General features: G+C 37.9%; 5 protein-coding genes and 1 long non-coding RNA gene across 8 annotated transcripts; 2 read left to right on the forward strand and 4 right to left on the reverse strand.

Moving 5' to 3' along the window:
- Positions 1-312: 312 nt before the first annotated feature.
- Positions 313-17,755, reverse strand: LOC139964769 (uncharacterized). Of its 2 annotated transcripts, none has more exons than XM_071966719.1 (9): positions 17,596-17,755; positions 12,411-12,484; positions 11,952-12,071; positions 10,042-10,177; positions 5,343-5,509; positions 3,034-3,133; positions 2,117-2,357; positions 1,731-1,991; positions 313-1,136 (listed from the first exon to the last, which is right to left on the reverse strand). In XM_071966719.1, exons 1-9 carry the CDS (start codon positions 17,606-17,608, stop codon positions 818-820), a joined length of 1,431 nt encoding a protein of 476 aa, XP_071822820.1. In that variant the 5' UTR covers positions 17,609-17,755; the 3' UTR covers positions 313-817. The 2 variants fall into 2 exon arrangements, with proteins under 2 accessions (XP_071822820.1, XP_071822819.1); XM_071966718.1 differs by having other exon boundaries at positions 314-1,136; positions 10,042-10,180.
- A 1,177-nt stretch (positions 17,756-18,932) lies between these two features.
- LOC139964892 (uncharacterized) lies at positions 18,933-25,495 on the reverse strand. 2 transcript variants are annotated; one of them, XR_011792118.1, is made up of 2 exons: positions 19,277-25,495; positions 18,933-19,111 (listed from the first exon to the last, which is right to left on the reverse strand). XR_011792118.1 is itself a non-coding variant. In XM_071966950.1 (2 exons), the coding sequence occupies exon 2, from the start codon at positions 24,877-24,879 to the stop codon at positions 19,630-19,632; it is 5,250 nt and encodes a 1,749-aa protein (XP_071823051.1). In that variant the 5' UTR covers positions 24,880-25,086; positions 25,252-25,495; the 3' UTR covers positions 18,933-19,629. The 2 variants fall into 2 exon arrangements, 1 of the variants encoding a protein (XP_071823051.1); XM_071966950.1 differs by having other exon boundaries at positions 18,933-25,086; positions 25,252-25,495.
- A 2,267-nt stretch (positions 25,496-27,762) lies between these two features.
- On the forward strand, positions 27,763-55,266 carry LOC139964965 (dnaJ homolog subfamily C member 10-like). The gene is made up of 19 exons (XM_071967082.1): positions 27,763-27,909; positions 31,447-31,643; positions 32,289-32,460; positions 33,005-33,055; positions 36,742-36,824; positions 37,602-37,727; positions 38,665-38,755; positions 39,099-39,176; positions 39,762-39,838; positions 40,222-40,350; positions 40,675-40,764; positions 42,781-42,906; positions 43,972-44,439; positions 47,749-47,904; positions 48,404-48,537; positions 48,934-49,135; positions 51,245-51,376; positions 52,131-52,217; positions 53,050-55,266. Exons 2-19 carry the CDS (start codon positions 31,452-31,454, stop codon positions 53,080-53,082), a joined length of 2,427 nt encoding a protein of 808 aa, XP_071823183.1. The 5' UTR covers positions 27,763-27,909; positions 31,447-31,451; the 3' UTR covers positions 53,083-55,266.
- Positions 55,267-55,907: 641 nt separating this feature from the next.
- LOC139964966 (uncharacterized) lies at positions 55,908-68,920 on the reverse strand. Its single transcript, XM_071967084.1, has 9 exons — positions 68,660-68,920; positions 67,441-67,483; positions 66,965-67,044; positions 65,291-65,741; positions 64,701-64,780; positions 63,570-64,020; positions 62,954-63,033; positions 61,810-62,263; positions 55,908-61,187 (listed from the first exon to the last, which is right to left on the reverse strand). The coding sequence occupies exons 1-9, from the start codon at positions 68,690-68,692 to the stop codon at positions 60,958-60,960; spliced, it is 1,902 nt and encodes a 633-aa protein (XP_071823185.1). The 5' UTR covers positions 68,693-68,920; the 3' UTR covers positions 55,908-60,957.
- Positions 68,921-73,798: 4,878 nt separating this feature from the next.
- LOC139964967 (uncharacterized) lies at positions 73,799-92,032 on the forward strand. Its single transcript, XM_071967085.1, has 11 exons — positions 73,799-74,187; positions 74,671-75,225; positions 77,655-77,779; positions 83,962-84,020; positions 84,780-84,958; positions 86,557-86,740; positions 87,224-87,415; positions 88,115-88,394; positions 89,310-89,414; positions 90,283-90,336; positions 90,881-92,032. Exons 1-11 carry the CDS (start codon positions 74,118-74,120, stop codon positions 90,920-90,922), a joined length of 1,845 nt encoding a protein of 614 aa, XP_071823186.1. The 5' UTR covers positions 73,799-74,117; the 3' UTR covers positions 90,923-92,032.
- A 19,666-nt stretch (positions 92,033-111,698) lies between these two features.
- On the reverse strand, positions 111,699-113,891 carry LOC139964956 (uncharacterized). Its single transcript, XR_011792133.1, has 2 exons — positions 113,664-113,891; positions 111,699-112,480 (listed from the first exon to the last, which is right to left on the reverse strand). It is a non-coding gene; the product is annotated as an uncharacterized lncRNA (long non-coding RNA).
- Between the last annotated feature and the right edge of the window lie 1,199 nt (positions 113,892-115,090).

A 115,090-nucleotide genomic window follows, 5' to 3' on the forward strand; every position in this document is an offset into this window, starting at 1 on the left:
ATCGAGCCTCACACTAAAGGTAACGTGTTAGCTCTATCTTGTGCAGACAGAATGGACATCGAGCCTCACACTAAAGGTAACGTGTTAGCTCTATCTTGTGCAGACAGAATGGACATCGAGCCTCACACTAAAGGTAACGTGTTAGCTCTATCTTGTGCAGACAGAATGGACATCGAGCCTCACACTAAAGGTAACGTGTTAGCTCTATCTTGTGCAGACAGAATGGACATCGAGCCTCACACTAAAGGTAACGTGTTAGCTCTATCTTGTGCAGACAGAATGGACATCGAGCCTCACACTAAAGGTAACGTGTTAGCTCTATCTTGTGCAGACAGAATGGACATCGAGCCTCACACTAAAGGTAACGTGTTAGCTCTATCTTGTGCAGACAGAATGGACATCGAGCCTCACACTAAAGGTAACATGTTAGCTCTATCTTGTGCAGACAGAATGGACATCAAGCCTCACACTAAAGTAACATGTTAGCTCAATCTTGTGCAGACAGAATGGACATCAAGCCTAACACTAAAGTAACATGTTAGCTCTATCTTGTGCAGACAGAATGGACATCAAGCCTCACACTAAAGTAACGTGTTAGCTCTATCTTGTGGAACTTGTAAGACATAACAGCCTCCTTAACCTAAAATCGACACCGTACATGGGAGATGAGATTCCATATCTTTACAATATTGCATTACAAAATGTGGCAAGTTGATGCACTACACATGTGAAATGCCTGTGGAATTACATAATCAGATAATAGTTTAGGGTTGGTTAGTTTTCCTCTATTAACAGAACTAGTTTAAGGTAGTACTGGCTACCTGGGAGATATGAAAGCCCTTTGAATGCCACAACTACAGCAAAACTTTGAAGTAGAAGTTGGGTATTGAGTGCCACAATCATGACAGAAGGGTGCCAACACACTATTTTCTCTCTTAACCATTGACGTCTCCCTCATGATTTGTGGGGTAGTACTTCTCTGACCAAACATAACACCATTTTGGTAGCTGGAGCTGTTGTCTCCTGCAGCCTGTAACCTAGGTGACTGGTAACCAGGAGGTGAGACTGGAGAGCTAGGATCAGAACTGTAACCACTGGAGTTTAAAGAAGTACTGGCCAATCCAAGGGATGTTGTCCTGACAAGAAAATGATAGGTCCAAAAATGTATTAGCAAACAATGATATCTTCCCTATCTCGCTATCTATACAACTTAAAGGGAGTGAAGACTCACGCACAAAGAAACGTCTGATGCCGGCATCAGACCTATTTTCGAATGAGGTGCAAGATGTAACAAAAGTGTTAGACACCACCATCGATCCCAGAAAATACACACACAGCTTGCTACCGTCGGTAATTAGACACTAGTGTACAGTTAATACATGCAACTACGGTTAATACCCACAACACAGTGTACATAGCAGCGATGGACATCTCAGCAGGGAGTTGTTTTGGAACTCCCTGATCTCAGGTCCAGATGAAAGATATTACAAGGTACTGTCTGCATTTTGTAGCGGCAAGAAGAAAACTTCACTTGCAAGCAACGGAAATTTAACTTTTTTCAGAGGGCGGCATGCGGTTTGGGGTGAGTCTTCAATGCCTTAAATTACTGGAAGGAAAGAGCAGTTAGACCATCTTATATTTGTAAATCATATCAAGCATATAACAAGTAAATGCTTTTTGACATCTGTCAAGATTTCATAATCATTGAAACTAAGGACATTACAACTCACATTTCATATTGAGTATTATCAGCCTGGCTTGGAAGATTCTCCTTTCTCATGCGCTCTCTTGAGATGCCAACTGGAGTCCTTGATGCATGGGGAGGACTCCTGAGATGTTCCTGGCTACCATAGTGGCTTACAAAGTCATTACCATGGGGTCTAGTTGGGTTCATGGCTTGATTAGGGGGCACTACTGCAACATTCTCCACATCCTTCATGGAACCATCAGGAGATGGAGGCATGTGAAATGTCTCTACCTCATCAGAGAACCTGCATAGAAATTGGAAAAGAGGAAAAACATAAATCTATTCAGTAAAACTCTTCTTATTTAATCATGACTACAGAATGTGGTACAATGTATTTGAAATTATTATTAAGACCTGCAGGATACTAACCTTACATTGCCTTTTGGGGTTCTGTTCCTAGGATACTTTTTAAGAGCACCTGAGACTGGCCTCCCAATGGAGTGTCTTGAGTTATTGTTGGGAGAAGGATCGCTGTAAGAGGATGATGGGGTAGAGTTCCTGGATGTAGAGGCTGAAACAGAGACAATCTTCCGCCGTGGTGAAGTGGTAGGTCTAAAGCTCTTTGGTGGTGCTGCTACAAGTTGTGATGAATAATTATTCAAATTATTGGCTGAAACAGGAGAAAATAATTAACAGCAATATGACTGTTATATTAAAACACTGAAATGATTGTTAATTCGCCTACAAATGTAGTCCAGTCGAGCCAAATATTGTGTGTATGTTTTTGTGACGTATGTGAGTATGCAACAACATTACAGAGCCAATTGGCTGTATTCTACATTCTGACTGACACAGGTTGGTAAGCTTCTTCAAAAACTTATAGTTTCAAATGAAAAAGATACACTTCATGCATACTGCTAATCATATTCACTGTTTGTCTATTCCCAATCACCGACACTCAATTACACCAACAAAAGCATTGCAAGAACAGTTATAGGCACTGATGAACCTCTACTCAAGGATCAAATGAGTACATTTTGACAGATTTTACAAAGTGTAGACCAGGAGACTTTTCAAGTAAAAGAAGTAAGATATTGCTATGCTCAATTATTTCACATGTGTCTAGTCTGAAGGCTGGTTTACACTCCATAATATCTCTTGGGCGATAGATGTAAACGAACCATCTATGGTAAAAACATCTTCATAGCAAGAAATATTTTGACCATATATGGTTTGTTTATATCTATCGCCGATGAGTCTGTCTTTAGTCTACATATACTCAAGTCTTAAGTTACTGAACATGTATGATATGTACTGGTGTTGTTACAACAAGGGGAGTTACTTACCACTATATGACCCACTAAAGGCACTGGAATACATAGGAACACCACCATACAGAGGCTGACTAGGAACCACCTCTTTAGTCCGGATGACCCTTTGGTAGTACTATGGGAGAGAACAATAAACAAAAGATTAATAAGAACAACAACTCACATTTATTCCTAAACAAACCTTAGAGGAAAGAAAATCCAAAGGAAGAAGAATAAACCAATAACAATATACACTATCTTTGCTATCATGGTGTAAGCCTTTATTGATTACCTAGAACTCAGAAAGCAGCATTCATTCAGCTGATGAAACTGTAACTTGCCACGCATGTGTACTGATATCAAGGGTACAACAGTTATGTAAATAGTGACAGGATATTTCCTAATTATACAACAACTTGAGACTCTTTCCACCAAGAAAGGATGTGGTTTCTCATGCCTTACTTGTCCTAACATCTTTTAAGACTCACCTTTGCAGCTAGAAAGCAAACTATTAGACTGATATCTCTAACATCACACTTCAAGAGTTAATATACAAAACTTTGACTTCTCCTCATTACATATTACTGGAGATTCTGTAATGCCAGGGCATCTAACTATCAGATATACACTTCAACACAATTATGTCTGTCTCATAAAGGATATATGCCTGGAATGTATTCATATTACTGGAGATTCTGTCATGCCAGGGCATCTAAGTATCAGATATAACACTTCAACACAATTATGTCTGTCTCATAAAGCTTGGATATCTGCCGGGAATGCATTCATATTACTGGAGATCCTGTAATGCCAGGGCATCTAACTATCAGATATAACACTTCAACACAATTCTGTCTGTCTCATAAAGGATATATATATATGCCTGGAATGTATTCATATTACTGGAGATTCTGTGGTGCCAGGGCATCTAACTATCAGATATAACACTTCAACACAATTATGTCTGTCTCATAAAGGATATCTGCCTGGAATGTATTCATATTACTGGAGATTCTGTAATGCCACGGAATCTAACTATCAGATATAACACTTCAACACAATTATGTCTGTCTCATAAAGGATATCTGCCTGGAATGTATTCATATTACTGGAGATTCTGTAATGCCAGGGCATCTAACTATCAGATTTAACACTTCAACACAATTATGTCTGTCTCATAAAGGATATCTGCCTGGAATGTATTCATATTACTGGAGATTCTGTAATGCCAGGGAATCTAACTATCAGATATAACACTTCAACACAATTATGTCTGTCTCATAAAGGATATCTGCCTGGAATGTATTCATATTACTGGAGATTCTGTGGTGCCAGGGCATCTAACTATCAGATATAACACTTCAACACAATTATGTCTGTCTCATAAAGGATATCTGCCTGGAATGTATTCATATTACTGGAGATTCTGTAATGCCAGGGCATCTAACTATCAGATATAACACTTCAACACAATTATGTCTGTCTCATAAAGGATATCTGCCTGGAATGTATTCATATTACTGGAGATTCTGTAATGCCAGGGCATCTAACTATCACATATAACACTTCGACACAATTATGTCTGTCTCATAAAGGATATCTGCCTGGAATGTATTCATATTACTGGAGATTCTGTAATGCCAGGGCATCTAACTATCACATATAACACTTCGACACAATTATGTCTGTCTCATAAAGGATATCTGCCTGGAATGTATTCATATTACTGGAGATTCTGTAATGCCAGGGCATCTAACTATCACATATAACAAGTTCAACACAATTATGTCTGTCTCATAAAGGATATCTGCCTGGAATGTATTCATATTACTGGAGATTCTGTAATGCCAGGGCATCTAACTATCACATATAACAAGTTCAACACAATTATGTCTGTCTCATGAAGGATATATGCCTGGAATGTATTCATATTACTGGAGATTCTGTAATGCCAGGGCATCTAACTATCACATATAACAAGTTCAACACAATTATGTCTGTCTCATAAAGGATATATGCCTGGAATGTATTCATATTACTGGAGATTCTGTAATGCCAGGGCATCTAACTATCACATATAACACTTCAACACAATTATGTCTGTCTCATAAAGGATATATGCCTGGAATGTTTTCATATTACTGGAGATTCTGTAATGCCAGGGCATCTAACTATCACATATAACAAGTTCAACACAATTATGTCTGTCTCATAAAGGATATATGCCTGGAATGTATTCATATTACTGGAGATTCTGTAATGCCAGGGCATCTAACTATCACATGATAACACAATTATGTCTGTCTCATGAAGGATATATGCCTGGAATGTATTCAAATACTCACAGCTTTCCCTCTTCCTGTTTTACTGCCACCAACATCTGCTGCAGCTCTTTTACTAAGTGATTTGATTGGTTCACCGTAAGTCTTTGTTCTCTGCTGACAAAATGTTATATGTCGTGCACCTGCTTTGGCATTGAAACGACGGTTGCAGTAAGGACATGGTACATAATCTGAAAAAGCAAAGTTAATTATTTGGGGAATCAAGGTCTGCCTTCTGCATGTATTACATACTGTAACATTACAGATAAACATCATTAATGTACTTCTTTTAATATGAATTTGTTACAAATTTTGAAAACAAAATGTTACAGGTGATTTTTCAATGGCCCTACAACAAGAGAATAGATTAATGACAGATTGTGATCTCTAAAATCAAGTTAAGCCAATCAGTACACATAATTGTATGATGAAATGATACAGAACTATCACTGGGGAGATTTACACGGTTGTAATCTTTAATAGAGATGAATTTAGCCTGGAAGATTTCTGGCAACCAATTCATTCACCATTTGCCAGTCATGAAATTCATCTAGAGTAGGAATATGTCCTACTGCCAGCAACAAACATAACCTTGCATTTCAAATAGAGATACTGTAAGTGTCAGCACAATGAATCCAATATCATATTGTAGGTCTTGTAAGACAATACCTAGAGTTATTTTAGATGTATGTTTAGTAGGAATAGCTGCCTACAATTGATATAACATGTTACTTCCAGGGAACTGCTGCACAGGACCTGACTACATTCTGTCAATAAACTCCTTTTCTGTGAGCAAGTTAACTCCAGCTCCTACATTCTTACACAGTATTTTTCAGGATTAAGCAACTTTGAATGCTGGCAGACCAACCACCAAAAGAACCTGTTTTAACTAGCATGTCATCGTTGCCGTTGTGTGCTATTTGCTTAGCGTGACCAAAGGGAAATTTCCGCTTGGTCGAGGTCGGGCTTAGGTCAATACTGCCATTTACTGGTTGCCTTTCATATCCACCTCCTCGATTTGCATACTTATGTAATCGATGTACAATTACGTAATCGATGCATACTTGCGTATTATGTGAGGTACACGTGCTTCATTCCTCTCCTGGTTCAGAGAGGCGTCGCATGTGCTCCTATAGCATTGTTCCTTAGTATGTAAGTATTCTAAATGTTTTATATAGGTATTAAGGGGCTTGATATTGTAATTGTATATCTCTTTTAATATCGTGTTACAGAGATTTGCTTTTAATATGATTTGCTGTATGCTTGTGCCTGTTATTTTGATTGCCTTTTTGTTGTTTGCTTATTTGTAAGAGTATCTGGAGTAGAATATATCGCCAGAGGTTATTTCTTTGTTGGTATTCTCTACATTCTCCAGAGAGCCGCCGTTAACCCCAGAAAGCCGCTGTTAGCCCCAGAAAGCCGCCATTAATCCCTGTAAACCCCTGTACACTACAGTTTGTCGTGCTGTTGGTTTTGCCAGGTAACGATTGTAAGTTAAGTTATAATTATCAAGAATGTAATTGACGCCAATCTTTCTCTATGTTTTGTTTCACGTTACCAAATGTTAATTGTTATACTTCTTCCTTTTGTGCATTATTATGTTATCATTGATTTGTGCAAATTCATATGTTTGTTCACCAATGTTTGTATATATTGATGTTTTGATATCTTTACTTTATAGTCGCTGTGGATCAACGTGGTCAGGAAGATTGGACTGATCCATTCTGTTGCGGTTTTTTTTATATTGCTGTGACGCAAACTATTGCATTCTCAATGTATATGGGAATTTGGGTGGGTAAAACTACCAATTAATGTGCTTTTAAACTAATTTTGAGTTCTAAACGGTACAATAACAAATTTAATATAATTACACATAAACGATGAGGAATGCGTAATTACAGTCCCCTATACTAGGCGCTACCACGCGGGCGTCTACAATAGCGTCTCTTGAGGTTGGGCAAGAAGGTCGATATTTTCTAACGAAGACTCTCATTTGTTACCCCTAGGTCCGATTGAAAACTTTAACCAATCACAATAATTTTTATATGTACAGAATCTGTCACTCATTTGTAATGCATATTCAATTTAGACAAAGAGGAGGGCCAGTGTTATAGTGACACAATTGAACTTTCAAAAATGGGAGATTCAAAGCCACACGACGCTACATGTTGCCATGTGCAGGTTTCAAAAGTTACGTATTTTTACATTTTTTAACCCCCAAAGTCCGATTGTGCCATGCTAAATAGAAACTAGAAAACAACAGAGATATGAAGACATTTATTCCACCTTTCTAAAGATGTTTTAGACAAAGTGTAATGAAATGAAGAAAGAACTGTTATCAGTGAAGAAAAACATGGCCTAACAGTAAGTCAACGAGGGGTGTGGGTAGTAACTGTTGTGACTTTCCGCCGCTGCATAAGGAAGAGCGCTAGGGAATTGATATGGTATAAGAACCTCATGGCAATATTGAGCTTAATGAAGGCCCTCTCTTGTTGACAGTGTCCACACATGACCATTCTGTGGTACAATTGAATTGATAACTTAGGCTATGACACCATGAGAAGGAAGACACTGTAACATCCACCATGCACACATAATTGACCTAAGCCCTACTCTTCCTATTTTACTTCCTTTTCAAAGTACTCTAATACAGTTCTGTCAATAAATGATTCATTCATTTGACTCTTTACCCTGGACAACCTGTTTAATGTTTGTAGCTTGGTCACTTGCCTCAAAATCTTCTTCCATTCATGCACATTTTCTTGTCTCTAAATATTTCAATTGCAATGTTCACCATTTTATTGGACTCCACATCTAAGAAAAGGCGTTTAGTAATATCTTAAGCATTAGCACACAAACTTGAAAAGGTTGTCAGATAGAAGGGAATGTTTTTGTTCAGTTATGGAAAGAACTGCACATGTTGACAAATTTTACTTGTCAAAGACAAGCAAATGCATGATATTGTCTGTTTGAACAAGATAAAATAGACAGCTGTTCTGACCCTTCAACATGCACTACTCACACGCACTACTGCATTATCCCTGTTATTATTCCCGAACAAATTTCAGTTTGACCATCATTATCTTACATCAGTTAACGACCATAGTACAGTAGTTGGGTTAACATCTAACACGTGATGGATAAAATCTTTTAAGATTGTTTTAGGGCAGTGGATCAGATACAGGAGAACTGGCTTCCATAGCTGGTGTTTTATTTGGATTATCTTCCTCTACAGGAAGTATGTCTGCAATCATGTTATCGTCAGAATCACTCTCTGATCGGAATAATGTGAAGTATATATGTGAAGATTATCCCTTACTTGATTAGGCTCCCAATCCTTGTCAAGACTTTGGAATTTCCCAGGATCATTCACAAAACATTCCTGATTTGGTCCTGGTCTAAACGTAACTGCATTTTCTAACTGAATTTTGACAGGGCCAGTTACCTCATTGATGATAACAGTGACCGACTTAGGACCTCTTTGGGTAAAGTTACGAGCATGAACTTTTTCTCCTTCTTGAAAATAACCAGACCCAGCTGTTTTATTGTGAGTTTTCTTTTGGGCCTCTCTTTTCTGAGTAACCCTAGCCTCAACGTTGGGATGGAGTAAGTCCAATGTCGAGCCCATGTTTCTACCCTGCAGCAGTTCAGCTGGGGAAACTCCCATACTAGTATGGGGGTTTATTCTATACTTGAATAGAAATCTTGATATTTTATCATCTAGAGACCCTTCTTTCAGTCTCTTCATTCCTTGTCTGAAAGTCTGGACTGCACGTTCTGCATTTGATGACGGGTCATAAGGAGTGGAAGTGATATGCTTGTTGTGATTCTGCATACAGAATTTCTTAAATTCTTCACTTACAAACCAATCGCCATTATCACTAACCAGCATGCTTGATTGAGCAAAGGACTTTGGATAGTACAGTAGTTCCACTGGTCCTGGAATTCATGTTATGCACTTCTGTCCATTTGGAATGAGCATCAACAAGTATTAAAACATATGACCCATAAATGGGCCGGCTCTGGGTGGAGTTGGCCTACTCTCTTGGCAAATGGGGCACTACTTGACCGAGTTGTCAATTTCATGATCCAACATTGGCCACCAAATAAATGTGCTGCTACAGTTGTTCCGTAATTACATTATTTGGCTAGAGCTCTTTATTTTGCTACGTACATATACGTAGGAAGAAACGGACTCACGCTGCTTATGAAAATGACTGTTGAATTACAGCATTGTACAATTACCCATGGCATTGGATTTTGGTGTTTACCCATTATTTCCAAGAAGTCCTTGTAAGTTTGGTTTCCAGGGTTCTCTGGCAATACTAGATGCCCCAACATATTGTAGGCATATGCCACAATTACACTCACGAAAATTAATTGTTTCTTGGTTTCTTCGGTTATATCGTTCGCGGCAAAGAAACGGTTATGTCTTTCCACGTACCGGGTCCACTCCTCCTTCTCCCCTTTAATAGGGTAGTTTATAATATGATATATCATGAGTCATCATGAGACTTGCAGGGCCAGTCACTAATAGCATGTTAATACAAATCTACCACAATCACAAATATAAACAATCTTTTGTGTAATTGTGATAACAGATCCATAACACTAAGTTGGGTAATATGTCTACAAGAGATTAGACTGAAACCATCATAAATGATGGTGATAACTAGTAAAACCCATTGTAAGAGCAGCAACAAGAAGTGAAGAGGTGACTCACTTGGATTAACGGAAGGAGGCGGCGGAGGTGGTAATGGTCCTCCTGTTCGGATGGCTTTCTGAGCATCACGGGCTGATCTTATAGCATTGACAAAATCCAAATGGTTCTGCCTCCAGTTTGTGACCTTCACACCACTCTGCTACAGATGTCAAAGAAAGGACAGTTTCATAAGTAATGAGTATATGAATGAACACTAGACAAAAACTACTCTCTACCCTCAAATCACAATCAGCTGTTTCATTTTTGTACTATTGGTAAAACACCATATTAAAAAGTATTAAACAATGCAGTACTTATTATTGTAACACCATGTCATTTTAAAGGTATTTTCACAAAACCAATCCATTGATACTAAAGGGAGTACCACTGATAGTAAAGACGGTGCCAGTCCACTGATAGTAAAGGGAGTACCAGTCCATTAACAGTAAATGGGATAACACTGATAGTAAAGGGAGTACCAGTCCACTGAGAGTAAAGGGAGTACCAGTCCACTGATAGTAAAGGGAGTACCACTGATAGTAAAGACGGTGCCATTCCACTGATAGTAAAGAGAGTACCAGTCCATTAACAGTAAATGGGATACCACTGATAGTAAAGGGAGTACCAGTCCACTGAGAGTAAAGGGAGTACCAGTCCACTGATAGTAAATGGAGTACCACTGATAGTAAAGACGGTGCCAGTCCACTGATAGTAAAGAGAGTACCAGTCCATTAACAGTAAATGGGATACCACTGGTAGTAAAGGGAGTACCAGTCCACCTATAGTAAAGGGAGTACCAGTCCACTGATAGTAAAGGGAGTACCACTGATAGTAAAGGGAGTACCAGTCCACTGATAGTAAAGGGAGTACCACTGATAGCAAAGAGGGTGCCACTGATAGTAAAGGGAGTACCAGTCAACTGATAGTAAAGGGAGTACCACTGATAGTAAAGGGAGTACCAGTACATTGATAATAAAGGGAGTACCACTGATAGTAAAGGGAGTACCAGTCCACTGATAGAAAAGGGAGTACCACTGATAGCAAAGAGGGTGCCACTGATAGTAAAGGGAGTACCAGTCCACTGATAGTGAAGGGAGTACCACTGATAGCAAAGAGGGTGCCAGTACATTGATAATAAAGGGAGTACCACTGATAGTAAAGGGAGTACCAGTCCACTGATAGAAAAGGGAGTACCACTGATAGTGAAGAGGGTGCCAGTCCACTGATAGTAAACAGAGTACCACTGATAGTAAAGGGAGTACCACTGGTAGTAAAGGGAGTACCAGTCCACAAATAGTAAAGGGAGTACCACTGGTAGTAAAGGGAGTACCACTGATAGTAAAGGGGGTGCCAGTCCATTAATAGTAAATGGGATACCACTGATAGTAAAAGAGGCTTCCCTGGTTGTTGAAAAGGTATATACAGCCATTTATATGTCATTATTGAGTTATTTTTGCACTGAGCACTAGAAATTTGAAACTGCATGGGGCTCTGTTCCATATGATTGTGGAAATGGTAATCACAGCTTAAAACTGCAAAGTGGTACTGATATCCTTCCAAAAAACCAATTCCACAGACATATTTATAATTTCAGATGGGTATTCTCCGATTAACCTTTACTATCTAAAGGTTAATCGGAGTATACCCATCGGACATACTTCTTGACATACATGTGAGAAGCGACATCATGTAATGATGCGTGACAAGAGGTGCAAAGGAAGTTATATAGTAAACCACCTTTTCACCATTTAGAAACCTTACAGGAAAATGTGTCTCCACCATGCTTGGTTCTTCACTGTCTAAATATAACTTAATTGTTTCTTGGTTAACTCTAATCTCCTCATACGGCAGAAAAATGATGGCTGATAAAATTTGTCTCTTTGTCAGAACACTTTAACTTTCTTAGAATCACAAAGACAGTCATTCTGTACCTGTGGCACATCTAACTTTGTTGTTTTGGTAGCTCCCTGTGATCTCTGTTTTCTTGAATCAAAGACTCTACGTTTCTTATCTCTCAGTTGATGGTTTCTGCATATTTTCTCATGTCTTTCCTAAAATGACAGAGAAAAAGAGAAGAGGAATAGTTACATTAGCTGGCATTCATATCTAAACTGCTGCTTTTATACATTGATGGGAATCAATAATTGATACGTCTTACAAATAACAGTCATTTACTCAATTTACTGAATTGGACAGAGACAGAAGATTTCACTGCAGCATGGCAAGACATTTAAAGATGATTAGATACTGTACAAGTCATCACAGAACTGAAACTCTTCAATGTCAATCCAAAAAAACATTAAGTGAAAGGTTTGTTAGAAAAAGCCAAGTTCAGAATATAAAATATATACTATTACAAATCCTGAAGATGCATCCTAAGTTATGCTTACCAAAGACTCTGGGTAAAATTTCCTCCCACATGACTGGCATGGATGTAGCTCAGGGCCACCTCTAGCAGCAAAGGCTAACGAAGACAAAAAACATTACTGTTGCATTAACATAACTCCACTGTGGCAGATAACTTCAGCCCCAATGAGTGCAATTTCAGTTCCTGTAACAGTTAAAGAAATGCACATTAAAACCAGCTTATTTTAATATGATTGGTTGCAACCATGCCTCAATTTGATAACAATTAATGGGCACCTACATAAGCCACACAACACAATATTTTGAACAAGTTGTTACAATCAGTCAACTTTTTATATAAATATTTCACTTAATTGGAGGATCTTCCATGAACAATGGTTTTCCTTGTACATGTAAGAAGCTCAGTGATGCAGTCAAAATAATTCTTCGAAGGATGAATTAAGAAGATAAAATAAATCCCCTACTGTAAGCACAGAAATGTATCTGATTGAACTTTGGCAATTCTTTGTGAGAATTGTCAGGACTACTTAAATACCTACTGTACCCTGTCCTAAGATAACATACAAGCAACTTTGCAAAGTTCTTAAGTTGTCCGTGTATCCTATGAAAGGCTAATTTACCACAATATTAACTACAATAAACTAGGATAATATTCTAGCAAGATGACTGCACTATAACAGTTACAACCTTGCATTCAGCTCACATATCTTTTAAAGCTAATTGCATTTGTCTGTATGCTACATTAGTATATTAGAGTGTGTCAAATAATATATGCTAACTGTGTATATGATTGTTGTATTTAAGGAAACTTATTTTACTTGAAAAATGCATCATTGCTGGTTAATTTAGAAGAGTTATAAATCATTTCAATCACAAGAATTAATTGGGTCATTTTTTGTTTGATAATTTTATGAATCTTGTTAGGCATAAGATAAGTACTAGTTGTCAGTTTTTAATTTGCACAATCAAAATATTTCAAAAAAAAACGGCTGAGACTCAATGCTAAAGGGACTTTTTTTCCTGTGGATGGCTGGGAAATGAGAATTTTCTTATCATTTATAACTTAAATTTAAACATTTAGTATTACATCAAAACTTAAGCAATTGTATATTGGGACTTAGAAGCCTGTCTCTTCACAACTTATGCACTCTTCCTCTGCTGTGTCTAGAGTGACCTCCTCCAGTGTCTGATCTATTTCAGACTAACAGTACTGGTAGGAAACTAGGCACTAACTATAACAACCTGAATCAATACTAGTCCAAACAATGCAATACAATACAAGTAATATGTGACATCAAATGGCGCTTCACAAGTACTAACTATAGGCGCAGAAACTAGGCAGTGCCTGTAGGCACAACGAAAAAAGCTTACTAAATGTATCTAAGCAGCACATTGTGTACCAAAACAGAAAACAATCTATGACAAAAATCCATCTAACTTGGGCCTAAAGAGGCAAACATAAACCAACAACAATGAAGAAGAATAAGTTAGTGAAAGCTATGGAAACAAGGGAGGAGGGCAGCATTGCCCAGAAAGAAGGGCATGCAGACAGATAGAAAAGCCACAAGGGAAAAAATCCTGCCTAATAAAAGTCATCCAGTTTGAAAAGCATATTTATCCTCAGGCCGGGAAACGGTTAGAAAATGAAGACCACAAAACTTCTATGATGATGATAAGGTTAAATAAATATGTCTGAGTTTGTAGTTTCATTTCTATGTATCCTCCAAGGAGGTATAAGATACATATAAATACATTAACAATAGAGATAACACATTACATAATGCAGATGGCAGTCACAAGAGAGATACCAGACACAAAAGAAGTATAAGCTTACAGATAGAAGTTCTGAAAGTGTGCACCAGCACTACAGTAAGCGGTAGCAATTGATGTGACAAAAATTACGAGGTCTTTATTATCTTAGCACAAAAATGACTTAAACTGGAAACAACAACTTCAGACTTCGATTGAAAAAGATCATGCATTTTAATAGAACTGGGTCTTGTTCTGAATTAGGGTTTGAAGTAAAGATTTCTTTCTTCCTTAAAGGCTGGGCACTTGAACTTGTAATGAAATTCATCACCTCATTTATTAGTGTTACATAAATTACATATTTACTCAAATAGTTACGGTTCCGAAAATCGAGGGTTTTCAAATACTTTTCGAATTCAAGGTTGGTCTTGAACATTCTATACACTTTACAATGCGAACTACTATTTACATCGGCCAGCCTCTCCTGTTTATACATGTCACCTAGTCTTAACTTAATCGCTCTACTTAACCATGCTTGGGATATAACAGGGTCAGAAGAATAATGAACTTAATTGGCTGGCCCCGTACGGTAGGCTCCACAAATAGGACATTCTAGCTTTGTCAAGAATACTTTTAACTTTACTTAACCAAGGAGACGAAAAAATACTTTGATCGTGGAGAGCCCTAAGGAACTTGTACATCATAAGCAATATTTTATACTCACTGGTATTTACTATTCTACACCAAATATGAAACATTCTTGCCTTGATTGTATTAATCAGCTAATGACATCCTAATTCACCATATATATGCCATTCAATTCGGAGTATACTTGTAACAGAACTTTCAATGAAAAGCTTCAACATGGCTAAAATTATCAATGCCCCAGATCTCACATCCATAGAGCAGAACAGGAAGAACCAGTTGATCAAACAGCTGAACTTGTTAATCTAATGGGAGCTGTGGGGTATAAGATTTACACAATAGGCTGTAAAGGGCATATCTAGCTTGGTTCACTCGTTTATTAACAGCCTTTGTAAATCTACTGTTATAGTTAAAAGTACATCCCAGATAACAATAATCATCAACAATTTCGACTGTAAAACCCCAAAAGGTAAAGCTTGGTTTAAGCCTAATTTTCCCTTTGGGTAGCAGATTGTTAAGGAGGGCAGTAGTCTAGTAATTTCTTTCAGAGTCAATGACCTGCCAAACTGTTTTCAGAGCACTCTTTGTGGAATTTTCACTTTCAAGGCAGTGTGCTTATATTTTAATTTAAAGCAAAATAGTTCCCAGGGTAATTGAAATTGAGACCACCAACTAAAACATTTGCACATCAGACTTATAACATGCAATTGAAAGCCTACTTTGCTATCCTTAGTTTCTGCTACACTTATTTTCTACCATAAAAAATTGTTTTATAGCGGAAACTACAGAAACTGTGGCGGAAACTAACATTGTCTGGCCTAATTTAATCATAAAAATGATGAATTTACAACACTATATGGTAGTATACCGTAATTCTGCATGATCCCTAAATTTGCGAATCTATCCAATTTTGGCATAATCTAGAGATCTATCAAACTGCAAAACATTTAAGTTGGCTTAGCTAGTTAGTAGCCTAACCAAACTTAAACCAAACAGCAAAATCAGAGATTTTGTCATAAGGGTACCACTAGGTTTATTTATCAGAACAATTGTATCATCAACTAATCGTACATGGTAGAGTAGGCCTAGGCCTATAGCCTAGGCCTAAGTTATAGTAAGGCTTCATAATTGACGTACAGTACCTTCGTAATTGACGCACCTTCAATTATTACTAGCAACAATACAGCAGGCAACCTAAACTTTTTGCAGCAAAGCAGTGTTACATACTTCATGAGCTTGAATTCCTTTCAGGTATATGCTGACAAAATATAGCTTTTAACACCCTCTCCCCTCCCCCTCCTCCCCCTCTACAGTTTTGCACATATTTTTGGCATTTGGAAATCTCACTCCCTAAAAATAACCAAAATTACCTCAATATAATACCACTACTCTCGGACCTGACCTGTCTGAGCTTAGAGGCTCAGAGCATAGCAAACATCATCCAGAGTCAATGGATGTATATATACTTGTTAACACAAAAGTTACAGAACACTTTCAACGAATGTGTCAATTTCGGGATATGAAAGAACTTGACACAGCAGATATTTTATGTTCAAAATCCACTCAATTGTACATTATGTAGGCACAGAACAATAAATACTTTGAAATCATTGGATTTCTGAGGAACTACACATACTAAAAAAGGCATACAGTTGAGTGATTTGGATATTTCCTTGATAGACATCGTGTGTCAATTATGAGACTACCCTGCTACTAGTAGCATGGACACTTCGAAGTTCGGACACCTACAGTAAGCCTTAAAACACCCCAAAACTATATCTTGTGGTCTAAATCACCTGAAAATATACTGGATATGGTGGGAGAATTGTGTTATATTACGATACACAGCCAAACTTTCTTTCCTGCAAACTGTTTTCTCGTTGTATTCCAAGAAGATTTTTCGTGATTGTGGAACTGGTATTTCTTTGCTAGAGTATTGCGAAGTTCGGACACCCAACCCACAGTGTGGCGCTGGTGATAAATTGGTGGCGCAGTTGCTCTTTCAGTAATTATAACAGACTTCATAGATCTCCGTCATTTTATTGACAAATATGTAAGTACTTACTTGCACACGGGTCATTTTGGAGAGAAAATAACTGTAGCTTTGTAGTTTTTCGTGAAATTGGCTGTTGCTATAGCTTGTCATGGTGAAATCGTGTATTTCTTAGGGGTGTCGGAACTTCGCAGTGTTCTGAACTTCGCAATGCTGACTATACTAATAGTTGTATCAAACACAACACCATTACCAAACAGGACTAGGCCTAGGCCTACTGTAGTTTTAATTGTAAGTTCGTAAGAGTTGATACACTGTCTTCAAATATTATAATAGTTGGTTGAATTAAATTAGGCTGATTGTTTATTATAAAGTCCGATTTTCATTGTCGATTTAAATGACCGATTTTGTGGACTTTTCGGCCCTAGCCTAGGGCCTTAGTAGAGTGAAGCAAAGCAATATACAGTGCATGTACAATGAACGCACAATAATGTGCTCTTTGCGCCATACAAAAAGTGCTTTAGCCCTACCCCCATGGCACATTTTCTATGGCGGAAAGATCACATTTTCTATGGCGGAAAATACCGATGGCGGAATGACACGGCCCCACAGCAACCTACTTAAGTCTCAACTAACCGACTAGCCTAGGCCTAGGCCTATATCCTTGGCTATTAACTTTAGCCTGTAGGCTTACCACTGGCCTCAGCTGCAGTATACTGTAGTGTAGGCCTAACTAAGTAAGACTAGAGCTCACGCTAATTCTTTGCTATGACATTGTTAGACTAAGAACACCAAATATCGTCCTTAATAAACCATGCTACCTTCAGGATCCATTCATTGTCGAATACAAAGGTTTCATGGATTTTCTCGTACACCTGTCACAACTGTAAACATTGGTTATGCCTTAGGCCCTAGTTAGGCTATAATATTAATAGCTCCATGGTGAGGCTAAACTCCCTAACTTGCGTCTGCAGCACCTTGACGACCATAACGAAATCGATGGCGCGCTTTGAGAACTTGATATTGCAGTGCTGGACCGTTTAATAAGCAAAAGATTTTGAACAGTGTTTATATATAAGTCCCTTGTTACCCCTAAAACTCAAATACAAGAAAACTTTTCTTATCATATTGTCAGCAGTGGCGGAGCTAGAAGGTATTGTTCAGGGGGCGAGAATGGTCTGTAGGGGCGCTTTCGACACTATTTAAGCGGAGCGACACCACAGGTTGGCGCGGAGTGTACAGACATTTAAGTTGAGTAAAGATACTCCCTAGATCGCCGGAAATGACCCTTTCCGGGCCTTGCTAATTTGCAGATAAACGAAGAATAAATAGGTGTCATCGCCATTTTGTCAGAAAATTACACCAACAAAATGTGACAAATGTCAATAGATAGATGAGAGCGCTATAAAAAAGTCTATAATCGCAAATAAGTAAAAAGTGGTAAAAAGCTGAAAAGGACGCCAGCAGTCCATTTGAGTCCGTCAGGGGGGGGGGGCATCCGCCCCCCCTGACTGCATGGACGCTCCGCCACTGATTGTCAGGGCCAAATAACCACTTCCTGATGTAACTTATGCAACACATAGACCCACTAACAATCTACAGGATCGCGTTATAAAGTTAATTCCCTCGTATTTCTGAAATGGCGCCGAAATGATGTATTAAATTAGTATTTGTATTATTTTCTTTTCATTTATTTGTTTTTTCTCAATATACTCAAACTGTAGGTTGAATAAGTAGGCCCCTATGCTTTTATACAATAACTATAATTTTAAATGTACAAGGGGAAAGGAAATGGTCTAAAAACCCTTAATATGCTTAACGAGTAGATCCACTCCCCCAAAAGATAAGAAAGAAAGATGAAAATTAACATCAATGGATAAATACACAAGACCAAATGGTTTGAAAAAAAAAAAAACTTAACTCCAGGTAAAACAGTTTGATGAAGAAGTGAATATTCAAAAGCTATTTGAATTATAAGTACAACGTTCTTTTTAAACGAAGGCGGTGAAGCATGAATTTTTCATTGAATTAGGCAAAGAATTCTAATAAGTATTAGCTCGATAAGGATCTTAATAATAATAAGATCTTAATAATAATATTAATTCGAGGACGTGGTTTGTGCATGTAATCAGCCTGCCTCGTAGAATGATTATGTAGGCTATGTAAATCAATATAGATTTCTTTATTCCGTATTCCTGTAATCCAAAGATTATTCAACGCAGAAGAAATGTTGAGTCGATTCGTGGTTTATTAGCTTTGATATCTGGTAACTATCTGGTAATCTGTTAATCTGTTAATCTGCTAATCTGTCAATCTGTCAATCTGTCAATCTGGTAACTAAATAAATAAAAACGAAACATACGTTTGTAATTAAACAATCAGGAAATCGATTAATGAATAAGTCAATTATTGAAGAATAAATACATAAATCCAAATCATACAGAATAAATAATCATGTATGCAACAAATATACAACGTTATATCAATAAAAACACAACTTACATAAAATCTTTGGTTTAACACTGGAAAATACATCTTGCTTCAAAGCGTTCTTGATATCGACTGAACTCAAATTACGGTAAATGAACGTAAAGACAGAACCAACGAAAACAACAAATTTCAAACACATACTCACGCACGCACGCACACTCGCACAAACACGCACACGCGCAGTAGCACTGCAACTTTACATGACGCACACTTCGTAACAATACACAAACAACACATCGTGTGAGCGCGTTTACACTCCCCCCTGTTAAATCATATGGATTTTACACACATTTACAACCAATCAAACAATTTAGTACACTGAGACAAAGTAATATATATATTCAAAGAAAAAATCAACAATGAGACTAATCAGACATTCTCTTTACAATACACAATTTCGTCATCGGTCTTTTGAGTATTTTATTACGAACCTTAACCTCAACGCTTCTTACTTTCCCATCGCTACTCTTGAAAACTGTAATGATTCTAGCTAAAGGCCATTTTCCGCGTGGAATTGTTTCGTCGGTGAGGAGAACTATGTCCCCAATGACAACATTTTCTTTCGGAAAATTCCACTTATGGCGTTTTTGGAGGAGAGGCAGATATTCTTTCCGCCATCTCTTCCAAAACAAGGAAGCAAGGTACTGTACTTGAAGCCACCTTTTACGCCCGTAAGAGACTCCTGTGTCAACTGGGGTGTCTGGCCCATGTCTCATCAAAAGCAGGTGGTTCGGAGTAAGAGGCTCCTCATCTTTTGGATCTGAGGAGAAGTCAGTGAGAGGTCTTGAGTTGAGAATAGATTCAACCTCGGCTAGTACAGTAGTAAGAACCTCATCAGTGACCGTTTGCTGCCTCAGGACGCCTCTTAGAATCCTTCTTACCGACCTAATAAGCCTTTCCCATGCTCCTCCGAAATGGCTGGCTGTAGGAGGGTTAAAGTGCCACTCACAACCTTTACTATGAAGAAAGGCTTCTACGTCATCTTTATTCATAGCTTTAAAGGCATTTCTCAACTCTTTCTCGCCAGCTTGGAAATTAGAGCCATTGTCGCTAAAAATCTTAACTGGCTGACCTCTTCTTGCTACAAAACGTCTGAAAGCATTAAGGAAGGTATCAGCATCAAGGGATTCACAAACTTCCAAATGAACAGCTCTGGAGGACAAGCAAGTAAAAATGCAACCGAACCTCTTTACGGTCGAGCGACCTCTTTTCGCTTCGAATGGCCCAAAATAGTCCACGCCGACAAAACTAAAAGGAGGTTTGTCAGAGGAGACTCTCTCCAAAGGCAATGCGGCCATTATCTGACAAGAAGGCCGTGCAAGGATCTTACGACAAACAACGCACTTACTCACTACACTCTTCACTGCTGTTCGACCATTCAGTAGCCAAAACTTTTGCCGAATGGCACTTAACGTCATGGCCAAACCACCATGACCTACCGACTCATGATAATATCTAATAATGAGTGTGACTACTGCTCCCCTAGGGGGCAAGATAATTGGGCGCTTAACGTCATTTCCCAAATCAGCATTGTCGAGACGACCCCCCGCTTTAAGTACATTTCCAAGAAGAATGGGTTTGAGTTTAAATAATCGCTGGTCACCCTGCCAGGATTTAAACGCCGATTTTTGGACCCATGAAATTATGGTAGTTTCACTCGCTTCGATTTCTGATACAGACAGATTTATGCCACTTGCTGCCAATGAACCTCTACACTTATTAACAAAGCGAAAGACCCAAGCTAACACCTTGACTAACTTGGTCCACGATGAAAACCTGGAGATTAACTGCTCAGAAAACTTATCATTAACTAAAGTAGTTACATTAAGAAAAACAGACTTTCCTATTTCTGTGTCTCCAGACAAATCAATATCATCATGTTTCAGTGAAGGCCATGCGCTTTCTTTCTTCGAAAGGAAACTTGGGCCGGAGAGCCACGTTCCTAAATCATACGTACCCCTCGAGCCATCATCGGCTGGGTTTTCTTTGGAGCCTACATGTCTCCATTGATTTGGAGAGGAGAACTCTTGAATCTTGGACACTCGGTTCGCAACGAAGGTTTTAAATCGCTTATCCTCGTTGCGAATGTACCCAAGGACAATCATTGAGTCCGTCCAAAATATAACATCATCGAGATCAAACCTAATCTCTTGTTTGATCGACGTGTACAACGTCACTGCAAGAACCGCGCCCATTAACTCGAGCCTAGGAATAGACACGGGCTTCATTGGGCTGACTTTGGCCTTTCCTTGAATGAATGAGCAGCTTGCTTCACTGTCAGCACCTATCACGCGGAGATATGTCACTGCAGCATATCCTCTCTGAGATGCGTCACAAAACACGTGAAGCTGGACGCGCTGTGCGTTATCTAACTGTAGCCAACGAGGGATCTGTATAGATGAAAGAAGAGGAACATTTTGAAGCCACTTCTTCCATGTCACAAGTTCTTCGTCCGTCAAGGGTTTGTCCCAATCAGACCCTTTGCGACAAATATCTTGTAAGAGGTACCGAGCAATGACAACAAAGGGAGCAGCAAAACCCAATGGGTCAAAGATCGAGCTTGATATTGACAATAACCCTCGCCTTGTAAAGGGTTTGTCGGGCAACGACACGTTGAATAGGAAATTGTCATTTTCGGCATTCCAACTCACTCCCAGTGTTCGCTCAGTTGGAAGAGTCTCCAGGCTATTACGTAAATTTGGAGCTCTTTCGGACTCTGGGATGCTTTGGAGAACGGCACGATCGTTACTAACCCACTTCGTGAGTCTAAAGCCGCCCTTACTTAAAATACTTCTAAGGCGTTCCACAACTTCTATTGCAACAGTTGGATCATCGACTGAAGCCAGAAGATCGTCTACATAGAAGTTGTTCCTTATGAACTGAATGGCTTTCTTACCTACAATGTCCTGATTATGTAACTCGTTGTCCCTGGCCGTGCGCTGTAACGCATAGCCGGCGCAAGCTGGTCTTGACGTGGCACCAAAGAGATGCACCGTCATTCTATATTCGAGCGGTTCACTTTCTAGATTACCGCCAGGCCACCACAAGAACCTGAAGACATCGCGGTCTTCGCTTATCACCTGCACTTGGTGAAACATTGCCTCTACGTCAGCAACTAGTGCAATTCGCTGTTGCCTAAATCTGTGGAGAACACCCACGAGACTGTTTATCGTGTCTGGGCCTTTCAATAAACACGAGTTTAATGAAGTATCCCTCCACTTCGCTGCACAATCATAGACTACTCTGACCTTGTGAACAACTGGATGGTGAGGCAGATACCAAACATTACCAGCCTTACCTTCACCTTGAACCCGTTCGGCATAACCTTTCGCAATGTAACCTTCTACGGTTTCTGTATACTTTTGACACATTACATTGTCTCTTAATAGCTTACGTTTTATGTTTCTTAGACGTGATTCAGCTAACGGTTTATTGGAAGGCAAGAAATGGTAATCGTCCTTCCACAGAAGTCCTATCTGGTAGTGACCTTCACTAGTAAGTGAGGCAGTAGATTCTAATATACCTTTGGCTCTCTTGTCTTGGACAGAATCACCTTCACCAATACTCGCATCGTCTACAGACCAAGAACTTTTAAGTAAACTTAAGATCTCTCCATTCGAGCAACAAGATATACGATGGATGTTCTTTCTATCGCTACGACCACTGAAACCTGTAGGACCCATAACAGACCAACCAAGGGGTGTCTTTACTCCATACGGATCCCCCGTTCCACCACGCCTCTCATCCATAACCCAAAATGCTTCGGGAACATCCGCCCCTATTAGTAGCTCAAGGTTGTATCTTGAGATATCCCCCCAGGGAATAAGTTTCAAATGTTGCCACCGGTTGAGGTCTCGAGCAGAGGGGACACTATCATCACTATTGGGTAGTTTTGGAACAGAAAGAGCAGTTATTGACAAATCATTACTTTCATTCTCCCCTTTAACGGTAATATCAAATGTTGAACCGATCTTAGGTTCGACTCCGTTAACCGTCGAAGACGTGTAAGACGTCGGTTTTCCCTTAACACCTAACTTCTTCCTTAGGGATTCTGAACACAGAGTAGTGTCTGACCCACTGTCCAAAATAGCCAGGGTATGCACCCGATTACCATTGTTACCGGTCACTGTAACCGGCAGAATTCTCAAGAAAACGTTACTACCACAAACAGCAGTGTTTGACATAACAGAGATATTCTCTTGATTGGGTGGAGGATGAAGTAGATCATTGTGTTTGTTAGACTGACAAAACGTGCAAACGGTATCCCTTCTACATTTAGCCACCGAATGACCAGGAAATAGACACCTAAAACACAACCTCTTTGTCCTAACAATGTCTAGCCTCTGGTTGTAACTCATGTTGCAGAACGACTCACAGTCAAAAATCCTATGATCATCATCACAAGCAAAACACTTAAGAGATCTACCTTTCATAAAATTAGATTTCACGCGAGGTTTCTCGTCACTCACTACGCTACTCGACTTGCCTATATTCCTACCAAACATGTTAGACGAAATTTCAGCTTGACCTGTCAGATACGATAGAAGGTCATTAAATTCTGGTTCTCTACTCTCATGTATCTTTTGGGCGACATTTGCCCACCCAGTTTGAAGATAAACAGGTAACAAACTGTGAATCTTAAGAAGGTTACTTGTTGAATTTAGGTCATTTACATACCCCATCTGAGTTAAGGTAACGTAACACCTCTGCATTTCGGATATGAGCTTCCACAAGCTTTCTCCGTCATTAGCCTTAATCGATTTGCGACTAACCAATTTACTCATCAAAGAATTCAGAATCAGATGCGGTTGACCAAATTGACGTTTCAAAATTGCCTTCGCGCTTTCGTAACCTTCGTCACCTAGAAGCGCGCAACTTTCGATGCAGAAACGCGCTTTACCTTTACATAGCTGCAGCAAATACTGCAAACGCGCGGCATCACCGCTCAATTTACTTGCCACGTTAACTTCGAAATTGGTTATGAAGTACCAATAATCTGTGGGGTCTCCATTAAACTCAAATACCTCAGCCTTCGGTAACTCTAATGCCAATTTGAGTTCGTTAAACCCGAATACATAGTTGGAATCACAACTAGAACTAAACCTACTTGAACTTAAATGTGGAAGACCTTCACCATTCTTCATGTCTACGTTACTATTACTACCATCGGTAATATCATTAACTTCCTTAGAGCTAACACAATGACTAACGTTACTATTCTTAGTAAAAATACCGTTATCATCATTGTCGGTTAACCTCTTTTCCTCGTCGCCTTCGGGAGCTTCTGAGATCCTCTCGGGCCCTTTTCTGCTGAGGTCTACATACCTCTCGACTTCGATCTTTACGGCGATGAACTTGCTGACTACGTCCGCCATCCATTCTTCTTCCAAAATAAACTTATCTTCTTCCAAAAGCTTTTCAATCACAGCTTGATGGGCCTCTTCTATTGCTTCTAAATTTTTATTCGCTTTCTCTAAGAGTTCCTTCACAGAGTCTATTCCTGCGTCCTCTCTAATGAGAGTAGAAATAGAATTAATCGCTCTAGTCAAGGTCCCCTTCTTATTCCTGCGCCGTATTAACAGCGTCTTCATCGTAAGGGCCTCGTCCGTTGACATCTTCAATTATAGATTTTATTTACTGTAAATCAATATAGATTTCTTTATTCCGTATTCCTGTAATCCAAAGATTATTCAACGCAGAAGAAATGTTGAGTCGATTCGTGGTTTATTAGCTTTGATATCTGGTAACTATCTGGTAATCTGTTAATCTGTTAATCTGCTAATCTGTCAATCTGTCAATCTGTCAATCTGTCAATCTAGTAACTAAATAAATAAAAACGAAACATACGTTTGTAATTAAACAATCAGGAAATCGATTAATGAATAAGTCAATTATTGAAGAATAAATACATAAATCCAAATCATACAGAATAAATAATCATGTATGCAACAAATATACAACGTTATATCAATAAAAACACAACTTACATAAAATCTTTGGTTTAACACTGGAAAATACATCTTGCTTCAAAGCGTTCTTGATATCGACTGAACTCAAATTACGGTAAATGAACGTAAAGACAGAACCAACGAAAACAACAAATTTCAAACACATACTCACGCACGCACGCACACTCGCACAAACACGCACACGCGCAGTAGCACTGCAACTTTACATGACGCACACTTCGTAACAATACACAAACAACACATCGTGTGAGCGCGTTTACAGGCTATATTGTACATTGTAAGTATTAGCCTCCGAAGAAGATCCTGCTAGGATCGAAACGTCAGGCAGTAACTTACTTTTACACAATCTTTATTGTACGTAATAATAATAAGCTTTGAAATCAGGAGGTTTATGATTATTAATAGAACGGTAAACAAAAGTTGCAATGTGAACATTAATAATGCCAGGAAATTTAAGGGGATTGAGAGAAGCAATTAGCTTGCTGGTTTGATCATTGAAGGAAGCTAAAGGAATATGACGTTTCTTGATACATTTTACCAGACCAAATTGTCACGCAACAAAAGAGATGGGGATGCATAAGAGTAACATATATATAAAGAGCAAAAAAACTTGTCTCGTTCACGGTAGTGAATGCTTCAAAAATTAGTGAGAATCCCAACACCTTGGCGATTCTTGATAGAGATTGAATTAATGTGATTATTCCAAGTCAAGTCAGAGTCAATAGTAATTAACTCTTAGAAACGTTATATAAATGTAATCCTTTAAGATATTTTTCATCCATAGATATGTTAAATGTCACATTACTATTACTATTTGGAAAACAATATAACTAGTCTTACTCACATTAAGAGAAAGTATATTGGTAGAAAACCAAGCATATAACTTTGTAACTTTTGTAACTTAATACATTATGGACGGTGAAGAAAACACCACCAGTAAACAAGATAGTGGTACATTTCTCTGATACCTTATATATACCATTGACATAAATGATTAAAGTAACGGCCTTAAAATAGATCCTTGATGTGGAACACCACATACAGTAGTCATCTTCTCGGAATCTACATTGTTGAAAGTTGTGAATTGTATTCTGTGCGGAAGATAGATTGAAATCCCATGAAGGCCGAGGCCACTAAAACCATAATGTGAAAGTTTCATGAACTTACTTTGGTGGTCCATCTTTGAATGCTTTCGACAAATCTAAAAAGGAACACATAAAATGATCTTCTTATCCATAGCATCGTACAAACCATCCGTTAAAGCCAGCTCAGTTGAATGGCCTGGTCGGAAACCGTATTGTCCTTTGAACAGAATACTATGCTTTCTAGCAAACCTGTTAATACGGCTATAAACTATTCTTTCAAATATCTTCGAAAAAGCTGATAAGACAGAAACTGGTACATAATTGTCACTAGATTCAGGGTCACCTTTTGGATCTCTTCATCATCAATCGCTGCCATTGTAAGGTCGATGGTAAGAGAGTAAAAATTTTGAGAATTCTTGCACTGATTTTTTAGATATTCTCCTAACTTCTGCATTCAAATAAACAACTGAGTGTTGTCTTGCCGCATAAAATTATGTCCGTTTTGGCGAATGTTTTAGTCATTATGCCGCAGTAAAGACTGCCGCATATTGAGTAGGATTTACGTTAGACATTATTTGAAAATAATATTTTTTGCTTTCTTGGTCATTATGTAACTGTAATTGCCGCGTAATGGCTACGATCTATCTTGAAGTCATAATGCGGCAGTAAAAACCGACTGCATAATAAAGACATGGATGTGCCACGCTGGCGGCACTCGGTGGCCCCGCCCAGCACTAAAAATTAACGCCCAGCACTGTCTTAAAAGTCTTGAATCCCGCCCAGCACTATTTTCTTCTAAAATCCCAACATTCCTAACAATATATTCAACATATTTGGGCCTAGCCTTTGCCAAAATCATACAGTCTAATAATGCATCAGTTACGCATGCGAGAAACATTGGCTCTCAGTCGGTCCCTTGTAAAATCTCTTTGAAACAAACTAATAACTTTTACCAGGTACGTAATATATTTCACTAAAAAAAAATGTAAATTGTTAGCAAAACTAGTGTATGTGCTTAAAAAGCTACACAAGTGCCAGCATTTGGCATCTGAGCACCTTCAAAATTTGAAAAATTTCTCAAAGGGGAGGGGGACGTCCCCTCCCCTTCCAACGTCAAGGAGCCTTTGTGAGCACTTTTAGGCATACCATCCTTCATGTTACAGACTATTCCTGACAAAAATAATACGCAGGAAGGGGGCAAGGGTACCTTGCATATGGAACCCTGTGACTCGAATCAGAAAGTGTGTTACTGTGCACTGATAATAATTAGATTGAACAGCTGTCTGAAACGGCAAGATACAACGTGTCAAACACAAACCTGCACACCGAGTACTTTGAATTGAAAGCCATAATGAAGATGAAAATGCGGCGTTCCATGGCCGTGTTCACCGTCCACCCCACTTCCGTAAAAGTTGATATGGTGATGTGTAATTAACAGGTGATATCGCGTAAGTGGTACCCGTAACAATCGACAGAGTTCAGTGTGCGATACGTATTGATAACTTCACATTGGCCTGTACTTTGAAGCGTATTTTAATTCCCAAAGTAACAACGTTAGGAAATTGTGTCTTTGACCGCAAAGGCTGAACGGGTAAATTCCAATTTTCTGACTTGTTTTATGTCGCATGTCTCGTTAATGCTTCAAGACAATGAATTAACGTTAGGAATAGGTAAAATATAGCCTAACTTAACCAAGTTACTCACTACTAGTACTGTACTAGGCCTAGTAGTAGTATATATACTCTACGTCTAGACTAAAGTCTTGGTAGGTGTAGGCTAGGCCAACCGTTAGGCATAGTGTCAAGGTCAAGTCAGACTTGTTATAGCCAATGAAGTAACAATAAACTTGTGTGAGTTATTAAGATTATCTACTTAGGCCAATGCTAGGCCTTAGTGCTGATAGTCGACTCATAATCCATGAATCACCAGTTGGAAGTTCAATTAATCGCGCTCAAAACCTAAGTTGCATTACTTGACTACATGCTAGCACTATACACATACTGTAATCTGCTTTCCTGGTTCACAGTTTATTGGATGTCTGATCGATTGTGTCAATTGCTATGTAGTTTAATTTCAATGTACAAAACATGTGCCTGCTATCGCGATACAGTAGACTAGAACGTAAAACTCTTGCATACTAATCTTCACACCGCTACAGGTGTTACATGTATTCATTGTTTGCATGTTTGCTTTTATTAGTAAGTAGGTAGTTGTAGTAGCCTCTTCGATTCATTCGAAACTTTTTGATTTACTATGAAGGCTTTTAAGAATGTTGTAGATTGAAAGTTATTCACAGTTTTTGTTTAGTAGACGTTTTAATATAATTTAGACATCACACGTTAAGACACGAAAGAAGAGAAAAAAAGATAGCGCACCATGAAGAAAGATTTGTTTTTACTGTATTTCTGCAATGTAATAATGACAGTGATGACCTCATAACTGTAACCGAGTAATCGCAGTAATCCCAAGAAGAGCTATGCAATCAGTCGACTACAAAAGAAGGAGTGACTATCAGCACTACTAGGCCTAACACATTTTGTTAATTATAGAGCCCATCTTAAGTGTAGACCTTTGCTGCTTATTAATTGTAGCCCTCAGCTTCAATTGTAGGAATTGCTAAATTTTGTCACATGATTATGTGCCTTCTGATTTGGCTCGCGGATGAATTTATATAGCAGTAAAGTTTGCATGCTCCAATTACATTAACACACACTCAGGTAGTATGAACATATTCGCACACTTGAACAGATACAACGCAGTCAACTTTACTATTTCATCAAGTAGTAATTTTTTTATCACCCTCCATTTTCCCTATTTACCTGTGCTTTAAAACGCAATGATGGTTACTTTTGTGTAGCTATTACCTTTCATTCGAAGAATGATTAACTTTTTACGCAGTATGGGTCAGCCATTCTATTAAGTTGTAATTTTTCCGTAGAACTCACTGTGTTAAACTACTGTAAGTGCACGATAAACAAATACAGTAGTCTTAGAAAATTATAATGATTGAATTGGTACCAAAACCATTCTTAGTCCCTTCAAATTTCTTAATACCTTGTAATTACCTTTGTAGTTTATTTGTAAGTGTTTGTACTTTGTTTTAGTCAAGTTTGGCCAGACGCTCATAAGCTTACCCCCCCCCCTCCCCCAAGAATCAAGCAACATGGCTTTTAACAATACAATGGACACAACCATTTAATAATAAGGGTTGATTGATATTACACTTTCTATGGCATTTCCAACTAATCTATAAATAGCCTTGGCCTCATGGAGTGCCAGCCATGGTACAGAGCAAAGAAAGAACAGGTGTTGGATAGGCCTTGTGCAAGTACAGTATGATATTGTGTTGCAGATACCTTCTTGCTGTTCTTGCAAGAAAATTTCGGTTGCAAAGTATACTGTATCTGTTGTTACGCAAACCACATTTTGCAAGTAATTTGTTCAATTGGGCATTACACTGTTAGGCTTGAAAGTTGTAGAGTTGCACACTTGCAGGTTACCAATCTTTTTCATAAATCACTAAAAAACATTGCAGAAAATCAAAGCATGTGCAGATTACAAGAAGTACAGTAATTTTAGTATATAAGTAGTTAATATATATTTATATGCAGCCTTGCCATATATAGTAAATCAGTTTGCAAGTTAATTTACTACAACAAACAGTTGTTTACAGTCTTTTACCACTATGTGATGGAAAGCCATCATACAGTAGCCTATTGTATGTACGTATTAAAATTAGGCCAGTATTATAGTATAGGCCGAGTTGGATTTTAGGTTGAATATGAAACAAGTGGGTACCCAGGGGACCAACCGAATCCAAGGGAGACGGATACCCAGTTCTGTTTTTATGGTCCCATCACTAAATTCCCAACCTGACCTAACCTAAACAACAAAATGACATAGGCTTATCTTTATAATCACTCTCACTATGGGAAAAAAGAATTCACGCATACGTAATCAACCTTAAATCTAACAATTAAATATCAAACTAAGAAATATGTAACCAATATGAGTTCCATAATGTTCATTTCTAATGAGAAATAGGGAAGGATGATTTGGCAAAAATGTATCATCCCTAGGACCACATGCATGATCCTACAGGGGTAATTATGAGGTTCATAGAACGGTGCCATCTTATAACAGTATTTCAGCACAGACGCTAATTTGAGCGGTAATAATGCATTAGAAGTTGTACAAGGCTAAATACATTGCTAACTACTTTACAGTCATATTACGGAAATTTGTCCCTAAATAGTCAGTAGATATTTTCAGATGATTTGATTGGAGCCCTGATAGTCTGCAACAAGCTGTCTGCAAATATTTTAGCATCTCTGTACTCATTTGTAAACAAAACTCTTTGGAAGATTCGATCACTGTTACGATACCTACAATCTGTAAACAACTGATATTTTGTCACATTTTCGTCACAAAACATGAAATTGATATTGTTAGCAGTCATAATGATTTCTCAAGAACTTGGCCTCAAAAAACGGCATGTGCTAATTTCTACGTAGATTGAGTGTGTGTGGGCCGTGCATAGCATAGTATTGTCACCCTAAGGCTATGCAACCATGACAATGAAAGTTTTGGAATATATACGTACTATGTGATCTGTGGCTGCGCATGACAAATTTCCAATGCGATTTTATTTACCAACATCCCGTGAATAGGGGGGGGGGATCAGAGTACACATTCGTTCGGATCAATGCATAAGTTAACCCCAATGAGAGATGATCATCTGATAACATCAGGGGATCTGATCCGGATATAGTGGAAAAGCACCCTTAATTGTAAGATTTAAAGACTTTGAAAAGTCTTTACATTATTATATTATACATTAGTAACATTGATGTGTTTTGTTTATCCCTAGACTGCTAGATAAAGCTGAGGATTGTAAAAGTTCAATTGTGTGTAATATTTGAGGTATATCTAAGGTTAGACCCATTAAACTTTTCTTAGCATAAACTCTAATATAAGCTTTCTAGCAAGCCATTAGGATTACTAAAACTAATATCCCACTCATCACCAATCAAGTTATATTTCTATAGAATTTCATATTGTAGTAATCCATGCCATTGCAAGCCTTCACAATTTAACATTATGCTTATTGTTTGTCTTCATCCTTCAGGCACTATGGGTTCGTACAATCCTTTCCGTCTTATTTTAGTGTCATTGCTGTGTCTGATGATTGCAGTAGTCTTGTCAACTGTTAATAGTTCTGAAGACTTTTATGAATTACTTGGAATTGAGAGAGATGCAACAACAAAAGATATCAGGAGAGCATTCAAGAAGATAGCATTATCAGAACATCCAGACAAAAACCCAGTGAGTTGCACGTTTGTTTGCTATTGAGCATTGACAGCAGTAGACAATCTGTCTAGCAAATATTCTGTCTCTAATTTTATTTTTCACTGTTTGGTCAAATATGTTAGCCATAAATAATTCATGATTCACAATATCACAAACAGTCTAGTGCTTTAAGCCTGAAGTTTCTATTGAATTTACCACACACTTTTGGTGACATGAAAGTGTCTTTTGATATACTTCAGTCATGAAAGTCACACAAGAAAATTATGTTATCATATGTTAACTTCTAATGCAACAATAAAAGTTTCTATTTAAATGATGTATGGGAGTAATCAGTGTATTAGCTCCAGCCATTGGGTTGGAGCTACATAAATCTCTTATTTACACTGACAAGCATTCAGTAGCTTGAGTGAACTTCATAGTTGGCTTGTATGTTCACCATAGTCAGTGTCAGAACTCTAAATCTGTAGAGACCTGTCAAACAAAATTTCAGGTCAAAACTTGAAAATGATGTGTACAGTGACAGGTTTACAATTTTATAAACATGTGGCATGGAATCCCTAAGCTTGTTGACATTCTGGTAGCAACATACCCTGTAGGTGCAATCAGTTACATTATAAAGGTAAAAATAATACTTAAAGGTCATTTGGCTTTTCATTTCAGGATGACCCAAAAGCTCATGAGAAATTTGTAAAAATAAATAGAGCCTATGAGGTACTGAAAGATGATGACCTGAGGAAAAAGTATGATCGGTTTGGTGAAGAAGGATTAAAGGAAGATGGCCAAGGACAGTGGAATCGCTATGAGAGCTGGCAATTTTACAAAACAGAATTTGGTATGAATTTATTTACATGTAGCATTTATTGTAACCTCAACAGCTGACAGTTAACTTAAGCTGATGGGTAGCTTAACAAAGTCATTTGTGTTGCACCTTCACTGAAAGGCCCTAAGTTCCTTGGCTGAAGCTCACACTGAAAGAGAAGTGCAGCAACTTCTGCCTTTCTGGCTCTAGAAAGTTGCATTTATTAATGAAATGGAGTATTGCTGCACAATATTATTGACTTCTGGCAAATAGACACTGACTCTGACAGATGTTGAGTGGTTGTATTGTACAAGATGTTTACCACAAAGCACTAACACTGCTTTCTGAGTCCAGAGATTTATGGTGTTATACTAATCTGGATGGATAATAGAACCTCTTACTAATTGCTGTAATATTATTACCATCATCAATAAATTTGGTTAAATCTTGGCTCTGCTTGCATTGCGAAAGTAAATTTTAATGTTTCATGCACTTGTTTGAAGTGACTGGAAGCATTTAATAAAACAAATTACTACCTTTTGCGTTCTCACATCTCACTATATTTGTCACTCTTTAGGTCTCTATGATGAAGATCCTGAAGTTGTTACCCTCAGCAAAACAGACTTTGGTAAGTTCAAAACATTGAGTAATTCCAGCTGAGCACTTTTAAAGGAGTACTTGAAGTTCTTAGTACTAGTATCTGAGTACAGCATTTACGAATCTTAGTACAGTTTACGTGGTACAAGTACAGGTGCTTTCTCAACCGAGTACCTTTCGAGTACAGTACTTTTGATTTATTAAGTATACAAGAACCTTTGCTTAGTTATAACTGCTCACAGATGTCTTTCATACCAAATGATATAACTGTTGAATGTGATCTCAGATCTTGTTATTGTGTGCCAAATACAGAATGTCTCTTTCTGACATTGAATGACAAAGTGACAGTGGTTAACAACTTTCTGACCTTCACAGGGTTGTTAAACTTATAGTAATGCTGCAATCATGCTACCATTTGTTCTGAACGTTAGCAACATGAATGCATACTTAATCTTGGTTAATGCACTCGGCTACACCTATGGTACCTTACTTGGTAATGCACTCGGCTACACCTATTGTATGATACTGTACTTGGTAGTGCACTTGGCTAGACCTATGGTACTGTACTTGGTAAATCACTTGGCTACACCTCTGATACGGTACTTGGTTATGCAGTCAGCTATACCTATGAGCTATGATACTGTACTTGGTAGTGTACTCAGCTACACCTCTGATACTGTACTTGGTAGTGTACTCAGCTATACCTATGATACTGTACTTGGCAGTGCACTTGACTACACCTATGATACTGTACTTGGCAGTGCACTTGACTACACCTCTGATACTGTACTTGGTAGTGCACTTGGCTACACCTATGATACTGTACTTGGTAGTGCACTCAGCTACACCTATGATACTGTACTTGGTAGTGCACTCAGCTACACCTATGATACTGTACTTGGTAGTGCACTTGGCTACACCTGTGATATCTTACTTGATTAATGCACTCGGCTACACCTATGATACTGTACTTGGTAGTGCACTTGGCTACACCTCTGATACTGTACTTGGTAGTGTACTCAGCTATACCTATGATACTGTACTTGGCAGTGCACTTGACTACACCTATGATACTGTACTTGGCAGTGCACTTGACTACACCTCTGATACTGTACTTGGTAGTGCACTTGGCTACACCTATGATACTGTACTTGGTAGTGCACTCAGCTACACCTATGATACTGTACTTGGTAGTGCACTCAGCTACACCTATGATACTGTACTTGGCAGTGCACTTGACTACACCTATGATACTGTACTTGGCAGTGCACTTGACTACACCTCTGATACTGTACTTGGTAGTGCACTTGGCTACACCTATGATACTGTACTTGGTAGTGTACTCAGCTACACCTATGATACTGTACTTGGTAGTGCACTTGGCTACACCTGTGATATCTTACTTGATTAATGCACTCGGCTACACCTATGATACTGTACTTGGTAGTGCACTCAGCTATACCTATGATACTGTACTTGGCAGTGCACTTGACTACACCTATGATACTGTACTTGGTAGTGTACTCAGCTACACCTATGATACTGTACTTGGTAGTGTACTCAGCTACACCTATGATACTGTACTTGGCAGTGCACTTGACTACACCTCTGATACTGTACTTGGTAGTGCACTTGGCTACACCTATGATACTGTACTTGGTAGTGTACTCAGCTACACCTATGATACTGTACTTGGCAGTGCACTCAGCTATACCTATGATACTGTACTTGGTAGTGCACTTGGCTACACCTGTGATACTGTACTTGGTAGTGTACTCAGCTACACCTATGATACTGTACTTGGTAGTGCACTTGGCTACACCTGTGATATCTTACTTGATTAATGCACTCGGCTACACCTATGATACTGTACTTGGTAGTGCACTCAGCTATACCTATGATACTGTACTTGGTAGTGCACTTGGCTACACCTATGATACTGTACTTTGTAGTGTACTCAGCTACACCTATGATACTGTACTTGGTAGTGCACTTGGCTACACCTGTGATATCTTACTTGATTAATGCACTCGGCTACACCTATGATACTGTACTTGGTAGTGTACTCAGCTACACCTATGATACTGTACTTGGCAGTGCACTTGGCCACACCTGTGATATCTTACTTGATTAATGCACTCGGCTACACCTATGATACTGTACTTGGTAGTGCACTCAGCTATACCTATGATACTGTACTTGGCAGTGCACTTGACTACACCTATGATATCTTACTTGATTAATGCACTCGGCTACACCTATGATACTGTACTTGGTAGTGCACTTGGCTACACCTCTGATACTGTACTTGGTAGTGCACTCAGCTACACCTATGATACTGTACTTGGCAGTGCACTTGACTACACCTATGATACTGTACTTGGCAGTGCACTTGACTACACCTCTGATACTGTACTTGGTAGTGCACTTGGCTACACCTATGATACTGTACTTGGTAGTGTACTCAGCTACACCTATGATACTGTACTTGGTAGTGCACTTGGCTACACCTGTGATATCTTACTTGATTAATGCACTCGGCTACACCTATGATACTGTACTTGGTAGTGTACTCAGCTACACCTATGATACTGTACTTGGTAGTGCACTTGGCTACACCTGTGATATCTTACTTGATTAATGCACTCGGCTACACCTATGATACTGTACTTGGTAGTGCACTCAGCTACACCTATGATACTGTACTTGGTAGTGCACTCAGCTACACCTATGATACTGTACTTGGTAGTGCACTCCGCTACACCTATGATACTGTACTTGGTAGTGCACTCAGCTACACCTATGATACTGTACTTGGCAATGCACTCAGCTATACCTATGATACTGTACTTGACAGTGCACTTGACTACACCTCTGATACTGTACTTGGTAGTGCACTCAGCTACACCTATGATACTGTACTTGGTAGTGCACTCAGCTACACCTATGATACTGTACTTGGTAGTGCACTCAGCTACACCTATGATACTGTACTTGGTAGTGCACTCAGCTATACCTATGATACTGTTCTTGGCAGTGCACTTGACTACACCTATGATACTACTGGAGGAGAGACAGATGAATATATATAGAGTATTACAATAGAATGTCAAAAGGATAAAAAACTTATATTGCTTCCTGTTGTAATATCAAATTTAAGAAAACCAAGTACTGTAAACCAAGCTCTAGTATGTACTTTATCATCTAATTAAAACTACAAAATGACGAGTACAAATACTCTCACATCCAAGTACTTTGCACTGTGAGTGAGTAATGAGTACTACTGTACAGTACTGACTAATTCTAAGTTTTACAGTAGGATCTGTTCTTTCTATCTATTGAAGTTAGTATGGGGTTTGTTCATCTGACAATTCAAAACTGTTTATTTCATGCCAACCTGTCATCCCTGGCTGTATAAATTAGTCACCAAATGTAGAATAATTTACTCCCTGACATCAGCCAAGAAAAACCTCACTTAAGATGAAATGTACATCCTACTGTAGGTGTGTGTTTTGTAGTCAGCAAAATTAAGCATGGCATTTTTATCACAGAAATGTACCTTTTTTTTATGTATGATGTATTTTAGTTCTTTTCAGCAAAGTATGCAGTGCATAATTTTTTTAGTTATTGTTTGTTATGTTGTTGTTTATGTTGTTTATGTTTGTTTGTTTGTTATTGAACAACTACAAGGAATTCCATTATCTCTCACATTTACAGAACAATCTGTTTTTGGAGAAGATATTTGGCTAGTCAACTTTTATTCACCAAGATGTCATCATTGCCATGACTTAGCTCCAACAGTAAGACAGTTTTACTTTATTTTAGCTAAATCTGGTGTTATTGCATTTCATATTGATCTTATATTGATACCATTATTGCCTGATACTGGTAGATGTGATATTAATGCATTTGTTCATCTCATATTGATGCTTTTACCATTCTGAACAGTAAGACAGTTTTAATTTATTTGAGCTAAATCTGATATTATTGTATTAATATTGATCTTATATTGATACCATTATTGCCTGATACTGGTAGATGTGATATTAATGCATTTGTTCATCTCATATTGATGCTTTTACCATTCTGATAATGAAACACTTATTGTGATCTGATCTTGATGCGTTATTGATCTGATAGCGATGTATTTATTAATGTGTTATTAATACATATATACTTCTTATGTTGATGCATTTACTGTTATGATAATGATACATTTATTGTGATCTGATCGTGATGCGTTATTGATCTGATAGCGATGTATTTATTAATGTGTTATTAATACATATATTCTTCATATATTGATGCATTTATTGTTCTTATAATGATACATTTATTGACTATGTGTCTGCTGTGCACAGTGACTAACATCAATTGTGACACAATTAATCTTACAGTGTCTTTGTATTTCAATACAATGCTATTAGGTTTGCAATAAGTAATGCCTTGTTTTATGATAATTGTCATGAAATTTCACCATGTTTGTACCTATACAAATATATTTAGAAAGGATTTGAACTACAAGCAGGTGTGTTTCTGATGGATGAATAACTAATCTCTTTGGTTCTTGTTTTTAGTGGAGGGAGTTTGCCAAAGAGATGGAAGGAGTGATTCGCATTGGTGCTGTCAACTGTTGGGATGATAGACCTCTATGCACACAGCAGGGAGTCCAAAGGTTTCCTTCTCTCATACAGTATCCGAGTGTATGTATAAATCAAACATAGCAACTTGTGGGAGGTTTATGAGACCAGTTATCATTAAGAGATGATTATTGATTTATTCCATGCTTATTCTCTGTAAAGTATAAATATAAATATTTAAAAACATAAAACTACATGTATTAACACCAAACTACCACATGCAGTGTATGGAGGGGAAAAGGGCAGAAAACTAACAAAAGTAATTTGCAGAACCGCTATCCGTAATTAAATGAACTCTATGAATTTGAACAGGGCGGGACTCGCTCCCTAAAACAGTCTCAAAGACCCTTCCCTAGACAAAAAAGGACACATATAAGGCTGTGCATGACTGCTAGTAGTACTCCTGTTTCCAATATATGCAATTCTAAGATCCTAGGTAACTGTTCCGAATGAACTAAGTTGAAATATAATGTGGCAATTTGGGTGGTAGAATGAGAAAGAAGGGCATTGACTGGAGGGGCTGGTCATAGAGGGCGCACAATGTTCAAAGGTTACCAGTTCATTTTAGGCACGGTAGATCAAGAGTGCTAAGGTTGTGGGGAGACAGGTAAGCGAGGAGCGAAGTAAATGTTTGTAGTTGGTATTGATGTTTTGATCTGTCATTGAATAACTAGTTATAAGATTTTACACTAAAAATAATTAGGCAAGGTTGGTGCAGTCTTCCATGAGGACAGTTGTCATAAAAGTTGTGATTATTTCATTGAAATCTAGATTAGATCCAATTGCTAGGTTTACTACATAGTCCTTGCATGTAATAATAGGTATTGTAGGCAAGTCTAATTACCCTCTATAGACCACATAAAACTGAGTCAAAATACAACATGCTAACCACTGCAGTTACCTTTGGGATCTTGTTAATGTTCTTGTTTTAAAAGTTTGACAGGGATCCAAACCTTTCACTTGCAAGCATTTCATTTCTAAGTGTACCTTCTATTTGCAGAGAGAGCATTACAATGGTGCAAGAAATTTAAAGGATCTTGTTCGTCATGCTTTGAGACAAGTTAAAGCAACTGTGCACTCCATTTGGACAGGTGTGTTGAAATCAGTTATATGCATTTCCGATGATATATTGATGATTAATTGCTAGATATGTGTCATTTGCAAAGAATAATTTACACTATCACTATTTATCCAAGAGAATGCAAAATACAGGTAAGCTATGAATATTGTAAACAAGGGAACCATTTCAGGCTCTTCTAAATGATTCATGTTTGCAAAGTTTGTTGTGCTCTTGCCAAACAGTTTAATATTACAACTCCTTCAGTATTAAAAATAGCAAAGATACTGCTATTGAAAAGAACATGTAAGCTGTCATTCTATCAGTAAAGTAGATAAGCATGTTCTATCTAAGATGTATCATTTTGTATTTTGCAGGTAATTTTAAGGCTGTCCTATTAGATCCAGAGAAAAAGGATCAACCATGGGTAATATCCTACTGCACAGCAGAGAAAGGTGAGATAGATAATAAATATGTCTGAATACAAACCTGACTGGAAATAAATATGTCTGAATACAAACGTGACTGGAAATAAATATGTCTGAATACAAACGTGACTGGAAATAAATATGTCTGAATACAAACGTGACTGGAAATAAATATGTCTGAATACAAACGTGACTGGAAATAAATATGTCTGTATACAAACGTGACTGGAAATAAATACGTCTGAATTCAAACGTGACTGGAAATAAATATGTCTGAATACAAACGTGACTGGAAATAAATATGTCTGTATACAAACGTGACTGGAAATAAATACGTCTGAATACAAACGTGGCTGGAAATAAATATGTCTGAATTCAAACGTGACTGGAAATAAATATGTCTGAATACAAACGTATGAATGCAACTTGTATGTCTAGAACTCCTTTGGTTTCAAGAAATAACCCAATATGAAGTGCACGTTTGACAATTTTAGAAGTGAAGCACAACCAGCTAGGTTAATACTGAATACCAAATGTTGAGCATATACTCCAGCATATGGCATTATCCAGTTTGCTACATTGTCTTATGCACTTTGTTTTTATTCTGAACAGAGAGGGAGGGAGATTCAGTTGGCGAAAGGCTTGGTTGCTTAGATAGTGATGACACACTAAAATTGGCGGCAATTTTGGTAAGTGTTTAGCAACGATAATGAGCTAAGTATTTGAAATTTGAACCTAAAACCTTGGCAAATATTCTTTGTGTGCATAATGATTTAGTTCTTTCTATAACATTAAAATACTTATGATGAAAATTTATGATAAAAGAGGAACATTTGTTTGCATCCTGGTTAAATTTACATTTGCAAATCATTTTGTTTCATTATTTATTGTTAAATTCACATTCCCTTAATAGGATAAAATTGTAACGTATGCCGTCCAATGTCAAAACAATAAAGTGAAATTGAAGCCAAACCTTGACAAATTTTCTTTGTGTACGTAATGATTTAGTTCTTTCCATAACAGTTACTATCCATGTAATTTGAAATACTATATGTTGCCTTACTTTTGACAGAATAAAGCTGTTCATGTTGGCAGTGTTGACTGCATAGCTTCAAAAACCCTTTGTGAGAAACTGAAGATTGAAGAGAGCACTATTATGTACTACCCATCAGGAAGTAAACTACAAAGCAAGCAAAAACAGGTAACATTATTACATGTGACATTCTACTTATAGTATAGTGTGATAAACAACAATAACATCATTAATACATGACATTCTACTTATGGTAGTGTATAATAAACAACATTACTTCACTAATGTATTTTTTGCCAATTTCTGGAAATGTCAATATTTGATATGTATCTGTCATTGGTAATTTCAGTGGGTAAATGTTTGTTTGACAGTTGTAGTTTATTTAGTTTAGCATGTTTGATGAAACCATATTTAAATAATATGGTTTATATTGCATGTAGTTAATCTCTATTTCTTCAATGCCTAGTGATTTGTTTTAAACTATGATTTTAGATGCTGGAGTTTGATGAATCCAAGCAGATAGCCAAAGAAGTGCTAAGACTGTTACCAGCTCTTACAACCCTCACAACTGAACAGCTACAGGTTTGTTTCAATTTAATTGAAAGCTTCTATCTTGTCTGATTTATTTTTACCTTGTGTTATGGTATGTATTAAGTCATAATCACCCTAGCAGTGATTTGTGAATCAGTCCATTGTTTAGTAAACCATAATCACCCTAGCAGGGATTTGTAAATCGGTCCGTATTTTAGTAAACCATAATCACCCTAGCAGTGATTTGTGAATCGGTCTGTATTTTAGTAAACCATAATCACCCTAGCAGTGATTTGTGAATCGGTCTGTATTTTAGTAAGCCATAATCACCCTAGCAGTGATTTGTGAATCAGTCTGTATTTTAGTAAGCCATAATCACCCTAGCAGTGATTTGTGAATCAGTCCATTGTTTAGTAAACCATAATCACCCTAGCAGGGATTTGTAAATCGGTCCGTATTTTAGTAAACCATAATCACCCTAGCAGTGATTTGTGAATCGGTCTGTATTTTAGTAAGCCATAATCACCCTAGCAGTGATTTGTGAATCAGTCTGTATTTTAGTAAACCGTAATCACCCTAGCAGTGATTTATGAATCAGTCCGTATGTTAGAAAGTCATAATCAATCAAGTCTATGTTTGGTAAAATACTCAGTACTGATTTTTGATGAAATTTTTCCTTCTTTCTTAGTTTTTATCTTTTATGGATTCTTACATTGCATTGTTATTATATGGTAAGTGTTTGAGATCATATGGCACAATTGTTTCCCTTCCAATATATCGTGAATATACTTTAGATTGGGTACAGCACATCAAAATATGTTTTAGTTTAGCCTTCACATCTAGCAAGTGGTTTTATTCGTCAAAGCTTATTTGAATTGCATGTCATTTATGTAAATGTGAAAGATACAGAATTTTCCACTTTCGAGAATTTAGCACTGGATTTCATCAATTCCTGTACTGATACATGTTTTTATGTGTTTGTGTGGGGGCAAGTTACTCATGATTACTTTCTCTTAAATTTATGCACAATAGTTTATTTCATGGTGAAACGTTTTTGTCTGTCTTTCATTGATCAAAAATGGTATATCCTAAAATATTTGAACGTCAGCCTTCAGTGTGGCTGGTAAATCATAAAGAAAAAAGTGTTAATAAAAACAAGAATTGCTGAACATTTTGAGCTGAGTAGTCTTAATAAGCCACCTTTAGTTGGCAATCTTGCTTTGCAATTTATTGATGAATTCAGCAAGTTAAGATATGGAAACAGTTTAATTGCTGTCATTTGCTTCCAAAGTTACCAAAGTGAGGCTGTTCTTCTCTCCTTTCCCATTTGAAGGCAATGATTAGAGCATGTTTAATACTCTCAGAAATATATTTTTCTTTTAATAAATGTATCAAGGTGATGGGCAGTACCCTTTGTTCTATGTACCAAGTATTAGTTAACACGTATGAACATTACTATCTTTTGTAACTCCCCATTACTCAACAGATGAAGAATATAAGCATGAAGATGATTCAGTGTTTGTAATTTGGCTGTAACAGGAGGTTTTGTTTGTTAATTATGTATGCTGATTAATACCCCATTACAGGGCTCCAATTAAAGATTGAGAAGGCAAGGGTAACTTGTTAGGGCAAGTTAGAAGTTACCTTGGATTTTAATGAAATGACAAGGCACCGTAGCAAGTTTTCAACTTTCCAAATGACACAATGATTTTCTTAAAAATTGAAAGAGCACCGTGTTAGAGGCAAAAGGAATCAATGGGATGTTGAAGGCATGTGTGTGTTTATAGTATATATGTGTAGCTATTGTTTATACAATGAAAAGTTGGTATTAGTTAGGCTCAGTTGGAACTTGATATGCATTAGATACAGGTAGATGTTAATGATAAACAATGAGTTATTTGGAAAGAAGAATGCAGTGTTATTAGGCTTACAGTTTTTTGTATGCTGTCTATAACTTACAAGAACATCCCCTTTTCTACAAATTTTGTGTCTGTGAATAATGTGAACTAGAGGGATTTGCTATGTTTTCTTTGTATCCTTCATCCTTTCTACGTTTTCTTTCTATAGCTTGCCAGAGAAAATTTAAAGAAGAAAGATCCAGCTCAGCGCCCTTTAGTTGTCTACTTTATCACAGGATCATCAGAACCAGATAATGAGTTACGAAAACTACCCAAACTTGTTCCCCAGTTCAAGGTATGTTATTTCTCTGGCTCAAACCAGCATGACAGCATAAACAGTAGAAAATAACATATCTTTTTGTTAGATACAACCTCTACAGAACTGCTTATTTGCAAACCTTAATTGTTCATATCAGTTTTGTGTTTCTTGTTTGTGGGTTTGATGATGAGTCAGCTACTTCTGTAAGACAGAGTCACTAATGATACTCAGCTACTTCTGTAAGACAGAGTCACTAATGATACTCAGCTACTTCTGTAAGACAGAGTCACTAATGATACTCAGCTACTTCTGTAAGACAGAGTCACTAATGATACTCAGCTACTTCTGTAAGACAGAGTCACTAATGATACTCAGCTACTTCTGTTAGACAGAGTCACTAATGATACTCAGCTACTTCTGTAAGACAGAGTCACTAATGATACTCAGCTACTTCTGTAAGACAGAGTCACTAATGATACTCAGCTACTTCTGTAAGACAGAGTCACTAATGATACTCAGCTACTTCTGTAAGACAGAGTCACTAATGATACTCAGCTACTTCTGTAAGACAGAGTCACTAATGATACTCAGCTACTTCTGTAAGACAGAGTCACTAATGATACTCAGCTACTTCTGTAAGACAGAGTCACTAATGATACTCAGCTACTTCTGTAAGACAGAGTCACTAATGATACTCAGCTACTTCTGTAAGACAGAGTCACTAATGATATCCAGCTACTTCTGTAAGACAGAGTCACTAATGATACTCAGCTACTTCTGTAAGACAGAGTCACTAATGATACTCAGCTACTTCTGTCAGACAGAGTCACTAATGATACTCAGCTACTTCTGTCAGACAGAGTCACTAATGATACTCAGCTACTTCTGTAAGACAGAGTCACTAATGATACTCAGCTACTTCTGTAAGACAGAGTCACTAATGATACTCAGCTACTTCTGTAAGACAGAGTCACTAATGATACTCAGCTACTTCTGTAAGACAGAGTCACTAATGATACTCAGCTACTTCTGTAAGACAGAGTCACTAATGATACTCAGCTACTTCTGCTTGCAACTTATTTCTTTTGTCTTCTTTTATAGGTTGCATTGTTTAATTGCAGCACAGATGCTACCCTCTGTGATCAACTCTATTTAACTAATCACCTCCCTAAGGTGACCTTCTTCCGTGTCGGAGGGGAGCATGAGTTTCATCACGGAAGAAGCTTTGCAGCAGATATTGCAGCATTTGCAAGGGAAAGTTTCCAGTCCCTTGTCCATGTTTTGGACCCATCTAGTTTCCCGAGTCCTGTTACGGATGGTCAAAACATCTGGCTTGTAGACTTCTTCTCCCCACATTGCTCCCCTTGTCTCCAACTGATTCCGGAAATTCACAAAGTCGCCAAGCAGCTGGGGGACGTTGAATTTGGAACTGTTGATTGTACAATACACAAGGAGATATGTAGTCAACAGCAAATTAGATCGTATCCAACAATGATTCTGTTCAACAATAGTAAACCACACCATTCAGTGGGCTATATGCATTCATCTCAGATAATGGAATTTATTGAGGTAAGCATCTGTATCAGAGCTTGATCTATGTGTGGTTTCTGCTATATGCATTCATCTCAGATAATGGAATATATTGAGGTAAGCATCTGTATCAGAGCTTGAGCTATGTGTGGTTTCTGCTATATGCATTCATCTCAGATAATGGAATTTATTGAGGTAAGCATCTGTATCAGAGATTGAGCTATGTGTGGTTTCTGCTATATGCATTCATCTCAGATAATGGAATTTATTGAGGTAAGCATCTGTATCAGAGCTTGAGCTATGTGTGGTTTCTGCTATATGCATTCATCTCAGATAATGGAATATATTGAGGTAAGCATCTGTATCAGAGCTTGAGCTATGTGTGGTTTCTGCTATATGCATTCATCTCAGATAATGGAATATATTGAGGTAAGCATCTGTATCAGAGCTTGAGCTATGTGTGGTTTCTGCTATATGCATTCATCTCAGATAATGGAATTTATTGAGGTAAGCATCTGTATCAGAGCTTGAGCTATGTGTGGTTTCTGCTATATGCATTCATCTCAGATAATGGAATATATTGAGGTAAGCATCTGTATCAGAGCTTGATCTATGTGTGGTTTCTGCTATATGCATTCATCTCAGATAATGGAATATATTGAGGTAAGCATCTGTATCAGAGCTTGAGCTATGTGTGGTTTCTGCTATATGCATTCATCTCAGATAATGGAATATATTGAGGTAAGCATCTGTATCAGAGCTTGAGCTATGTGTGGTTTCTGCTATATGCATTCATCTCAGATAATGGAATATATTGAGGTAAGCATCTGTATCAGAGCTTGAGCTATGTGTGGTTTCTGCTATATGCATTCATCTCAGATAATGGAATTTATTGAGGTAAGCATCTGTATCAGAGCTTGATCTATGTGTGGTTTCTGCTATATGCATTCATCTCAGATAATGGAATATATTGAGGTAAGCATCTGTATCAGAGCTTGAGCTATGTGTGGTTTCTGCTATATGCATTCATCTCAGATAATGGAATATATTGAGGTAAGCATCTGTATCAGAGCTTGATCTATGTGTGGTTTCTGCTATATGCATTCATCACAGATAGTGGAATTTATTGAGGTAAGCATCTGTATCAGAGCTTGAGCTATGTGTGGTTTCTGCTATATGCATTCATCTCAGATAGTGGAATTTATTGAGGTAAGCATCTGTATCAGAGCTTGAGCTATGTGTGGTTTCTGCTATATGCATTCATCTCAGATAATGGAATATATTGAGGTAAGCATCTGTATCAGAGCTTGATCTATGTGTGGTTTCTGCTATATGCATTCATATCAGATAATGGAATATATTGAGGTAAGCATCTGTATCAGAGCTTGAGCTATGTGTGGTTTCTGCTATATGCATTCATCTCAGATAGTGGAATTTATTGAGGTAAGCATCTGTATCAGAGCTTGAGCTATGTGTGGTTTCTGCTATATGCATTCATCTCAGATAATGGAATATATTGAGGTAAGCATCTGTATCAGAGCTTGATCTATGTGTGGTTTCTGCTATATGCATTCATCTCAGATAATGGAATATATTGAGGTAAGCATCTGTATCAGACCTTGAGCTATGTGTGGTTTCTGCTATATGCATTCATCTCAGATAATGGAATATATTGAGGTAAGCATCTGTATCAGAGCTTGAGCTATGTGTGGTTTCTGCTATATGCATTCATCTCAGATAATGGAATATATTGAGGTAAGCATCTGTATCAGAGCTTGATCTATGTGTGGTTTCTGCTATATGCATTCATCTCAGATAATGGAATATATTGAGGTAAGCATCTGTATCAGAGCTTGAGCTATGTGTGGTTTCTGCTATATGCATTCATCTCAGATAATGGAATATATTGAGGTAAGCATCTGTATCAGAGCTTGATCTATGTGTGGTTTCTGCTATATGCATTCATCACAGATAGTGGAATTTATTGAGGTAAGCATCTGTATCAGAGCTTGAGCTATGTGTGGTTTCTGCTATATGCATTCATCTCAGATAGTGGAATTTATTGAGGTAAGCATCTGTATCAGCGCTTGAGCTATGTGTGGTTTCTGCTATATGCATTCATCTCAGATAATGGAATATATTGAGGTAAGCATCTGTATCAGAGCTTGATCTATGTGTGGTTTCTGCTATATGCATTCATCTCAGATAATGGAATATATTGAGGTAAGCATCTGTATCAGAGCTTGAGCTATGTGTGGTTTCTGCTTTATGCATTCATCTCAGATAATGGAATTTATTGAGGTAAGCATCTGTATCAGAGCTTGAGCTATGTGTGGTTTCTGCTATATGCATTCATCACAGATAATGGAATATATTGAGGTAAGCATCTGTATCAGAGCTTGATCTATGTGTGGTTTCTGCTATATGCATTCATCTCAGATAATGGAATATATTGAGGTAAGCATCTGTATCAGAGCTTGAGCTATGTGTGGTTTCTGCTTTATGCATTCATCTCAGATAATGGAATATATTGAGGTAAGCATCTGTATCAGAGCTTGAGCTATGTGTGGTTTCTGCTTTATGCATTCATCTCAGATAATGGAATATATTGAGGTAAGCATCTGTATCAGAGCTTGAGCTATGTGTTCTTTCCTCATGGTACATAGATGACCTGTCCACTATTTAAAGTGTCCTGATAATTTCATAGACAAATCACATTACTATGTACACAGTGGCATTGAAATGTATTTAAGAGCAATTAATGGGATTTTGTGTTTTAAATTAATTAAAATCTAATAATATGAGTTCACAGTTTCTTTGAATGTTATCCCATGACATTTGATGTGTAGTAGAAGCAGTGTCTGCTATTTATTTTATATGTTTGTGGTTTAATCTTTCAGGAGGCTACAGCAGCGATATCAATATTTGCAACATTTCATCTCTGAATCTATTTTCTCAGTTGGGTGAACCTACTAGAATCATCACACTATCAAATCCTTGAACTTTCAACTGTTCATGGATTTCCAAAATTTTTACGTTTTGTAGATAAGCAGCTTGTTATTGTTTTTGAAGGCCCTACTTCTCCTAGATCATAAGATTTCATCTTTTATGAAATAAGATTATGCAAGATATCTTTATATTAAATTTTGTGATGCCAGATAATGGTTGTCTTGCTATAATTTTCCCATACTTTTGATAGAGTGTAAGCAAGAAATGAATGTGTAATGTTCCTCTTTGTTTATCTCGTTGTTGATGGTAATTTGGTAACTTTGCATGTTCCCTGCAGTGTATAGTTCATGTGTTTCATGTAAGTTGATATATCAATCAAATGATTTCATTTTCTTGCAGGATATTTTAAACCCTAAGGTGGTCACTCTAGATTCAGACCTCTTCACTACACTTATTGTCCAACGATCTAAGGATGAGCTGTGGTTGGTAGATTTTTTTGCCCCATGGTGTGGACCTTGTCAGCAGTTAGCTCCAGAGTGGCGGCGAGTGGCCAAGGTATGTCGCACTGTAAATTAAAATGAGTAATGATGCTGTTGCCTTTCTTGTACCATATAGCGGAAGGCATAAGTAGTTTGATATAAGTTGAGAAAATATGAGAAAAGGTCGGACAGTCTGGTTGTGCAGTCCATAAGCGTCAGTAGCACTACAGTGCTGCTTAGAACTGTCTCCAATATGATTCTCTACTCATTTTAGCAAATGCATATGAGGCATCCTTCAGACATCTCATTTAGTTATAAACATGTGTACAAATGTACATAATGAAGGTTTCACTGACTGAATCTTTTTTTATTTTGATATGGTTGGTTCTTTCCATAAGGACTAAAATCTGAAGATAAAGTCCTTTATGTTCATTATGCATTGGTAAAGGTGCTTGTCCTTACTAGTATGGATTATTAATTTTGTTGCAACAGGTAATATTTTATATTGTGAAATGAAAAACATTGTACTAGCACTTTCCTGCAAGCTTTGTTACATTTCATTGGTTTCCTTTTAGAGGTTAAATGGTACTGCTCGTCTTGGTTCTGTTGACTGTGTTGAACATCAGCAGCTTTGCAGCAGTCAGTCTGTTAGTGGATATCCTACAATAAGGGCATATCCTGTTGGAAAAACTGGATCTTCCATGTATAGGTAAGTGTCTATTGTAACAGTCTGCATGTTCTTTCCATTTAGACATGTGCAATCACCACCCACCAGTTGGCATGGTAACTGCTAGCAAAGAGTCATGTGCTTGATATCCTCTGTGTTTATATGGGTTACATTGTATGGTATAGAGGATTGCTCACTACCTCCAACAGTACATGTTCCAATATCATAGTTTAAGAAAATAATCTTGTTCTATCTATATATATATTTCTTTTACTCATTTCCCTCATCCATCTTCCAACATGGCTTTACGTGGCTCTGTGTTTGCCAGCACACATTTCAGACTTATATTAAGATATATCCCAAGACATTATATATAAATTATCATTGAATTTGGCACTTTCCTGTGATCTCATTTCTGATGGAATGCCACCATTACAGCACTTATAACGGTTGGTTCCGTAACGTTCAATCTTTGGTCGGCTGGGCGTATCAATTGCTTCCATCAAGTGTGACAATCATTACCAAGCAGAATTTCCGAGACAAAGTGTTAAGAAGTGAAGATCCCTGGGTCGTTGATTTCTATGCGCCGTGGTGTGGTCCCTGCCAAGCATATATGCCTAACTTTGAAGAAATAGCAAAGGTAAGAATTATCAAGGAATACATGGGTCGTTGATTTCTATGCGCCGTGGTGTGGTCCCTGCCAAGCATGCATGCCTAACTTTGAAGAATTAGCAAAGGTAAGAATTATCAAGGAATACATGGGTCGTTGATTTCTATGCGCCGTGGTGTGGTCCCTGCCAAGCATACATGCCTAACTTTGAAGAAATAGCAGAGGTAAGAATTATCAAGGAATACACAATAGCTGCTGTACTTTGGCTGTTTATACCATAATACAACACTTTATCTACTGAAAAGCTTGCATGTCTTTTACCAAATAAGTGTTAAAGGTTTAAACTAATAGCCATGGTTTTGTTTGGTTGTTTTATGTGGTTTTGAGATGTGCCTGTTGCATTAGTAAATGTTACCAAATAAGTGTTAAAGGCTTAAACTAATAGCCATGGTTTTGTTTGGTAGTTTTATGTGGTTTTGAGATGTGCCTGTTGCATTAGTAAATGTTACCAAATAAGTGTTAAAGGCTTAAACTAATATCCATGGTTTTGTTTGGTAGTTTTATGTGGTTTTGAGATGTGCCTGTTGCATTAGTAAATGTTACCAAATAAGTGTTAAAGGCTTAAACTAATATCCATGGTTTTGTTTGGTAGTTTAATGTGGTTTTGAGATGTGCCTGTTGCATTAGTAAATGTTACCAAATAAGTGTTAAAGGCTTAAACTAATAGCCATGGTTTTGTTTGGTAGTTTAATGTGGTTTTGAGATGTGCCTGTTGCATTAGTAAATGTTACCAAATAAGTGTTAAAGGCTTAAACTAATAGCCATGGTTTTGTTTGGTAGTTTAATGTGGTTTTGAGATGTGCCTGTTGCATTAGTAAATGTTACCAAACAAGTGTTAAAGGTTTAAACTAATAGCCATGGTTTTGTTTGGTAGTTTAATGTGGTTTTGAGATGTGCCTGTTGCATTAGTAAATGTTACCAAACAAGTGTTAAAGGCTTAAACTAATAGCCATGGTTTTGTTTGGTAGTTTAATGTGGTTTTGAGATGTGCCTGTTGCATTAGTAAATGTTACCAAACAAGTGTTAAAGGTTTAAACTAATAGCCATGGTTTTGTTTGGTAGTTTAATGTGGTTTTGAGATGTGCCTGTTGCATTAGTAAATGTTACCAAATAAGTGTTAAAGGCTTAAACTAATATCCATGGTTTTGTTTGGTAGTTTAATGTGGTTTTGAGATGTGCCTGTTGCATTAGTAAATGTTACCAAATAAGTGTTAAAGGCTTAAACTAATATCCATGGTTTTGTTTGGTAGTTTTATGTGGTTTTGAGATGTGCCTGTTGCATTAGTAAATGTTACCAAATAAGTGTTAAAGGCTTAAACTAATATCCATGGTTTTGTTTGGTAGTTTAATGTGGTTTTGAGATGTGCCTGTTGCATTAGTAAATGTTACCAAATAAGTGTTAAAGGCTTAAACTAATATCCATGGTTTTGTTTGGTAGTTTAATGTGGTTTTGAGATGTGCCTGTTGCATTAGTAAATGTTACCAAATAAGTGTTAAAGGCTTAAACTAATAGCCATGGTTTTGTTTGGTAGTTTAATGTGGTTTTGAGATGTGCCTGTTGCATTAGTAAATGTTACCAAACAAGTGTTAAAGGCTTAAACTAATAGCCATGGTTTTGTTTGGTAGTTTAATGTGGTTTTGAGATGTGCCTGTTGCATTAGTAAATGTTACCAAACAAGTGTTAAAGGTTTAAACTAATAGCCATGGTTTTGTTTGGTAGTTTAATGTGGTTTTGAGATGTGCCTGTTGCATTAGTAAATGTTACCAAATAAGTGTTAAAGGCTTAAACTAATATCCATGGTTTTGTTTGGTAGTTTAATGTGGTTTTGAGATGTGCCTGTTGCATTAGTAAATGTTACCAAACAAGTGTTAAAGGTTTAAACTAATAGCCATGGTTTTGTTTGGTAGTTTAATGTGGTTTTGAGATGTGCCTGTTGCATTAGTAAATGTTACCAAATAAGTGTTAAAGGTTTAAACTAATATCCATGGTTTTGTTTGGTAGTTTAATGTGGTTTTGAGATGTGCCTGTTGCATTAGTTTGGCTTTTCATAGCAACTTCTTTGTTTCCTTTTCCAATAGACTATGAAAGATCATGTCCGTGCTGGTAAGGTGGATTGTCAGGCTCATGCATCTATATGTCAACAAGCTAGTATTACAGGATACCCATCAGTAAGGATATATAAAGGAACAACCAAAAAGGGATATTCTCAAGTAAGTTTGCCCTTGTCATCATTACTATGCTAAAGAGTATCTATGTAGAGATCTATGAAGAGTATCTAAAGAGTATACTCTGCTAAAGAGTATCAGTTGACATTGAACTTTTCTTGCTAACACTGTTTTGCTATAATCCATTGCTTGGGATGTGTGTCCTTTCATATAGTAAATTGCTAGAAAAATAGTGACGGGGAGGCTAAGATAAGATTATCATCCAAAAAACTCAGTCATTGTTGTTGCTTAGAAATGGGAACGAAATCCTTGTAAACATGAAAGGGAAAATAGTGAGGCTTGCATGAATGTTATTCAGGGTTTGTGTATCCAGTTTTAATAGTAAGTACAAGAACCTTGTTGTTTGTTAGAGGTCAAAGGTCAATTGAGGTCACCAGAGGTAAAAGTTTAGAAACCTTGCAAACATGACTGTTCCATGAGTTACACATGGATGAATTTGGTATGTAAGACCAGCTTAGTGTTTACAAGAACCTTGTTTTTATTATGGAGATCATATGTCTGTTAAGGTCAAAGTAAGTCTAAGTTTGAAAACCTAGTACACTGGTGAACTTCACTTAATCTCAATATTATGTCCCTGACTTGAGATATGGTTGCTATAGTGTAATATACATAATATAATACATAAGATTTACTCATGCTAGTACAATACAACTTCCTATGTAACATGTAGGAGAAGAGACTCTGTAAATAATGTTAATGATTTGAAAAGAAAATACCATTTCAATCATTTTCATTTCAGAATTGGTATGGAGAAGGTGTCCAGAATATATATCCCAACTTTTTAATTCCTCATTTGAAGCAAAAATTTCCAAATAAATTACAAGAAGTAAGTAACATGTCTTAACATTTAATTTTGCTCAACAAATCATATTTTGAGTAGTAAGATTTCTATTATAAACATTATGTATTTTGTTCATTTGAGTTGAGATGTGACCTAAGTGCTCCAAATGTTCCTCTGTATGTTTCTATCTGACAGGATTGTCTTCTATGAAAGGATGATTACTTTGAAGTAACTTGGACAGATAGATATTGCAATACCTTATCCCTTTATTGTTGCTGTTATGTATAGACTTGATAACATAAAACTGTATCACAAACAGAGATCACTAAATAGCACTCTGGTAAATCACAAAGATGAAGCCTCTGAAAGTACAGTTCAATTTCTTGAAGTTCTTAATGTAACATATCATAATAAAAGGTCAAAAGTTTAAACCATTGGGTCCTCACCTATATCAACCGCATATCAGATTTAAGAGCTCTCAATTTTACTTTCAGAGGCCTTACTGTGGCTAAAACTCCAATTTTTAAAAACCTCTATGACCTACACCTTTATCATTGTACAATATCAATCCATAATTCCCTTTTGAAGGCTCTGTCCTGGCTATGTGGATCATTTACTAAGCAAAACATGGCAGCTGTTACCTAAAATAATAAAGAAAGTGAGAGTGCAAATAAGTAAAATATATGAATGTTGCAAAGTCACCCCTGCATTTCTGTCATCTTCCATACAGAATCCTGGTTAATGTGTGAAAAAAAAAACATAGTCTTGTTCCTGTCATTCACCTGGTTAAACTATAAATGTTAACTGCATGATTTCTAAGGGTTGTTAGTAAATGTGTTGAATCTCCCTCAAACTTATTTTTTGTTTAATTCTACAGTTCAGTACTAAAACAGTTAAAGATGAGCTCTGATGCTGGTATCCATTTCTGGTTTCCTTTGGTTCTGTATTCGAGTCTCTATGAATCTGCTCTATTCTCTGAAATTCCTTAATGGTTTTCTTGAAAGGAATGCCTGGGATGCCTGGAAAGGAATGCCATCATTGCAGATGTTGAGTTATGATTTAATGGTTAATATTTAAGGTCAACGATACATGGATTTGTCACTTTTGTTATATTTTCCCCATTAGTCAAATTTCTTTTCATTATAGATTCATGATTTGAGAAACTTTGTCATTTAAAGATGATGTTGTAAATGTATTAGCTGTAGCTTCATTAATTTTTGGAATAACATTTTGGTAATATCGATAAATGAGTCTGATAGCAGATTCAAATGTGAAATAAGTCAACATGGACAACCTCAGATAGTTTTTAATTTTCAACACAACTTAAACTGGTTAAAGAGACTTACAGAATGTTGAAGAGTTGCAACATACAATTATTTACCAGACATTATTGTTATAATTATTATTATTATTGCATTTGTTAAGTATTCCACCTTGGAAATCATTATGATGATGATGCTGTTTGCCAATACCCCCAAATGTTCTAGCCAGCCAGCCAGTGGGCAATAGTAGTTTATATGTATATAACATAGTGCTGAGCAAATGAGAGAAAGAAAGAGGAATGGAGAACATACATGAGTATTATTTAAATTTGACAAGAGGCTTATATTACATTCTTTGCTTGTTTGGTAGGCTTTGTTCACCATTTTTATCACATATATAAAACTTTTTAATATCACTATTATGAGACTGATGTGTTCCATTAGATCATGTGTCTTGATACATTGGAAATGTTTGGTATAAATGTAATCCAAGGAATGTACCGGAAGAGAAAAGATACTTAAAAATACTACAATTTATACTTTAAATAACTGTTTAGTGACTTTAACTTCATTTCTTCCCAATTGAGCAGAAATCAACATACCCTGTCAGTCACTTACAGACTGTCTTTTATAACATTGGGGAAGAACAATGCACTTGTATTGTTATGTGGAATCAATAGATGGCCATGATGTGTGGCATCCCATGAGACTTCCTCAAGTTCCATACCTGGATGAAAGACTTGAGTTTGGTGTTTTATCTCAACCATGAAGTCAATGTGTTAGCTATATGTCAACCGTGAAAAAAGGTGGTAGCTGTCAGCTGGGAAGTCGATGTGTTAGCTACATCCGATGTGAAGTCAATGTGTTAGCTATCTCAACCATGAAGTCCATGTATTAGCTATGTCAGCTGTGAAGTAAGTGTGTTAGCTATATGTCTACTGGGAAGTCATATTTAGCTATGTCAGCTGTGAAGACAATTGTGAGCTATCTCAACCATGAAGTCAATGTGTTAGCTACGTCAGCTGTGAAGTTACTGTGTTAACTATCTCAACCATGAAGTCAATGTGTTAGCTACGTCAGCTGTGAAGTTACTGTGTTAACTATCTCAACCATGAAGTCAATGTTTTAGCTATATATCAACCGTAAAGAAAGGTGGTAGCTGTCAGCTGGGAATTCAATGTATTAGCTATCTCAACCATATAGTAAATGTATTAGTTATGTCAGCTGGGAAGTCAAAGTGTTAGCTGTCTCAACCATGAAGTCAATGTTTTAGCTACATCTGCTGTGAAGTCAATGTGTTAGCTATTTGTCAACTGTGCAGTCAATGTGTTAGCTATTTCAACCATGAAGTCAATGTATTACTGTAGCTATATGTCAACTGGGAAGTCATATTCAGCTATGTCAGCTGTGAAGTTAGTGTTGTTAGCTATCTCAACCACAAAGTCAATGTATTAGCTATCTAAACCATATAGTAAATGTATTAGCTATGTCAGCTGGGAAGTCAATGTGTTAGCTATGTCAGCTTTAAAGTCTTCCATGCTGCACATGCTTAATATGTATCATTTTATTTATATTGAAGTCTTCTTTGGTTACCTATCAGTCTTTCAAATAATTTATATACCTATCGATAGTTTAGTGTAACAGTCACAAAATAATATTTAATCATTCTCACATTTTCCTTTGTTTCCTGCTTGTTTTTATATTTTTCTCTTGTAATATTTAACCAGTTAACATATATCGATGGCAGAAGTCACTATGGTTTTGTCTTTAAAAAGTATTTGTTGTAATACTATGGCACAAATGACATACAAGAAAAGAAGACATACATAGCAGACATTTATGATGATTCATGTGTTTCCCTGTTAACATTGTATTGTTTCCCTGTTAACATTGTATTGTTCCCTGTTAACATTTTATTATTTCCTAGTTAACATTGTATTATGTCCCTGTTAATATTGTATTATTTCCCTGTTAACATTGTAATATTTCCCTGTTAACATTGTATGGTATTGTTTTATGTCCCTGTTAACATTGTATTATGTCCCTGTTAACATTGTATTGTTTCCCTGTTAACATTGTATTGTTTCCCTGTTAACATTGTATTATTTCCCTGTTAACATTGTATTATTTCCCTGTTAACATTGTATTGTTTCCCTGTTAATATTGTATTGTGAGCAGAAATGGATTTACTCGTTGTCTAGCTGACAGTACTTTTGTCTTTTTTACAACATGTCTGTCATCATTTTGTAGGAATTGCAGAGTTGTCAGTCAATCTTAGTTAGTTGGCTTCTTTTACTTGTATTTTGTCTACATAAAGTTGGAGGGAAATCATGTTGTTCATTTGCTTCAATTCATATTTAAGCAAGTAAGTTGAAAGGAAATAAAAAAAAAATTGTCAAACCTTTCACTTTCCTGGCACATACATCAGATACTTGCATTTTAATTTTGACTTTTCATGGTAATATTTTTTATAATAAATTATCAAGCGTTTTACCATTAAAGCAGTTGGTATAGTTTTACCTTGCCAACCGTATTTTTCTATAAAAACGTTGCATTTTATTGAGAAGTATGAAAAATGTGTCTTGCACCTCTACAACCACAAAGAAGTGAACCTTCTACCTACCCTATTTTCTTTTCGTATTTTACAGAGAAAGGTATGTTTTTGCCAAGAAAACAATCATTGTCAAAACGTTAGCCCAGACATAATTTCGCTAATATCGCTATGAAATCAAATAAACGAAATGAGTACAAAAAAATATGTAAATTTGAGGCATATATTTTATTCCTTGTGTATGTATGTAACTCTTCAGCTTGTATAGAAGATAACTCATAATGTACATCTTGGTTGAAGTTATTCTTGATGTGTAGAACACCCTTAGTGAGAACAAGAACCAGTCTCAATATTTCTAGAGACCAGAAGGTTATTTGAGGTCATCGGAGATTGGATTCTGAAACCTTATAAATCAAAAAGTGTGTAATGGATGAATAACATACTTGTGTGGGGATTCACCTTAGTGAGTACAGGAAACCTATTATTTTCTTTGGAGGTCAACAAAGGTCAAAGTCTGAAAACCTTGTAAATTGACAAACTCCAAAACTCAAGATTGGACGGAGTTTAATTATTGTATGTGGATATCCACTTAACTTTATAAAAGGACCATTCAAATATATTTTGAGTTCAAAGGATCTTTGCAGGCAATAGAAGTCTGAAAACTTTGTAACACCTTGTAGACAAGATAACTCCAAAGTTAACTTGGAATAACTGAATTCTTGGTATGTGGAACCACCTTAGTTAGGTTTTAACTCGTGGTTACTGGAAGCAAAGGAACCTATGCAGTAATGTTGGCGTGTATGTGTCTGTGACACTTGCTTGGGTCTGCAATAACTCAAGAACGGACTGATGGATATTTGTCGAACTTGCTATGCTGATGTATTATAATGAGAAGGTGTCCCCTCTCGTTTCGGCGCAGATCTTATGCATATTTATGCGGTCAAATGTAAAAATCTTTACATTGCAATAACTTTGCAACCTTAAGTCTGATTGTAGCCAACCTTGGTGCTTGCAGTTGTTTAATAGCTGGTACATGTAGGCTTAATTATTTTGGGACCATCTGGGCCCCAAAAATTCCAGGCACACATTTCGGCTGGGTCCCCAAATTTTATTTTCATTTAGGGACACATTCTTGAATTTGTAGGGCCCAATATTTTCGGACCATTTGGGCCCACAGCTCTTTACATTGCAATAACTCTGCAACTTTAAGTCGGATTGAAGTTGGTATACAGCTGTTGGTTAATAGCAGGTACATGTAGGCCATCAGTGCCTCAAAAAATGCCGGGCCCATATTTGGGCGGGTTGGCTCAAACTTTATTTCCACGTCAAAAGCATTTTGGGACACATTCTTTGGGCCCGAATTTGTGGGGCCCAATATGTCTGGAACTATTTAGGCCCACAATTTTGGGGGTTGGATTTTTGGTGGCAAATATATTTTTTGGCCACTTTGGGCCAAAGATGGGACCATTAAGGCGCAAATTTTATCGGGCCTAAGTTTTTTTGGGGAGGGACCAAAATGTTTAATTGCAATAACTCCACAACCTTAAATCGGATTGTATCCAAACTTGGAGTACAGATGTTGGTTAATAGCTGCTGGTATGTGTCAGCCTAAATAGTTTAAGCCAATCAGGGCCCGACATTTTGTCACGCCCATCCTGGGAACCAAATTTTGTTTGGACTTTTTTTGCCTAAATCTGTTTGAGCCAACATATTTCTGGACCCAATTTGACTTTACTGTTTAATTTTACTTTACTTTACGGAGTGACTGATATGGTACCTGACCATGAGTTAAGTTGATACTATGCCTATTCATAAGAGACAGTGTCTGTCGTAGTATTGTGTGATGACATATACATCACAGGTCTTCCCTGTAAGCAAGGAACCATAGTGCCCATTGAGCTCTTGTTCTTTCATGGCTATTAACCAGTAAGAGTCACTTTAGTTCTTAGCTGAGGTGGATTGTTCAGCACACACGGTCTCAGTTTTTTTTACCATAAATTAATATTTGTTGTTAGTTTTGCTTTAGTTTTGATAATTCTTACATCACTTGTGATTACCATAAACCAGTTTTGGTAATCATGAATGTAGAAATGTACAAACTATTTGCAGAGGAATACGTCACTACAATAACATTTGCTGACACTGTATTTTGAGTTGTAACCATCCTCTGCCATCCTAGCTAATGAATTAACTAATACACTTGTTATTACCTATTTGCTTCTATAGGGAAAGTGAGATATTGCAGTTCGTTGGTCAGTTGAGCCTATTAGGCTATTGCAGTTGCCATATTAATGGTTGCCATGGTAATAGTTAATGTTCCTGAGTAGCGAGCTTCTGAGGGTGACCGGAAGTCCATATTTACAGGAGAGCTCCTACACTTCTCAAAGACTTCCAGAACGAAAGGTCCAAGATGAAATTAATAAAAAGCGATTATTTGCTATAAATCCAAGGGAAATATTGAAATGGCATGCAACCTTCACAGGTATAACGGGAAGTACTATCAAAATATATGGTAACTGTGGTCACAACGTCAAATGTTCATATTTTGTATCAACAACTAAATGACTAGACCAATTTTCTTTAAACTTGATAGGTACCTGCCACATGATCAGGACTTGTGTCTTACAGACCCTCAGAACGAAAGGTTGAAGATCAAATTAAGTGAAGTCATTCTCGCTTTAACTCCAAGAAAAAGGATGAATTGACATGCATGATTTCGCAGATATAATAGGAAGTCAAGTACTCTCAAAGTATGTAGTCAACATGGTTACAGAGCTCGAAAGGTCAACGAAAGGTCAAAGGTGTCGGTAACAAGCGACATTTTTAACTTTCAGGCAGAGTATTGCATTGACATCCAACCTTGAAAAATGTGATGAACATGTCAAGCACTATCAAAATACGTGGTTACCATTGCAACTAAGGTCAATGGTCAACATCAGAGGTCAAAGATAAAATAAGTCAAAAGGTGTTTTGTTTTGGCTGTAACTCCAAGGCGAATCATTGATTTGACTAACAACCTCAGTTACAATAGTGATGTAAAGTAAATCAAATCATGTGGTTGTTATGGTAACAAAAGTGAACGGTCAGAGTTCAAAGGTCAAAATAAAAGAGAAGGGACTGTTTGCTATAACTCCAAAGGGAAGCATTGAAAAACACTGGATATTTCACCTATGAGGTCACCAATCACTACAGGCACGAGTTTACATTACATGGCCAGGCACCTACCCACCAAGTTTGAGCGTGATCGGCTTAGGGCGTAGAAGAGTTCGCGACACTATTTCGCACAATATTGGTAGGCCAATTCTACCTTTAATTTAGTTGACCCCGACCCTAAACACCTAAATCTGTCCAGTTTTCTTATTTTTATCAGAATTCTCTACATTTCGTATAGTTAAATGCCTTTTCCAACATGCTCATGCTGACATGCCAAAAATTGCTAATAATCAGCTTTTAGGTTTTTGACAGTTGGCCTATAACGTCATGAATCAAGCAGGCACAAGTGTTCATGGTCACGCACCTACCCACTAATTTTGAACTTGATCAGACTTACAGTCTAGGAGGAGTTTGCGACTCACTTTTTCGCACAAATTAGGTCTATTGTACCTTTGACCTCAATTGACTTTTACCCTGACTCTAAATCTGACTTACTTCAAAATTTGCCTCGTCGTTCTCTACATATCGTGTGGTTTAATGCCGTTTTACAACATGTTGGCATGCATGAAATGGCTAAAACCAAAATGACGTAATCAATCACGCAGCGGGAGATTACATGGTCTGGCACCTACCCGCCAAATTTGAACTTGATTGGACTTTCGTTTTAGGAGTTCGCGACACTTATTTGCTCACACACACAAGCTCACAAACTTCCTCTCATTTCTTAAGTGATGAAGTACATTATCTCATCTCCCTATAATTACATGCAGGGAGATGAGATATCAATGATGACTGAGGTCAAAGGTCAAGTACAAATGGTTTGTTCATTGCGGCATTCATAAATAGGGGTACATTTGAAAATGTGTTATGTAGCTCATAAGCAATTATTCATGAAAGTGATTCTGTTATCAATAATGTAAACATTGGGACATAATACATGCATATTTTATATTTGTGTGAATACATCTTTTTAAACTTCTCGAAATTGAAATTCAATTTAAGAGAAATATCTAAAGAAGATATACAAAGACGATATGATATCGAAATAAAATTCCACCCGAAGCCATCGTTCAAGAGATCGAGAGGAAGTACACGGGAACTCAAGAGATCTCTTCCCTTTCTTTATTATTAATACTTCCAATATATTGGAATATGGATAATCTCATGTCATATCAAACTTGCAGCCTTTTGGCTAAGATCATGGTTAGTATCTGTTCCCTTTCGAGGGGAATGGTGATGCACACCCAAGGATGATCACACAGTCACAGTCCCGATGCAAGGGGACTGGGGTTGAGAGCGGATCAGTCGTTCGGTAGTTTGGTTTTCGTGCCCAGGTTCTTTCCTGAGCGACTCTTTCTTAAAAAGTATCCAACTTGCAACCTTCATTTCAACGATTATGTATACATGTTAAACGATGATTCCTGTACACTTTCTTCTCAGAAGAAATACATTATTTGCAAAACCCCTCTGCAAATTTTGCGTCCTGGAGTTATTTCGTAAACAATCTTTGCATACTGCCTCCATTGAATGACTGAAATTAAGAAACCCTTTAACTGAGTATGATTTACATAGACCTGTGTATGTAATATACATAGATAGTAAACAACTGCAATATTTATGGTGACACTGATATATGATTTGGAACGTACACTGTATGTTGATGCCTGTACTTGACCTACATTACTTGCTACAGTATACGGTGCAAGAACTACATGTATTTATCCTTTTGGTACCATTTCAGGCCCAATCCTGCAGTTACACCATTGTGGTGTCGTTCACGCCAATACTTAGATCGAAACTTCACGTAGAATGGTCGGATTCAATTTGTCATTACGTACATAAGAGAATCAAAGATAGGTAATTCTGCTGGTGGATTCTCTCTAGACACATTGCACAGTAGAAGTCTTTCATCAAATGTAAACGTCCTGCAAAAGTGAAATACACATAGCAACGCGCATTTTATAATACTTCCCACCTCTTGGCTCAACAAAATGTCATCAGTAGAAATTGTAGAGTGACCAACCAGCTTGAATACAACGCTCTTGTCACCTGCATTTGGAAAAAAAGTCGAATGATACGGTAGAGAAAGTAATAATTGTACAACCAATTCAGTTTCGCTCTTTCAATTAAACTTGTTGATTATTGATTTTCGTGAGCGACACTGATGGTTAAGAAATCAATTGTGTAGACCTCGTCACAGTAAATACAAACATATTCGCTATGGTCAAATGTTTACTGATACCCCTATAATTACTAGTTAAAATTGGATTGTAAAGTACTATTGTGTTCTTCTTTGCCAAAAGGTTAATCGATTTGTAAAAAGTAGCATGAGACTGATTAAGGTAGAATGTGTGAGTAGTCGTTGCCGCCGAAAGACTACATGTTCTGGCGCAGTAAATGAAATCGCAAAGATGAACTAATTGGCGTTGGAAAACACCATAATTCCAAAACTATGCTTCTAACCTTGTTCGCAGCCAGGAAATGCCTGTATATTTGCTGCACATTACGTGTGGCAATATTGAGGATAACACAGTCCATCAACTGCTCACTTTCTACATGAAAGTTATAGATCAGTTCTGTGCAATCTATTTCAGTCACGTCTGATAAGCAGTCCAGCTTCATAATAGGTAACGCAGTTAATTAATATTCAAGAAACAATTGTAATCGATACCTTTGTCTGACTCGGTCGTCGTCGATGTAGTTGTCTCGATAGGTTTTGTGATATCATTTGTGACAGTCGTAGGATTTCTGTCTTGAATACTCTCTCTGGTACTTGTGTCCGTTGATATTAGACGTTCATCAGATCTGGTAGTAGTTACTATTGTTTGATCTCGAGTCCACGTGCCTAGCAGAGCAGTTTCCACAGTAGTGACATATGGAGTGCTAGCTTTTAGCGTGGTTATTCCATCCTGTGTGGAGGTTTCAACATTTGCAGCCTGGGCTGGGACTTCCATTTCGTTACATAGGTTCCTGTCGTTACAACAATAGTAACATACAGACGGTGAGGTATCGGGGTGACATCCATTAGTATTCTGTGATTCTTGATTCTTGCACGCTAAATCTTGTTTGCACTCTTTACTGACTCTGTGTTGACCGTTCTCATCTCGTATCGTGTTCATGCATACCTGTGTAAAGTCAATTTAGGGACAATAAGAGCGATGGCTCCATTTTAAACAAGGAATATTGAACGATGAGAGAAAAACTTGTTGGGTAGGTGCCTGATCATGAAAAGTCGTGCCTGCGTGATTGATGACGTCAAAGGTCTAATGTCTGAGATGAAAACCCTAAATATAGGTTTTTTAGCCATGTTCTGTTTGTCAATAATGTAGGAAAAGGCTTTACACCACACTATATGAAGAGAATAATGGGACAAAAGTCTAAAATAATTCAGATGTTGGTGTTTGTTTTTGGGGTCGAAGGCAAAGGTCAATTGAAATCAATCACTTTCGCCATGGAGAAGACGAGATCTGCAACTCCATGGATTTCCCTCTTGTTTGACACGTTGCGATAAAAGAGACATTTAATATATAGGAAAAGTGATATGTATGTTTCTAACATGTTACGATGTAAGGACAGTTGGGTTCCATTACACAACAAGCTATGAGTGGCATGTCCAATTTTTCAGAGAGTGACTATATAGTAACATTGCTACTAAACGATTCCTCTTATATAACAGGAATCGTTTAAGAGAAATGTTCCATACTATGGATTACTTCTCTCATTTGGTAAATTGGGATAGTAAATATCTCAGTGCCTTTAACTAGTGACAGAGTTACATCAGTTGTTTTCGAGGTGAAAATAAATATCATACTTACCTCATCGGATCCACACGTCTGCCATCCTAGGCATTCTATGTCTGAGTTAGGTGTATCAGAGCACGTGTAACAGTCTAACCCTGTGAAAACAACCAGCGTAGTTCCACACACATCTTAAATTATATCATATGTTTATACTACATAGGCCATTGGTGCGTTTATATCAAATATTTATGCTACATAGAACAGAGGTGCGGTTATATCAAATGTTTATACTACATAGGCTAGTGGTGCCAACTTGGTTAATCGATTTCGTAAAGAGTAGCAAGAGACTGATTAAGGTAGAATGTGTGAGTAGTCGTTGCCGCCGAAAGACTACGTGTTCTGGCGCGGTAATGAAATCGCAAAGATGAACTAATTGGCGTTGAAAAACACCGTGATTCCAAAACTATGCTTCTAACCTTGTTCGCAGCCAGGAAATGCCTGTATATTTGCTGCACATTACGTGTGGCAATATTGAGGATAACACAGTCCATCAACTGCTCACTTTCTACATAAAAGTTATAGATCAGTTCTATACAATTTATTTCAGTCACGTCTTATAAGATGTCTGAACGAACAGCCTCATAAGCTGAACGTAGTTAATTAATATTCAAGAAACAATTGTAATCAATACCTTTGTCTGACTCAGTCGTCGATGTAGTTGTCTCGATAGGTTTTGTGATATCATTTGTGACAGTCGTAGGATTTCTGTCTTGAATACTCTCTCTGGTACTTGTGTCCGTTGATATTAGACGTTCATCAGATCTGGTAGTGGTTACTATTGTTTGATCTCGAGTCCACGTGCCTAGCAGAGTAGTTTCCACAGTAGTGACATATGGAGTGCTAGCTTTTAGCGTGGTTATTCCATCCTGTGTGGAGGTTTCAACATTTGCAGCCAGGGCTGGGACTTCCATCTCGTTACATAGGTTCCTGTCGTTACAACAGTAGTAGCATACAGATGGTGACGTATCGGGATGACATCCTTGAGTATTCTGTGATTCTTGATTATTGCACGCTAAATCTTGTTTGCACTCTTTACTGACTCTATGTTGACCGTTCTCATCTCGTATCGTGTTCATGCATACCTGTGTAAAGTCAATTTAGGGACAATGAGAGCGATGAGTCCTTTTTAAGCAAGGAATATTGAACAATGAGAGAAAAACTTGTTGGGTAGGTGCCTGATTATGTTAAGTCGTGCCTGCGTGATTGATGACATAATAGGTCTAAGGTCAGAGATGAAAATCCCCAAAATTGGTTTTTAGCCATTTTCTGCTTGTCAATAATGTAGGAAAAGGCTTTACACCACACTATATGTAAAGAGTAATGGGACGAAGTCTAAAATAATACAGATGTTGGTGTTTGGGGTCGAAGGCAAAAGTCAATTGAAATCAATCACTTTCGTCATTGAGAAGAGGAGATCTGCAACTCCATGGATTGCCCCCTTGTTTGACACGTTGTGTTAAAAGAGACATTTAATATATAGGAAAAGTGATACGTATGTTTCTAACATGTTACGATGTGGACAGTTGGGTTCCATTAAACAACAAGCTATGAGTGACATGTCCAAGTTTCCAGAGGGTGACTATATAGTAACATTGCTACTAAACGATTCCTCTTATATAACAGGAATCGTTTAAGAGAAATGTTCCATTCTGTGGATCACTTCTCTCATTTGGTAAATTGGGATAGTAAATGTCTCAGTGCCTTTAACTAGTGACAGAGCTGCATCAGTTTTTTTCAAGGTTAAAATAAATCTCAGACTTACCTCATCGGATCCACACGTCTGCGACCCTAGGCAATCTATATCTGAGTTAGATGTATCAGAGCACGTGTAACAGCTTAACCCTGTGAAAACAACCAGCGTAATTCCAAACACATCTTAAATGACATCATATGTTCATACTACATAGGCCAGTGGTGCGGTTATATCAATTGTTTATACTACATAGGCCAGTGGTGCCAAAAGGTTCATCGATTTGTAAAGAGTAGCATGAGACTTATTAAGGTAGAATGTGTGTAAGTAGTAGTCGTTGCCGCCGAAAGACTACATGTTCTGGCGCAGTAATGAAATCGCAAAGATGAGCTAAGTGGTGTTGAAAAACAACCGTAGTTCCAAAAGTATGCTTCTAACATTGTTTGCAGCCAGTAAATGTCTGTACTTTTGCTTTTCATAACGTGTGGCAATATTGAGGATAACACAGGCCATTAACTGCTCACTTTCTACATGAAAGTTGTAGATCAGTTCTATACAAATTATTACACCCACGTCTGATAAGCTGTCTGTACGAACAGCTTCATAAGAGGTAACGTAGTTAATTAGTTAATTAATATTCAAGAAACAATTGTAATCGATACCTTTGTCTGGCTCAGTCGTCGATGTAGTTGTCTCGATAGCTTTTGTGATATCATTTGTGACAGTCGTAGGATTTCTGTCTTGAATACTCTCTGTGGTACTTGTGTCCGTAGATAGTAGACGTTCATCAGATCTGGTAGTGGTTACTATTGTTTGATCTCGAGTCCACGTGCCTAGCAGAGTAGTTTCCACAGTAGTGACATGTGGATTGCTAACTTTTAGCGTGGATATTCCATCCTGTGTGGAGGTTTCAACATTTGCAGCCAGGGCTGGGACTTCCATTTCGTTACATAGGTTCCTGTCGTTACAACAGTAGTAGCATACAGACGGTGACGTATCGGGATGACATCCTTGAGTATTCTGTGATTCTTGATTATTGCACGCTAAATCTTGTTTGCACTCTTTACTGACTCTATGTTGACCGTTCTCATCTCGTATCGTGTTCATGCATACCTGTGTAAAGTCAATTAAGGGACAAGGAGAGCGATGGCTCCATTTTAAACAAGGAATATTGAACGACGAAAGAAAACTCTACCTTTGAATCATTAAATTCAATAGTAGAATGCGTCCATAGAAAGCACTCATATCTGGGAGTATGATAGGTAGATCGGGTCGCACTGATCAAAATCAAATACTGAACTTAACGTAGATAGCGGAATCACAAACAGTACCAATAGTCAATGCCACTATGAAATTGTTCAGTAACCGCGATGTATGTGTTTCTAATTTTTGTTTTGTCATAATTATTATTATTGTTTTTTGACAACAGTTTAGCGGATTTTCAAGTTCCCATCAAATATTTCACAAAACTGCAACTAAACGCCGTGATGAAGTAATATAATAGATATTGTTAACCTTTGATGTTGGTTTTAAAGGCTATGATCTCGCTATCAATGATACTCTTTTGTCAATATGTTATATTTTGCACTTAAAACGTTATACCTTTATCGATTTCGTTTTGTGCTTTTATTTCACTCAATCATCACCGGATATGTTTTTTCATTCCATTGTCAACATAGGTCACCATGACAACGGTATGTCATACAAGAGAACCAATAGTACTAAATTATGCGGAAAGTATGTCGCGAACTCCTCCTAAAGTGTATTTCGGATCAAGTTCAAACTTGTTGGGTAGGTGCCTGATTATGTAAAGTCGTGCCTGCGTTATTGATGACGTCATAGGTCTAAGGTCAGAGATGAAGACCCAAAAAATTGGGTTTTAGCCATTTTCTGCTTGTCAATAATGTAGGAAAAGGCTTTACACCACTATATGAAGAGAATGAAAGGTCAATTGAAATCAATCACTTTCGTCATGGAGAAGATGAGATCTGCAACTCCATGGATTGCCCCCTTGTTTGACACGTTGTGATAAAAGAGACATTTAATGTATAGGAAAAGTGATACGTATGTTTCTAACATGTTACGATGTAAGGACAGTTGGGTTCCATTACACAAACAGCTATGAGTGGCATGTCCAATTTTCAGAGGGTGACTATATAGTAACATTGCTACTAAACGATTCCTCTTATATAACAGGAATCGTTTAAGAGAAATGTTCCATTCTGTGGATCACTTCTCTCATTTGGTAAATTGGGATAGTAAATGTCTCAGTTCCTTTAACTAGTGACAGAGTTACATCATTTTTTTTATGAGGTGAAAATAAATCTCAGACTTACCTCATCGGATCCACACGTCTGCGACCCTAGGCAATCTATGTCTGAGTTAGGTGTATCAGAGCACGTGTAACAGTCTAACCCTGTGAAAACAACCAGTGTAATTCCATACACATCTTAAATTATATAATATGTTTATACTACATAGGCCAGAGGTGCGGTTATATCAAATGTTTATACTATATAGGCCAGTGGTGCGGTTATATCATATGTTTATAATAACTAGGCCAGTGGTGCGGTTATACTACATTGGCAAGTGGTGCGGTTCCAATGGATGCAATCACCAAAGGCAGTAATTAGGTATCCATTAGAAGGTGAAAGGGCCTAACATTTATTATGAATGTGGGCACGGGGAGGGATAGAGATAATAATCGATAACCCTATGGGTAGGGCTATGATCCCTGTATTTTAAATGTGGTTTGATAATAACTCCAGTAAATCTAACCTGAATTTTAAAGAAAATGTAAATTGCGTCTTACCGCTGGCTTGACAAGACATAAGTAGGCTCACAGTGAATATTCGCTAAAAATAGAAATACAAAAATGTATCATTTGAAAACTGGATTGACATTGGCACAGCGTTGGCACAAAATGATGTCGCGAACAGAAATGCCGCTGAGGTAGAAGGATTGTTAACAAACGACCAGGATACAGAACTAGGCAAGAAGTCTGTGTTTGAAATGGAACTCTCTTGCCATCTTAACACTATAAATTATAAAGGCATTTATTAGACATGGTGTTCAGATACTCAAAGGAAATGAGTTCATTAATTTGAAGTTTTCAACCACACTTTGTAAGTGAACATCGATTACGTCAGTCATCATGTGACGTTGAACGTTGAGAAAGAAGTCAAAAGCATTATTGCTACCCTCCTCCGATGCTGTCAAATAACATAACTTTATTTAGTACAGTAACTCATTACTAACCAAAATTTCTAAAAATAACATACAATGGGGAGGCAGAAGAACGATTTCTTTCTCTGTTATCATATTTGCTTCGCAATAAGGTCACATCTAGTGATCATCCCAAGCAGGATGAATAACGACGTCATAAGCGATTATTATAGTAATACGTATTGCCATGTTTCGGTATCTCTCTGAGGTTGTATATTAAAAAAACGATAAGTGGAATAATTGATTACGTCTGGCACTGACACTAAAGTTCTTTGCGTCTTGTTTAGACGGAAAACACACGTTGTCTGTGTCATACACTATGATTTTAGCACCGTCGACGCGCTAACTTACTCCTATGAGCAGATTTCTTTCGTAATAATACCAGTCCTTAAATCAATAAAAAGAGCACAAGCAGTAGTTTTTGTAACGTTGTTGAAATATGTATCGTATAATTGCATGGTAAAGCAGAAAAACCCATGTTGCCCACCCACTAAATTATAAAATAGCCGCTGGGTGGGAAATCAAATTAAAAAGCTGCCCTCCCAGTCAATTATTTTATTTACTCGATGCTCTGAAATAATTACACGTTTATGGAGTTCATATTTTCTGTTAAAGACTGTGCAACCACCCGTTTGCGGTCAGTTCAACGGTCCGTTTACAATACGCCATTTATGCAACATGTGCCTCTTTGTTGAATATAACGAAGACTTGAAATGTTAAGGTTTTGAAATCAACGCACCACCTGTCCATTATTAAAGTGCTTCCAATGTGCCATAGATTGAACGGATAAGATATACTTCTCTTACCTGTATCATGCTGCTGAGATATATAAACTCCATCTCTTCTGGACGTGTCTCAAAAGAGCTTATACAGAAACAAAATTGTCAAAAGTTGCTCGACATACGTCACTTGAGTTCAAGAAGGTTCTCTTTTACAACAAAGGTGCACATTCATGCTATCAACATGCACGCAGATACTAATGACGTATCACATTTAGTGATTATGGTAAGGTTAATTATTCGTACAATGAAATGGAGCTGGCATTCTGAAAACACTACGCAATCTTCTAAACCCTGCGACGTAATTGGATATTCAACAACTAGAAACAGCCAAAACAGAGACTATTTCCTTCACATTTAAGGGGACAGCGATCTTTTTGTCGATCATATTGATTTTTGCCGTGTATTTATTGTGTTGGTTCAGATACGGCTTCACTAATTGCATTTTTTGCGTCTGTTCTAAATGAAGCTATTTTTATTCTCAAATTTTACAGTAGGCAATACGTTGTAATCGATGCCAAATGCCAGCCGTTTTGACATTTTGCATATCATGATGCTAATCATTTCTGAATCCTATATAGCCGGATCTCGAAATACACTTTGAACAGACCTGTCACTTACTTGCGATGCGAGTAATGTTGTTTATTACTTATAATAAGGGTATTGTCAGGGAAATAGGTGGGAGTGAGACAGTAATTTTCTTTCTCTTTCTTCCGTATTTTTTTCTCGTTTAAGTTGTTCCGTTTAAACTTCATCAACCATAAGAAGCCCATTCGTGATAACCTTACTGGCTTTCCGGTAGCACAATACTTCAATCTCCAGTGGAGTTTCCGACTGCATGCAGACTCACACCACTGGTCTAGATAAGACCTGTGTGTATTAAACAAAATCAGTTTTTATCAATCGGTGTGCGTTACCACTAGCCTTACGACGAAATTAATATATATCTTTGTTTCCGTTGTAATTCGTTAATATCTCGACTCCCAACAAAAATGGATAAGGAGATGAGATTGTACTTCACCCCACATCAGAAATGTAAATATGTGTGTGAGTGTGTGTACACATGCATGAATATTAATGAGGTCAAATTTTATGATCTCGTGAGAATGTACTGTATCTATATACTGTACTTACATTGTATTATCCACGTACATAATATGCGTAATGCTAATTAGACAAACTTTTACAGAGAATTACGAATTGTATGTTCACTGATTAATATTCATGATAAACACACAAAAAACAGCACGGTTGGTTGTATGACTGTATTGTGACAAACCTAATTTGTCAAGGATGAAAATCATGGAACATTTGGTTCTTGTCCTGTGCTTAAAAGGATTTTTTTTGCAATTTAATGAATATTAATGACATAATGATGGAATATCATGAAAATGACTATGATCAACATATATACCAAGTATGATATTGATTTAACTTTATCGTGTTTACAGACGTTTTTGAATATTTCCCACTAAGCCCCATTCACTCATAAATATTAATTAGGTAAATTTGTTATTGCAAAGAACATCTACTTACTACGTAGTTACATCAACCATGGAGCTATAAACTGTTTATAGCTCCATGCATCAACATACCCAGTATGAAGTAAATCTGACATACGGTTGAAGAGATATTGACATTTTCAGAATTTTAGGTTAAGCCGCGCCCACTCATTAATATGCAAGATAGCCCTACCGAAAACAATAGGGATCATCTAATGACTATGACCGACATATATACAAAGAATGATATCTATCACATATTTCCTTCTTGAGTTACCGCGTTAACAAACTAGGGTGTCACATACGCACACATATACACACACACAGATGCCAACTTGACTGCATATAGATTCCGATGGATGCCAAAGCTTCGGAACCAGAAAGGCATTAAACCACATGATATGTACAGAATGATGAGAAGAATTTTAAAATAGGACAGAATTAGGTGATAAGGGTCGGGTTCAAAGGTCAATGTACACTTGTTTCATCGCCCTCTCACGATTCATTTTCTGTTCTACGAAAAAAAATAATAGTTTTGGGCGCCGTCTAAGAAATTCGGCAAACAGTTTCACGACACGAACACCTACGTCAAATGAATACGCTCGCGTATTGGCTTCAATACTACTGTACGCTTTAATAATACTGAAATAGCAAGCTTATCCAAGAAACAAAAAGACCTTAGACTACAGATTGACAACTGTAAAGATATTGATCAAAAGAGAAATTTAAAAACTAAAAGGAACAAAATAATTAACAACAACATTTTCTAGTCAAAACTACCCATGTGAACAAAAATTAATTGACGAAATTTCCGAAATTAAAAATTGTAAGGATGACTCCCACCGTTTCTTTAAAGCAATAAGAGTAGTACAACAAAAGAGTAAGAGAGACCCCATTACAAGTAAAATTGGCGATAAACATATAGGAGATACCGACGCAAAAATTAAAGAAATCAGCAAACATTTCGAAAAGACTTTTAACTGCAATATTCCAGATCCCAAACCAAACATGTTTCCAGAAAAACTAAACACGCCCTTTGATGAAGATGAAATTAAACAAGCAGTCTCATTCTTAAAAAATAATAAAACCCCAGGTTGTGACAAGGTCACAGCCGAACATCTCAAATATGCCCCATGCACACACAAACACATAGCAAATATCTTAAATAGTATAGCCGAATCAGGAGATTTCCCAATTGAAATTAAACAAGGAATCCTAACTCCTATCCAAAAACCGGGAAAGACTAAAGGCCCACGAGAAAACTTAAGACCGGTCATTTTATTATCAACACTGAGGAAAATTCTTGCGGTTTGTGTGGCCAGGAGGATTCGTCCGTCAATTGATGAGCATATCCTCCCCATTACCCAAACTGCCTACACTTCAGGACGTTACACAGCTGAACTTGTCTTCGCTTTTAAAGTGCTAGCATAAAAAACTATAACATCAATAGGTTACACTATAAATCTATTGATGCTAGATATGAGCAAGGCGTTCGACACAATTCAAAGAGGATCCTTGCTAACTGACCTAGAGCAGGTTCTTGACAACGACGAACTTCACCTGATATCATTACTAATCGATAACGTCTACTACACCGTCAAATTAGAGGGCAAACTCGGACTTCATTTTAACACTAACATTGGTTCACCACAAGGAGATAGTGCAAGTGCACTATTTTTTATAACTTATCTAGCCAACTCTTTGAAATCAGATGATAATGATATCGATGCAGTTATCCTGCCATCTCAGTTAGTTGATCATGATTACAGCACTACCACCACTAATTTTTTTTTCTTTTTTCACAGTAGACCAACAATACGCTGATGATATCTCTTGGGCATCAACTGGTCAGCATATACTGCAAGATATCGAAAAACGAGTTTCTGACAAACTGGCAGGAAGGAATCTGAAAATCAATTGCACAAAAACTGAGAAATTTTCAATCACAAGAAAAGGAAATGAAAGTTGGAAGAAGTGTAAATATGTTGGAAGCTTGCTGGGGACCGAAGAAGACATTAACCGAAGAATTGGTATAACCAACGGTGCTTTCAACACACTGTCAAGCATTTTTAAAAGCAAAAACATAAGCCGGAACATTAAGCTTAGGATTTTTGAGACTTTATTAAAGAGTATTTTTTTGTACAATTGCGAACTGTGGGGCACAACGAAGGATCTTGATCGCAAAATGGACACTTTTCAAAGGAGACTACTTCGAAATATTCTCAACATGAGATGGACCAAACCAACGAAACCAACCAAACACCTTGGTCATCCATAGTCGCACATAGAAGATGGAGATTTTTCGGTCATGTAGTAAGACTCCAGGAGGAGGCTCCATCAAAGGTTGCTTTAAGAGAAGCACTGAGACATACTACTAAACCAGTAGGAAGGCCCGTGACTACCTTGCTTGGAAAAATAAAGTCGCAATTTAAGGACATTAATAAAAACAATTTCGAGGAAGCAATAAACCTTGCGCAATATCGTGATACGTGGCGGAGGTTAATCACTGAGCATGTCGGATAGACGAGACTCAACTTACTACTACTACTTGGCTTCATTAAGTGCAACCAACGCGCTTCATGAAATAAACGACGTATAGGTATGCAGCTGACGCACGGGCGTGTTGGCTTCACGTTTGTGTGTGTAAGAAACCATAGGAGTTCCAATCTTGCGTCTTCGGGGCTATACAAAATCTTTGACGTACGCATAATTTCTGATCTATTAAGCAAGCCAGTCCGTACTTATAATATGAATGTGTCGCATGTGGTACGACATCATGGCATCCGTGCTTTGAAGATTGTTATTTATAACAGATATGGAGAAGAGCAATGCCTTTAACACAAAGAGAAAAGAGATACGACACATGATATCCGTTGTATATTAAAAATTGCATGGTTCATAAATATGACGTAACTATTTCAAACCTCCTGGCTTCTTTTTCAGTTTTTTAATGAAAAAGAAAACATCATACACTAATCAGAGTTACAAACACAGTGGACAAGCTTCACTGATCCTGTTTTTCGGATATTAAAGATAAACCGCTAGTTTATACAACGTTAGATGAGTTTTCTTTAATGTTTTTTGCCAGCACTGGTCGATGGATATCCCCCATTATAATGGCACACTTTAAACCATCCAGTGACCGAGCTGATACTCATGCTGAAAAAAACATCGGTAAAATGTTTTTGTATTGTATTTCCAGAATGAGTTTTGTAATTTTATTGAATTTATAAAATCAATGACATTTGTTTGTTGTTTGTATATTTTTAGTACAAATTGTCATGTTTACGCACAAGTACGGTATATATACTGATGCACTGATATTTGTTATGCTACACATGAGTTACTCTTACCATAAGCATGTTTTCTTTTTCCCTTTTCTATTATTTATTTATTTATTAATCTTCACAGAGATTCGATGATACAATGTACATTGAGATACAGTTTTCTCATTTGTTTTGTATAATCGCTCCATCTACCGTGCATGCGGAAAGATTAAGAATTCGTTTGTTGACATTCGTTATGGACTTTGAGCTTTATCAATTTAGCGTACCGATGAATGGTAACTAGTTATTGTGTAATTACTGAATTGATTGTTTGCATTTCCTTCAACGTTGTCTGCATAAGAAAGGACTTTGCACTTCGGTGGGATGCCGCACCTACATACATTTACTACAGGTGTTAATCGACGGGCTTGCATGAAGGAAGTAATCCCCTAAGCTAGAAGAAGCCTCATCGTAGTTAACATTCATTCTCATTCACTCAGTCTTCATTTATGCTTGCATTTGAAAGAACGATTTTAGTAACTTGGAACAACTCACTTTTGCAATTCTAGGAAACAGGCCTGTTCTACGAGCATTCGTTACTCATTTAATGCGCATTTGTTTATACGACTTGACTTTATCACAGGAAAGATAAGACGACTTCATAGGTAGAGTCTTATACTTTACTGGCAAGGAACGTACACCTTTAGTATTTCAAACATGGCGTTTCTAATGTTAAGAGTTCTCCTTTTTGTGTGTATTCTGATTGTCAACCAACCTGCAGAGAGTGGTAAGTAAATATTCAAATATTCTTCCTTGCGAGACTAAATAGGCGAAGTCTTGAGTCAAAGATATAATGAATAGTCACTTATACCAATAGGCCTATGTTATTTATCCAAGCGGCAGTGCAGCAAACACTAAATCATGCCATACTAAATATCAACTGCAGTCAGTCATATCCACAAACCATTAGCAAATGGTCGAAACATTATGTAAAGAAAGGTTTAAAGTCAAGTTTATCTGCTGATATTGGGAATGCACGTTTGAAGGTCAAGAAGGAAACTTGTGGCATTACATCGAGGGTTAACATTTGCCCCGCCCCCAGCCACCGTGACTTAACATTCATTAGCACTCATGGGTTAACGTCATCCAATAGACCGTATTAGAGAACATGTGTAAAAATACTGTGGCTTTATGTAAACAATTTATCGTTACTGAGAATAGAACATGCATTGTTGTCATTTACAAAATTGTAAATTGTATTTCCACTTAGAGTCAATAAGTACTATAGGTATCACCGATACGACGGTGGTTACGTCAGAAATGGCTTCGACAGAACGAACTCCAATGACCACGGAGTCTTTAGATGGTACGCCTATGTCCACTGATGGGACCAAACTAACCACAGAAACGACAGACGGCAGCGCCACAGAGGCCAGACTAACCACAGAAATGACAGACGGCAGCGCTACAGAGGCCAGTTTAATGACATCAGTTGATCCTTCAGAGACTCTGGTTACTTCATACACCGATATCTTAACCGACTTCACCCACGTATCCAGTAACGCAACCACTACTGTGTATTCACCCGAAAAGAACACAGATGACTCCTTCACCACGTCTGCAGATGGTACTTCTACGATCACCTATAGAAGCAACTCAACCACAATAATGACAAATTCTACTGACTTAAAATTGATGACGTCAAATACGCACACTACTAAAGCTTCAACTGAAACGTTATCTGCTAGTGTACAAACACCTAGTAACACAGAACCCCAGTCACCTACTCCTGCTTATCCGAAAGAGACCTACCCGGATATTGAAGGTACATGTATTTGTTTTATTCATTTTATACATTATATGAATGATTGTTATTTACTGCGGAATGCTGCACACAGAGAGACCTACGATTCATCAGTTGGTGTAGCTATGAGCACGTGACAAACAAGAAACACTAGCCATTTATTATGTCATGGAAATAAGGTATGCATAATGAATAGGGGAACAAGAACGCAAATCTCTTTGCAAACACCCTTCATAAATATGTTCATTGGCTGCAATAGCACGTTTAAAATGTATACCCCTCATTTATTAACTCAAAGCAAAACAGTATTTCCTTTATCCACTTGAGGTTTGACCCCAGAATTGTAATTATGTGTTTTGATAATACTTACTTTGTGAAGGTTGCATGTCTATTCAAAATGTTTTGCTTGTATTAATGCACCAGACAGCAAAACTGCAGTTTGGTTTCGATGATGCTACATGAATAGTCTTATATGAATGTGACACACTAAGTCGTAGGGTATAGCCAAGATGAAATCTTCATGAATACTTTAATTCAAGAAGTACAGCAAAAATCATTCAAATAATGACAAGCAATATTCACATGCAGCTGATAATCGAGATGGAAACTGTTATTGCATTCAGCATACAGATTGATCTCTTCAAAAGACAACAGGCTTCTTCTCAGGCCTCGACAAATATGTTTAAAAGTACTCGCTATTTGGCGATCGTGACTAAAAAACTACTTGCCAAAACGCAAAATTCACTCGGCACTATGGTTGCTGTTCAAGTCTCCATAGTACAGATCTACAACATCAATACTTTCTATGAACAAAGGTTAGGCACTTAGGCAGATACATGGTACTACGTAATTGCACTTGGAAAATTATGTTTCTGTGCAGTACGAAATTTATACTTTTTTTCCACCAAAGTAAGCGATGAACAAAGTAAAACATGTGGCAGAGTTATAAATAAGCAGCAATGCCTATTGTCAAAAACAATTAAAAAAACAACACATCTGCAATAATACCTACGAAGATAGCTTTGCTTCTGTTACATTAGGGCTCCTCTGTATGGTACTAGGCAAACAGTAGGCAAACTATACAGTAGTCAGGTGTGCGCGAGTACTTAGCCTATACAGTACCTCACTGCTACTTTGAACCGCAATACTCTATTAGCGTGACTTCGTACATTTTCCCAATTATTTATCTTGCCATTAACTGCAGATTGATGCGCGAAATAATATCGCTATTACTGCATTCACTGCCTAATCAAAGTATCTTTTACGCACTGAAAATCTCAGGTTGAAAGGGCAGTAGCATCTATCTTCGAAAAAAATCCTAGCAGCAATAACAGCAAACTTGTCTCAAACTCCTTAAATTGTCGTACATTTTGCAAATTATGACTGATGGCATGTAGGAAAATGCCTTAAGAAATAATTTAGATGTTATGTCACCTTAAGTGTATTGTTATTCTGACTGGTATTCTCCACGTTTTTGTGTTAACGAACCCAATTTTACCCCACCGTTTCTGGCCTATACTACATAAAATTGCCCATAGGCCTGGCTAGGTTTGTTGTCCCACAATCATACACAAAATCTGCATTCGTGCAGTATAAGAGGAATCAAAGTTTAGATGGCCATTATGATTGAAAGGCACCGGCGTTCGAGACACATCTTCACAGCTTCGAGACAGCTTCGAGACACGAACTTTAAACTAGGACATCTCCCAAATGGACACAAGATATTTCTTAGCTTTTGAGAACATTTTTACAAATATCTCTGTCATATCAGCCAAAGATGATGGTTTGGTTTGTGTCCCCTTAAATAATGCCACAGTACCGCACTATGAGCTTGAGAATCAGATATATACAACACTAGTCTGCATAGCGAACACTTGAAAACGTATTTTCAGAGATTTCAAAGTATTCATCGGCCAATAAGCAATGGATCATTTGCCCAATTCTGCCTGCGTAACCATTACGAATACATTTTGACTAATATGCTGAGAAATGCTAGTGCACTAATAGCAGCGCCATGCATAAAGAAGGAAATACAAAGTCCCGTCACAGTCGTGATAAGTTACGTGTGTTCCCGCAATTATTTGAAAGAAATTAGGTGCTCAAAGTAACAATTTTAGAATTGTAAAAACTTTTTGGGAAAATGTATCACTTAGCTAGATTCCATTGTTCGCGTAGCTTCACAACGAATGTGGTAGATATGAAATCATGACATTATTTGTAGATTGCACAACCAATGAGAAGTGAGTGCAACAAGGGAGCACGTCACATGTTTGGATCTTTTTTTTAAACTTATTTTTGCACATTAACTCACAAAGTTTCAGTTCAGTCACTCACAGGGTGTGAGGTGGGCACCAATTTTTGTACCACTTTTGCCACAACTGTCGATAGAGTACAATATTTCATCCCAATACATTACATTTTGTACTTGGATTGTTTAAATTCCCTTCTAGGTCCTGGGGGAACTGTTTTCAGAGAAATTCAAGTTGAAGTGGCGGTCAACTACGAGTTATGTCAGCCGGATGATAAGAACACCGAAGAACACTGCGAGCAGTTAAAAGAAGACTTTAAAACATTTGTAAGTTGAAAAGCACGCAAATGCCAATGCCAATGGTCATTACATTATTATTATTTACCATCTCCCCGATCTCTAGTATTAGACACACCTGGAGCCAATTTTGTGTCACACGATGACCGATATTAGAGCAACGATATTGAAATATCTATTTGCAACAAAGAAATACAGTTACATCAACTCTTTATAACTTAAGGCCATTTTATGCATCCTTGACGATCGTGCACAAGCAATTGCTATAAACCCAGCTGCAAGGAAAGTACTAAAATGTGTCAAGTGCAATGTTTCTCTCCTTACGAGGGAATTGCACCACCTTTTAGGTATTCAGTAGAACTTTTAAATTATATGCAAAGTAATCAGGAGTACTTTTTAAGAAAAGTCACCCAGAAAAGAACTTGGGCACGAAAACGACTGATCCACTCTCAACCCCAGTGCCCTTGCATCAGGAATACTTTTTAAGAAAAGTCACACAAGGAAAGAACCTGGGCACGAAAACCAAACTACCGAACGACTGATCCGCTCTCAACCCCAGTGCCCTTGCATCGGGACTGTGACTGTGTTTAGAGCTGTAATACAACATTCTCTTGCATCATCTTCAGGGTATTTGTTCACATTAAAATATATCTAGACCTGACTGCGTAATTTTTTTCCTAGGAGGGTTAGGGGCAATTATCATATATAGGCGTATCCAAACCCTCGCGCATGCGTGTTACTCATAGACACGCGTTACTCATCGATCGCTGTAATACATGTGTGCCCGGGTGTACGTGGGCACTATGTAAACTTGTACAAAGCAATAGATCTCCGCTGTACAGTTTTACAAGTAATGCAGTTTGCTTTTTGGCCAAGGATTACCAAGTGAGAATTGAAGAAAATAACTGATGTGACGCGGGCTAAAGAAATACAAGTTAAAGCGCGATCAAATCGTCACTTCAATTATTAATTTTCTGGAGGTGTTATGGCTAATGTAGGGGACTTATAGTAATAAAATAAAAATTAAAAGAGTAATAAAACCATTAAATTAATGTCCGTCGCGCACATTGATGACGACGGATGAAATCCGTACATTGTGTCTAAAATCTGGGTGAGAGGATTACTATATTACATGGGCGTCAATCCAGGGGGGGACGGGGGGACACGTCCCCCCCCACATTTCGATGGATGGGGGAAACAATATCAAATGTCCCCCCCACACATTTGGAAAAAGAGTAGTGTCGTGGCTATATTTGGTGAGGGCTTACACATCTTAGGATTCATATCCTCGAATATCACTCAATGTTACTGAATGGAGAATTCCACCCAGATCTCGTGAGTTGGTACCCTGAGCTCTCCAACAATCTTAAGCTTAGTCTGCCTTTATTTCGAGGCCAGTTCCATTCTTCGTCGGTTGAAGGGTATAGACAAATATTCAAGTTGATGAATCCAGCGGTACGGGCTATGTTTGGTGAAGTCGAAGCTCTCTTGCGGTTGCTCCTCGTCTCCTCCGCCAGTTCGACGGAAGCCGAGAGATCTTTTAGTGCTTTGAGGCGTTTGAAGACAAGGCTACGGAGCACCATGACTCAACAGAGGCTGACTATGTGATCGTGTTCCATATTCACCGGGCAGGGACGTCGTTAGATGGGATGTGGGTGTGTCTCACCCCCAAGCCATGGTAAAACTGACGCTAGTTGGATAATTGGAGTGCGACAGTCGGAATTTCCGACTGCCGCACTCTAGTTTATCTAGGCCTTTTCATGTATCCCTGTGATTGTGCATGACCTAAATTTTTTTTAAAAATTTCGATCAAAATTGACCTTTAACCTGTCATATTTACCACGTTTTCCTTGCCACTTTGGGAAATTGTTTCTCGCGATTCTTATACTCCACCGTACAAAACTTCTTATGAATTTGAATACTACAAAAAAATGCCTAATATAACTACCGTCATAGGCGTAGGAGCCCAATTTGTTTTGTGGGGGGGGGGGGGGGGGGGGTTGTAACGACTTGCCCGAAAAATATAACCAAAATTTTTCAAGCGCTACGCGCGCATCACACATCATCTTCATGTGCATATCATACAGGCATGCATCGGTTTTTACATCGCATGCAAATAGCATACAATCATTTTCCGTCTTATTACCCTTCCGTATTGGTGATAATTGTTGGGTAATAATAATATCAGTATAACCACTGAAAAACACATTGCAAATTATCAAAAAAGCTATCAGCATATTGCCCGAATTTCACAAAAATATTTGGTTGGAGTGGGGGGGGGGCCAATAAGTTTTTGAAATGAGTGCCAGTGGGTACAAATGTATCGCAACAAGTTCGTAACAGAAGTGCAGTCGCGAAAGATTGGGGTTTCTGACTGACACTGACCGTATCGTTGACGAGTAGCAGGAGGGTGGGGGGTACAAAGCAGCAGTTGGAATTTTCTGGCTTCAAAACCGATTTTCAGCCACTACACCCCCCCCCCCCCCCAATCATCAGGCCTTAGCTACGTCCCTGGGTACATGGTGGTTACATAGTACGCTCCGACCAGAATTCACCCGATAACCAGATGCAAATCCACCTAGCAACCGAGGTAACTTGCTTGAGGACTCCAACGAACAACCACTGATTTATTTTCATGCCTTCATCACTTTAGCCACCACTCACATGGGACCTATTCTAAGTCTGACGATACATGCGCATGTGTGAGGTCCTGAAAACATAATAAAAGTTGTTTGTCTTGCTATCCTTGTTTTCAAATTTCATGTAAATGTATTCTCGTAGACCTAGCAACCTGGCAAATTTGCGCTAAGCTCGCTATACGAACTCGGATATGGGCTGTGCCTTATTAGTTAGTTATTTAAATTATTAATAATGGCGTATGAGGAAATGCACCATTTTGTGGTATGACTCCCAGGACAGAAAGTCGAGAAACTCACAGGCAGTCGCGGCGGATAGCTTCCTTCGCCTATATGTCCGGGGAAATTTTGGGACATCGTTCCTATAGACCAGGGGTGGGCAACCTGCGGGCCACATGCGGCCCGCCAGTGATTTTTTTGCGGCCCGTGAGATGTCTCAAGAAAAAATCAATCTATTTTGCATCATCACCAAAAACGGGCTAGCTGCTTAGAATTTATCTGCACTTATGATGCTGTCAGGTTGGTCTATTATCACCATTAATTATCAACAGGACTGTATTGACATTATGGTTTTGTGAATACAGATTAAGTACACACACCACGTCCTCGGAATCAAAAGTTTGAAATCAGCAGCAGGCCGTTGGTTAGGTGCGGCCCTGTCAATCTTTCACTCCTAAAATCTGGCCCATTCATTCAAAAGGTTGTCCACCCCTGCAATGGGCCTATATCTGAGGCCCTGGGGTCAGTGGCGTCGTGCCCCTTGGGGCCCGGGGGGCACAGCCCCCCCCCCCCCCCCAAAAAATCAAAGGTGTCATAAAATTTTGTCATAATTTAAAAAAAAAGTGTTTTCGAAATCGAAAAGTAGACTAAATATTCAATTGCTCTTTGTTGGTCGTTGCGGATTTTCCACACACCTCAAAGACGACATATCGGGATTAGTAATGCCATTACCTTTGAATATGTTTGTCCTAAGCTCGCGTTTGATACAGTCTCAATTAACATGGAAAATAATCACTTAGTTATCGCGCGTTTTACCTTAGGTTTCGCTACTTTCACTTTTTCTGCCCATGTTTTCAAACGGCATGGCTTTTTCTTCACCCAGTCACCACTTCTCACGGGCATGGGCGGCAAGGGTGGCGGAACCGGGGGGCACAGGGGGCACGTGCCCCCACTTTTCCCCAGGTTAAAAATGTGCCCATTTTCTACATAAAAATTGAGGTGTCTCAAGTTAGCAAGAGGCCAGGGAACCAGAATGAACACTCGGGAAGGGCCTTTTTCCGGCCATCTGAGGGGTAAAATTTTCTACTACGCTCCGCGCCAACTGATGGTGGCGCTCCGCTCAGATAGTCGTGCATACAACTTTGCAACTCCTGGCTACGCCTCTGACTCTTAGTGAATTTCTGTGGGTCAAACTCAAAGCTATTTCGAATGAAACAAATTTGTTAAGATATTAACAAGAAATAAACTCTAATTCGGAAGATTCCTACATAAGCAATTAGCATGATTTCGCCTCATTTTGCCTCAAAAGAAAACTTGTTCCTTGTTTCCCAATTTGCACATTGGATATTGCAGTGCTAGTATGCATATTGTCCTTGAGGGGGGGGGGGGGCGTTGATGGAGTGATGTGTGTACACAAATAAGATAATACAATAAGAGTTGTAAAGGGTACTAAATATAAGGCTGCATCAGTCCAATCGAATTGCTGCAAAGTGCCCTTTGATGTCGGTGCCCCCCCCCCCCCGATTAAAAGTGCTTCCGCCGCCCTTGATGGGCGGTGATCATGGATCAGCCAACACGAAAATGTTTCGATATCTTCAATGTTGGGCGCTTCTGGGAGACGAGGAATTGGTAAACTTAGGAATAAATAGCGATCACTTCCTTCGAGAATATTTCCCAAAATAAAAAATTGCCGGAAATTTATATCAATTTTAGGGGTGTTGCTTTCTGCCATAATGCACGGGAAGTTCCGTTTCCTGCAATCTGAGGGGTCTGCCAGAAGAAAAATTTTCTTGTACGCTGCGCGCCAACCGATGGTGGCGCTCCGCTTAGATAGTACTTACGGCCGGAATACTCGAATCGATTCCGTCCCCCCCCCCACGTTTCAAATCGGATTGACGCCCCTGCTATATTATATGCAATTGTATCGAGTAACTTGACCTCTAATCTAGGGCAAGATTCCAGCTGAAGATTGGCGCAAGGATTGTCAGTCGAACAGGTCTAACACGCATGCGCGAGGGCCTGGATACGCCTATATATGATAATTGCCCCTAACCCTCCTAGGAAAAAAAATTACGCGACCTGACTTGATCATGAACACAACAGTACGCAGCTACTGACACATTACCTAGGGTTCAATTAACAAACCAATATGACTAGTTCTGCGAATATACATTACATTCCCAAGCGTCTACAACCTTAGAAAAAAAAGTTCCTATAGTCAAAAATTCCAGACGTATTTTTCAAATCATCCAACTTGCTACAAGACTTTTATGCATCTGAAGCAATTTTTATCTATGACAATGTAGGCAACAAGAATAAGAGGGGAGAGGTAAGGGAAAAGGAGAGGGAGGGCAATGGATGGGGGACGTGAAGGTCAAGGTACGAAAGGTTTTCTTGGAAGGGGGGGTAAAGAGAGGTTGGACCTGGGAGAATCGTGCTCCAGTGCCTATGGTGTACATGTCTGGAAGTTTTGATCCGATTAACACGGTAAGGTGCAACATGCTTTGATAACATCATAACATGCATAAAACCATGAATTAATTGCACTGAGTGTATGCGACAGCTTCTTTGCTAAAAGATACCAGTTTCTATTTTGTTTTTTTCTTTATACCGTATATTTTATACCACTTATGAGCAAAGAAACCTAATAAAATTAATGTGTAATATTTTGGACATGATAGCCTTAGTTGCCGAGGAAACTGAAGACTGTCGATACTCAAAAAAATCTATTCACTTCTAGAAGTGAATGACTATGCCCTTTCTGGCAACTAATTCACCTTTACTGCACTAGAGTTTTATGCTGAACGTTCATCGTTATTTGACTACCTATATATCATTTTCATAGCAGCCGCTTTCATTCGAAGAGAAATCTTTTCGCCATCACACATTACAACTGAAAATACTTAATAATGGAAACGAAGTCATTAACTAATGAGACAAACGATACGAACATATTGAACAAAAGATTTCTGCCATAGACATAATACAGACAGTGGCGTACCCATTAACTTAAGGGCCCGGGCCATGATTTGATGGGGCCCAAAGCGATTAAAGGAGCAATTGTTAGACTGCACTAGCTAATGAGATTCGATTCCCACATCTTGATGATATTAAACCTGACAGTTTTGAACGCAGTGTGTGTTGCATGTGTGCACCGTTTATTTATATATACGCTCGGGCACACATGACTCCGGGTCCCGGGGATTGGCCCCTCTCAATCCCCGGGAATTACGCCTTGGGTTAATCTTATAAGTGAAATATGAAGGGTAACTAGGTCATGTGAACGATTTAATGTGACTCTTACTACAGAAATAAGTTATAAGTAATGATCTTGCTGTTGTTGTTTTTTTCATACAGGCTGAAACGAAGTATAAGGATGTTAGCGGATTCTTTAACGTGGATGTTATTGAACTACGGTAATTGTATCATTGTATTTAATCATCTACAATGGTAGCTATTAGTTACCTTCATGGACTTTAGATCGTTAGTTGACTCGTGTAGGATTCATGTAGGTCTTGCCTTCATATGCAATCGGATATGTTGAGTATAAGCTTCTGTAAACCAGGTGCAAGCGTATATGGTAGGCCATGCGGGAAATATTTGCTGATTTAATGTTTGTACGAATTAAAATTATTAGCGGTATTATTCTATTTAAAACCGGCATATGAAGCTGCATGGTGATTGGCTGAGAATTAATGCCGGTATATTAAATAGAATTAACACCGGTAATAATTTTAATTCGTACGGACATTAAATCAGCAATTATTTTCCGTATGGCTTACCATAAGCGTGTGAGATGGGATAGGTACATGGGATTTTCTTACCGTGCTTCACTTAGTACAAATCATTTATATGAGAAGGGTGTACTCACCTCACCCTTTGATAGGAATCACATGATTTCAAATGTGCCAACAACAAACGAGTGGTTTGATTGCTCAATGGGGCCAGAGATATGATCTTAGGTGCTGGAGCGTGGCACAAGTTTCTTTCTACTGAGATACAGGTCCTCCATATCCTCCAATGTTAAGACGGGCTAGGGAGTTAGAAACCTTGATTACGTCAGTGTTCTCAATGTTCATCAATAGAGTAACCAACGGATTAGGGTTGGTGGTTGGAGAGAGGGCGGTGGCAACTTATAAGTTACGGAAGATGTTATTTTACTCTTTATTTCACAGAGCTGGCAGTGTTGTTATAATACATAGGGTATTTTATACATATAACGACATGATACCGTCTGATAGGGTATTGTCACCATCTGAAATTTACGACAAGACTTTGGGTCCATCCGTTAATGACAAAGAAACAGTTGAAGATTTCAGTTTTACGGAGTGTTCTGATTGTGAAGATCCGACAGGTATTGCAAACAATTTATACGTAAAACTTATATTAGAGCCTACTAAATTAATCTCTTGTGCATGTACTACTCGGAAGACGATTGGGACAATTAATCTATTTTTGTCTACCATTCATGAACATCTATTATTATTGATGATGATTATTATTGATTGATGATTATTGATGATGATGTTGCATCTGTATAGATTGACTAAAAATATGTAGAACGCTTATTTTCCTCCGCCAAAGGTTATGAACTCTTCGTTTGCTGAATACATGAGTTCCACAATTGTGCATTTTACAAAAGCTTCCATTAACCAATCAATACATCAATGCTTTGAACAAAAGCTTTTTTTTAGATGGCGATTAGTTACCGTGTTGACATTAATGTGTAGAACCACAACATGTATCTCAAGGTGTTCAGTATGCCTTACAAAGGTATCACACACACACACAGTATAGCAGACTAAACTCTAACAGTTGGTATAACTGAAGTGAATGAGCAGAAATGAGGTCGAGTACCGATTAATGCGATGTATTTTATCATACTCTATAAAGTTGATGTAACCGGCAATGGCGCATGTGCATATTGCTTTGTGTTGTATTGTGTACATGTATGAAAGCTGCGATAATACAGGATTTGTTTGTGCAAAACACCAGGAGCAGTATGAATCTCAGGGTTTACATATTAGCAAATGCAAAATTCAATAGTCTAAACTAGTTAATATCCGCCATCATGCCTTAGTCGTATACAGCTCAAATTATTCAGTGTTGTCAGACGAACATTGGTTCGGTGTAAGTGTACATACTATTTAGAGAAACGATCGTAAGGTGGGATATTCTTTGGATGATGCAAAATAACTTGAAATATAAAACACTTCTATGACATGAGTATAGATTCTTTCCAATTTTTGACTGAGCTAAAAAATTTAAAGGTGTACAAATATGCGTGATTTAAGTTCCGACTCTCTTATATTTCTAAACATTTAGGCGGATCAGGGGCGTAGCCAGGTTTAGGGTGTGAGGGGGGGGGGGCAGAGTCAATTTTCTTACCCCATTTTCATGCTCATAGCGGTGGATCGCCGTCCTGTGTAAGGGTATATATTTTGAGGTAAACGTTCATTACATTCTCTTTAGTAGCCCCCCCCCCCCCCTCCCCCATGATCGGCTCCATCCCCCAGTTCGAATACATCGAGTACCGTCGCCCATCGTGTCCCCAACGATTTCTGTGGGGCAGTCCGCTACCCCTACACCCCCATCCCCATCCACTGGCTACGCCACTGAGGCGGATTAAAATAAAGAACTCACTATTTCAGAGAGGAAAGGCTATTAGCATAGCAATGCTCATTCTTTGAATATGATCGGCCGTTGTTTGACTTTCTGACATATAATTTTGGTCATTGTTTGACATTCTGAGGTATAATTTCAGGCAAGCTATACTCTTGAAAAAATGAGTTTTTACAGCACTAAAAAACATGGCAGACACTCGTCGTTTTTAAATCAATTCTTCTTTGGAAAGATACTTAACAGTATAATTTAAATCGGAATATTTTTGCTACATAATGCAATAAACGCCTATGGACATGACTTGCTGTATTCTTGTATGCTCTTCATTAGACCAAACTGACTTCTGTGAAATGAATAAGTATGGTGTCACTTGCGAAGAAGAAGGCTTTGAAGCTTCATGTGACAACAATGTGTGGGTGTGCCAATCACCGTGTGCTAAAACAGAAGACAGGTACTGTTCTGTGGAAAGCGCTGTCTGTAAACAAGGCTCGCCAGAGGTACTTCCAACATGCAGGTGAGGTTTCACGAGGTTTATTTAATGTTAGCTGCAGTTTATATGAATTGTTTCATCGTCTTACGTATAAGCGACCGCGACATTGGCAAAGAATTATTAACCAATACTCAATCACAGGGCCGAATTTTGTGGCTGTTTTTTTTTTTGTAATGTATTTTCATTTAGAGGATATTGTCAATACTGATTCATTCTTTATGAAGAAAACTCTAAACTTAATATTGCATTAGTGTAATCATCAATGTATACGGGAGTTGGTGAATTTGTGTTGGCAGATGATCGGCTCTGGGGTTGTAAAATAGCGCAGGTCCTATGTTCCAGTTAAGAGCAATAACCATTCGGAGATTATTGAACATGTGCACGATGTCATTGATAAAGCAAATGACTGGAGAACAATATCGGCCTTTGAAGCTACGAAGACATACCTACGAAAACAATTAATGAAGCTTCTTTACCACGAAGAATATATATTTTTTATATTCGCAGTTGTACGCAGACAGAGAAAGGTTGGTACATAGGAGCACGATGCCAGATGTATGTCGACCGTCTGGGCTTGATCATTGGAACATCCATTGGGAGCGGAATGATAATCTTACTAATAACCATCCTGACTGTTTGTTTATGTCGAGTTAAGAAAGAACTCAACCAGAGCAGGAAATTGCCTTATGAGAAAACTACGTACGTTCCCTCGTTTATAGTACTGTTGCTGATACAGCTTACATTTCTTAGTATACGTGGTTTAGTGCACCAAGCTTTCCTTCATCGTTTTGAAAATCTGCCAATATAATATTGAACATTATATTGCACAATCAATACACCACCGTAGTTTCGTGCATTAACGTTATATTAACATAAGTATTATGATTATGACGATGAATATTCAAATCATTCAAAACTAATACCGTCTGCGATTGTTGATATACCATCAAACTTTGGTGTTTTGTGCTGGCGAAACATAGCCATTTTAATGTTTAAGGCTCATCACTCAATACATTGCTGAACCAGTCTAGTAAACATATACCTCTATATCAGCTCATAAGAAGCCAATAAAAGTCCGACTCAAACCGTTAAGTCTTTGTGACCACCTACAATGTCCAATGTCAGTATTGCACAGCTGCATAAGCATTATATTGGCGTTTATATATCATGGAAGGAATCGACGTCATCTTCAACGTGGTCTTTAGTATGCGAGTTATTTAACGTATTACAGTTGAATAATTTGTAAGACGAAATGATATCAGCTTAAATGTTTTATTGCACTGCATTACATGTATAGACATAGGCTATCAAAGTCATGTGTGATATCATTCGCTAACGTAACACATATATCAAGTAGTTCTAGGAACAATGAAAGCAAACTTTTTCATTTTCTTATAGTGAGGCTTTCTTGTTGGGACAGAATGATCTTGAACTCGACCAACTTGACAACACGGAAATGGACGACTTTGAAAATAAAGCTTTCAGTACTGAAGTTCAGCCGGGAGAACTGGATGACAACTTCAGGCCAAAAAGTGGTCGACACGTTAGTAACCCAGAATTGGAGCAAGTTCTACAAGCAAGGCAGACTGACAACAATAGAAACAGTCAAAATAACCAATTTTGGGGAAATTTGGCGAATGACGTAATCAAAGATTCTCACGGAAATACTCCAATGTCAGTAAGTAACGCTCTTCATTCAAAGAACACTTCGGTAAGACTTCGATTGTGTAAAGACCATGCATATCACTAGCAAACTTCATTATAAATCCACGTTTTATTTCTATAAATTTAAAGAAGTTGGTTACAAAACCCAATTTTTTTACATATATATTTCACGGCTTCATCTAAAAGTGGTAATTCTGTGTATATTGTTAGTTTCATAAGCACCAGGGGTTCACTCTGTACAATAGAACACGCCCGTAATATGCTCTCGTTGACAATATATATATATATATATATATATATATATATATATATATATATATATATATATATATCTTCCTTACCGGTTTCGAACCTCTGGACATACAATCAGCGTCCATAGCCTAGTGGTTAGGGTGTCCGCGTACAGAGCGGGAGGCCCGTGGTTCGAATCCCGGTGGAGGCTGAAAGTTTTTTCACTGTTCTTGATTTTCCAACTCATTACGATTTTCATTTATATATATATATATATATATATATATACATATATATATACAATATGTATTAGTTAGCATTATATTGGTCTTCATTTATTAGTTTTAGAACAAGAGATACCCACTCTTTACCTTGTAGTATTTCATTAGGTACTGCAGTGGCGTAGCCAGAGGTGCTGAGCCAGGGCAAAGTGCCCCCCCCCCCCCCACATACATTATTGGGCACCAATTTTGCATCTAAGCCCTTTCCAAAAAAAAACAATTTCAAAAGGGGAAGGGGCCCCTATATCCCTCCCCGGGACGGCGTTCCACCGCTATGTGCATGAAAGTGGGGACATAAAATTTACTACCCCCCCCCCGTCTCACACTACCCAAAAACCAGGCTAAGCCCCCTGCGGTACTGCTAACAAACATTCTCTTGCAAGTTATCATTCGCTCCGGTATCTTTTAATTACCAGCAAAATCAGCTGCAAAGTCAGAGTAAAGGATATTCAGACGGAAGAGAATCAAAGACAAACGGAGCTAGTCGATACGGAAAGAATATTCAACCATCAACACTGCCCGTAAGTAAGATCATTTCATATGTGAAGGCCGAATATCTTACATGATAACATGCAACTTGTATAGGCAGTCTAAATCTGTCAAATTATGCGAGAAAGGTAAGTTGGCGAATCATAATTAATACCGCCAAATACATGGAACACTTTAAATTTACTATCATCTGCAATTTTGACAATTAAAAGAGGGCAACTTAATCATCACTATTGGTCTTTGAGATGGAGACACTTGTTATGAGCAACCTCTCCACCAGCTACGGAAACCCATTCCTTTGGGGGATATATCACCTTTTTGATCATTCTTCACCCATGGCTGAACTATGGCGTCATCGAGATACTTGTACTTCAAATTTAAATGCTTTTCTCTTTGTTTATAACGTTGTTTAGTTTCTGTATATGGAGATTCTTGCAAATGAACAAAAAGTAATGATACTAAAGTTAACATACCTTGACATTAGATACGATTTTCAGTGTCAACAAACATGAAAAGAGAAAGTTAAAGGTTTCAGCTCCTAGTATTACTGCGACATCACATCGACAAAATGGCAGCTGACTGAACCAAACAAGCGAAGCACCAGTTTTTTTAGATTCTTGTAGTATATGTGTCACATAGAGTAAAGTTAATACGAGGGTTGAATTTGCTCTTGCTTTAAATATTGTTACCAGCCATCAAGTAATATTACATCAATAATGCTCTAGTAAAGTAAACCTATATCCAATTGGAGTAACTGTGTCATACACTTATTACATGTCTGTCCCTTCATAATCGCCTCCGAAATTCCACTAACATTGTGTATATTCTTGAATTATTGGAAGAGTTCGTCAGCTTTCAAAGTATGTTATTCGTTTTCAACTTTCAACTTTTCTTGTATAGCCTTCTGAATCGGAGATTGCGTCAAGCGAGCCCTTCAGCAATCGCTACTCAAAGGTATAAAAGACACTACGTTTATGTTTTAGTTTTGTAAGACCAATTTACTTCAAATAAGATCTCTGTGTAAAGCAAATTGCCCAAAACATGATAAACCAAAATGATACTAGTTATTACACCAAACAGTTTGTCATACTCACACTAAAAACGTTCATTGTGAATCCGCAATGGTGTTTTCTTTATTCTTCTTTCTTTCAAATTGCCTTACTTCGTCTAAGCTTCGAGTTCATTGAATCTTTCCTATGCAGTGGCTGCTTTAATTACCAGCATGATATAACTCATTTGTACTGTCACCAAGTAAACACGTTTGGTCATTTAAAAGTCAACCACGTGACTCGTGAAATGTATTTGATTTATCCCTCTCTGGGCAATTTTATTTTAAATTCCTTTGTTCGGGAAACTCTAGACAATATTGGTTTGAGGAATAAACCAAAAAGTGTAGTCGGAAAATTGTCCAGATTGGACGGACTTACCGTACTAGCTAAGGAAAAGCAATTCATTTAAATAATAAATATTCTTACGTTTTGTTATTTCTCTGATACAGATTTTGCGAGCTGACTACGGGGGTCTTAATAATAATCATTAATATGTGTATGCGCAGAGTTGTCGAATGCTTCCAACACAAACGAACTGAAGAAGAATGTCTAGATGAGACTGCCAGAATGATTTTGAGAGCAAAAGATGAACAGCACGAGTTGTATTGGTTCAAAAAACTATGCAAACAAACATTAATGATTTACAAATTACTCGCGTTAATACTTTCGTTTATGTATATATAACCTAATTATAAAAGTACTAATTGCCAACTATTTTAGGCACAAATTGAAATCTTTATTAAAACAACGGTGGTTTCCTTTAATCTCTGAATTCTGGCAAATTTCACACCTTTCGAGTACTTCCCAACCCATAGAGGATTTCACCAATGTACGTTAATGAATACGTGATGCACAAATGAACGTGATATTTAACCGGTCAGACACTATTTTATCAGTGTAAACTAATTATATGCAAACATGAAAGGTAAGAAAAACATGTGTTCATTATTTGAACTATTTTTTATTTTACAATTTAATCAATGAACTGTACATTTTCATGTAATTTTAGTACCGATAACATCGCAACCTAAGAAAAAGAAGATTTGTGATCGTGAAGTAATCACCAAGCTAAAGACAACCTGATAACCTTTATCAGTTAACCTATCTCCCCGAAATAACCTGATCCAGAGTTATTACCTCATCGCTACTATTGTTTGGTTGAGGTTGAAATTGGTTGGAGTTGAATGAATAGAGGGTGTATTTTGAACCTGCTGTTCTGTAGCCCACAATCGATTGTTCATGAAGGGTTTTTGCACTAAGATATGCTCACTTGTTTAAATATTTTTGTATAAACTTTAATATTGCCAAACATGTTCGAGGCAGTAATATAATATTTTATTAAAGTTGCATTCGATTACAAGTCGTCATTCACTCGCCAAATCGGTATAGCACGGTCATTATAAGTCTTCATAATACTTCAACGTTACCTGGTGGAGGGTTTGTCAAATCATAGCGCAAGGAATTCAATCCCAGCCGTGCCTCGTTTTGTTTTCTTACATTCATAGTATTTTGTACATTCGATTCTTTGTTGTAACTGTTATTTTCCATGCTTTCAATATGTGTTTGTCTATAGAATGATTGAATACAAAGAAAATAATCAACCATTTTGCCAAAGGAATTTGACGGATTTCTTGGCTGGCTTCAGTTTGTTTTAATGAATAGTTCACAGAATGAGATTAATGGCATTTTTGGTTTCGTTGATAATCGTTAACCTATGTAGCCATGCTACAGGACTTGGACATAGCAAGCAGGAAAAGAGGACTGAAAATGAATATAAAGAAAACCAAAGTAATGGCAGACCAATCAGTTAAACACAAACCAATCATCATTAATGGAACAGAATTGGAACATGTATCTGAAAACATTTACCTGGGACAAAGGTTCACTCTCACCGAAAGGAATCAAGATAATGAAATAAGGAGGAGGATCAAAGCAGGGTGGCAAGCATTTGGCAAGTACAGCCACATCATGAAGGGCAATCTACCATTATGCTTAACAAGGAAAGTGTATGACCAATGCATCCTCCCATCAATGACATATGCATCAGAAACATGGACACTAACAATTAAAATGGAAAGAAAATTAGCAGCCGCACAACATAACATGGAGAGGAGTATGCTTAACATAACATACAAAGATCACAAAACCAATAGATGGATAAGGGAACAGACAAAGGTACAGGATATAATGGAAGTAATCAAACATCGTAAATGGACATGGGCCGGCCATGTCACTAGAAGGGGAGATGGAAGATGGAGCACGCTAACCACTGTATGGACACCGCTTGACGGGAAAAGGAACAGAGGTAGGCAAAGAAAGAGATACTTTTTAAGAAAAAGTCACCCAGGAAAGAACCTGGGCACGAAAACCAAACTACCAAAGAGATGGAGAGATGAAATACAGAAATTCTGGAACGAAACCAATTGGTACACACATGCAAGGGAGAGAGAGAGAGTTGGAGATATCATGCTGAGGCCTTCATCCAGCAGTGGATCGACAACGGCTGAAGAAGAATGTAGTCATGCAGCCGAAAGAGTGTGTGAATATGTGTTTGCGTGTGGGCATTGGCGTACCCAGCGGGGGTGGGGGCAGGGGCAGGGGCCGAATGCCCCCACAGAAATTTTTGGGACGAGATGGGCGACGGTGACAAATAGTGGGAGCAAAAGAAATATAAATTTACTCGAACCTGGGAGTGGGTCAATGATGGGGGTGGGGGACTACTAAAGAGAACGTAATGAACGGTCACCTCAAAAATACGTGCGTTACGCGCTATTGCAGTGTTTCTCTGAGTGGCCATATTTTTGTATCACATATATTTTTCTTTCAATATGTGATATGACCGGATGGGGTTTGACCGCGCAGGCGCGCACATTACTTTTTCTTCTTGTCCTCAAAATTGGAAAAGATTTCGTAATAAAAAAAAGGATAATTTTGTAGTTTACAAAATGGAAATGATTGAACCAGTTTTGCATGTAAGCCCTTTTCGAAATCAAAAGTATTCAAAGGGGGAGGGGGGAGGGGACACCGCTATGTGCCTGAAAATGGGGACAGAAAATTGACTCCCCCCCCCCCTCACACCAACCAGAAATCCTGGCTACGACCCATGTAGTAATGCTAACAGACATTCTCTTGCACGTTATCATTCAAACGCTACGGTATCTTTTAATTACCAGCAAAATCAGCTCAAAAGTCAGAGTAAAGGATATTCAGACGGACGAGAATCAAGGACAAACGGAGCTAGTCGATACGGAAAGAATATTCAACCATCAACACTGCCCGTAAGATCATTTCATATGTGAAGGCCGAATATCTTACATGATAACATGCAACTTGTAAAGGCAGTCTAAACCTGTCAAATTATGAGAGAAAAGGAAGTTGGCGAATCATAATTAATTCCGCCAAATACATGTAACACTTTAAATTTACTATCATCTGTGATATTGACAATTATAAGAGAGACAACTCCCTCCCCTTATAACCCTTCCCCCAGGACAGCGATCCACCACTATGTGAGTGACACGATATCTCAAGAATGAAAGCATCGACCAATCTCATATTTGGTGTAGGATTATCACATTGAGTAGAAGAAGCCTATTGTTTTTTTTTTTGGGGGGGGGGGGGTGAAAGGTAACATGGGATCAACAATGGTCAAATTGTTAAACCTTGAAAAAACGATATCCCAAGAAGGGCAGCTTGGATTAGTCTCATATTTAGTATCGTATGTAGTTGTGAGTTGTGACACGTTAAATACAAGGAGCCTATTTGCTCTTGGTGGAGGCCATATGTCATTTGGAAGTCACAAGGGGTCACATTGTGGAAGCCTTATTTTATAATCTACTGTATCTCCCACCGACCAGCCTATTGTGCGTTTCGCCTCATAAGAATATGAGAAGCTTTTTGGGAATTAGCTTAAGGGCATCCGCATATAAGATTAAGAAGTCTCGATCAACTTGACTTTCCACTGAGTTAAGTGTTTCGGTAACTTTTGCAGTTGTCATGTACATCGCTGCACACATGCCTATACACAAAGGTGTGCAATGAACGGTTTACTGTCCAAACATACAACGTTGCTTTTGGAATAGACGATATCATTGTGAATCATCGATTCTATATATATGCTTCCGTTGTTGAAGTTTTCCGTCGTATTTCGCATTGTCGAGATTCAGTGCCAAATAGAAACTTCAGGTTTGGATGTAGTAACGTTGGGAAAATGACCAGGCACCGTTTACGAAAATTAACTGTTGTCTTGTTAGATGTTTAAGAGGCAAACCAGACGCAACATCTTGGAGACCAAGGAGTAATAATCGCCCAGCGCATGTTTATAATGTATGGCTTGTAAGTGTACCACATTGAGTATAGGAACCTGTTGTCTTTGGTAGAGATCAATCTGTATGGTGAATACAAAAAATGTTCCATCTCGGTCATCAGTATGATATCCTACGTTTGTCACATTCATATAAGATTATTCATGTAGCATCATCAAAACCACACTGCTGTTTCGCTGTCTGGGCAGTGGCTCTGAGAACGTGTGTGTGTTGAGGAGATATTTCATTTACCTATAGTTTGAAAATAATATGAATATTAGGTTTATCTACATACAATATGTCCAAGTATCAATCCATGGTTTGGTTAGTAATAGGCGACTAGTGAATGTTACTCTTAGCTGATTCAGCAGTTTTAGGTACCAAACTCCTCTTCTTATCATTGTTGTAATCAAATAATTGACGATGGATATAGAATGGGAGCGTGGAAGAACGCAATTCATATTTCATACATCTGCAAAGTTGTACTGAAGTTATGAGATCAAAACCAACCCAAACTCTCACCCTGCCACCCCACAATTACAACAGCTATATACAGATCTCCAAATGCTATAAACTAACTGACCATCAATCCGACAATTAGTTAATAAATAGAAAGTTATATACCTGGTTGCATTGAACATGCTGTCTCCGGAAAACTTACATTACCGTTGGTACATTACACACAAACGGAAGCGAATCCTGTCAGTGACTCAGCCCATTCTCAAGCTGATTATTGTCGCGTTCATGGGAAGACGATAGGAGAAAATACAGGCAATTTACTGCACAAGGCTACATCTCACTATTCTGAGCTCAGGATGAGAAACTCTACATGTATGAATGATAACCTTTCTCCAACTGGCTAAGTGTGGAAGTCGCAAACTCGCAATTCCTTTTATAGAAAATGGACTCCCAAACACTCCCAAACCTTTTCATTTGCAGAGCATAAAGCATAAACAATTAGTTAGTGCTTCGAAATAAAGCCTAACGAAAGATTCCTGTATATTCAACAATCACACCAACAGATCACCAAGCGTGAACATGTAGAAAATAGTACAGCTATCGCTGGCTGGGATAAATATAGCTTAATTTTGTGAAAATATCTAGGCGGCACTAAAATGTGAAAACAATACATTACATAAGCATCCATGGGTAATACTTTTTTTAAGAAAAAGTCGCCCAGGAAAGAACCTGGGCACGAAAACCAAACTACCGAACGACTGATCCGCTCTCAACCCAGTCACCTTTCATCGGGACTATGACTGTGTGATCATCGTCAGGTGTGCGTCACCATTCCACTCGAAAAAGAACAGATACTACATGGGTAATTTGTACATGCACTTAAATTAAGACTTAATCCAACTGACGATTAAGAAACATTTGCAGACTTGTACTTGATAAATTTTATAAAAAGTTCACAGAAACGTTTCACCGTTGTACGGTTAATAGACTTTATTTACTGATGAGAGAATGTAGGACACACTTCTCGCATTGCAAAAGTCATGCGGTTCCATTTCTTTGAAAATATGAACAAGTTTAACCTGTCAAAATGGTGAAAACGTAAAGTTTGGTAAAATTCTCTCCAAAGCAGTAGCCATTCATCAAATTTTGACCCTTAACCATTGTAGCACCATTAAGGAAGAATGGAATCAAATCTCCCAAGATTGCATATGCCAGTGTAGCAGTATAGTAATGAGTGTCCGTGCCACACCAGCAGGAAGGATAATCTCTGGCAAGCTACGTAGATTTACGGCAACTTAAGTTTAGTTCCTTCATAGAGAAGAGACTCTAATAAAGGAACTCTAGAAAACAATACATTATATTGTTGAGAACACAACAATATAATCGTCGTCCATGCGATTTGAGTCAGTGACTTGGACTCGAGTCACATTTTCTTGACTTGTGATTTGACTTGAATTTATATGCTTCTACACTGCACGAGTGGTGCAAAGTTTAGCATTTCTCAGTATAGTTTTGAATGCTCTAGCATATAACTACATATCAAACTTGGCATGGGCACAAAAAAACCCATCTTGACTGCACCAAGCTATGATGAAATTTTGCAACTGTAGGTTTTTAAGCAGGATTGTTTTGTAGGCTCATTGGCTGATTTCTTAACTTTCTTATAAAAGTTACTTCTGGCATAACTATCATTACGTTTACTCTATCTTCTTTTAGAGGGCAGGGTGTGCGTTATACTGATACATAGAGTGAGGAATATAGTTGCTTAGTTAATGCAATACTGCGTTGATTGTGATATATCGTGGTATAAAACTTTTGGTAAGATGTACAATCTTCTCCAACATTTTTCAGAACATACACCATCTAGTCCTATAAGCATCGTCCACTTTGCCAAAATTCCTCAAATTTTCCCTTTCCTCTCAGCCCCCATCCGTTCATCACAAAAAAATAGCGGTTGTACCATTATACAATAGGCACCTAGTTAGTAGCTGGTTAATCAAGGTAGTATTAACACTGTATTGTGACTATATAGGTTCATGTTTTACCTTTAATGTCTTATTGTGTGACTGAGAAATCGAGGAAATAGTGCCTGTTCCACAATCAAATTCAGTTTATGTCCGACCCACCTGCACTATATTATTAAACTTAAAATGTACCGGAAGGAGCACTCCACAGTCAGGGAGGTCGCTAGTCGGGGGGGGGGGTGTCTCCCCCCAACTTGGTAAAACTGACGATAGTTGGAAAATTGGAGTGCGAGAGTCGGAATTTCTGACTGTCGCATTCTTATTTACCTAGGCCTATTCATATATTCCTGTGATTGTGAATGACATAAAAAAATTGAAAAATTACGGTCAAAATTGACCTTAATCAGTCATATTTACCACGTTTTCCTTGCCACTTTGAGAAATTGTATCTCGCGATCCTTATACTCTACTATACAAAACTTCGTATGATTTTGAATACTCTAAAAAATAAAATGCCTAATAGAACTACCGTACAACGTTCGCCAGCTTCAATTCGGTTTATTTGTGTACTAATTTTGCTATTGGGTGGGCTGATCCTGTTCGCTAGCTTCAAGTAAGTTCAGTATATATTAGCGACGTAGCCAGGGGAGCAGTGGGAGCAACTGCTCCACCCTTTCAGTGTCGACAATTTTTTTTAAACTGTTGGGTTTTTTTGCATGGTATTTTTTTCAGTGCTCTTTTGATCTTGATACTTGTCAGCTCCGTTAACACGATTATAATCGTAAAAACATTCAGGCCTAAATTTAGCCTATAACCTATTACCAGCCAACTGCGTAATAAAATACATATAGCCTACCTAACCGCACTCGATGGAGAGCATGTTATGAAGCTAAGCTAGCAATCGTACGTGATACGCGCTTCCTATAAATAATTTTTACACTGCTAAATATGAAAGTTTATATTGTCCATCAGTTAAGTTCGTCAAATGTATTAAAGTCCAGACATTGGACAATAAACAAGAATCATCCTACTGGAAAAATTGTAAAAGAGCATTATGTTTGTCTTTCTGGTATAATATGTAAAAGAACATGTAAAAGAATCATTCAAACCGGAAACAAAATCGCTGATGATATGATATGATAATAATGAAACAGGCAAACATTGCACCAGATCGCATCTAAGGACCTTAAATTGTTGAACAATTTCTCAAAGGGGAGGGGGATACCCCTCCCCATAGACCCCTCCCCCATATCAATCGCAAAATGTACTCCCCCCACTCCGTGTAAATTCCTGCCTGCGTCGCTGGTATATATATATATATTGTCTCTATTGTATACAATTAAGACACTCAATGCTAGTCAGTGGCAGGCTCGGCGGAACGGAAAAATTATTGGGGGGGGGGGGGGCTAATGTGTGGAGACTATCTAAGCGGAGCGCCACCATCAGTTGGCGCGGAGCGTACAAGAAAATTTTGGGTTTTTTCAAACCCCCAGATGGCCGGAAACGGCACTTTCCGAGTGTTTTATGCTGCGAATACCTAGCCTTAAAATATGGGTCTCAAGCCTGCAATTTCTCAGATTGCACGTAAAAGTCTGTAAAAACATTGTAATTTGTATATTCGATGGTTTTTTAAGAGAGTAGCTATTACTCGTAGTGTACTCGCAAAGATGTTTTTGAGTGTAGTAAGGGCAGTGGCGGAGCTAGAGTATTAGTCAGGGAGGGCAAGAATGGTCTGTAGGGGCGCTTTCGACACTATCTAAGCGGAGCGCCACCACAGGTTGGCGCGGAGTGTACAGAAAATTTTTGAGTAAAGATACTCACTAGATTGCAGGAAATGACCCTTTCCGGGGCCTTGCTAATTTGCAGATAAACGGAGAATAAATAGGTGTCGTCGCCATTTTGTCGGAAAATTACACCAACAGAATATGACAAATGTCAATAGGTATATGAGAGCGCAATAAAATAGTCAAAAATCGCGAATAAGTAAAAAGTAGTGAAAAGCTGAAAAGGGCGCCAGCAGTCCATTTGAGTCCGTCGGGGGGGGGGGGGGGCATCCGCCTCCTGACTGTATATATGGACGCTCCGCCACTAAGTAAGGGGATGTTGGAGAACTGGCTGAAATGAGGCAAGTCATTGGCCTAAGACGAAGTTGTGTTACGCTTATCGGTACTCACACTCACTGCTTCCACTTTTCACGGGGCGTGAAGACGCGGTTGGGGTGAAAATGTGGTCTATAGCCAGGGGACGGGCCGAGGGTCCCCCAGCAATTACTTAAATTATTACACCTATAGAGTATACGTGTGCATCGGACAGATCGACAAGTATGCATTGAAAAATGGGCAGATGCACGTTTCGGAGCCTTGGTAAATATTGGGGGGGCTTATCATGCATTTGCCCCCTCAACTTTTTTATTGGGGGGGTGAGCCCCCCCCAAGCCCCCCCTCCCCGGTTCCGCCGCCACTGGTCAGTGGTAGTTGTAACCGAATTTGTCCATATCGAATTTATATATAGGCCTACGTGAGAATCGCAACCACTGAAAACTATATGTTTTTACAGTATGTTTTTATACTTATTTCTAAGAACTCTATTGATCCTTGACGAAGATGATAGGCAGATTGTTCATGTGAGTGATAAATAGCTACGCCCCCCCCCCCAAAGTAATAATATTAAGCGCGCTAGAAAAAAGCACTGTATTTTTGGTAATTCACTATGTCGTCGAATATAATTTGGTGGGGAAAAAAATTCCCTTTGTTACATTCACATAGCTTTTGTAGTTAGTAGTCTATGTAGCCTTCAAGCAGATACTCAGTTGCTTACTTGCTTAACCAGAGTGGTTAATAAGTTTGTGAAGTGAGGGCCAGTGGGTACAAATGTATCGCAAAAAGTTCGGAACAAAAACGCAGTGGCGAAAGATGGGGTGTCTGACTGACACTTACCGTATCGTTGACGAGTAGAGCGGGGGGGGGGGGGGGGAAGGGGGACGCAGTAGTCGGAATTTTCTGGCTTCAAAACCCATCCAGTTGGAATTTCAGCCACTACACCCCCCCCCCCCCCCAATCATCAGGCTACGTCCCTGTCCACAGTACGAAAACTTACCGGCATGACCCGTAAGCCCGGAATCTCATACATGGCGTCAACGAGGTCTACGAATTTTGTTATAAATTATGTACAGTTCTAGCGCCGCCGCAGAATAACTATTTGAATTCAGCCAACTGATGATACTAAAGTTAAAATTGAAGGTATACAGTCTTGTTCGGCCCTCTCACACGACTTTACAACTTAACCCTGGTCATTGGTAACTTTTCATATCCACACACCAAAGTGTGCACAATTCAATCAATCTCTAATGGGGCACCGCAGTGTACCACATCCACGTGTACCTCGGGGTACTTCCCATAGGGGTGCAGCTTAAAACCGGCGCACACAACTATATTTACAATTTATCTCCGAAGTCCCCATTTATACACCTGGGCGATGACAGGCAATGGAAATAAAGTGCATTGCTCAAGTACACAATGCAATGATCCGGCGAGGACTATATAGAACCTGCAATCTTTAGATCACAAGTCCACTGCCTTAACCACTTGACCACATGGCCCTTCCTACTTCAACTTCATTCTGTATGATTCTTTCTCATGCCATGGTACTGGGCAATATAATCACTGTACGATCACTATATACGTTTGTAACATGGTGGTCTGCACGAAAACGTGTGGATTGGTACGGAAAGCCAAACGTTCCATAAATGTCGAAAAAGAAAGTGAAATGTCCAAGTTAATATATATATGTCCAATTCGATATCAACATGTTACAATTCCATATGAACATGTCGAAACAAAATACCAATATGTCATTACGTCTATCAACATGTCAAATTCAACATCAGCATGTCGAAAACTTGTAACAGCCTGCCACTACTACATTCGTCATGTCAACATTGCTTGCTAGATGCAATATTGACGTCATGCTATAATTTTGGCACATCGGGTCGCGCCATCGTTTCATTAATGCCCAAAACTGTATATATATGTCGAGATTTATATGAGAATGTCCAAAACTTGTGTCAGCATGTTGAGAGAAGGAAATAAAACATGCTGATGCTGAATTTGCAATGCAATATTTCTTCGGATATGAATGTCATGTTATGAATTAATTACCGTACGTTGTTTTTTATGTTGTCTATGGCATTTTTCGTCTTCCGCTTCGAGGAGTTTGGTGTGGGACTCCCTATTTAAAGGTTTTAATCAATTTTGATATGCCGAAAACCGAAATAAGTTCAGAAATGTTACAGTTACTGATAGGCTACTGATTTGCTACATTCCACTACAAGAGAATATACAAAACACAAATAAATGGGAACAAACATAAAAGAAAGTAAATTTGAATCAATGGTAAATAACATGAAAAAAAATGACTTTACAATATTTCGCATATAGCCACTCATCGATCTTGTAGACAGAATTATATCCTCTCACTCATACGCAAAATGGGAGCAGGGACATCCAGCAGGCAAGCAGGGAGAATCCCCTACTATTGAGGAGGGAAACTTCCCCTGACCTCTGCCAATCGTAGTTCATGTGATTGAAAGATTGAAAACAGGTGTGACACGGTTGTATCAATCCCTTTTCTTTCGATCTAATGTCGTTAGTTTTAAATCAATAGAAAGGATCAGGCAGCATATAGCTCAGTTATGATTGTATAAAGTGTAATGCTCAGAGGGAATTTCTTATAAGAATGTTTTCCCTTTTAGCTTTCCTTCCATTTCATGGCGGTTAGTTCTTGGGATAAACGTAATCTCTAATCCTCCATGACTTGAAACGGAATACAAAGAATGTTTCTATAGTTCACATGTTCTCATTGGTTCTTCCTTCCTTTTGACACTTACAATACTTTGTAACATGATGTTCTTTTTTCAAGATTAAACTTGTTGCATGTATAAATTTGGGTCAGGTGATGAAGTTAAAGTTAGTTAGGGGGTGGGGGTCTCCGTTGGCCCATAGTCTAATTAAATATGATGGTCCCGCACCCAATTTTTTTTGATGATAAGATATATTTGCGTCAAACTGTATGAAGTGAGCGTGACACATTTGCTTGTTACCCAATGGCAATATCAGATCTTAATACAAGACGATACCATGGTTACGTACATAAGGCTACCCAATTTACCGAGCTACGTTTATACCTTTCATGCTTAAACCTGATTTTTGTCATGTCACGCCTATTTCAATGATACAACATCTTTTGTTAAACAGAGTAAAACAGAGTTCTGGATCAAAGACAAATAATAAATTAAAGCAAAGTTCTGGATGAATTATGTCGATTATTCCAAACCCACACTCTTTGAGAGGTGACGCAAATACCTCTTTTCAAATCAATAGGAGGAGGAAACTTAATTTTTATTCCGTTCGTTTATATCTTTATTATAGAGATCTGATCTAAGCAATTTTCATGGTTCAGTAACGTATCGGCAAATGGAATGAGAAGGAGGGGAGGCGGTGAAAGGAGAGTAACTATGACCTTGAAAGGGAAGCTATTGCCTCATATAACTTATGCTTAATAGAGATTTTAGCTGCTGATAGAGTCCACCGTGTCAGAGTGTTGACAAAATGTATTGCACATATAAAAGCTATAAAAACATCCAAACCCCGTCCTCGTCACCGTCCCAACCCCATTACCATTCAATCTTTCAAAATGCAACAATTTTAAACAACCTGATCAAGTTGGCTGATAATAGATCAAAATTTATTATTTATAAATATGATTTTAATATTTTGTATTAAACTAAATACACACTTCTGTATGTGTGTGGAACACAGTCATTGAAGGGGGGGGGGGGCATATACACGCAAATGCCGCAGTTTCAGAGGATTAATAAACACATCAAGTCTTGTAGTTGACGAATTCCCGATCCCCGTGTTTCCCAAATCTACTTGCATAAACTCAAAACCCTATGAATCCTGTTTCGGGTTTCGAATTACTGTACTATTTACAGCCAATCAGATCCCTAAATAAGATTAGTCACATGTATATAGTTAACGTGTTTGACTACATAAGTATTGTCCATTCCTCATTCAAAAGGGTCTTGAAATGTGAATAGGTATTATTTGTTTAAATTTCAGGCTTAATCCCAGTTCATGATCTTCTGAATAGAATATAGTTGTAAAGGGAGACAACTTACAGCAAGACCTCTCTTGCGAGCGTAATCTTAAGCAACCTTTGGGAATAAGATTTCACGGAATCCGTTTTTCTTTTACTACTGCTTGCTTCGAAGTCATCGAAAGTATCGGGGCATAAGCCTATTGTACATTTACGTCTTGAAAGGAAACGGCATTCTTGATACTTGCTGCAATGTAAACAAAGACATTGAAGCGTGAGGTTCTTGTCAATAAAGATATTCAGATCCGTTGTTCTAATGAGAGTGAAACAGGATGAAAAGAGATTTCGTTGAAGGCAGTGTCGTTCACTGTTACCAATAGATTGTATCCAACGAATAATACCAATTTAAGCTCGTTAAGAGTTAACTTGTCAAATGGCTCAGAGGGTAGAGCAGTGGACTGGTAACCTGATGAACTGAGTTCGACTCCATCAATTGTCGGTTATGCACGTTTACAATTTCTTTTTCTCTTTCAGTAGGCTAGTCGACGCTGAAGTCTTGATATATTAATTCAACCACATAAATTACTAGCTGATGTGATGGCCGATGCTGTTAAGAGGGTGACGAAAGACTCATTCCTCGTCGGTTGTGTAAATAGTGGCTAGGGTTCAAGACAGGCCTCTGGCGATAATACCTCTGGCTGTGGCATGGTGCTTTTTTGTGGCCTAGGATCCCGTACCATGTCTCCCTTGTTGTCGCAAAAGAACCCGGGAGGATGCGCAGAGGGTCGGTCAAATCGACCAGAAGCGTCCTAGGTGGCGTGCGTGAATCCTTGCCTATGGCCAGAGGTGGGGACACTCTCTGCGACCGGCATGCTTGCAGCCACCGTCCACTGAATACGTGGCCTGATGAGGCGCTATTCTCCTAAAAGTGAATCTACGGATGCTTTTAAGAGCCATATAATTAATTTATATTAAAAATACACCCTGTTTCAAACTAGCCGTTTTTTTTCTTGTCACTCTGAAGGTGGAATGAATTTTATTGTAATGGGTTATTTGTGGTAAGCCAAGCAACACATTCAAACAGTCATGCGATTCACAAGGGTTTGCAGGAACCTAATTAAACTCATTGTTTGAAATAAATGCGTTGGTAAAGATTTACACAACCTACACCAAATAAGCACTATATTCGTTGCAATACTATAGAGACATACAAGCCGGCAAGACCATGAGATAAAAATTTTAATAAATACATAGAATTCAATCTATATCACTTTTTCAAGAAAACCCAAGTATACCGGTGTCAATATGGTCCCATTCTAAGCCACATTGTTGTAGTAAATTCTCATACCGGATAGGTAGTTTCGGAAACTGGGTGATTCTCAAGAACTTTGTTTGAGATTCACAAAATAAAAATACTTCGTATTGTGTTTTGATAATTTCAGGAACAAATTCGTTGTACACATCTCAGGATAAAAGTTTGATCTCGGAAGAATGTTATCCGTTTCCTTGTTCTTTATTCTATTTGTTTTACAAGTCAATGGACTAAATTCTGATGAACAATGAACAGATGAAGAAAACTGCCATGACTGGAATACCAAGTAGTCCCCGTTATGTCCAACACGTAACACACTAATGGACTTTATCGATACTCATTGACGAACGACATCTTCCATATTCAAAACATGTTTAGAACAATAGAGAGAGATTATTGCCATGCAACTGATGCATTTGCTTTTATTCTACTGAAACCTGTATACGAAAAGATGTTTACGCTATATGTGAGCAGTCCAGAATTCACAGAGAACGTTTAGCGTTTTAATCGGCTTCCGGTAACACGTATCAAGCATTCAATTGATGACTGTATAACGACGAAAAGACATTAATCGTATGTGAGGCTCATTTGCATCCATTATGATCATTTGCTGTAAAATTAACTTTGCTAGCATTTTTCCCCGCAATCTGGACCAGGGACGATTATATAAGAAAACCTCTTTCATGGGACCCAAATGAGAAAAATAGAAGACGATAAATTAAATTCGCTGACAATGCGCTACTTGTTAGTGGATAGATCCAGTTATGTTTTTGTATTACGTTTGTTTGGTAAAGTAACGCAAACCCGGTCACGATGTGGTTCCAAGAGGTACCATTATCTGGCAAAAGCACTAAAAGCCAATGGCGTACGCAAGGAGGGAGGGCGGGAATGCCCCCTGCTTCACAAGATCCATCATTTGCATCTGGCTGTTTCCAAAAAAAAATTCAGCATCCTTTACCTAATTGGCCACTGCAACAGGCATCTGTTAATGCTTGTATACAATATAATTCTCTAATAATATCTTTACATACCCTTCTTAGGAGAGTCTAAGTTAAGGTAGCAAAAGCACACCCAACCATTATATATGTGATAGAGATGAACTTATTATTTATTGCAGTATCTATTTTCCGTTATAAAGTTCGGCTTCTCAAAATAATGGTGGATCGAACATGTTGAATTTCTGAGCATGTACCTAATAAGTTATACTTTCAATGTTTTCAGTGTCAAGTGTAAATTCAGCTTAAAATGGAAAAAAGAAGGAAAAATGAAAAGAAAAAAAGGAGGAAGAATAGCTAAAGGAATAGCCATGTTTGCACCTCCTGGCAACACTTTGTCATCAGGACCTGACAAAATGACACACTCATGACACAAATTTCAAACTTGATATCTTCCAAATATTTCGATTTATTCCTTGAAATTGTAACGTTTTTAAAAGTTCAACAGACTATTTTAATCTCAAAATAACTTTCTTGAAACCTCAGGACAATGATATAATTAGGAAGTACTCAATAAAGTAGGAGAGTGTATGAGGGTATAACGAAGGGTCCAAAAAAACTGTTGAAAGATGTCGGTGTTTTCTCAAAATTTCGACCTTTTATAGAAAGTTTCAATGAAAATGCCAGAATTTCCACGGACTTTAGTATAAGCCTATGACAAAACACAAAATGATAATTTGGCGGTTAGCTAGCTCTCAATTTCCTCGTATAGAAATAAAACCGGGCATTGCTTTTACGTCGGTATACCAATGTGATATGCAGTCATACTTGTTACGTTGACTGGAATTTGCAATTATTACAGCAGCCTGGGTTATTATTACACATGTTTAGACATGGCAAAACAAAAAGTGACGGATAAAACCACACCTCAGCTCCCGCTTCCCCGTCGGTCCTGCAGAAGGCGAATAACGGCCCAGCGATTATACTAGGCTATATATATAGTTGGTCAAACTGGTGCAGAAAAGTGTGCTGCAAAGTCATTCCTATAAAACGGAAATGATTCGAACGCTTGAGCTTTTGTGATGGATGTTATGTTTTCATGTAACGTTGAGCCTTCGTGGTTCACGATCCACACGCCTATGGTTGTCTGATTAATTCTTACGTCACATTTTGTTTCATTCTCCTCCTTTAGTTTCGACCTCTCACGACTGTGTTAAGTACATTAGCTCTATACAAATCGCCAATACACACGCTTTGTCTTTATTATTGATTGCTTGCAGTGAGTTTATATATACCTTACATACGCACATTACCATCGATGATAGATGCCATTCATTTTATTCCCGACGATTTGAGCAAACAGCAAGTAGGCAGTGGTTGTCTGTAACGTTACCACCCACCTCGTGTCTATAAACTTAATAAAAAATAAATAAAAACCGCCGAGCTATAAGTCGATCTAATATCCATTGCATCTGCAGGACAGACATTCTAGCTGAGGTTAAAGATTAAAGATCAGGTTGTAAATGCTGTCAACGTTTGCCTAAACAAAATCCCGAAAAGCATGATTATATTCAAGTTTAGGCGAGTATTTCGTACAATAAAAGGAAATGTAGAGGCTCCGACACTATTCCGCAAATCTCAAAAACCTCTGCAGGTGATTTTCGAATCAGTTTGATATATACAGACGATAAAGACACTGGCTGCTGACACAATTGACCAATCATGGTTGCAACGAGAAGGCAATCAATGCAGTTGATAATCCCAATATTTCTATGATGATAGGCTAACTGCAAATGCATATATATCTTATCTTTAAATTTATTCGAGATTGTCAAAATTCAATATCATAAAACTCCCACTGAAAAAACTTTTTCATAATCCACTGCATGTGTATTTATGTGATATAGGGGTTTTTGTTTGTAACATTTGATATGAACTGGAATCATAATGAACAGATTAGCATTTTTTTTATTTAAGTTTAGTCAGGCAGGAATGAAGAACTCTTCTTTTTCTTTTCATTTCATCTTTATATATTTTTGTCGTATCATTGTTATTAGACCATCTTCCTTATAGAATTAAATTTTTGTTTCCTTTTCTATTTCTTCTTTTCAACTGCAATCCTTAAGCAGTTGACGTTCATCAGTTAAAGTGACTGGACTTTGTAGTCTAACCCACCGACTATTAGATCAGTTCCATCAGATGTAACACTAAACTCAACGGGAAAAATAAGACATTTTATAGCCCTCAAATGACATATTAACAATGCATATACAAATGTGTCAAGAACAGATGGTGCTCAATGTCATCCAACGATGCTCTCTGTTGTTTATATCATATTACTAAGAACATTATGTTTTTGGCTGAATTATTAAAATTGATAGAAGAGTTGATTAACCTTCAACCTTTAGATATGCAATGAGGAAGTGACGTCATCATCAATGTTAGCCCTCAAATACCTATCCAGAGATTTAGCATATTTTAATGCTTAATATCTTGAAAACCGGAGTAGCTTTTATTGAAACATTACCAGCACTCTCTTTTTCTTTTATTATCAAGACAAAACATTCTCCCTAAAGTTATCTTTCAAGGTCTTACAGACGATCCCTTCATATCATCTTACAGTATCATGAATCTTCCCAACGAACAGTCAAGATGAATATACCCAGTGACGTCAGGGAACAGAATTGTCCGTTGCTTGAGACATCGACCCGATTAAAGCTGTCCGTAGTTAAAGCAGCCCTTTGAGTAAATGTTGATAGTTATTGCCCATGTTGCTTCTCCCTCGTATCCTCAAACCAGCCCACCTGCCCAACTCACTCCACCCCATCCCCCTAAAAATATATTTTTTTTAGACTGCTCATAACGATTGCAAATATAGGAGAGGAATTATTGATGGTTGATGAATATTGCATCAACCTCCCAACACTATAGGTAATGTTCGGCCCCCTTGTGTAACCCATTCTGAACTTTACTCCGCAATTCCATAGGATATTACTATCGTATGGAAATTTGATGCGCAGGAGTTATCTACTATATATAAAATACCAAACACCCACACCATTTGCTTTTACTGCCTACGCTTTTGTCAGTTGTGTATTCACACGATGTTCTGATACGTCCTATAAAAACATGTTTACATAAGTACGTAGGGACTAAGTATATCAGCTGCTGATATACCATTTGCTAGTTTTTTATCAACTCGGTGAAAGTATTGGAACCATGACCAGTTCCCCAGGGTGGATTAGTAATTATATCCATGTCGGATTCGGAAACCAGCAATTTGCTGAGCAGAAGAAGGGGCCAGAATGTCATTACTGTCATTACATCCCAGAGGAAACAACCGACCAACAACAAACATATTTCCGTTAGTTCACATTTAAGACATTCTTTTTGCCTATACTGACTCGAATAGTTGTACAGAGAGAGGAGACTGTGAGGGGGGATGTATGAGGGGGGGGGAGATATTAGAGAACGTCTGCCAACCTCACCTCTCCCAACTGTGATTCAAAAACGTTTGGTATGTCATTGAGATTCTTTTTAGCAAATAACTTGAAAATGACTCGACCTCCTTCATAGATGATCTATCTGTACCGCTTCGAAATGTACAGCCTGGTTAGTTTAGTAACGAAATTATGTCATTTATAAACCACGATATGAAACTAATTTTCTGATAATAAAAGTTTGTTTATTTACAAATATATCGGCTTTGGCAGAAAGTGAAACAGTCTGGTAAACTTTATATCAGATTGTTCAATCACACGGGATAATGTGAAAACTGCATTTTTTTGCTTCGAAGTCTAAACATCCTGACAGAAACACATTGAAAAGTTACTGAAAAATACTGATAGTTACTGATAACAATTTTATGCGTGACGTCACTCAGGGAAACGTCGGGCAGATTGAAACGAGACGGTAATATTAACAAAGCTGTACTAATTCAAACAGTAAAAAAACTTTTAAATTCGTTATACACAAATGATTTGTGCGCATGAGCTTGAACCGACACATCAATCGGGGACTTGTGTTTGAACACACACATAGAAGGGGGGGGCAAGTGTTTTAATTGGGGGACATCTATGTGTCCTGTAATTGAGGTGTGTGTTCAAACAGTGTGTTTTGTGATATCTGATACACAGAACACACTAATATTGGTGTATAACATCAGAGCCGTATATAGAGAGAGTTTGGCCAACCATGTAACCGATTTGGATTGGTCGAGAGGGAAAACGCCCACACAGGGTGGTAAAATAGGTCCACTTGAAAACTTTTTAGCAGGCGACACGCATACTCACAGTGTATAGACTATCGTTTGTGTACACGAAAAAGTACGAAATTATGAAAGAAATGGTGCTGGGGATGCTGCAATCGGTCAGAACATGGATATTGTTGTTTGATTTTCCGACTGACCATAAAAGAAGGGGAATTTTTTGGAAGTAGAAAGAACAAGATGGATATCTAATGAAAAAAGTCTGTGTAGCCTAGGCCCATACTAGCCATATGCCCTAGTGTAATACGAGTAATGTACAAGCAATGCGAGAATTTTACGTTCAGACTGGTTTCTGTAATTACATGCATGGCTATTCTCTCTCGATTTACGATCCACAAATTCGATTTCATTATGCCAGCTCTTCTAATCATAGGCATGGCAGTTTCAGTCGCACATATAGTTATCCTAATTCCTAGTTATTGTATGCCTAGGCTATGCCTAGCCTAAAAAGTATCACTTTTAGTTTAATGTAAAAGGGTGGGCTAGCCTCTAGGCATCACGTAAAGCCCTAATCCTTAGTTAAGCCCGAAGCATAAGTTAAGCCTGGGCTTAGTTAGACCAGGACCATTCTTGCTATTACTACAACTGTGATAGCACATTACATAATATGGCACAGTGTAAGGCCCAATTAAACTAGGTCTATGGAAAACAAAGTAGCCTAGGCCTAAACTAGTTAGGCTAGGTCTATACTCATTGGCAACTTGTGGGTTGTGTACACATACAGGCCTAATTATATAGACCCTTTTAGTATGCCATAAACAAGTGCCCAAATGGTTAAATGATCTTGGTTTGTGTTAATTGTCAGCATTGGCCTAGCCTTTTTAGGCTAACATGAATTCAGCCTAATTTTTTCTTCTTCAAAAGTATAGCCTAGGCCTTGGTTTAATTTGGATGCAGTCAACTATCATTTATCAAAGTTGCATCAGTACCTCCTTATTCCCTTAATTGACACCCACATTGATGATTGAAGTTAAAAAAAATCTTTTTAAATTATCTTTAGACAGTAAATTTTAACTCCCTGAATTTCAGGACTTTTTTTACAAATCAAAGGTGACATGTGCTCTGAAGAAAAACTCCTAACATAAAAAGCCACAGTTAGCAGACTGTGATAAAGACAAACCTGGTGAGTGACTACTAGACTGAAATCCAGTTCCTGCAACCACAGCAATAAAGTCTTTGTTTTAATCAATGCACTTGTGTGTTTGAAACTTTCAAATGGACACTCAATGGCAGTTGGTTAAGATATAAGGTTTTACCTTCATCATGGAGAGTTGAAGGGAATCTGCCTCATCATCTGAATAATGGACTCAAGGATAGCAACAAATCATGATTGGATAATGATTTTGAGCAAGTAAATATCTGGCAATTTGAAAGTTTGTATTATTTTTTTACATATTATTTAAGCTGTTTAGCTCACACACAAGCAAATGATCAAGTGACAACAACCGATGCAGTATATTTAAAGGTATTGAAGACTTGCCCTAAACCGCATGCCGCGCTCTGAAAAAGTTTACTTTCCGTTGCTTGCAAGTGAAGTTTTTTTTGTGTCGCTACAAAATGCAGACGGTAATGAAACCTGATACCTTGTTATCTTTTATCTAGACCTGAGATGTCCACGCTGCTATGTGCACTGTGTTGTGGGTATTGACCGTGATGTTTGTATTGACTGTACACTAATGTCTATTTACAGATGGTAGCAAGCTGTGTGTGTATTTTCTGGGATCAATGGTGGTGTCTAACACTTCTGTTACACCGCATTCGAAACTAGGTCAGATAACGGGCATGAGACGTTTCTTTGTGCGGGAGTCTCCACACCCTTTAAGGAGAAGAATTTATATCCCATTAATAGAGAAAGAATTACGTTTCAATTGGTAGCATGCAACTTTAAATTTTGCAAACATTAGATACAATCAAACAATAACAAGGTTCATTTACAAGGTAATCTACTGCCCTTTATTTCACATTAGTCTGTCACAACAGAAGGTCACAGCTTTCAATAATTATTCAAACAAATTCCCTTGATGGGTGCTTCGTTAGATTCCTGCAATTTTCAAGTTTATCAATGTAATAAGTTCTGAATGTGGCAATGTGGAGAAGCTTTGGGATAATCTGTGGATAAGACTGCCAGACTATCAACAAGATTCCACATCCATGCAACTCCAACTGCTTCCTTCACCTCCTTGCAGATGTACCACATGTCCAAAAAAAAGTCAGCATTGGTTAATGTAATTAAAATCTGGCTTCCTCCTGAGCTGGCAAACACACATGAATTGTCAAGTACAGAGGTCAGTGTGAAACCACTGAAAGATCTTCTCAGCTTTCAAGAAAACAAAGACTTGAAGCCAAATTGACAGAGGCCACACTGTTACCATTCCACTCTCATAAGATGAAGGTATCACACACACTTCATTTTGCTTCTGCGATGCAGTGCCTGGTAGACTGTGAGGGTCACCCAATGGATGTTTTAACAACTGCCTGGTTTATAGAGCTCTGCAACAGATAATTCATCCTAATGTCTAGTCGTCATCCTGTCATGGCCTTGAGCAAGTTGAACCCACTTCAACACAAAGCAGCTATTGAATTCTTGTCTAGGTACTGTCAAATCCACATCACCATCATTGTTGGTTCCAGCTACGCTGACCATGATAAAAGAGTACAATGAGGGTTTTTTAATTCACCCAACAGAGCTTGCATTCCAGTACCTTTGGGCAGCTGAAAAGATATTCAGAAATTGTTATATATGAGTGTGTTTGTATGCATGCATATGTGTGATTTTCTTGCTTTACAGAACAGCTCCATTTTGATAAGCTATGTAACGTGGAAACCTGCCAATCATATGTTTGAAATAAGACATTCTTAAATGGAAAGCTTAACGACTTCTTGCCTTTTTATACATCACTGTTCAGGTAAGGCCAGTAAGGGCAGTATGAAGAATAAGTAACAATTAATAATTATCATTATGGCCATTTGCTGTCTGCATAATAACAAACTGAATGATGTCATCAGCCCTGTGCTCAGTTGACAACACTGACAAGTAGGCACACGATGTCAGTGTGATCCATGAAACCTTATTAAGGACATGACCTTATAGTATATATGTTAATGGAAAATACATAAGCTACAACATACACCAGTCTTCAGTTGTTGCAGGTTTTTTTTTTTCTCGACAGACCCATTCAATCTGTTGCACCTACTATAGCCTAGTAATACATTCCTGAGAAATTAACATCACAATATCAGTCTTAGGTTTGCCCACAGACTCCCAACTATTGCTAACTCCTACACTCAAGTATAGTTTAGTTTAGTAGAAAAAAAGACCAGGAGAGACATTCAAGTCCCCATTAAGGACCCTAAGGCTATATGAGAGGAATAAAACCGAGGCCATCAAATGTCATACCCAATTACAATGCTTAATGTACTCATCCAAAGTATTCTTAAACCCATTCACACTACTTGCAATTCAACCTTCTCAGGCAAACCATTCCATCCATTCACAACCCTTGTATAAGTTGTATTAGACTTTAGAGAAAAAGTTATGCCGAATATTAATCCTACTATGTAACTTCTGGAGTTTAATACAATGACCTCTGGTACAACTACTTTTTGGCAAACCTGAATAGATCAGTGAAGCATAAATTGTCATTTTATGTGTAGGCCTACTTAATTTAATTGAAGGATCTATTAATGTAGGCCTGATGCTATAGTTGTGCGTCTGTAATCTAGCCTAGCCAGGACTGTGATGTGTGCTTTTCGTTTGTATGACTAAAGTAGGACTAGTAGTATGAGGCGTAAAATAAAACAAGTGTAATGACAGGTTTTCAGCTAGTTTTCTATGCATTTCAGGTGTGAAGATAAGCGTAAATGTCATTAACTAACGCATACTCTAATTCATTACCTGATATCCATTTTGTTCCTCGTATGCCTGTCAAAATCTGACATTCTGAGTCGCTTTGTTTGTTCGCAACGAGCACAGTGTGCAAAGCTGCTATATATTGTGTGTGGTGTTTTTCGTGTTTCGCGCAACTGGTAACGACAACTGGACCTATTTTGATGCCCATGGTTTGCGTGTGACGTCACAAATCGCCAGTTGGCCAAACTCTCTCTATATACGGCTCTGTATAACATCAGAGCCGTATATAGAGAGAGTTTGGCCAACCATGTAACCGATTTGGATTGGTCGAGAGGGAAAACGCCCATACAGGGTGGTAAAATAGGTCCACTTGAAAACTTTATAGCAGACGACACGCATACTCACAGTGTATAGACTATCGTTTGTGTACACGAAAAAAGTACGAAATTATGAAAGAAATGGTGCTGGGGATGCTGCAATCGGTCAGAACATGGATATTGTTGTTTGATTATCCGACTGACCATAAAAGAAGAGGAATTTTTTGTAAGTAGAAAGAACAAGATAGAGATCTAATGAAAAAAAGTCTGTGTAGCCTAGGCCCAGGCTAGCCATAGGCCTAGTGTAATACGAGTAATGTACAAGCAATGCGAGAATTTTACGTTCAGACTGGTTTCTGTAATTACATGCATGGGTATTCTCTCTCGTTTTACGATCCACAAATTCGATTTAATTATGCCAGCTCTCCTAATCATAGGCATGGCAGTTTCAGTCGCACATATAGTTATCCTAATTCCTAGTTATTGTATGCCTAGGCTATGCCTAGCCTAAAAAAGTATCACTTTTAGTTTAATGTAAAAGGGTGGGCTAGCCTCTAGGCATCACGTAAAGCCCTAATCCTTAGTTAAGCCCGAAGCATAAGTTAAGCCTGGGCTTAGTTAGACCTGGACCATTCCTTCTATCACTACAACTGTTATAGCACAGTACATAATATGGCACAGTATAAGGCCCAATTAAACTAGGTCTGAGGAAAACAAAGTAGCCTAGCCCTAACTAGTTAGGCTAGGTCTATACTCATTGGCAACTTGTGGGTTGTGTACACATACAGGCCTAATTATATAGACCCTTTTTAGTATGCCATAAACAAGTGCCCAAATGGTTAAATGATCTTTGGTTTGTGTTAATTGTCAGCATTGGCCTAGCCTTTTTAGGCTAACATGAATTCAGCCTAATTTTTCAAAAGTATAGCCTAGGCCTTGTTTTAATTTGGATGCAGTCAACTATCATTTATCAAAGTTATATCAGTACCTCCTTATTCCCTTAATTGACACCCACATTGATGATTGAAGTTAAAAAAAATCTTTTTAAATTATCTTTAGACAGTAAATTTTAACTCCCTGAATTTCAGGACTTTTTTTACAAATCAAAGGTGACATGTGCTCTGAAGAAAAACTCCTAACATAAAAAGCCACAGT

This window comes from Apostichopus japonicus, chromosome 23 (assembly GCF_037975245.1).
Source record: "Apostichopus japonicus isolate 1M-3 chromosome 23, ASM3797524v1, whole genome shotgun sequence".
Classification (NCBI taxonomy): Eukaryota; Metazoa; Echinodermata; class Holothuroidea; order Aspidochirotida; family Stichopodidae; genus Apostichopus; species Apostichopus japonicus.

Bases quoted from the DNA above. Each gene is read 5' to 3' on its own strand.
- LOC139964769 (XM_071966718.1), bottom strand. The intron at 10,181-11,951 runs GTACAGAATGAC...TGACATCTGTAG, and splicing joins CAAAGTTAGATGTGCCACAG to CAGAGTGGTGTGAAGGTCAC. The intron at 5,510-10,041 runs GTGAGTCACCTC...TTGCTTTTTCAG, and splicing joins GCCTCCTTCCGTTAATCCAA to ATTATGTACCATGTCCTTAC.
- LOC139964892 (XM_071966950.1), bottom strand. From the start codon at position 24,879: ATGTCAACGGACGAGGCCCTTACGATGAAGACGCTGTTAATACGGCGC.
- LOC139964965 (XM_071967082.1), top strand. From the start codon at position 31,452: ATGGGTTCGTACAATCCTTTCCGTCTTATTTTAGTGTCATTGCTGTGT. The intron at 40,765-42,780 runs GTTTGTTTCAAT...TTCTTTCTATAG, and splicing joins TCACAACTGAACAGCTACAG to CTTGCCAGAGAAAATTTAAA. The intron at 49,136-51,244 runs GTAAGAATTATC...CTTTTCCAATAG, and splicing joins ACTTTGAAGAAATAGCAAAG to ACTATGAAAGATCATGTCCG.
- LOC139964966 (XM_071967084.1), bottom strand. From the start codon at position 68,692: ATGGAGTTTATATATCTCAGCAGCATGATACAG. The intron at 64,781-65,290 runs GTATCGATTACA...TTGTTTTCACAG, and splicing joins GACGACTGAGCCAGACAAAG to GGTTAAGCTGTTACACGTGC. The intron at 63,034-63,569 runs GTATTGATTACA...TTGTTTTCACAG, and splicing joins GACGACTGAGTCAGACAAAG to GGTTAGACTGTTACACGTGC.
- LOC139964967 (XM_071967085.1), top strand. From the start codon at position 74,118: ATGGCGTTTCTAATGTTAAGAGTTCTCCTTTTTGTGTGTATTCTGATT. The intron at 75,226-77,654 runs GTACATGTATTT...ATTCCCTTCTAG, and splicing joins GACCTACCCGGATATTGAAG to GTCCTGGGGGAACTGTTTTC. The intron at 86,741-87,223 runs GTGAGGTTTCAC...TTATATTCGCAG, and splicing joins GAGGTACTTCCAACATGCAG to TTGTACGCAGACAGAGAAAG.